General features: G+C 41.7%; 1 protein-coding gene and 2 long non-coding RNA genes across 4 annotated transcripts; 2 read left to right on the top strand and 1 right to left on the bottom strand.

Annotated features, from left to right (window-relative positions):
• Positions 1-37,017: 37,017 nt before the first annotated feature.
• On the bottom strand, positions 37,018-53,648 carry SIX3 (SIX homeobox 3). Of its 2 annotated transcripts, XM_054023142.1 has the most exons (3): positions 53,572-53,648; positions 41,285-41,950; positions 37,018-38,768 (listed from the first exon to the last, which is right to left on the bottom strand). In XM_054023142.1, exons 2-3 carry the CDS (start codon positions 41,854-41,856, stop codon positions 38,576-38,578), a joined length of 765 nt encoding a protein of 254 aa, XP_053879117.1. In that variant the 5' UTR covers positions 41,857-41,950; positions 53,572-53,648; the 3' UTR covers positions 37,018-38,575. The 2 variants fall into 2 exon arrangements, with proteins under 2 accessions (XP_053879117.1, XP_053879116.1); XM_054023141.1 differs by lacking the exon at positions 53,572-53,648 and having other exon boundaries at positions 41,285-42,308.
• LOC128834428 (uncharacterized) lies at positions 41,888-58,152 on the top strand. The gene is made up of 3 exons (XR_008444423.1): positions 41,888-41,960; positions 57,346-57,441; positions 57,680-58,152. It is a non-coding gene; the product is annotated as an uncharacterized LOC128834428 (long non-coding RNA).
• A 16,757-nt stretch (positions 58,153-74,909) lies between these two features.
• On the top strand, positions 74,910-85,713 carry LOC128834641 (uncharacterized). Its single transcript, XR_008444462.1, has 5 exons — positions 74,910-75,439; positions 76,332-76,448; positions 79,654-79,729; positions 82,867-82,958; positions 83,442-85,713. It is a non-coding gene; the product is annotated as an uncharacterized LOC128834641 (long non-coding RNA).
• The last annotated feature ends 58,466 nt before the right edge of the window (positions 85,714-144,179 follow it).

The following is a 144,179-nucleotide window of genomic DNA, read 5'->3' on the forward strand; positions in this document are numbered from 1 at the left end:
CTAGAAATGATATTGTTCTGTATGGTGTGTCTGTGCCAACTGTTATTTTGGGGGACCCTTCATACCTACTCCTGCCTTGGCCGAAAACCATCCCCCAACATCAATGATTCTAGAAAAAGGGAATTTGATTACAAGCTCAGTAGCTGCAAAATGATCATGGCATGAATTTTTGGTAGGCTGAAAGGTTCTTGGTGCTGCTTGCACACCAATCTGGGTGCCAATGTGGTAAACACTGTTTGTATAATCATCACCTGCTGCATACTCCAGAACGTTTGTGAGGGTAAAAGGGAGTGCTGACATCCCAAGTAGGCTCAGGATAAGTCTGGTTTGCAAACTCTGCACAAACAGCCAGATTTCATCTACACTGATCCTAGTTCCCAGCAGGCAAGGGAAATCAGGGATGTCATATGTGCATGCATCTTGGCACAGCAGCAGGGCAGAGGATGACATCTGCCTGTGCCAAGGGACATCTTCACATCCTGTACCGCTGCTAAAAATGCATGAGGGAGCATTGGTACATACTCCCTCCTCCCCCTTCCTCATCGCTCAATCCTCTCCACCTCCCTGTCTCCCCCACCACCTGGGCTCCCTCTGCTCCAGGACCGAGGCAGGAGCTGCAGCCTGACACCAGAGCCTACCTGCCCGCCCACGAAGTACAGGTAGGATGCAGGTAGGATGCAGCTGAGTAGGGGCTGGCGAGGGTTGATGACCTGGAGTACATCTGACTGGACACTGCCAGGTCCCTTTTTGACTGGACTTTCCAGTCGAAAACCGGACACCTGGCAACCCTGTGCTGAAGAGCCCACTCCTCCCATGCATTGAAGAATTCAAACTGCTCCTGGTTTCTCCTGTCCAGCCCTATGAGTAGCTGTTCCATGGTCCTTCTCTGTCTTTCTCTGCTGGCCCTGGGGTGCTGGTCCTGCCCTTCTGGGGGAATGGTTTCCTTCCCAGGAGCCAAAGGTCCTGCCAATTCACAGAGAAGGGTGGCATTATATATATTTTTTCCTTTGGAAGAAGCCAAGAAATCCCCCCATATAACATAACTTTACTGTAGAAGGCCACAATTTTGATACTTTTAGCATTCCAGAAATGCGACTGTTAGACTATCCTTTGTTCTCAGACAACTTTTGCAGCCCATGAGGAAGGAGCAGAGGATAGTAATGGTAAGAAAACTCTACTAAAAATTTTAAACGTTCATACTGTCTCATGGGGGTGAGGTGTGGGGGAGTTCCTTCCTGGGACTATGTTAGCAGTTTAAAACTTCTTTAAATGCTGGCCAACATTTGTAGAACATAGCAGTTTTCAAGGTACCAGAATGGAAAAGAAAAGTGGCTTTCCAATCTTATGGAGGAGATCCAGCAACCTATGCCAGAGAGATGCTAATGGTCACCCGTCTACATTTTGCTGAATGAAGGAGTTTGGTCAGCTATCAAGGTGGACCTAGTAGATTTGCACTGCCTTTGAACCTCAGGACCCAGCTGGAGTTTCTGCTACACCAGAAATTTCCTGAAGACTAACTAAGACTATATTCTTAGCTAGTACACAGCGTTTCCATGCAAAAGGAGATGTGAACCACAAATTCTACCCACCTCACCCCTTTGACATCACCAGAAAGTCCTACCCCTGAGCCTCCTAACAACAGTGAAATAGACAGGAAAGAAAGAGACACACTGCAACTTTATTTGGTTCTCTGATGTTTCAGATCATCACCATAAGCTCCACAGCTCTCCACTGCAAAGGGACACTGCACCGTGTTTATTCAACCACTAGTCCTGATCCTTCTCCTTGCCTTGTGCAACATGGCTCAGTGTGGGGAGAGACCAGATACCAGGGACAGGGATGGTAAAAATGTTGCAATCTTCCAAGGAAGAAAGGACTGCTGTGACTAACTTTTCCTCAGACAACTAAAGTGTTCCCTTTCCCTTCCCAATCCTAATTCCCCTCATCCTGCCCAAGTTCCACATGGCTCCCCACTGAAACTAGGGAATCTTGCAAGGGACAAAAGACAGCTATTGCTAACTTTAGACAACCAGTCAGAAGTTTCTATAACTGTCCCATCCCCAATCGGGACCTTTCCAACCTGCTCCCTCCTGACCCCTGGTCCATGTGGCTCCGGGACCATTGCTGCCCAGCTGCTGGCTGAAAAATGCATAGACACGGGGGCAGAATGATTTTTCCTTAATAATTTGTTTTTAAGAAATAGCTTTAACCAAATACATAATAGTGGTTAATGAGAAATGAATAAAATAATTGTTTTATAACTGTTTATTCCTTGGGGACCATTTTGGGGTAGAGTGGAGCTGGGGTTGGTTGGAGGTGGGGGAAATTGGAGGAGTTTGGTAAGCAATGGCAACATGTCATCCGGGGGGTTGCGGGGGGGGGGGGGGCGGAGTCAGTGCATAATACTTCAAATGCTCTTGATCTTAAAATCAGGAATTTAGCACCAGAGCAAGAGGGGATATTGGTGGGGAAAGTGAGGGTCCATTGTAACTTACCAGCCTTGTGTTCCGGTTCCTGCCACGACTCAGAGGCTTCCTCAACAGGTTCCTCAGGGTAGAGGTGCAAAATAACATGCTCCTCTGATCCTTCTGGGGGGTCCTCCATGGTCCCAGCTGCCTCCTCACCCTGGCTCTCATCAGCATCCCTTCAGACAATGAAGTTGGCAGGGTAGAGGAGGGGATTGTGAACCACTTGACAGCACTCAGTTAAGCTCCTCATAGAAGGGCATGTACAACAAGCCATCCTGGACTAACTGTTGGAGTCTTTAGCCTTCCTCTATAGGAGCCTCAAGTGCTTGATGCATTCCTGGCACTGGACTGGATTCCATTCAGTGCCCGCCTGGTCCAGCCTCCATGAAATTTCCTGGTACAGATAAATGTTCCTGCCACTTTGGGTGAAGTCCTGGAGGACAGTGTACTCCAACCACATACTGACCAGCACCTGGCTGTGGTTGGCAGGTAAAGCAGATGCTCTCAGCACCTGTTCTATTGCCATCTGTATTGATCTGCAAAGAGTTCAGCAGAAAGCTGTTCTGATGTGGTCGATGCAACATGCTACTACTGGTGAAAGAGGGGAGACAGCAACCTTTATAGATTAGGTAAAGGTCAGGAAGGAAAGGATTCAGTACATTGTGGGGACGGGGGTGGAGGAGTATTGAAACTCGAGCCATGCCCCTTACTCCCATTTACACTGCAAACTGACATGGATAAAGGGCCATGACACAGATGAGGCCTGTATCTATCCACACCCTCAGGGCATGCTACCTTGCTCAGCCTCGGACACATGCTTCTAGGGTTTAGGTGTTGACAATAGGGGGTTATGGCACAACCATGAGCATGGACATGTGGACAGTTCCTAGTCTAGATCAATGATTCTCAACCAGGGGTACATGTACCCCTGCAGGAACGCAGAGGACTTCCAGGGAGTACGTCAGCTCATCTAGATATTTGCCTAGTTTTACAACAGGCTTACATAAAAAGCACTAGTGAAGTCAGTACAAACTAGAATTTCATACAGACATTGCCTTGTTTATACTGCTCTATAAGCTATACACTGAAATGTAAGTACAATCTTTATATTCCAATTGATTTATTTTATAATGACATGGTAAAAATGAAAAAGTAAGCAATGTTTCTGTAATAGTGTTCTGTGACACTTCTGTATTTTTATGTCTGATTTTGTAAGCAAAATCAGTGAGGTGAAACTTGGGGATACGCAAGACAAATCAGACTCCTGAAAGGGGTGCAATAGGCTGGAAAGGTTAAGAGTCACTGCTCTCGATGTATCCATAGTCACTATATCCTCACTTCCCACAGATAGGTGGAAGTGTCTGGGAGAGGGTGGGTGGGTGGAGGGTTGACTATTCCCACGATGTGCCCAGGGCCTTAGCTATATTGGTGTATTGGGGAGCATACACTGCACCAGAGTTATATCTGTAATAGTGGGAAGACAGAGAGAGAGAGAGACTATGACTCCCAGGGTAACATTCTCCCTCCTGGACTGCTCCATGGGCCACATAGAGTGTTCTGCCACTTGCTTAGGTCTAGATTATAATATGATGGTCTAGCCCTCAGATAGGTGATGAGCAGCAGCGGAACATTTATAACTTCTATTTCAGTCACTGGAAGTTGCAGGTACCACCAGGATTTTACCCAAGTTGTACAGCAACACTTAGCATAGAGATACGCAGATCTTGAGAGATTCTGGTTTCGTTCTGTCATGTTACAGTTCAGTCTCCATGAATCTGCATGACTAGGGTGGAAATGGATGAGAACAGACTTGCTTGTGAGATTTCTGTCTCTTCAACTTCTGGGCTCCCAGAAATACCCTGAAAACATCCTTTTCTGTGAAATGTTGGCATTTCTGATTCTGCACCAGGGAGAAAGCAGAAGTGCAGAAATAGTTCTCTGAACATTGCAAAATCTCAGGGAAAAAATGTGAGCGTCGAACTCGGTTTTAAAGCTGGGCAACAGTTTGGGGGGCCAGGAGCTATTTAAATCAAACCAGTTTGCCCATCCTTTAACTATGTACAGCATTTCTGTTGCAAAGGAATTAGTAGGAATGAAAAATGGGGTTGAACTAACACTCCAGGTCCAAACAGCCCCACGTCTGGGTCTAGATCTGGATCTGAACTTGATGTCCTTGGCTTAGTCGTAGCAGTCATGCATACACATACTGATGACAACCTAAAGCTATTCTAAGTTGAGTTAGGGGCAATGGTCATAACCTGATGATATTGTGGAATCAATGGCAGTTCAGGGTGGGTGCGTAGCACATCTCAAATCAGGCCCTAAGTCAGCAGAAACAACAGAAACAATGACTTGCTATGGACTAGGTCATATACTTTCTAATAGGCGTTATCAGATGCAACCTCAAAAATGCAGATTTGTCACTGTTTTCCTGCTAACAGCATTTGGCTTTTGTCTTGGCTGTATTTCTCATTGCTGTAAGCTGTTCTGACAAATGAAAGTCATTCTGAAACTATGTGGCTTTGTAATTATTATCTTTGGTAAATGTTTTGAAAACCCAAGAGTTGCTGTTTACTCCCCTGTTAAGATGGAAATGCCTGCCAGAAGTTCAATTTAACTGTCAACACCTCCGTTCAAAAACTTAAATATTTTGGAGTCTGTCTTTATTGTTACATACATTTGCATGTTCTGTTTTCTGTAGGACAGACAATGGGCTGCTAATATGAATTTATTCCTGTTTAGTCATGTTCATGTATTTAATAGCTGATGTTGAGCTAGTTTTCATCCCACTGTGATATTATTCTTGTCAGACACAGCATTATTGAGTTCACCAGAGGGAGCCTGGTTAACTTTAAAATGTGACTTAAATATTGCTACTAACCTTTGAAATGTAAATTGGTAATATTTGGAAATATTGACAGATTAATGCTGAGTTAGGCCCCGATTCTGTCATTACATGAGTGCTTATATTTAAATATGTGAGTAGTTTCATTGAGTTCAGTGGGGACCTCTCATATGCCTGAGTTAAGCATGTGCATAAGCATGTCTAGGATCAGGGCATTGGAGTGGAAATTCCAGAGCTATACAGCACTCATACTTGTGTCATATGAGTTCATCATGATGTATTTTATGACACTAGATAGAACAACATATTCCTGCCCTGTGGAATTTGGCCTGATTACATTCTTCATGTGCTTTAACTTTCACTAGATATTCACTGTAATGTTCTTGGTTATATGGCTATGTTTTAGAGCCTTATTCTTTCGCAGCAATAAATCTGATTCAAAACTTACCATAAGAATCCTTCTGAGAAATACTGTTGTATTCTGCAGCATTTGCCCAGAACACTACAGTACAGCTGTTGCAAGATAGTGCTTTTTGGTCCATTGCAGTAAGATATTTATAGTACTTTTTCGCAAGGAAAAGTTTAGAATTGAATTACATGATATTCCTAGTAAATCTCTGTCACATCAGTAATTAGAAATAAAACCAGGGGAGATGTAGGGACTAGTTCCTATGCATTGTTGTATGTATTCTATAGGGAGAGGGCCAGATTTTATCAGGGACCAAAACACAATAGACTCCAGAGGACATATATCTGTGTTTTTACAGTGCCTAGCAGAAGGAGGTCCTGGTACATGACTGAGACTCCTAGCTACAATGATAATCATAATGATAGCGGTGTTTGTGTGTAGAATAATTGCTGGGGCATTTGCCTATAACGATGATGCCCATGCCCTAGGAATGTATGTCTTTCCTTCTAATATCCCACCACAGCTCCTCATGTGGAGGGCAGACAGAGTAGCCACCTCTCTATTATGATTTCTGGGGCCCAGAAGAGCGGTAGACAAGTTCAGTCCCATGATCTCACTGCTGTTTTTCTACTGTGCATCTCTACGCAGTGCTGGTCAGAATAAGACTCAGAGACCAAACTTTTCAAACCTGGGAGCCTAAAGTTAAGCACAATGGGCAACATTTTAAATATTGAATGCCTAATGTTAGGGGCCTAATTCCATATTTATGCATCTAAACAAATGGCCTGATTTTCGGAGTTGCTGAGTGCCCACACCTCCCATTGAATTCCATGGATTTCAATAGGGGATGCAGGCACTGAGCCCCTCTGAAAATCAGGTCACTTGTGTAAGTGCCTAAATACGGACATTGGGGCCTAACTTTAGGACTTCAAATCTGATGATTTTGGCTTCAGTCTTTTTAAGTTTTGTGTGAAAATTCAATTAAAACATCAACATTAATTTTTCAAAGATGCTTCTCTTGGTTATTTTTCAGGGTTCCACCCACAAATTCTCTAATAAAAGTCACACTGTAGAATTGTATGTGCCAATATAATCCCTGGAATGAGGGTATATTAATTAGGCCACCCATTTAACTGGTTACCACATAATCTGTAATGCTAAATCCCTTTACTTTTTCAAATCAAAATATTCTTGATGCGGAAATTTGGAAAGCTACTTTGACTTCTTTTAAGAAAAATGTAAAAAATTGAAAAATGGGAGGATGTGGTGGGGAGGGATAAAGACAACAGTGCATTCATGAAAGCTCGTTGTTACAGCATGGTGCCTGAGCACAAACTCTGTTTAACAAGGAAGGGAAATAATCTCTTATGTAGAACAGAGCACACTGAAGCATAAATAGGGCAGATTGCATGATCGTAAATGCAAGCAGCTGGTCAGAATAGTAAGAGCAGTTTCATAAACAAAGCATAGCTATATGGGGATAATAGACAAATTTAGTTGTAATATGTGTATAATATGCCAACGCAGGCTAAATGATAGGGTTTCCCTATTCACCATGGTGAAATTCATCCTAATGCTGAGAGCCCACACATGGTCCTACATACTATTGAAACCCATGGACCTAATCCTGGTCCCATTGAAACTGATGGGAATTTGCAATCATAATGCAATCTTTGTGCAGCCTCTCTGCCCAGGAGTGTATTTCCCCCTACATCCATGTTCATTCCATAATTAATAATGTCTTATTGCAGAATGGAAAAGGAAGGAAATAAGGAAAAAGACACTTATTTAAAAACCATTTATTTAGGTGCCTAAATATAGGGAAATGAAGTACACCTCTACCCCAATATAACACGACCCGATATAACACGAATTCGGATATAACGTGGTAAAGCGGCGCTCCCGGGGGGGCGGGGCTGCGCACTCTGGTGGATCAAAGCAAGTTCGATATAACGTGGTTTCACCTATAACGCGGTAAGATTTTTTGGCTCCTGAGGACAGCGTTATATCGGGGTAGAGGTGTACTTATTTAGGTGCCTAAATGTAGGTGCCTTAATATAGGGAAATATAGTAAATATTCACACAGTTCAGGTGCATAATAGGACTGATCTTCTGAACATGCACAGGGCTTGATTCATTAGCAATATATTGTGTCTGAGTTGACTTTTTCTCTGAAAGTTTTATAGGACAGTCAAGCAAAATGTCGTGCTGCTGATCTAAAGAGAATACAGCAATGTGTGGCCCTGCAGCAGCATGTAGGCTGAGGAAGTGAACTATATGCGTGTGTGCTGTGCCAAAATGTAATACAGATGTATCTGGGAAGCATCAAGGATCCAGGGATCAGAATATCGTTAGATTTGAAATGCCCAAGGGGGAGAGTATTGGAGGAAGCAGCAAAACAGGTTTTGACATTAAGAACACTGATTTGTGAAACGCTGTAAGGAATGTTGACTGGAATTTTGCAATGGATGGAAAATCAGCAGTAGATGAATAGGAAGTGGTTAGGAAATGGTTGGAGAGAGTACAGATAAAATTTTATTTTCATGGTGTCCAAATAAATAAAGTGGCAACTGAGGCCAGTGCAGCTGCATGGAGATATGAAAGGCAGTTTAAACCTACAAAAACAACAAGGAGTCTGGTGGCACCTTAAAGACTAACAGATTTATTTGGGCATAAGCTTTCGTGAGTAAAAACCTCACTTCTTCGGATGCATAGAGTGAAAGCTACAGATGCAGGCATTATATACTGACACATGGAGAGCAGGGAGTTACTTCACAAATGGAGAACCAGTGTTGACAGGGCCAATTCAATCAGAGTGGATGTAGTCCACTCCCAATAATAGATGAGGAGGTGTCAATTCCAGGAGAGGAAAAGCTGCTTCTGTAATGAGCCAGCCACTCCCAATCCCTATTCAAGCCCAGATTAATGGTGTTGAATTTGCAAATGAATTTTAGTTCTGCTGTTTCTCTTTGAAGTCTGTTTCTGAAGTTTTTTTGTTCAATGATAGTGACTTTTAAATCTGTAATAGAATGACCAGGGAGATTGAAGTGTTCACTTGCTGGCTTGTGTATGTTACCATTCCTGATGTCCGATTTGTGTCCATTTATTCTTTTGCGGAGGGACTGTCTGGTTTGGCCAATGTACATGGCAGAGGGGCATTGCTGGCACATGATGGCATATATGACATTAGTGGATGTGCAGGTGAATGAGCCCCTGATGGTGTGGCGGATGTGGTTGGTCCTCTGATGCTGTTGCCAGAGTAGATATGGGGACAGAGTAGGCAACGAGGTTTAACTAGTTTAAACCTAGTTTAAAAAACAGTATAAACTATACTGTAAGGAGAACCAAGCAAGAGGTTTCTGGTGATTAGAATAGCTGCCTGGGAATTAGGATCCCTGGGTTCTATTCCTGCCTCTACCACTGATTTACTATATAGCCTAGAGCAACTCACCTAGGGTCAAATGCTGCACAGCTCACCAGCATCACCCCCACTCACCATCCCACTAACACAAACACACACCTTCCTTCCAGTGGGCATTCAAGGCCTGAAATGTGGAGGAACCAGCAGACTTATGGTGCCAGAAATGTGAGCCAGCTTAAGAAAGGGCAGACCTCAGGGACTCTCCATTTCCTGCACTGTGTGCAGTCATGCTCCATGATGGTTTTCTCTTCAGGCCTGTAGAGGGGGACTTGGCTAGAGTAGAAGTTGTGACCAATAGCGAATCCATGAATTACATGGATCTACACATGAAAATCCCTGCATAGAGGGCACCCCAAAGCAGCAGCCACTACTTCAGACCATAGTCAGTAGTGCCTAGCGTAGTGCTACTGCACAGGTTTCCCACTCCATGCCACTGAGTGTGTATTGTATGTAAGAGAGGTGACTCCCTACATAGGTTCCCCATGCAAGGCCCAATGACTGAGGATTTTTGCAGAGGACTTAATAAACTCCACCAACACTTCCCACCAAATAACACATGGCTCCTGGTTCTAATCTAAAAAAATGACTCTGTAAAAATGAGTTTATTCAGCACCAATAGTGTCTCAGTGACTTCATATCAAATGTGCTTATCTCACAAGTTGAAAGACAGTCTTTCTAACTGCCAGCCCAGAAAACTCACCCTGGGAGCTGAGTGTCAAGCTGGATTCTTTCTTGCTTATGCATCATCACCTGTAATAATGAGTTTGCAGGCCACATTCTGGTCTTGGTTTCACCTGTGCAGACCACTTGTCTTCAGTGCCTGAAATGTTTTCTAGCTGTTCATGGTAGATAAATCCAAGGCAATTTGTTGCCTTTTTAACATAATATTGAGCTAGATCCCATACTGGCACTTCTATATTAAGGGCTTGACCCTGCCCCCATCATTACTCAAGCCTCCCACCAAACAATGGAAGTATTAGACATTAGAGGGGCTAACAGCAAATTCCATACACAACCATTTTCTGCTGGAAAATGCCATCTTCAAAAATATATTGTAGGAAATGCACATGTGCTCAAGGTAAACATCAATGGAGAGTGATCTGACTGAAAGTTGTGCATGTGTCTGTGTGTGTTCAGCCCTATACACCAGTTCCTCAACATATTCCTTTCTGGAATATACTGTTTCAGGAACATGTGTGAGCAGCACTATATAAGCACTTTATACTTGTGGACACACATCAGCCTCCTCACACGTGTAATCAGTAGGGCGCTGTTTGTTTATATATGATTTTTCATATTGTTCATCTACCTCTGAGACCCAAATGTAACGGAAAGCACATAGAGCCATCACAAATGTTAGTGACTGTTATTGGGGGGGGGAGGGGAAGGATCCATAAGACAATAAAAAGATTACACTCACCCAGACAAAGCATTTTCCTCTGTGACAGATACCACACTGATAATATTGTTAATCTCTTTAGAAAACCAAGCATCCTTAAATGTTAGTCAAAAATATACTTTCAAAATATTATTAATTTTAAACTTAATATTTAACCTTGTTAGAGCTTCCTTGATGCAAGACCACAACAGAATGGAAATTGCCTTACAAAATACTTTCCAAGGAGCTATCTTGCAGCTTAGGTGCAACATCACAGCTGAAAAGCCAGCTTGAGACATGCCTTTCAGTTTACTGAGAGGCATACCACACGCCACATATTGTTGCAACCATATCTGCAAAATGTTGTAGTACATATTGGTAAGGACATTATTGCTGGGGTACATTTAATTTGTGCTTACAACAATCACACAAAGGAGATGAAAAAATTGGAGCAAAGACTTCTTTTATAGATTTTACCAACTTATTTGTATATCTATGTAGAGAGCTCTAGATATATACAGTGTGATATTTTCAAAAGCAAAAGTCAACCAGACTTGTGCTCCTAAATCACTTATGTGCTTCGGAAAATCTCACCCACAGTGTGTATGTGTGTAGAATAGGTAGGTAGATAGATAGTATTTCCTGTGAGTATATATTGACTGAGTTATTTGTGACCTATAGTTTTAACCAAAGATTGTTTATTTCTCACACAATGCTAATCACTGTTATTATGCTGATCTTTTATGTCTAGTAAATAAATGGCTAGGAAGCACATGCTGACCTAGAAACCCTACTCAGATACATTGGGCCAAATCCTCCAAGACCTCCATGCAGAACTCCACCCAAATTGCTAGAGACCTCCACATGGTAATGTGTGTGTAACCTTTGTCCATCCACTTTATTTGTTTTACTTCTTTAAGTGGTACGATAAGAAGTACCTCACTGAAGTGTTGTGAGGCTTCACGTTTGTAAAATGCTTTGAGATGTCAGTGAAAGGCTCCATGTAAGTGCAAAATATTATTATTAACTCTCTGCTTCTCTTGCTTTGAAATAGCAATGGAGGATCCCTTTCTATGGCTCTCTCTGTCTCTGTTTCCTTTTGTCTCTCTCTAGGATATAGGTGCTGAAATGTCTGCTACCAGATTCATTATACTTACCTATATTGGCTCATCTACAGAACTTGTCACTCTCCATTTCTATACACTAAGTGGACTGACAGAGGAAACAGTGAGAAAATAGCTGCTGCACTTTGGGTGAGACTTTGTATGCTGGATAAAGAGACCAGAGTGATGTAAAGGGAATCTAAAAGCCCCAGATCTGGCCTGGGAAGATTTCCCTCATTGCTGGAACTGAGGCATGTAGCACTCTCCCCAGAATAGCATACCATCAAGAAGGCACAAAGATTCCTTATAAGCCACATAGGCCCTCCTGGGCTGTGAGTTCTATACTGCACCTGTAAAAGTTATTTTTAATTCAACATATCAAAGGATGACACCACCAGCTATAAACACCTGCCTGGGTTTGCACAATCTTCCCAGTGATAAACTGTTTATTGGACAGTACGCTGGGAGCAGCCCACTGCTTGAACACGATACAGCCAGATAACTAGAAGGATGTGCTCCTTAGGCAAAGCGCTGCAGGACATATCATTCTTCTTCTCTTCCTTACTTCCAAATTAAACTTAAAATAAAAGCAGGTGGGGCATCTCTCCTTTAATCTCTTCTCACATCACACATGCCAAGTTATATTCAAAACCTCAGGTTCCTAATGTTAAGCAACTAAGTCTAGAGGTGCTGGGAAGTGCAGGTGTCCTGCACCTCTGGAAATCAGGTCATTTTCACTGAGGTGTCTAAATACGGATTTTGGTGTCTAATGTTGTACACCCAAGTTTGGCTCTAAACTTCCTGGACCTCAGTTTCCACATCAGCACCATGGGGATAATGAGACTTACCTACCTCCTGGGTAGGACGGTGACAGTTAATTAGCTACTGTTTGTAATGAGGTATATACGGTGTGACGTTGTGCAGTCTATATGGTGTTATAAAAACTTGATAATAAGTCAATATAATGTAACTGAGCTGGTTTTAGAGAAAATACGGTAATAAGTGAATGTAAGTAACTGGGATATGCCTCATGCAAAAGGTCTCTTGTAAAGTATCATTACAAAGCTTATAATCTACTGAGTATGATCATCTGATTTGTATAAATGTACCACTCTTGTATCCAAAACTAGAAATATAAAATGTAACTCTGAGGGCCTATTGTAATTGTGTAAAGTGTGGACCATTAATGATGGTTTGGAATCTTGATGACTCCCATTGTCTGCAGATGGCTGTATTTACCTGTGAGTCTTCCTGTATATGTGTGTGCTGGCAAGTGAGTAATGAAGTCTTGCAGTGACATGTGATCATGTCACCTGAACTGGAATCCATCTTTAACCTGGTGCTTTTCCAGTGAGGTGGGGGTGGAAACCCAGAGAGACAAAGAGTTCCCGCCTTATGCAAAAGATATATAAAGGGGGGAAGAGAACAGAGAGGGAGAGAAGCCATCATGAAGAATCCCCTAGCTACCACCTGAGCTGCAACAAGAGCTGTACCAGGGGAAAGAATTGTGCCCAGGCCTGGAAGGTGTCCAGTCTGAGAAAAACTTACTGAAACATCTCTGAGGGTGAGATTATCTGTATTTAGTTTGATTAGGCATAGATCTGCGCATTTTATTTTATTTTGCTTGTGATTTACTTTGTTCTGTCTGTTACTACTTTGAACCACTTAAATCCTACTGTCTGTATTTAATAAAATCACTTTCTATTTAGTAATTCACTCAGAGTATGTATTAATACCTGGGGGAGCAAACAACTGTGCATATCTCTCTATCAGTGTTATAGAGGGCGAACAATTTATGAGTTTGCCCTGCATAAACTTTATGCAGGGTAAAACGGATTTATCTGGGTTTAGACCCCATTGGGAGTTGGGCATCTGAGTGCTAAAGACAAGCACGCTACTGCGAGCTGTTTTCAGGTAAACTTGCAGCTTTCGGACAGGAGATTCAGACCCTGGGTCTGTGTCTGGAGCCAGACGGGAGTGTCTGGCTCAGCAAGACAGGGTGCTGGAGTCCTGAGCTGGCAGGGAAAACAGAAGCAGGGGTAGTCTTTGCACATCGGGTGGCAGCTCCCAAGGGGGTTTCTGTGATCCAACCCGTCACAGTGGCGTAGTCGGCAGGATTGATCTGTGACGGGTTGGATCACAGAAACCCCCTTGGGAGCTGCCACCCGATGTGCAAAGACTACCCCTGCTTCTGTTTTCCCTGCCAGCTCAGGACTCCAGCACCCTGTCTTGCTGAGCCAGACACTCCCGTCTGGCTCCAGACACAGACCCAGGGTCTGAATCTCCTGTCCGAAAGCTGCAAGTTTACCTGAAAACAGCTCACAGTAGCGTGCTTGTCTTTAGCACTCAGATGCCCAACTCCCAATGGGGTCTAAACCCAGATAAATCCGTTTTACCCTGCATAAAGTTTATGCAGAGCAAACTCATAAATTGTTCGCCCTCTATAACACTGATAGAGAGATATGCACAGTTGTTTGCTCCCCCAGGTATTAATACATACTCTGAGTGAATTACTAAATAGAAAGTGATTTTATTAAATACAGACAGTAGGATTTAAGTGGTTCAAAGTAGTAACAGACAGAACAAAGTAAATCACAAGCAAAATAAAATAAAATGCGCAAATCTATGCCTAATCAAACTAAATACAGATAATCTCACCCTCAGAGATGTTTCAGTAAGTTTTTCTCAGACTGGACACCTTCCAGGCCTGGGCACAATTCTTTCCCCTGGTACAGCTCTTGTTGCAGCTCAGGTGGTAGCTAGGGGATTCTTCATGATGGCTTCTCTCCCTCTCTGTTCTCTTCCCCCCTTTATATATCTTTTGCATAAGGCGGGAACTCTTTGTCTCTCTGGGTTTCCACCCCCACCTCACTGGAAAAGCACCAGGTTAAAGATGGATTCCAGTTCAGGTGACATGATCACATGTCACTGCAAGACTTCATTACTCACTTGCCAGCACACACATATACAGGAAGACTCACAGGTAAATACAGCCATCTGCAGACAATGGGAGTCATCAAGATTCCAAACCATCATTAATGGTCCACACTTTACACAATTACAATAGGCCCTCAGAGTTACATTTTATATTTCTAGTTTTGGATACAAGAGTGGTACATTTATACAAATCAGATGATCATACTCAGTAGATTATAAGCTTTGTAATGATACTTTACAAGAGACCTTTTGCATGAGGCATATCCCAGTTACTTACATTCACTTATTACCGTATTTTCTCTAAAACCAGCTCAGTTACATTATATTGACTTATTATCAAGTTTTTATAACACCATATAGACTGCACAACGTCACATACGGTAAGTCTGAAAACTCACTCAAGTGCACTCAAGCCTCCAGTTTATTTGGACAAATTGTTTTTTGCCCAACTTTTTCTGAAAGCTGTCAGCTATGCACAGACTCCAGCACAAATGGCCAGTCTCCTGTTGCAGCTACACCATAACATTTTCTAAGGCAGACAGGACCATCGATCCCATCTGAAATCAAAATGTCAAAATATGGAAACGATATTAATGGAATTGAAATGACTCAGAACTGCTTTCTTAGATGAACAGCTGCCCAAGCCACGTGTTCCAGAGGATACTGGTTACCCATTCTGTATCGATCCAAAGGCACATCCTTCAGTCAATGTACAGTAATTGAACAGATGATGCATCCAAAATTCAGGGCTGAAAGAAAACATGTGAAGAGTAAAATCAATGCAACAGGACTCAGTGTACATACTGCTTTGAGTTTCTTAGCAGTAGGACACACGAAATGGTAAGAAAAATGTCATCACCTGAAATGTCAGTTTCATATCTTTAATATGCCTTTAGACAGCAAGGGGGAAGGAGAAAAAGCACCATGGCTGATTAATAGCAGCAGCAACAGCTGTAATGATGCTGACCCTGGCTAGATCTCTTGATATTGTTGCTTCTGCTGGTGATGACACCATGGCGACTTGCCTGTTGACTCAATAGATTTGTCTCTGTGGATATGTTTGGCTGTGCTAGTAGAACTGGAAAGTTGTTTCGTCCATCCCAAGTTGAAACTGTGCCTTTCTCTGAAACGTTAATGCAATGCCTTTATATAAGAAATGCACATGATTAACTTGAACATACATGTTAGCATTTACTACTGAAAGATAATAACACCTGACGTATCTGTATACCTTTCACAGCAGAATCTCGAAGTGCTTTCCAATTATTAATTAAATCCCACAACACCCCTGCTAGATAGACAGGCGGGTATTATTATACCCATTTTTATGATAGGTAAACTGGCAGAAAATGTAAGGCCAACATTTTCAAACCTGGGTGCCTATAATGTCTTGATGTTCAGAGTTGCTAAACACCCGCAGCTCCCATTGACTTCATAGGAGCAGGAATTGCTCAGGACCCCTGAAAACCAGACGACTTCTTTGGAAGTGCCTAGATATGGATTTAAAGCCCTAACTTAGGCACACCGATTTAAACATTTCGGCCTGAGTGACTTGCAGAAGCTTACAGAAAGAGGCAGGAACAGAAGCCTGATTGTCTGTGCCCTCAGCTTGTAGTTACTAGACTACGTGATCCGCGGGAAAAGAGAACTTGAAAAATGAAGACAATTTATCAATGTAGATTTCTGCCTCATTTGTACTTCCTCAGGCCTTACGTTTTCTTACATGCATACACAAAAAGTGAGTGGAGGATGGGGAGGGGGAGTGTTCCACTGATAGGAGTGTTCTGCATAGTAGTGCTAATCAAGCCTGTTTTTAAGGAAACTGTCGCCTTTGGGCTTCCAAGGACCACCAAGATGGAATGATGAAGTCTGTATGGGGGGGGGGGGGGAAGAGGATTTCAAGCTATTATGTATACATTTGTTTTGTGCATATTGGCCTATCTCCAAAGCAAAGTGTGTGGAAAATATATGACCATTATTGAACTCCTGCCTAAATCAAATTCACAGTGTGTTTGCTTGCCAAGCACATGCCCTAAATGAGGTCAGATACCATATGGTAGGTGGAAAACAGGTTGTACTTTTACTAACACCTTTACAGAAGCAGATAGACCTTGCCAAATTAAATGACACCCAATCATAAAAAACTCTGCAGGCTGCAGCCTGCTGCTCTGCTCCAGGACCCAAAGCCAATCCTGAGATGACTTCCCCAAGAGCCCAAAAGGCTTCAACGACACAAATGACTCAATTCACTGCACCCAACCAAGTTCCTGACCCAAAGCCCATTGAAGATAATGGAAGGTCTCCCGTTGACTTCGTTGGACATCAGATGGGGCCCAGAGTCAGTTCTTGCACAGACACTGGGTCACCATGCAGGGAAGGCAAATATTTGCCTTAGCTGATCAAGTTTCTCTTCTGCCAAGTGGACATTACCATCTGGAATTTCTATCATTTTGGACACCCCACTACCTATTTTTCCTCCCTGCCCACTAGCTCCTTAGAGGGACCATATTTGGTGCAGCCCCCCGCCATCGTCCACACTAATCATGGGAACTGAACATCCTGATCCCCTAGGCAATTTTACAAATCTCAGCCTTAGTTGCTTCCCATAGAAGATAGTCCCGCTCTATTGCAGGAAGATGTGCTAGCTAAGCCAGGAGAACCTTTCTAGCTCTCTCATCTGTGATGCTCAGAAATCTGAAAGCAAAATCACAAAGGGCAAACCAAGAGAATGCTGGCAGATGACGTAAAAGAGAAGAATAAATTACTTCTTTTCTATGATCCACCATGAGTATGAATGCAACTTTCTAATATTTGGGGATGGAAGGAAAATATGTAGTGCATCTAGATCTACTGATTTGTCAGCCTATGAAATACCCCATGCTCCAAAAATTGCAGCAACACTGTCTACGAAGGAAAGACTTGATTACTAAAAGCTAATGAATAAAGAAAAATATCCCTTCCATGCCCTCTCCCTGCCAAGATTCACCTGGCTTTTGGTCTCTAGGAGGTAGAGGGGACATTTTGGCTCATAAACACACAAAGAGAGGAGAGAATTAGGCAGCAGTTTGGGGACAGATTGTTCCCAGTTTTGTGCAGGTGTACAAGGGCTCAATGAGCCATGGTCCTGATCTCAGTCCTTGCACTCAAAGAGCACAAGAAATCAATGAGGCTAGTGGTGCTAGTCTCTCCAAAACAGGTGGAGAGGGGAAGTAAGAGGGGAAGGTTACTGTCCTTTCCTGCATCTGCACCCACCAGCTGAACTGGCCCTGTGGAGATTGCATCATCCTTCCAAGGGATTACTGCATTGCTCCCAGAGGCACTCTGCACACTAGAAACACAAGGCCTCCTGGAGCTCCTTCTGGGGCAGCATGACTCTGCACTGCAGGCTGTGCCTTAATGCCACAATTCAGCCCTTTGATTTTGAACCAATAGCCATATGCACACATAAGTGCAATAACTGCACATGCAAAATACACATGCAAATATAGGGTCCAGATTAAGGGCAGCTGAAATTTATTCCCAAAATGAATAGCACGCTAAGGATGTTTTCTGTTGATATACACCAAGTCAGGCTAAGATTTCTTTAATGCTGTGAACTTTAATTCTAAAAGGATATCTTTCGCTGGATACCATCAGAATTGATGGAAACAACTACAGAAAATACAGAGGAATCAGGTATCACTTGTAAGAGAGCAGCTAGGGATGCAGTATTCCATTACACAGGATGCATTTGTACCATTTTAGCTTGCACAGATGGAAATATAGTTCAATGTTTCAACATCATTTGACTTTCACATGTTAAAATATTGATAAGTGCTGCACAGGATAATGCCCCTATGGTTTGAAGTAGTAACTGGAGCATGATGTTTATTGAAGTGAGATACTGAAAAGCCTTTAACGAGCATTTAAAATTCTGGGAATAATTCTCAACACTAGCATAGCTTATTTCTTTATTTATCTTCACCTAATCCTTTTTCTATATTTCACAATTTGCGGGAGCATTAAAATGGAATTTATGCTGGTGATTAGCTCTAGATGTCTGTGATACAAGAGCACGATAGAGGAAGATAAATGTTTTTTCTTTGAGAACTAGAAATGCTGCAGTGATATGTGGAATAACAAAGTTCAATCGAAGGAAAGCAATGTTACATGAAATAGGCATAAATAGGCCGTATAGACTCTGTATTCTAAATATTTATAGGCCTTTTATGCTGAAACAAGAACATTTGGAAACTGGAAAACACTTGATCATCCAGATTGCTCAAAACCATCTGTTTTGCATGATGCCAAAACTCCAGTTTTAAATGCACAATATTCTGTATGATTCCTAAAATAAATTAGCCCAAACAGAAGGCAAAGAAGGCCAGAAACAGTGTAACTAATGTTAATGCCACTTTAATATATTTGAAAGCCTGGGGTGGGGTGTGGGGAAGGGAGTTCGGAATATTTTCTAAAAATGCATATTAGAGTGCTAAGATTGGCACTCACTCAGAATCCATCTATCCAGTTTGAAGCATTCAATTTAGGACAGATGTACTTTGGTCCCTTATGAAATTGTGGATTTATTTTCTGTTTCACTCTATATGCTCTTCCCAAGTGGTAGATGCTTTGAAAAATCAGGAGAAATGGGTAGTTTACCAGAAATTATGCAGGTGAACGGTTTGAATATATTAAAAATCTTCAGAAGACAACCCCATGGAGAGAAAGAAACATTTTCAGGAGTGTGGACATCTACATAATACATAGCCCTACAAGGGGTCTGCTGGCCTGGTTTTCACTTAGGTGATAGCCCCAGGGAGGTTGGTCCAATAAAAGATATTACCTCACCCACCTCGTCTTGCTAATATCCTGAGACCAACATGGCTACAGCAACCCTGCATAGAACACCAGGGAGACTCATTTTATCTACATCTTCTTTGGACTAGTCAGAGCTAGATTGTGCATCCCATTCCCCAGGTGGGGAACACTTAATCACATGAGTAGTCCCATTGACTTAAATGCTCACTATCATGAGTAAGGGCTGCACAACCTAACCTTCAGGGTGTGCTGCAAAGCTTTTGCCTTTTATGTGATTGCACAGTATTAAGATGCAGGTGACGTAATCCCCTTGTAAATTCTCATTACCCAGGGTTAACCTTCTTCCTTCTCTCCAGCCTCTCCCTACCCCACCACCACCACCACAGTAACAATAAATAAATAAACAACCAAAAGCTACTCAGTGAAAAATGATATTGATTAAACAGTGTTTCTGTTGGACTACAAGTGCCCTGAACTCAGATTCCAGCTCCCCTTCATTTCTGTATAGTATTTAAATAAATGTTTAAGTTCTCACATGCCTTGTTCTATGTCATAAACATCTGTGGTGCTCTATATATGATTTTGATACAGAAATCATAATAATAGGAGTGATCATTTTAGGTTGGGATTATTATTTTGCAGAGCTATCAGTTTCCTTATTCTGGTATCCACATCTCTTACATTGTGACCAGAGCTGGTCAAAAAAATTGTGATTTATTGATTTACTGATTTTGTCAAATTTTTGACAAAAAATTATTGAAAAGTTTTGTTTCAATAATGCTGAAGCACTTCATTTTGACTTTTCTTGTTTTGATTAATTAATATAATAGTACATAATATTTGAAATGGTAAAGCTGAGACCAAGCCCTTTGACTTTATGGAAATGAAGCATTTCAACAAGACTGTTTTGATATTTCTGAAATTATTTTTTTCAGAAATATCATTGGGTGGGAAATTTCAAAATTTCAACTTTTAGTTCCAGTTCAGGAGACAAAGACATTTTGAAATGTCAGAATTTCTCGCAAAACAAAATTCCAAGTTTTAACCAGCTCTAATTGTGATGAACCCTGGACGTTTTCTGACTGAAAGGCAGCACTTGTATGTTAGGACCAGAAGTACCATGAACCATCTTGAAAAAAAAGTGTATTACTATGAATTAATGCTGCAGCAAAATGCTCAAGCTCATGGTTATCTTTCACAGTATCACATGTTGAAACGCACCTCTGGGCCTTTCGGGATCCCATAGATCACCCTCATCCTTTTAACATCCTTGAGTTGTGGCCTCCCCTGTCTTAACACATCTTTAAAGAGAATTGGGAAAGGTGTACAGGAGAAAGAAAGGCAGGATAGGAGTCATCTGTACAATGTAGATTTTACTCACCTTTGTAAAGCATTTTGGAAATGCTAAGTATTACTATATCTATGTTCTATATCTCTCTATATATATTCTCTCAAGACATCATATATGATGCATGTATATACAGTGTATCTTTCATGTCACAAAATAATTTATACATATTGGCATAAATTTCAAAATAGCAGTTTTAAATGAGAGACAATAATATAAAACAATATCCCATGGAAAATGCTTCTGCTATAAATACAGCACATTAAAGAGAAAATATTTATAGAACAACAATTTATGCTGCTCTTATAAAAGAAATATGCCATCTCAGGTATTTTGGGGATGAGGTCCAGATAGATAAAGAGATATAGGGACAGGAAACATCTATAAATATTGACAAATCTGGGGTAGAAATTGGTATTGAACATTAGTAACATCTTTTTCTAGGGACCAGCTGGTCCAATACTTAGGATATTTTGTTGGTATCAGTGGGTATCAAAAGTATAATTATTTCAACATCTATCTATCCCTAGTTTGGCATCTTCTCATATTTAGGCCTCAATTCTTCAACAATTTATGTATGTGCTTAATTTTAAGCACTGTTAGTAGTCCAGTGAAGAAAATTGGACTATCTCCACTTCTTACAACTAAAGACGTAGTCTTTTCAGGATTGTGACCTTAATGTTTTATCAACATGATGACCAAAACCATCATATAACATGAGTACTTACTGGGAGGTCAGATACAGCAATCTATAAAACTGTTGGTTCTTACCAGTCTTAAACACTAGCCATTGTGTCAAAACAAAAATCTCCAGGGAACAAATGTAGACAGTAAACAAACTAAGATATGAATTTAAATATGAATCAAATATCCCAAATGTATCACAAATGTATGCTTGGTATAGGTTACTTAGGGCATGGACAGGACAGCAGCAGCACAGCACCTCAGGCTGAAACAGGCATTCACACTTCTATGGCCTGTGTTTAGTTCTATGGCTGGTGTTATACAGAAGGTCAGACTAGATGATCACAATGGTCCCTTCTGGCCTTGAATTCTATAAATAGATAATACTGAAGGCTTGAATCTCCGAGAATGTGTGTGTGTAAAAGTAACATAGCTCACTTGCTCCACACACAGACATTTCTAGTTACCTCTTTCACACTACAAGTGAGTACACAATAAACTCCCATATAATTAGCTACAGCATATCAAAATAGATCTGTTTATTGTGAAATATATTTTCTCGACATTTTGTCTATAGTAGAAAAAATATTTCATTCCATCTTGGAGTCTTTCTCTTTCAGAAGATTCTTTGAATCTCACTGTGAAAAATATCACTAAAAAAATATAAACTCTTGACAAATGAGAAGCAGAAGTTTTAAATTGAAATCTTGTCCATCAAAAAGAAACAACTCTTATATTAACTTTTTTGAGCCAGTAGCCTGGATGGAGAGAACAGTTATGAAGCAATAGTTATTGGTTAAGGCTGATAGGGACATTGTGCTTTATTTAAAAAGTAAATTGATGTTTCTTTTTTCGCATTTTCTGTTTGCAAGGGACGTTTTCTTCTACCCTATGGGGAAATGGAAAATGTTTCTTGAAAAAATAACTCAATATTATATGACCAGTAGATGGCAGCATAAACACACTGAAAATGTTTTATTGACCATCCATTTAGTCTGATAAATGGTCCAACTTTAAATAGGTTCAATATTTGTCTTTCATATTTGGAGAGTGAAAAGTATATGCGGCAATTAGAGGGTAATGCAATATTGCAGTGTAAACAAAAGAGTAAAATGACTGTGTAACCACCGAACAGTTCCACGTTTTAATTTGTTTGTCTGTCCAAACTTCTTTTGCAATTGCAAACTCACCTCTGAGGAACTTGAGCAGAGGGATGGAGCTTTGAATCCTTTGACTCCTAATGGATCATTTTTAATTTTCCCCGGTTTCCCTTTGATGTTTGGTTTTTTCACTGCTGCCTTCTATGGTAAATGGAGAAGAACGATTATTCCCCTTAGCCTCAAAACTCACCGCAATTCTGTAAAGAAACGAGCTGCATTTACCTGGTAATCAAACTTCTGCAATGTAAAAGATTCTGCCCGTTGTTATCTGGGCAACTGGAAGCCTGTGACGATTCAAAGTCATTAAAACAAGACACGCACACACTAGGATAGAAAAGTAAAAAAGAAGTTTGGATCTGGATTCAGTTGCAATGTGTTTCAATAATTAAGAACGTGAGATACAACAGTTACAGGAAACTGCCAAAAACATATTCACATTCTCAAAATCAGCGACTCAAGGGGACAGCTGGGTGTCTGTCTACTGGCAAATGTATTTACATAGAAATATTTTGCCAAGCCTGACTTGGATGAAAAGTTCCTGTGAAGTGACCTTTGCTTTCCTTTGTTTCGTGTCTCAGCACACATTCATGATAGATAGATAGATAGATAGATAGATAGATAGATAGATAGATAGATAGATAGATCACAGTCTAGCCAAAACCCAAACCGTCCCTGAATAAAACGGAGATGAATATGAAACGAGACATGAATGCAGGCACCGATTTCAGAACTGTGAAAATATGTCACCAGAGCATCGTTTTTGGTTCAGACTGATAATCGCTCCCTGCTCTCATTATAAGATCAGAAGGGCCATCTGTCCTCTCTGGATAATTTGGAGCTCAGATACAGTCAGCCCCCCTGTTAGAAAATGACCCCTCTAGCCTATGTAATAACAATCACTTCAAGTGCCGGGCTCCGAAGGCAGCCGGGGAGGAACAGATTGGCTCCAGATCAGTATTGATTATATGTTTTAAAACATCCAGATCAGCTTCACTTCTCAGGAGTTTTCTTTCCCCGTTCAAGACGTGATTCTAGCACATTACACAAGCCTAACGGAGGGGGGCGGGGGGGGCTTTCTTTTGCTGTGGGAGAAGTCAGCATCCTATGAACAATACAACCCGGGGAGCTGGTCCTAGGAAGGATCCATATTTGCCGCCAATGAGCCATTTTCCTCTGATACATGTTAATGTTCTAAGTGAGTGACTGATTGACTCGTGCACATCCGCAGCAGACAGGTGTAACAACGCAGTGCCTCTGGAACAGGTTCTGGAACTGCAGATAAAATTAAGAGTCTCCTCGACTGCAGTGACATAAGGACATAGAAGTCAGTAGCCGAGGGAAAGGCTGCATTTGCCAGAGGAGTGTCGGCTACATTTCTCCTCTAACTTTTCCCAGTGTCACAATTTCGTAGCTAGCCCCCCGTGGAGAAAAATCTCGGTTGTTTTATAGGCAGAAGCAGACTGACTGTGCCCTTGCAAAAAGGGGAAGAAGAAACAAATCCTTGTAGAACGAATTCAGAGGGGATGGTTCTAATGCAGATCCATCTGTCTTGTATTGCTAACAGGGAAACAATGCTTACAAATAGGACCAACAGTTTCAGGACTTTAGCTGGGGATGGGATGCTGAAAATTCACCCTATCCGTCTGCTACAGTGGGAGGAATACGATTTGACTCTTGCTTCTACAGAAACCGTGCGGTAGAGCTTTTTGGAAGGGGGTTTTATCATTCTGATGATAGCGGTTTCTCCTCGTTTGCGCGACAATGCGGTTTATAGTCACCGTAGAGTTAGGTGGCATTTGAAATACATTCTGTACCAGACAGGAATCCCCGTTTGTTAAGGCTAAGGGCTCGCCCACCAAAATGCCCCTGGCCCCGAAGATGCAATCAGCCTGTATCTGGATTGAATAGCGTTCCCCTGACCGCAAGGAATTCGCTGTCTGTCACTCTGCCTGAGCCCCAGAGAAGGCTCCAGTGGCACTCACAGATGCTGGGCACCGTCCCAGCCAGCTGCAAAACGAGCCCATTCATATTGCGGTACAAGAGATTAAACAAATTTCCAAACCCCTCTGACGCCTGCACTTACTCAAGATGAGCAACCTGCAAACAGCAAAACTACCCAAACCCCCACGGAACAGGTGATCTCGTTACACTTCTGTGTCCCCTTTCCCCAGCTAGTGACCCCGGGGGCTCAATAACCTCCAGGGCTGAAGTGTGGAAAACACTAGGGGATCTCGGTGGTTTAATTAGCAGGAATCCCAAACTGGGTCCGTTTTTATTTTGCCACTAATAAAACATCCCGCGTATACAAAAACAAACCAGCCAAAGTCTGGTCACTGAGCGAGGACTGTAGTTTGCACACATTAAGAACGGCTACTCTTTCGGATGACCACGATAATGTCGCGCTTGATACCAAACAGGTGTTTTTCTTCAGTAGCAAAATCATTTCAAGTGTCGTGTTAAAAAGCCAACAAAGCTATCTAATCTGATGCCTCTCTGTAATATCTCTTGATAGATAAATCCTGTATGTAATTCAAATCTTTCTATCTTGAGAGACAGAGAGATTGTGTGAGTGAAATATACATAAACTAAAATACACCCAAGACTAATATATGTACTACTATAATATCTATTTATCTATCTATCTATCTGGGGCTATAGCTAGCTAGCTAGGTATTTTGATATATATACATACATATCAAAATACCTAGATAGATAGATAGATCTAGCCCCCATTTTGAAATAGGTATATATATCTATTTTCATGGACATAATTTTCTCTGTATTTTCCTAGCTAGTGATCTATTTACGTGTGTGCGCGCGTGCCTGCCTGCAGACGAGTATATATGAATTAGTCGTACGTATGTATATATTTTTGCACTCACATAATCTCTCTGCGTCTATCTAGCTCGGAGGATTAGCGCTCTCTTTACCTATTGAGAGTCAGAAAGAGAGAGGAATTGTAAATCTATCTCCAGACAGACAGCTGATATGAATATGAAAACCTAGGTACCTATGTAAGGCAGCCAGTCAGCTGTACAGCTCTTCTTTATGGCTGTTTAGTCTCATCACCCCCAAAGTCTTTAGACAGTTTGCTCTGAGTGTCTCCATCAGGGTAAAAGCAGGAGATGACTGTGCCGCACACCCCTGCTTTTCACATTCGAAGTCTACACAGAATGACATATGTCACTGCCATTCCGGTACTTCGCTGGGAATTGGCAGCTTCCCCCACCCCGGCGCGCACACACCTTTTGTTCCAAGCAAAATAAACATTTCAGAGGAGCTAGTGAACAGTGTCATGTAAGGGGGAGCAGAAATGTGAGGCCAGCCCCCCGCCTTGCCCTGCACCTCTTCTGCCTGATAGGTGTCCCAGGGAGTGGATTAGCCCCTTCCTTTGCATCGGGTGTGAGGGGACCAGTGAGACAGAGAGGGGACCCTGGGTGCAGGCGGTAGAGAGGGAGTGGAGGTGACCCGGGGTGCAGAAAGTGAAGAATGTCTCCAGAGACGGAGAAGAGGGGAAGAGGCCCCAGAGCGCAGTGGAGTGAGGATGGAGCCCCAGGGCGCAGGGGAATTGTAGAAGGGCCCCAGGGCTCGGGAGAGTGGAGATGGGCCGCCGGGGTGCAGGGAAGTCGAGGAAGGGACAGAGGGAGGCCGAGAATGGGGGTGGGCTCTGGGGTGCAGGACAGTGCGACAGGGCCTAGGGGCGCGAGGAGGCTGTGGCGGGGTCCCAGGATTGAGGGAAGTCGGGGAGGGGGAGTGGGGAAGGCGGTCCATAGGGGCACAAGAGAAGTGGGGGGCCCAGACGTGAGCAAGGCGCAGAGAAGTGGGCAGAAGCTCTTGGGTGCGGGGAAGGGCGCCCGGCGGTGGAGAGGAGGCTCCAAGGGGCCGGACAGAAGAGGCAGGGCTCGGAGAGGAGGCGCTAGATGCAGACACCTGGGGCGGGGGTCCCCGAGTGCAGGGAGGACCTGGCTAGGCGCTGGGCTCCCAGTCCAAGCCCCCCTGCGCGCAGGGCGAAGGGGCCGAGGAGAAGGCCGCAGCGATGCTCTGCTGAGGTCCCTCTCTGGTTCACAAATGCCTGCAAAGGACCTTATTTTGTGACAGGAACTCTCCTGAGCGCAGACAATGGAGCGGGGTGTTTACTGAGCGAGGGGAAGACAATTAGCAATTCATTGGGAGAGATGTGTCACCCAAATGTCACAGGGAAGCTAACATGACATCTGTTTTAATGGCTCCTTGCTAATAAACTCCTCTCGAAGGGCGTCTTTGTAGGGACGTCAAAGATTATTTACAGAATGAGTCAATTTCTAAATGGTTTCCTGATCGCTGGGCTGAGTCGCTGTAGGTGGTGGCGAGGACCAGAGTGGATTTAGGGGGCCAAGTCTCCCTCCTCCCGGCGGGGGGGGGCGCTCGGGGGAGGGGGAGGAGACAGGAGGAGCCCTCATTGTGCAGAGCCACAGAGAGAGGGGGATTAGACCTGCTCGCCACAGATTTACAGAGCAATTCATCATCTCCGGGAGCAAGTAACCTTCTCGCTCAGCTCTCAAAATATTGACATGAACACGGAGCCAGGCAAACAAGGCAGCGCAGAACACAGGGGGCTTGGCTTCCTCATGCTCAGTCTCTCACCCTTCCCCCTCCCCCCCAGCCCCACATTAAAACCGTGAGTGGTACAGGATGGGAGTACCCATGTGCCCAGCTCCTAGTGGTGCTCGTTCCAGTGCCCTGGGGAAACCTGCTCTGGGCCCATAGGCCGAGCTCTCTGAGCTCCCGACTCCCTCTGTCCGCAACAATCCGATCATCCATGGGCCCCCAGCAGCCTTCTCATGCGGCTCCCCATTTGCTCTTTTGGAGGGAGTCTCCCTGGGGACTTTCTTACTTTCCCCCTGCTTTCTCTGCGCTCCTCCAGCAAACTCGGGGCTCACACCTCGCTCCTCTCTAACCCGCTCTGAAATGGTTGTGGGGAGCGGCCCAACTGCTCAAGTGGGTTTTCCAGGACCCTGCTGGAGCCCAGGATCACGCTCGCTAGTCCCTCGTTTTTGTCTGTTTGGATCCTGTTTGGCTCACTCCCACCCAGCTCCAATGTTCCCTTTTCATCTCTTCCCCTCTTCCTCTGCGTCACCGCTTAACCCCTCTACTCTGCTATGTTTGCCAACTGGCATCCGGTTCATTCTCCTGGGCACCTATCAGCTCCCTCCCCCCCACCCCAGTCCCTTCTTCTCCTTATTGGCAGGCACCATTTGGTGGAGCCCCTTTGGGGATTTTTATTTAACTCTTTAGCTCTGCCCCTTCTGCTCCTTTGGCAGCATCTAGTTCTGCTCAGCCCCTTCATCCCCCTCCTCCAGCAGCCCTCAGTCCCATGTCCTGCACTTCAAATACCTCCAATGACTATGCAGCTGGGGAAATTTCCCTTTTTTATTGGCTCACTGAGCCCACTACAGAGGGTCAGGACCTGCAGAGAAGAATTCCCCCCCCCCTCCCTTTTGAATCTAGGCCTTCACAATCTCAACACAAGCTTAATGGGGGACCCAAGCCGGGGACTGATTTTTTTAAGAGGGCTTAGATGGGCTTTTTCAACAGAGTACAAATCACTAGTAAACAGCTCCCTGTAGCTCCAGCGCTGACCTTCCAGATAAATTCCAACTAATATAATCATAGTCAATTTCTAAACACTCAGGGACACACAGGGGGGAAGGAAGTGGGGAACTCCATAAGTAAAGCAAACGGTGAAGACGTCGCTGGATTTTACATCTGTTTAAATACTAATTCCCGTTTTAAACCCTTGCCCAATTTTTTTTATAGCTAAGTGGAACAAAAAAGGGAGGCAGCATCCTCCAAGTGGGGTTAAAAGAAGTTCAAGAACTCTAAAAGATTTCTACGTCTGCATGAAATAAACGAGATTTGCTAAACTGTTTTATGACCAGGAAAGTCAGATCTAGGAACAAGAAGGGCAGATTGCAAAGCTGTAACCATCGCAGAGATGCCAGTGGGCCTATGAGAAAATGTTATTCCCATAATGGAACGATAAGATTTGGATAAACTACACAATTCCTTCTTGTGAGATGACTTGCTTTCCCTGTGAATTTAGTGGTTCAAGTCTCTGTCTGTGAAGGGAACATATAGGAAGAGTCTCTGGTTCATTGTCTATACTGTGTATAGAGTAAACACACATCTTTATGTTTTGTTGTTTCACTGGGGAATTTTGGGAGCCATAGTAGCAGACAAACACACGCTTTACCTAACGCCCAAGTGCTCACTGCACTACCAGGGAGTGCACTTTCCTTTCCTGCTCCTTCTCTTCACACTGCAAACAGGTTGGTAGCAAACGCAAACACACACTGGCAAGATGAAATTCCATGACGTTTAGAAGTAAAAAGGCCGCAGAACACCCACCAGATTTCCACCAAATGCCACATTCCGTGTTATTTAACAAGACATACTACAGTAAAACACATAAGTAGACAAACCGAGAGAATCCATTTGGAACAGTTAACACAGCCTGACTCGCTCACAAGCACACAGTAGGGGAAGACAATTTAATTTCACTCAAATCCATCAGGAGGATCTAACGTTCAGATGATTGCTTAGTTGGCATTAAGGGTTGCTTTAAAAAACAACAACCTTGAAGCCCCTGGTCATTGGTCTATATCTTCATACTTATTTGATTTTCCTACTCTGTAATGGATGGCTGGAAAATATCACTACACGTAGCTGGCGCTTGTCAATAAATACATAGTTTAAGCAGAATTGAAGCCTAAACTTCTTGAGAGGATAGGTGGACAGATGAATAGACCCAAACCTATAGTATTTACTCAAAGCAAGCTCCCATTGACTTTAATAGCGAGTTAAAACAAAACCATCTTCAGGGCTTCTTAATCTTTTTTATCGTATTATATCATCCCATGGTATAATTTATAGAGAGAATGAAAATAAGTTACATAAATGCAAGTAACCCCGGGTGTTTAATTCTTTCATGAACAACGAAAACATATGGTCTGAAAGTAACAGTACCATCATAACTTAAAGAGACAGTGGGAATGGAGGTTGGGAGGGGGGAGTTTGCAGGAAAATTCCCATTGTCCGTAAAAGTATGAATTCAGGGCCCCCCACTATATATATATATATATATATATATATATAACTTCGTTTCCCTTTGCAAAAGCTGTGTTCACTCTTCCCCAACATATTGTGTTAATCTGTGTGGCTGGTAATTCTGTTCCAGCCACTGTGGGAAGACAGGATGCGGGGCTAGATGGACCATTGGTCTGACCCAGTATGGCCATTCTTATGTTCTTATGCTCACGGCTACTGCATTTCAACATGAACGTTCAGGGTAAATGAGTGCCAACTGTGCATGTGCAAAATGACCCAGGAGACAAAAAGACAGCAAAGACAGGGTATGCTGCTAGAAGTTAGAGTACTGAAGTTGTAACTAACTCTACACTAAGTAACTCCTTAGTTCCCAAGCCAATGTGAAAAAGACAGACACTTCTATCTTGGTTCCTTGCTTAAAAGAGACTGCGTTACAGAAGGCTATATGCCTGTCCCTCTCCCACACACCCATCCCATTTTAAAGAAAAACTCAATTGTTAGGATCCACTTCCGTTGGCTTTAACTGAGCATAACAATTTCTCCAGGATGGCTTATGGAGCGCGCGAAACTAGTTCACAGAGTGGAAAATGAAATTGGTATTTTTCTGGAGCAAAACATTACCCCCTGAGCCTTTTTACCTTTTGGTGGGCAGGAAAATATAAATACATACAGTATGTCTAAAAATAATCTCTGAGCTGCTCTCCAGTCTTTAGCATATGCTGGTCACACTCCTTTGCTTTCTGTGTTTTTATATAGACGTACACTATTCAGGCTCGGCCTGCCTGATACACTTTGTAGCAGGGAAGCTAAGGAAGCTAACAGCCCTAACCTGAGAACAATGGTGTACTCTGCGGAACAACCACAAATTTTCCAGCTTCCTGTGAATGTGGACAGATATCACAGCACTGCTAGTGTAGGGCTGTAACAGGTCAAGAGCACAGTAGAAACAAAAAATCCCGTTCAGTATTTCATTTATTTCCACTTGTTAGGAATCTGGTAAACAAAATGCTTATGTTATCTAAATGCACAGATAAGGCGGGAATGGCTTTCTTTAATAGTATGATTGAAATGTGAGGGGTCTGATGTCTCCTCGTTAGTAATATTGGCTTTGCATGCAAAGCACAATCCCATCCCTCTAGACTGCTTAGCCAAAACAGAGCGTAAACTCTGTAATTAGTAACGTGTTCCATCATTAAAGAGCCCTGCTGAGAATTTCTATTTAATAATGGTCTTAAATTAGTTATGATGGTAAATACTCATCTGAAAATTCAACATCTAAAACCATCTACAATCTGGAAGTGCTCCAGTATTGCTGTAATCTCCTGTAACACAGAAATGACTATCACATGCAACCATCGCATTAGAAATTCTCTGTACTCTTTGGTCCACGAATATACAGTATGGATGTGTTAATTAGGTTAACTCATAAATTGTCTGCTTTACAAATATTTAGAACTAAACAATGAGGGGGGTTTAAATAGGACGCCAACAAGAGGCTGAGAAAACCTGCTAGTGAGATTTGATGCTTGCAACTGGAAAATCTTTTGTTTTCAGATAAGGTGGCACGACACGATCTTGAGGCCTAAGAGTTCATCAACACAATACAATTCCCCCCAACACACTACTCCAGCTATACCCACTGTACCTGTACCGGATAATAGGCAATGGAGATTTAACATCATAGCATCACGCTTGATTTTCATTTAAGAATTTTGTATTTATTTTTACCTTCTGAGTCGGAGAGATCTATTCCTAACGCAGTTTTTTTTTAAAAAGCCACACACACACACACACAATGCATTCCTTTTCTGTAACGTCCACAAACATTCAGCACGGCTTTGTTTAGCGAGACCTTTGAAGAAGACAATTATATTTAATAAGTAGTGAAACAAGACGCATGTGACAGATAGCTAAGGAAAAAAGATTTCTGTTTCCTCATGTGAAAGTTATTCCCTCCATCCCCTTAAAAAAGACCAAACCGAACAAAAATCTTTCAAGCCATTAGAAAACAATGTGGAATGAAAGTTTCAAAGATAAAACGTGATTCCAGGTATAAATAAATAATTCAGATATAGTTCATCCCCGTTGGGGATATAAACAAAAGTTATTTACAATAACAATAGAAAATCAGTAACTGAGATAGATGGGGGGTTAAGGAGAAGGGAAGAGGGGGACAGAATATTTCTGTATTTACCTAAACGTCTAAACGTTTATCCTCTCTTGCACTAACCTTTCATGTTTAATGAATGAATCTGCATTGCAGGTTTTTTTCCCCTCCCTGTGCCGGCTAGTTTTAAATCTGCAAGCATCACAAAGAGGCCGTGATCCCATCTGCCTATGATTCCAAATTAAAGTTCAAACGGACGGCTTACACACTGCTGATCCTGTATCATAGCCTCTCGCGACCCTTCAATTACTATTTAATAGAATTACAGTTTTAAATCCCAATAGTCTTAAAGAATGTTTTATCACAGACTGAAGAGAGAATATACAGGCACCTTCAATGTTATTGAACGATATTGCTGACCTATTTAGATATTAAAGGGAATGTTTAATGTTCTACAAGATATTACAAGAGCTACTTTAATCTTCAGATGAGAAAGAATATATACATGTATGTATGTGCGTGTGCATATATACACACATATATGTATTGTATATGCAAATACATTTACGTGTGTATACACACACACACACACACACGGAGAGGGAGGTCAGAAATCAATACATCTACTAAACTATTAAACTATTGTATTGTTGACAAATATTGCTAGATAGATTATTCCAGGAGGAAACCAAATTTTCGTCCAGTCCAGTCATTGAAAGATACACTTTAATGGTCCTTATTAAATGAATTTCTCATGATGTTTCTGTGCCGAGAAAAGGCAAATATTTGCAGTAGAGCTAAGCCTCCCTCTAGTAGCTATATTTGAAATTAAAGTCAATCGAAATCCGGCTGTGGATATTGTACATCTTGACTTCCAATGTACTTTCCTCCATTCTTCAGACCTGTTCAGCAAAGAACCTGCCATCCGGAGGGATGCTGCTGCCACTTCATCTCCATTACAGTAAAGCGATTCTAACCACACACTTCCAGATATTTACACCTAACCTTTACTTATTAATTACTCCTTTGCATTCTTCTTCTCCTGCACGTCCCTAGATGCCGGACTGCTTTGAAGCCTGCTGTCTCACAAACGTCTTAAAATAAAACTAAACGACACACACACACACACACACACACACACACACACACACACACACACAGCTTCAAAATCCACCTTAGCGTTATTTAATCACCAATATGAGCCATCGCCCTAGTTGTATGTCTTGCTACTACCTTTCCAGAATGTAATATTTATCCGTATCACTGGTAATATTCCCAATGTCTTTTTTCCACCACCTTCTTTCACCTCTCCCCACCCCACCCACCCCCATCTGTCCTGATTTTGCAACTGGGTATTTTGTTCATTGCTTTTACCATTTGCAAACTTCTTTCTAATTGGTCTTTCTATAGGGCTGGGGGACTGCAGCTTCCCACTCCAGGCCGCGTGTCCTTTTACAAACTGGACTCCGTGTCTGTGAGTGCGGGGGGAGGAGGGGTGCGCGCGCGCGCTCACAGAGGCAGTGTTTGTCCGTCCTTTCCCTGCACGCCGAATCCGGGCCAGTGCAATGTGGAGCTCAATAAGAAACTGCATGAATAAACACGAATAGAAAGTTGTGCTCAGCTAACCGGAGAAATCAGAGCAATACCAGGGCACCAACGTCCACAATTCCTTTCACTTTGGGCCGGGGCTATAACCTCATCTGGGTATGCTAAAGATTAAGGGCAACGGGCAAGCAGATTCAGCTTCTTCTAAAAGCCAGCTGTAACTGATCAGGGAGAGGGATCTATAGATTATCGAAAACCTATCGTAGCCGGGAAAGGACTACGGTCAACGATGGTGTCGCATGTACACAAAGGACACGAAACAACGTTACAGGCCCCGGGCAGACATTTAGGTAGCTAAAGCAGGGAGGGTTTCCAGGTAACTTTATTGGCTTTTCAGACAAAGACGCTGCAGACACACACACAGAGAGATTATGGGCGCACTCCGAGGAACTTGCACACTTTATTTCATAGTACTCTCGGAAAGGTGGAGCTCACCTCAAGTCGAGATCTCTATGTATGGACATAGAAGCACATAAATAACGCGTGGATGTGTCTGTCACAACATCTAAAAATTGTTGTCACAACTAAACTGTAACATTGTGTCTAATTTAATGCTTTTTTTAAAAAATCGTGCAATGCAAGACTGCCTGTGTGTGTATAATCTTTGCAAGCCGTGAGACAGAGGATTTCAATATATAAATCTATATTTACAAAACTCACTTTCCATTCCCTTTTTGACTCATCACAATAAGTTCTGGATAACAGGAGTTCCGCGTGTCTCTCCTATGGAAGAGCATATCCCCTGTGCCATAAATTTAAAGTTCCTATGAGGCACCGGTGGGCTCTGGATATGTGAGTTCTCTGCCATCTGTCTCCTATCCTATAGCTTTCGCTTAAATATAGATCAAATGCACTTCAGCTTCCGAGTAATTTCATCTTAATCAACAGTCAAGCTTGTCACGGATAATAAACTAATATTGGAGAGGGCTTGTCGATAATGATCGGCCAGAGGAAGTGAAGAGGTAAGACCCCCCACCCCCCAGTTTGGAGTTTCCGATAGGCCCTATCTTACCAGGGCAGATGGATTTAGTGGGTGAGAAGGCTTAAATGCAGATTTTCATAGATTTACACCTCAATCAACCATTCAGGTTTTTAATGCAAATCCTAAAGCAACATCGTTTATCTATTATGGGGGCCAGGTTTTAAACAGAGTATCATTAGCTGTAGCATTTTCAGATATAATACAAATAAACACAAATATATGGTTTTATGTGCGTGTACGTATGTATACGTTACATACTCTCTCTCTCTCTCTCTCTCTCTCTCACACACACACACACACACACTGCCTGAGAGAAATACAGGAGACAAATACTTTACAAATCTGTATATTTGGGCCTGCAGCCCCATTATGAAAACTAGCTGGGTTTCATGGACTCATTCCAAATTACCAAGCGCCACTGTTTCTTACATTAAAAGATGGACATTAACTTTCTGAAATTAAAAAATAAAACCAAAGGAAATAAATTTAAAATCACTCCCAGAAGTTTTAGGGAAGAAAGTTGATGATGTAGGGAAGAAAAGTTATAAAATGTTATGACTGTTTTATAAACGGCGGTGAAAATATTCCTATTTAAAAGAGTCTCTGGTGGTATCCCAGGAAAACAAATGACATAAAATATTGTTATTATGTTGAGCATGAAAATAAAGAATAAGACCTAGAGAAATTAGCCAAATTCGGGCATGATATTACTGTGAGTTGTTCTAAAATGATGAAGAAGAAACTTTCACATCTCTGAATCTTTCCAGGTATTTAATTCTGTTACAAATAGCAGAGGCATAATGAGGCTCATCAAAAAGAGAAATAGAAATATTGCACTTTTTAAAATTTATAAATAATGTCGATAGCTGCCCTGGCAATGATCTTGAGTAACTCCTAGATGCTGTGATTTTCTCTACAAGGGCCTTTGCTCCTTGCTAACACATATTGGGGTTGACGAAGAAAACAGTTATAAATAACTCAATTCAAACGCCAGCTGCCTGCGAAGATGCAGTTACTTTTGGAGTATGTTGCCCCATGTTAGTATTTTTCCTGCTCTTTGAATCTGCACGGGAAAGGACTAATAATATAATTTAATTTCCCCATGCGATATAATACGATTCTCTTTTTCACTTATCTTCAAGTCAACGCTAGTTTTGCATACGTCACGTTATTTAAAAAAATCCTTCTATGCTGCTAAATATGTAATTAATTTAGCAAAACTAATTTGCAGCATATTAGATTCAAGTTATTCGTCACGTTAACAGAACGCTGTTATTGTTTTGTGCATGCCTGAATATTAAATATGGTGTATCTATAAAATGATGCACATTTCAAATTATGTAAAATTCAAATGAACTTTTCATTTGAATAAAAACGGGAATGCACGTGTAAGTGTAAATGCTGAATCCATTTGAGAATTATTTTTATTATTTTTCCTTAGCAGGGGATTTCTCTCTCAGGGAGTTGGATAGAGAAAGGGTACAGATGGGATTTTAAATGCAGGTGAGCAAATTCACTGATTTCCACGATTAGGGGGCAATTCCTAAACGCGTCTAAATAGATTCTAGCCCACTTTACTCCGTGACGTGTATGATAACAAAGCAGCAAAATACAGGCGTTCTGATTGGAAGCCTTCCAGGTAACAAGGTACAGCTTAATGACGATGACCATAAACGATAAAGATAAACATTCTACAGACTCTTTTTCTCGCTTTCTCTCTCGGTAGCATTTCAAGTGATCACACAGGTCTATATCAGTTACTGTTTCTTAACTATTCCTTCATTTAAAGCTTTTGGGCAATCTTCCCTAAAAATATCGATGGTAATAAACATGTTCCCAACAACTGTTTGTGCTGAAAGGAAGCTGAGTAAATACACATAGGATTTTCTGAAGGATATAAAAGATCTATAAATATATTTGCATTTCAGCTTATTTTCAAAATAATCAATAATTTCCAAACTATAGGGCATGGGCTTTCCTTTCTCCCCGTAGAGGTTTCTTTTGGAAATGCCTATAGTTTTCCCTAAAATTTCAGGAGCTTCCCATTCAACTTGCCCGGACCTTCAAATAGAGGAAAAAATGCAGCCAAAACAAAGTCAAATCGGAAGTCAAAATTAGTTCTGAAATGGTCAAGAAATTCCAGGCACGTTTCTCACTAATCCTAATAAGTTTCAAAATTGTATTTTCAAGTAAAAACAAGTTTAGAATTCACCTCTTGTTAATTCACGGTTGAATAATCTGCCTGGGGCTAAGCAAAACTTTAATGCAAAAGGTGATGCTGGAATACTGTTAGTCATGCAAATAAAGGCTTCTTTCAGCACATTACAATATACTTAGGATTCAAGGGGAGGAGCTGAAACCTGATTAGGGAGAGTAGTTTATAGTTTTTGTTTTCATTTAAAGCTACAAACAAATACTAAAACATCTTAAATGGAGAAACCTGCTAATCCCAATAGATGGGCAAAGTGATCATTTAGGCTCAGAGTTTTTTTAAAAAATGAAAAAAATGTTTGAGCCAGTGGTGTGAAAGCAGGATTGAAAGGACATCACTGTGTCTTGGAAACACAGTCAGAGCAGTGGCTGTATCAACTCAAGGGGGCAAAGTTTGCCTATACAAAAGTGATGTTTTCTTTTCCGTCCCCTTTACAGACACTGTTCATTTCACTAAGGCAGACTTTTAATGCAAAGTTATTTTATATTATTTTTAAATTAATTTTAAATGTGCGACAAACACAGCACTTTACTTCAAAACACAGAGAAATTAAAACCAAAACCAACCAAACAAAAAAGCTAAACCCGCCTCGCTGCTATATACACACAAGTAAATTCCAGATTCCACTGGCGTGCATTGCTAACCAGCCTGAGCGCTTCAGTACATATAAACTTGAATAATTCATAGTGGCTCACCTAACCAAGCAAAGATTAAACAATTATTTCTCAGTTAGGGTGTGTGGGGTAATATCTAGATATAGATATATAATTTGCAATAGACAAAAACACCAACATCGCTGAATAGATAAGAAAATGGAATACTGTATTTGATTTAGAAAGTTTGTACATATAGATAAACACGCAGTTAAGGAAACAATAGTATAAGCGTCCTACGTGGAGTTTAAGAAGAGACCCCAAAGCTGCTATGAAATACTCAAAATAGCTTTTGCATAAGATAACTACAGTTGCACTCTAAGCTGTTTTCTATCGCTGAGGTCCCTTTTTAAAACCTAGCACGTCAGATCGTGACAGCTAAGTTTGTGCAAGGAACACCAAGTCAAGGAAAATAAAAAGGAGAGAGAGAAAGAGAGGTGGAGACAGAGAGAGAGAGAGCGAGAGAGAGGAAAGAAAGAAAGAAAAGAGCAAATATCATATACAGGCATTTCTACACATATATTACAAACTGGGAAAATGACCGCATCATTAAGATATACATAATTCATATAAAATTTTGAAATAAAAATAAAAATCTGTTACAGTCATAACTATTCTTTTTCCACATTTATAACCAGTACCCACACAGGCAGTGACAGAAGTGTAGAAAAAAAGGTGCTTACGAATAAAATGATTGTCTGCTGAACAAAAAAACAGAAGATTGCATCTTGGCTGGACCATCACTTGGACTTAAAAACAGAGAGAAAGAGAGAGGGGGAGGGAGGGAGAGAGAGAGAGAGAGAGAGAGAGAGAGAGAGAGAGAGAAAGAGAACCAACAAAAAGGCGATAAACATTTGTTATTTCCCTCTTCAAGGAGTTCCTTTTTATTTTTTTTATTTTTATTGTTTTTATACAAATTCGATCGGAGTTTTTGTTTTGTTTTTGTTTGTTTTTTGTTTTTGTTTCTTTACTATAGAGAATATTTTTCCCAGATACAAATTTAATCATCAGCATCATCATTATCATGCAAGTGGGTGAAATGCGTCCATGGAAAAGCGCAAAAGAGAAATCGTGCTTGTCCTAAAAAGAATGCAATTGTCACTTTTTTAATATAATTATTATTATTCCCCCCGCTGCAGCATCAGTATCAGTGACTGTCTGTTGAAGTTTTAGCTCCATCTCTTGGTGGCGGCGGTGGCTGTTGATGGTGGCGGTGGATTCTCTTTTTGTTTGTTTGTTTGTTTTCTATTGTTTACGTATTTGCTTTGCGTTTCTCTTGCTGAGTGTGTGTCTGTGTGTCCTGATTCTGGGGCCGTTGGTCTGTTTGGTCTGGGTCGGGGAGAGGGTGCTTGGCTGGTTGGTTTGGATTGTTTGCCGGTATCATACATCACATTCCGAGTCGCTGGAGGTTACCGAGAGGATGGAGGTCCCCGTCTCGGCTCTTTCTGTCAAACTGGAGACGCTGGTGGTAGGACTGGCCGCCGTGGACGGAGACTCGGCCGAGTTATGTGTAGGGCAGCCGGGCTCTGCCAGCGACCGCATGCCGCTCTGTCCTATCGCCTGGTGCTGGAGCCTGCATCGCATGGGGAGACAAAACAACGACACAGTCCTTCTGAGAGAGGAAGAGCGAGCCTCAGGCAGCAGCTCCCAGCTCCCCTCTTTCCCCAGCCCTTGCAAACACACCTCCACAAACAAACACTCACCACACAAACAGCCTCCCTCTGCAACTGGCTCCAGCCACATCCTCCTCTAGGGCTCAGAGCCCCACGCGCGATCACCTTCTCAGCTCAGCCTGCCTGGCTTTTTAATAGCGACCTGCAATCTATAGAGCGCTATCTGCCCGTGCACCGTGTACACACATCCATATGCATGCGTGTGTATACAGGCCATCAAGGTTCAATGAGTGAACCTCTCTCTCTCTCTCTCTCTCCGTCTTGTTTTGGTAAAGCTGTCGGCCGTGAACTGCATTGCCTCGGCTTCCTGTCACCGCAGCTGCAGACAGCCTCTTGCAAGTGTTTCAAAACAGATCGGAGAAAGCCCACTTCAGATATGATCGGGTGAAGCTCAGATATAAATAGACAGATCACAACTTTTAAAAAGCATGGTGGGGCGAACTCATTTATTGCGCCTGAGATTTTGTTTAAAATCTCTCTCTTTGTCGTCTCTCCCCCTCACCCCCCCCCCCCCACACTAGTCCATTTTTCCACCATAGACACCAGGGTATTGTGGGCCTAATCTAAACTAAGACAATATGTGTGCGTTTATCAAACGCACAGTGGCTATGGAAAGCTACAAAGAGTGTTCTGTAGTAGAGAAGAATAGCAGCTGAAACTGACCTATCTTGTCTGATAATATATATATTTCTATATAACATTTTTTAAAATATGTAAAGAAATACAGTGGTGCTCTGGAGAAGGGGTGGGGGAAACATCTCCCAAGTATTTAACGAAACATCTAGAATGCATTTTTTCTATCCCTCTAAAAGGGAGAACGTTTTAATTTAAAGTCTGATTCCGTTTTGAAAAACAGAAACTAAACAAAAGACTCCAAACTGCTGTCCCTCGCAATGTCAACACACGGGAAGACATTTGATTTTAAAGAGACAAAATAAATAAAACAAAATAAAAATCTTCAATTGCATCATCGTATTCTGAACATTCTCCTGCGCTTAGTTATTCGGTTCTAAATATAGAGAAAATTTAATTCAAGTATAAGGGAAAGAAGCTAAAAGTCCTGAACTGACCAGCCATTCACAACGCATAACAAACACTCCCAGTTGTTTATCAAAACGCACTCCTCAGTCAACTGATTCCCACCAGAGTATTTTTTTCATTTCAATGTCTGCAAATAGCAGAGAAATTTATATCGGTTTAAAATTTCCAGTCATTTTAAAATTGTTTAATTTTGGCGTGTTTGGTTATTTTCTCCCATTACAATTCCTGGTGTATTCTTTCTGCTGTCAACAGCGTTCAGTCAACAAAAGCATCCGTATGCAACTTCTGTTTATTTACTGTACTAAGCTGCTCTGCCTTCCATTTGATGGAAATCAAATAGTGAAGCAGTTGCAGTTTGTATTTTTTTCTGGACTCCGAATCACCAGTACCAACAGTACAATTAAAAGGAATTTGGGGGAGACAATATAAAAAAGAACAGCAAGTTCTATTTACACACTTCCAGCGATAATGAAACGTATTTTTTAAAAAATTAGTCTGTAAAGCTTGTTGAAAGGTCTATTTTAAATTTTAAAATAATGTATAAAAACTACGTTGAGACCAAACAGGAAATAGTTGAATTTTTAAGGTTTGCTTTCAGTGAACACTTTAAACACAAACACATACACAACACACACACTATATTATACGCACACAAATAGCTAATCATTCTGTGTACATCTATAAATATAAATGCGAAAGAAAATGCATTTCAGTGCCTCAGCGCTTTCCCCTATTTTTCCTTCTGAGGCAAATTAGTTTGTTTGTTTTTTATAATTAATAAGAACAATAGGAGAACAGCTGCTTTCTTTGCAGAAGCACACTTTGAATTATGATGTTTGTTTAAACTGTTTAGTGTGTGTGTGTGGGGGGGGGCAGATTCCACTAAAATGTGCCAACACGAGTGACATTTAAAAATAATACATCAAGCATAGTATTGTGTAGCTTTCCTTCACTTTTACCAATCCACAAGGAAAGGAGAGAACATTCACCGCACTTTGGGCAGGCCGTGTGTAAACCGACTAACGCACACACAGGTTTAGAAAGAAGGAAAGTCTTTTTTAAAAGAATAGACTCTTGGACACCCCCGGTATGCGTGTGTGTGTGCGAATAAACTTTGTTCTGGCAAGCAGCGAAGGCTTCCTGGTGCTGTGCTTCACAACAACTCCTTTGCCGGCTGCATCTTTGCAGCTGGAGCAAACAGATTGGTATGCAGGACTCGGCTTGGTTCTTTATTAATTATTATTAAATATAAACAAACAAACTCCCCCACCGCTGGGGCCCAAATAAAGAACTCCGAGAGCACTAACAGTCCTAGAAATCAGCCCAGCCCTGCCTCTCGCTCTCCTCCCAGGGTGGAGGTGCCGTGTGCACTGACCTGTTTTTAGCAGCGGCTGCTCTGTCTCTTTGCCTTCGGTTTTTGAACCAGTTGCCTACTTGCGTGGGGGTGAGGCCGGTGGCCTGCGCCAGTTCCCTTTTCTTGCTGGGGTTGGGGTAGGGGTCTTGCAGGTACCACTCCCTGAGGAGGCTGCGAGTCCTCTCCTTGAAGCAGTGCGTCTTCTGCTCTCCATCCCAGATGGTCCTGGGCAGCGGGAACTTCTTTCTCACCCTGTATTTATCAACCGGCCCTAGCGGGCGACCCCTCAGCTTCTCGGCCTCCTGGTAATGCGCTTCGAGCCACATGGCCTGCAACTTGCCATGGGACTCCTTGGTGAATTTGTGGTTCTCCAGGATGTGATAGAGGTCTCGGAAGTTGCCGGTGTGGAAGGCCACCACCGCCCGGGCTCTGAGGATTGACTCGTGCTTGTTGATGGCCTCGCATGCCCCTGGCGCCACGGGCAGCGACCAGAGGAACCTCCCCAGCCGCTCGATGTCTCCAGTCTCCTCCAGCGTCTCGCAGACACTGGCCACTTGTTCCGGGGAGAAGTTGAGTGTGGGCAGCTGAAACATTGACAACTCTTCTTGCGGTCCCCTGGAGCTGCCTCCTCCACCGCCGCCAGCACCGGGGCTGCAGCCCGTGCTGCTGCTGCTGCTGCTGCTGCTACTGGCGAGAAGTAAGGAGCGGTGATGCGGGTCGGTGGTGAAGTTTGGCAAGAAGAAATGGGTGGGATAAAGCTCTAAAGGGGACCTGAAAACCATGGGATGACCTGAGAGAGGGGGAAATAAATCAAGGAGAAAAGAAAGAAAGGCAGGCAGAAGGGAGAAAAGGACACACACACCCCGCACGCATCCACACACGCACACACACACACAGCCACATAGAGACACACAGCCACACACACACACGCACGCACGCACGCACACACACACACACACACACACCAACCTAGCACCGCCACCGAGTCAAGATTCAATGATTCAACAGCAATCGCCCTAATGACAACAGCCTCATAATATCTCCCCTAAATCCACAGTGAGTGCAGCATTGAAACATTTTGTTTCGCTTTTCTATTGGTCTTCTGAGTGTCGTTGTGGCGTTGCCATGGCACCCCCTGCCAATCACTGTCAGCCCTGCCAATCATTAGTGAGTACGTAAGAAAGGTTTTTACCACTTCGCGCAAATGCACGGGGGGAAGGGAAGCAGGGTGGTTAGTGGAAAAGGATTTTTTTTTTTTGTATCTTTTCAACTCTTAATCTCAGCACTTCCCCTTCTCTCCGTCTCTCCCCCTCCACACCCCTCCTAAATAAGGGATCAAATAATGCGAAAAGCAGTGTGCACATATTTGTTGAATGGGATGAGCAATTAGAGGGTGGAATATTATTGTGATCTTAACGAGCCTCGTTAAAGCTAAAGGAGATATGGGGGGAAAGTAAATGGGCCAGGCTGGGATACACGTTCGGATAAAGGGCTCCTAACTGAGACAATTTACACATGATTTGCACGTAGTTTCACTTCATTCTGCCTATCTGAACACTAATAGTGCCGAGGAAGAAAAGAAAGATGAGATCATTAGACCCATCCTCATGCCGGTGACCCTCCCAGAAGCAGCACACACAGTACGTTCTGGGTTTAGCTCTGGTTCCCTCAAGAATTTCTCCCCCGCCCTTCACTTTACAGGGTACCTGCTAAAATCCAAGTTTAACGGGACCTGCAGAGTCCCCTGCAGGGATGCAGCGCTGCCAGGAGCATCAGTGCTCTGAACGGGCCCTGTCTGCGGGTTTGAAGTTAGAGAAAAGCACTCCGAATAACTGGCATGTTAAACCCTCTTCTGCCTTTCTCTTTCAGCCAAATACCTCTCTTTTCCTTAGTTCCTTCTCTTCCTCTGCTTTTTTCTCCCTTTCCCTTTTTTCTTTTCCCTCTGTTTTTTCTTTCATTCCTTCTTTTCGCACATCCCTCTTTTTTATCCTCTCATTTTTCTTTCTTCTCAGCTAGCCACTCGCGTACGTGCCAACCACCGTTTTAACATATATTTCCTCCTTTACATACAATTTCTGCCCCAAACTTTGGGGAAAAGAAAGAAACCCATTTGACGATTAAATTAAAGGTGTTTTTTTTTTAAGTGTGGGCAAAGAAAGTATTCTTGCAGTTTTAACTCCATATTATTCCAACTGCTAGCTAGACTCCTGGATCTTGCTCCCATGCAACTATATTTATTATTAGGTATGTTGCTTTTAAGAAGATTTAATCAGCATCTTGAGCTGGTAACTCTTTTGTTTAGTTTCTGTAGCTATGGAAGTGTGATTTACAGAGATTTGTACGGGTCATGGACGTCTTTCCAGACTTACTGTGTATATTTAGACAGGACTTTGCTTGGTGTTAAAAAGTGTATATTTTGAATAGGTTCACACACAGTAGCAAACAATACCGACATTGTAAAGGCATGTACAACGAGTATTGAAACGCAGCATCCAGACTTCAACTAATCTGCCCTCAATAAAGCTGAAATAATTATCCTAAGCCGCCTTTCTAGAAGAAAAATCATTGAGGAATTCAAAACTTTTTTAAAGATCTTTTCTGCATTCCGATGCAGATCTAGGGGTGAGGAATGGAGCCCAAACTACTTTCAGACATCAATGGAGGGAAGAGAGGGGGAAGAGATATTACAATTAAAATGTGAAAACATAGCGTGACTTGGCCTATCCGAAGGATAATAATAATGCTGCTATGGGTGGTAGAAGTTCTTTAGCTGGACTCCGAACTGGTGGTGATCCCTTTCACAGCGCACTCCTCATGAAATAATTCCAAGTGGCAGATGAATAGGTCCAGTTGGAAGAGCTGCTGGACTGGAAGAACCTCGCTGTATTACACATTCATCACATTTTCACTAAACTGTCATCGGTGTGCTCTGTTATTCATCATGAAAATAATTCGCCCTCTTAATTTTTAGTGAGCTGCTTAAACACTTCTGTTAACATACTTGGGGGAAACTTTTTTCGTCTGTCCCCTCCCTTTCTGGCTCATATTTCCAGTTACACAGCTAAGGAAGCAAAGAGACGACTCAGCCCCTCCACCAATCTACTTGAAAGTATTAATTGTACAACAATATGTTTAGCCAAAGATTTTAATACAGAAAAAATCTTTTCTTTGTAATCCTTTCCTTTTATGTAAAGGATTATATTAAAAAGGGGGGGGCGATTCCTGCGAGGGGTTTCTTAATGTTTGATTCAATTTTATTAAAGCTGAAAATTAAACTACCCCCCAAATTCATTTCAAGGGTCATATCAAAAAGGCCCTTCTTGTTTTCTAGTCTTCCACACAATCATATTCTGTTCACATGCTTAGACGATGCTCCTGGTATTAGGATTCCGGGTGAACTTTGCAAAGCTACAAAAACTCACACCAGAATCTGCCTCAGCTTGTTTCAGGTATAATCCGAGACCAACAAACTGCTTTTCTACTGAGAATTCTGTCTGAAAAAGATGCGTTCTGGGCTGAATCTCAAACCATGATTAGATTAAAAAAAAACCTGATGTGCCTATTAGCTAATACGAAGGTCTTAACAGAGCTCTGCATGTCTTACAGCATAAGCGATATTTCAGCCCGTGAGCTATTGCACAGTTGGATGCAACATCCTAAAATGTTTGAGGATACTGAAGCAGCTCACTCACCAAAGCGAGTTACTATGGCACGATATACATTAGACAAATCTTGGGAACGGGACTCAGTGTTTTCCTAGCGTAGCCGGTGATTCAGTTCTCCCCTAAGCCTGTTAGGGACACATTCTCATGTCCTTAAATGTACAAGCAGATAATTGTTGGCGCTCTATCTTTGTGTGAGGAGGCCAGGGTGTAAATGGCTTTTAATGACTGCAGCTGCTGGCTGAAAACTGTCAATGGAATTGGCTAATTCAGAGCCCCCGAATCTTGCGAGCTCTCTGCATAGTGCCGCTGAATCCGGACGAGCTGAACTAGAGAGTTACTGTCGAGGGGAGAGATACCAAGCCATGATCGCCAGCAGCAGGGAAAGCAAACAAGAGGACTGGGAAAGCAAACCCCTCTCGACTCGGAAAATCCTTTCCGGATCCTGTAAGTTTCTTATTCACACACTCAAGACCCGCAGGGAAGACTCTTGGTTTTGTTCTGACCCCCCCAGCCCCAATTCCCTACTCACTTGGTGGCTTAGGCGTCCGAGGAAATGATAAGAGTTTTCTCCTTACTGATAGACATCTTTACAGCGCTGGGGGAATCTTGGTAGCTAAACTCCATTTAAACTTAATCTTATTTTATCCCACATGATTCATTGTTTTAACTCATATAATGACATGTGGCTTTGCAGGGAAGAGCTGGATAGAAATTTGCTTTCCTTTCTGCTGCGCCAAGAAATTCATGTCAAGTTATGTGTCTCTCTGTTCAGCGCGCTGATGTTTCCAGCCTGCCCTGTTTCGGGGGTACTTTTGTGAGAGAGAAAGGCGAGGTGGGCTCTTTATTTTACTGCTTGCTTTGATTTGTAGCTCCCACTAGGTTCTGGTTGTCTGCTGCCCAGTAAGTGCCCCCTAAGCCTGACTCGAGAATGACTAATTCGGCGCTGCGGAGTGTTTTGGTTCAAACAGGGGTTCGGTGCCATATCTCATGTGCCTGGTCACCTTCTAGGTAGAGGGAAAGCTCTAAAATACAGTACCACGGGTCCGAGGCGGGTGAAATTAAGAGGGGGAGAGAGAGAATCAGGCAGGTAAAGGAGAACTGATCACATCCATCTATTTTTTATTAGGATTTAATTGATTTTTTTGTCATTCGTAAGTGGCAAGTGACGACAATATTGTACAGCTGTTTTATTTGAAATTATCCTCCCTTTTTAAAGCCACGGTTTCCCAAGATAAATGACTGCGTATTTGATGTCTGTGTCAGAGCTGGCCCGTTCGGCTCCTGTAATTCAATCCTGTTGATGTAATGAGTGCAGTATATGCTGTGTAAAAATGTGGGCAAATCATTTTTAACGGTTTTGGTGGGTGTGAGAGGCAGGCCGGGTATTTTATTACTTGCCCCAAACAATACCAAAGCTACGAGATTAACCTCTCCCCTTCCTTTGGGTAAACACGTCCATTGGTGAAAAATATGAAATATTTAGTTGGGAAGGGAATTAAGGAATTAAATTTGTTGCAATTCCAAAGTCCAGAGTTCTTTAAGCAGCAAACTTTTTCGATTAGGCGTTTAGCTCAAAAGTGAACGTCAATGCAGTATGCTTCCTAACGATAAACCCACATTCCTAATTTTGAAAGTGTCTGTTTAGCAGCATAAGCATACATACATCATCTTGCTTCTGAATTAAATACAACTCTTAATGATGCAGCATTATCAACAAGGGACACTTGATTGATTGATCTAGGTATGATATATGTGCTGTACATCTAAATTAAATATTAAGTGAAATACTTAGCTCTAATTAGAAAATGTAACCTAGCAATGAAAAGTAGTAGAAATAAATTACAGAGGGAGAAAAAAGCCCTCCAGCCTATAAAATGTTACACTGATGAAAGTAGCATGTTTAACAGTCATGTGTACAGATGCTGACATATTAACAACAACCAGCAACACTGAAATGATTGACATGTCATTAAGCCATCACGCTGATTTTAATAATTCTGTCAAAACCAGAACATTTTAGTCAAGTTTTTTTTATTTCCTTTCTTTCTTATTTTTCAGTACACTAACCCCAAGAAAACATAAATAGGTGGGGGGTGGGAGGAGAAGGAGATAGGAAACTGTTAAGGATTTCCCAAATACAAACAAACAAACAAACAAACAAACAAACAAAAAACACCATGAAAACCCAATCCTCTCCGGGAGATAAGGTTTTCGAAGAGAGCTGGGTTTCTTCTTATGCGATTGTGCCTTCAAAAGGTAAACAACGACACAGTTGCCTCAACTTTCCCCTTTAATAAAAAGTTCCTGGTGTGACGGAAAATCTGAATATTTTATCAATCTCTTTTAGTGACCCTCATTAGGTGGGCATCCTGCAAAGGCCCTGGCGTTATAAGAAAGCTGCCCAATCAGAGCATTTGCACGCCTTGTTAGCGATGGTTAATGAAGCTTCCCCATACACTGAAAGAAAGGCCCCCTCAATGTAGATTTACCTTATGTCAACTCGTTACTTCTAATGAATCGCATCAAAATTCTTCTTTGAATGGGACTAAAGCACACAGAACCTGCAGCCCCCTGGATTCCGCCCCCCCTTCTCTTTCTTAAAGAAGAGTTTACACATGCCAGACAGCAGAGCATCTGAGATCTAGGTGACAACGTGCATTTATTGGAATGGAAAAATATATACTCGCCTATGTAATATCAGAGCAAAGTCCCCAGGGCACCATGGATGTGGTCCCTGTAAGCTAGTGCAATCAAACATTCCTTAAGAAAACATTTATTGAAATGATTCGGACACACTCTTCCTTTGACTTCTGAAGTGCACACACACTGCAGGGTGAGGTGTATCAAATTATGGACGCTTCGCTGCTGCCAGGTATACATTTGCTCTTTGCCTGTGATTTGTAGCCCTTGCGCCCTTCCTCCCTCTGGGCTAGCACTTTAAAATCAATTAGTATGTTCAATTCTTGAGGTAAATTATTCAAACAAATGTTTGGAAGACCCCAAGGGAGAATTTGGCCATAACAAAAGGTTTGATTAGCTTTATTTACCCCAAAAGCAACAAAGGCACAGGGCTGGGAGAACAATCCACTACATCAGTGCCTGGCCAATTAAATGAAAGTCATTAGCTTCTTCCTGAAAATCCTATCTTTAAAATAAAATGGGGGGGTGGGGGGAGAGAGAGAGAATCGGGTGTTTTGTGATATTTGTAGCACCAGGATTTTTTTAAACCCTTACCCACTAGAATTTTTGCTCGATCTAAACAATAGAAAACCCATAATACAGATTATAACATTCACTGATTCTAATCCATTATCTGCCCGCCACACTGTCTATTGATTCCCATATGCTTTCCATAGCTCTCAGTGACTGAGCAAAGCTACAACAGTGCAAGACACTGCTTGAACTATACCTAACAATTGCAAGACTGTGCCTGTTGTAAACATGAAGTGTTCCCAACTTTACCATTCAGCTGTGAACAAACAAAAAGTAAATAAATTGGGCTTTAATTGTAACTAAAAAACGAGCTTGCATTCTGCTAAAAAACACAGAGAGAGAGAGAGATTCCCGAGAAACAGATCTATTTGGAGCCTTTTCCCTTTTGTCCCCCTACTTATGTACTTCTAGCACATTTCAAGATCATCACGGAGCTCAGCATAGATCTACAAGGAAAGGTCCTTCTTCTCTCTTGCCTTAACTTTTACAACCTCTGCAAACTCTGGTGAGCAGAGCTAGCGAGCATTAGCTCACCAGTTTGTGGCCCTGTGCCAGGAAGAGCCTGCGGACCCAGGCTGTAGACGAAGGACGAGCTAAAAAAGTTGTTTCTTAACTCTGCACCCCAGAAGACAAGAGTTCGAACTTTTTCAAGAATACTCGGGAAGGTAAGGTAAGGTATATTTGGAACAAGATCACCCTCTGATGGTCTCATCCATAATATAATTTGCATGTGTGTGTGTCTGATATGACCTCAACTGAAAACGACTAAAGAGAGAGAAGAAATAGGGACATCAACTGCGTTAACCTGATTTTTTAAAAGAATGCAGTAGAAACAACGTGTCAGAAACCAGAAGACAGATAGGTCTGAGCCCCAAGAGAGCACGTTGGCTTGTCCCTTTCCTTTTTAACTTTTCTGTCCTGAACACTGCTCCACCTTGCCAGCCAATGGGTCATAGGCATCTACATGGTTAAATAAAATATTCTCCCCCTCCTCCCGCCCCCCCAAAAGGAGAGAAGCCGCAGGATATGCAGGAGATAAACCTAATTCCTTTTATATACAACCCGGAAATAATCCATTCCGAGTCTGGACTGGGTTGGTGAGGTCCAAATTATGGCTTAATTTTTTAGATTTCATTTGCTTTAATTAAGACTGCCTTTAAACGCGAAATAAATAAACGATCTATTGGCCTGGTAAGACCTTCTCAAGCTAATATGTGAAACTTTAAATAACAGCAGGTACAAATTTGCCCTACTTAAGGCTATAAATGATGCAGAAATTCAAGAGCCTAAGAAGTTGGCCTTTGTACAGTAACTCGAATAGGGAAATTGCACTATACATAACCAACTATTTATCTTTTTTACTGAAAGTGTCAAATTCTCCTTAATGATGGCATAGGTGAAGTTGTTTCAAACTGACCAAAATGGGCATTATTCTTTATCATGTAAATTATCGTTCACTTGACCCCAAGTTAGTGGAAATGCTTATACGTGGATCACACTGAAACTTTTTTAAACCACAGAACTAAACAAATATTTGACAAAATCCGAGGCGGCAAATTAAGATAAATAGAATTCTTCAATTAAAAAGTGGAAGGTTTTAGGAACGTTCACTAAAATCTTTGATCATTGTGACAAACTTTAAGAATCAGACATTTTTAAAAATATTAAATTTATGCTTTCTAGATGTCACAAGAAATCGGTGTATGTAATCTCCCAGCACAAGAGTAAAAGAACAGAAAACATATGAACCATAGGAGTGTTAGATACATAAAAGACCTCCAAGTAACAATTACTCTAATACATATTTTAAAATAGTAAAAGAAATGAAAAGATATGTAACATTCGTGTACAACAAAAATGAAGGTTTGATAAAGAAGATGCCGCTTGCAGTTGCTATTTGATTGGATAAATATACTTTTGGCATGGAGTGACATGATGTTATTTTGACACAAAATGATAGAGTTACTGGAGCTATAAAGACATAGATACAGATAAATACAGATATATACACTCATTTATAAATTAGTGGGTACATGTGGTATGAAATCAGAGAGTCAATGGCGTACAAAGTGATGCAGGAAAATACAGCATAGGTTCAACGCTGATCTGAGGTAAGTTTAATTTTTAACTCCTAGAGATTATTGGAAATCAAATAAAAATTCGACATGCATTGACCCATTAGAGGATTTAGCAGTGAGGAGCGAGAGATTTTCCAGGGCTTTTGTCACTAATTTTTCAATGCTCTGCACTAACTTTAAGAAAGTGTCAGTAGAATAACAAATTGAGGGCATGAAAGGCCATAGAGAGAAAGCAAGCAAGGATGCTCTTGACTTCTTAGCAGTTGCTTAGAAAGGAACTCGAGCTTAATATGAGGACTTAATCAGTGGATAGCACAAAGCTGGGAAAAGGGGAAGAAAAAAGTTGGACTCAGCACGTGCAGTTTGGTCAAGTCGCTTGATTAAGCAGTGAATAAAAAACTCCAAGGCTCAGAGCCTTTCAGTGCAAAATCACCTTCTGCCTTCAACTTTTCTAAACCGACATGAAGCCGCCACTGACAAAAACTATATTCAAGCAAGAAACCTGGGGACCTGGGAGTGGCAGGGTAAGTCTTTAAAAAGAAATATGTATTTCATCGAAGGAATAGATGTTCTAATATTACACACAAACACACACACACACACACACTATGTGTGTACAAGGATGGATGTACACGTGTGTGTGTCTATATGTGTGGTTTGTATGTATTATAATATAAATTATGCTATATGTATGTAGCTATATAGATATATTTGCGGGTATGTATAAAAATCTATATATCTGTGCATCTATATGTACACTTGTTATATACACACATACAGATCCATATATTATGTATATGATAGATAGATATAGTATAATTTAGCCATTTAATAGACCTAGAGAAGCAGATTTTCTCAGAAGATTCTGCTATCAGACTCACTACTTCCTTAAGAAACAGCTGATTTTAAAGCCAAGCTGTAAAGATTTTTAACAGCTTAGCGAATATCACAGATAAGAAATATCCGGAAGATGCTACTAGGACATCAGATTTTAATGGGCTTCTTCACTGGTGAAGGGAAACTTCATTCTGTTCCCTGTACGTATAATGATGTAGACAGACTTCGATATATACTCTATTTAATCGTTCTGTGTGACAGAGCTGTTTAAGTGTATACCATGCCTACATTCTTTGTATCAAGACCAAAAGGATGCATTGTTGAAAGAAAACTATTCAAAATCTTTCATCTGATAGAAACGATCCAGCAACTGTGAGGCAGCTACAGTACAATGGTTCTGTCTACATAATAGTATCTGATAAAAATACAGCGTGTCAGTGCAACAAAAAGTTAAAAGTCTTAAACGTTTCCATCTTATATATTGTATGTAGTCAATAATATGGCAACCCTGCCTGTCCCCCCACCATTATCTGGCACATGGCACTTTAAAATCGAGGACATTGTGTTTGAAATCCCGGGTTCTAGGCACAGAAAGAGGGGAGCAATAGCTTTCTTACCTGCTGCAAGGTAAGTTAAGCGAGGGCAATTAAAGGTGTAATGACCATAGGGTAAATATTCATTAGGAAGAGGAGATTCCTCTTCTAAGACCTTGTTTTTTTATTTGGAATCCATATCATATAGTCTAATCTATTACCAAGACCAAAGATTTAGAGGGAGATTATATCTACCTAATATTTTCTTTTTTTCCAGACACTTCCTTCAATGAGATAAAAAAAATTAATCATATGCACGTTATTCTCCTTTGCTGCAAGAGAAGAGTGCTAATTACCAAACCCCAAAATGTGAAGCAGAGAACATTTGACTAATGTAGTTAGCAACTCTGCCTTGGGTAGAAGCATTTAGCTAGCTAACTGGGAGGGTGTTTTGCTGCTCATTCAATCCAGTGAGATGGAGTTTTCCTCCTAAACTACTCTCCCCGAAGAGTAGTAGCTCTTTTCCCTAGTGCAGCCATGAGCAGCTGAGGATGGCGCTCATGTGTCTTAATAGGGTCACAAAGGAGGTTTTAGTCTTTTTAATTTCTAGCCACAAGAAGTAACGTATAATTCTTGGTTTATATCATATAAATAAATGAATGCAACAATTAAAAACAGTGGCACATCTGGCTTGTGAGATCTGCCCCAGTGTTTCTGTCCAGTTTATTTTTATCAATAGGATGGTTGCTTGGTTATGAAATTTCCTTTTGGGTTGGGTTACACCCTGACATCCCAGCGTGCGTAGGGCGCACCAAGCTACCTCCTAGCCCCCCTGACACGCAAATGCATAGCCCTGAAGATCTGAGGCAGGAAACGGACAAATTGCCTGATGTGACCTTCAGGGAGTACATTTCAACTGCTAAACATCAAGAAAGTGCTTCTCTCGTTTGCAGGCGCCATATTAATGCAGGGAGCTGCTGAGTTGGGGAGGGGCCAGTAAGCGGGGGGGGGGGGGGGAGGAGGGAAGGGAAGGCAGTTTCACAGTTGGACAGTTGATCTAGTTTTACACAGTTGTTAATTCAGACTGGACGAACTCTCGACGGCTGCACGGGAACAGCAGTGCTTTCTGAGTTCTCTCTCCCCCCGAGAGGATGGGCTTTATAATAGTCATCTCTGCCCTCGGACCCCACATTGCAAAACAGCCCTACCGCTCTTTTTTTTTTTAAATGCCTTAAAGCACACCCTGAAACTGGAAGCACAGAGATAGCATGTCCTCGTGTGAGACAATGTCTGACTCTGCGGGATTAGCTTCTCTCTTTTTTTTATTAATCACTTTTCAGAAATTCTAACCGGTCCTCAGGCAATAGTCCAAAGTCATTCATAAAACAACGATTGTGCTAAATAAACCGATCAAACTCCCCCTCCTCCCCCCCCCCCACACGCCCTACCCCGATTTTGCTAAAATCTTTGCCTTGTTGAGACAGACACGAAGAGGCTGGGTCCTTATTTTAAGGAAAAGGGAACTTTCCCCCCATGCTGATGAAGTTTCGAAAACGTGTACAATTATTTCCGAAATGTATGTGGAGTTGGTTTGTGCTTCATTCTTCACCCTCCTAGTTTTAAAACGACTATAGCATTCAACCTAATACTTAACCAAGAGTTTTTTTTTAAAATACGTTCTACTGATCTACGTTAGCTGGTAAATTATCATAACGTAGTGCAAATACCATTTAGAATCGACACACTCCATATCTGAAAACTGGATGCAATTCTAGGAATCAAAAATAATTCATAACAAAATACCCACGCTCATTTCTCTCTCTCTCTCTCTCATATACACACACTCATTGCATGCTGTCCCATATTTTTGTCCTTTCTCCAGACTGCAGTTACTGAAGGTCAGATGGAGAGGTCATGGCTCTGCATCCCCTATAAATAGATTTTGATATTTAGACAGCTATTGCTACTCAATATTAACTTACAGGATAATGGCGAGAGATACCGCATGCACTGAACCTGTTATTCACGAGTGAGCAGCATCTGTCGAATACAATTCTCGTCTTTTGCCCTGTTTGGACATAGCGCAATCAATAGGGAGAAGGAAGTCTTGAAGCTGTGCAGCAATAGAGCTGCAGGTACAATACTGAACTACACAGGGGCTTTAGCTTAGCCCAGTAGTCAGGTACAGGCCGGTGACACGTGGTTAAACAGGTGGGGGTAATTGAAAGTTTCCAGGCAGACTTGGAGTGGACTTTTAAAAGCGTAGGACAGTCTCGCTTGAAAAGATGACAAACTTGGTCTAATTTAATGTTAACCCACAGAGACACCCGGTCTCCCCTTATTACTTTAACATGCGTTGATTCAAAACATATAAAGAAGTAGAGATTCAGAATTCACCGTTAACCCATTTATTAGTTCAGACGATTCAAGGAAGGGGAAGGTCTTCAGCTGTAGGTAATATCTTGAGGATTAAAAACAGTTGGGATTGAGCATACTGTATTCCATTTTACCAAAATACCCCTTTACTTCTAAATGCCTGCAATCTTTCTTTTTCTTTCTTTCTTTCTTTCTTTCTTTCTTTCTTTCTTTCTTTCTTTCTTTCTTTCTTTCTTTCTTTCTTTTTCAGTATGGCCTCTATTTTCATTTGGTAATTAAAATGAGATGAACTCCTGTAACTTCCGTGGTGTGTAACAAAATCCAAAAACAAACACACAAACCAAGCTCAGGAACAACCTCTGGCTGCTGTTAGCGAAGGTGGTGCATTTTTACAAGGCTGTATTGTTATCATTTTTACTTATTCTATAAAGATGTCGACTACATTTCATTTGATAATAACCAGGATTTGAAGCTGTGAAGCAATATTTGTGTGTGGTTTGTTTATGCAGAGGTTTGTGGGGGCAAATGCGTGTCTGAATGTCACATTCGCAAAACCCGCTATGGAATGTGAATATGAGGTTTAGCACGAGAACAGCATTCTTCTTCTAATGTACAGTTTTGCTATTTAAAACATGATTTCTAAGCCTTTTACAAAGCAAATCCCTATTTTACTGGCAAGATTGCAGCTCTCAAGCTAGCTTTAATTAAGTTCTTTTGTGGGAGAAAAAATGCATGTCTTTCTATATTTACATCGTATTTATGTGGAAATGTTGTGATGCAGGTTCCAGTTTCTTTCTGTATGTGAACTTTATCAGATAAAAAGTATGGAGGGGAGTGAAGACTTTAATTGAATAAACAGTGTCTGAAAGAGAGTTGGGAAGTTTTTTTTTTATCCCTGCATTCGTTTGACTCAATCTTTAATAGGTACGAGCAACATCTGGTAGTTTAGGGAAAGTTCTTATTTGAAGAAAAGGGATTATTGCCAGGAAATAGGCACAAAAGAAGAAGTTTTAGTAAATTCAGACTCCATACAGCCGTTTTTTTCTGACATACTTTCCCAAAGAGTCTAGAGGACCAGATCACTTACCTTTCTGATCGGGGACTTGTGCATTTCGTTCCCAGAGTAAATTCAAGCCATATCAAACTACACGAATCCTCCTTATTAACTGTACTTGTATTCACTTCTGCCAGGCTGTTTTGCTAAGTGTGCTTGAATGGGTTCTATTTTGTTGGGGGGGGGCGGACTGGAAAGAGGGGGGAAACGCAGTATAATTATTGTAAAAATTAAAGTCGGTAAGTGTAATACTTCCAGGACAGTTATCCAAACACTTATATGGCGCATTGTTTGTTAGTGCGCACATAGTGTTATGATCTTCAGCTTTTTTAAGAGAAGAAAAGTAGAAGCAATTCTGTAAACAACTGGGAACATATTGACGACTGCAACTTTTTCAACCTTCCTCGCCAGACAGAAAAGGGGCATCAGCCTTCCCAACAGTTATACGTTATTTCATCTGCCAGCCACCCTTCCTCGGAAGCTTGACGCAAGGTCTGAAAGTGCCCCGTGCTAGGTGCAGAGCTATCTCTAAAAACATTGTCTTGGATTAAATGGCTCTGAGCATTCAGATCCCCAAGAGCAGTTTGGGATCAAGCAGCGCAATTTTGCCTAAAGGATGCAATGATGCAGTAATAACCCTCCCTCACCACTTCTCTATATACAGCAGAGTACCACAGCAGTGACACTCTGAAAATAGTTGCTTCGCTCAGTGTTGGTAACAATCGGGAGAAGCCCTTAAAACGAGTGCCAGGGCCACAATGAAAGAATTTCACCCTTTGAGGGGATTTTGTGGGGGCGAATATTATATATCTCGTGTTCGTAAATCAAAGAGGAGATTTTGCGAGGCGCAGTCCCATATACCTTTAACTACAGTGATTACTAAATTAATAGCAGGCACTAAGACAGATGTCAAAACGTCTTGAAAATGTTTATCTGTGAATAATTGAGAAGGTGGTAGGACGTATTATCTGATCGTATAATGAAATATGTATGAGGAACAGCTGTTCGCAATAGTCACCTCCCGTTGTTTCATTAGTTTAGAGTCCTCCTCATTTAAACAAGCGCTTTAATGAAGTTGGTCATTTACTTATGTCCACTTTTGTTCATCATCAGAGATTGATGATGTTCGTGGCCCCACGAAAATACACAGGAAGGAGAAAAATGCTTTCCACTGACTCATCTCTATCTTTCTTCTGCCTGGATAGGAGTTCTGGGGCATTTGACTCCTGCACTTCCCACTAGATTATTAGTTCCTGGAGACAGACACACATATTGGATTAGTGCGTGTGTGTATCTATATATTCGAATCCAATACGAATCCATATGGCTCCCCTATTTCTGCCTGGCAAGATTCAGCTGTCCAGGATTCCCTGAGAGGACGGATCTGAGATGCTCACCTAAGAACCACCAGCTAATAGTCATTTATTAAGATTTCAGGCTGAACAGCAGCGGACTCCTAAACTGCTTATTGTTGACACAAACTTCCAGACGTTAAGCGTATGCCTTTGCACATCATTGTTAATGTGTAGTACCAGATGTTGCTTTGCAACCTATTGTCTGGAGACACTGTTTAGTTCAGGTTAAAATATCTTTACTCAAACTGCTCAGTTGGCTATTGTGTGAGCATTAGTGAAGTGTCATGAAAAGGTAATGGGAAGTACTGGGAGGTTAGCTCTCTGAGTGTGTCCAGGAGGTCCTTGGTTCATGGTGGGGTTACAATGACTATTGACAGCTTTTGTTTTCTCTCTTCAGAGAACCCTTTTCCTTCCTCTAAAAGGATGTGCCCCGTTTTCTTTCCCTTAGTAGCTTTCTCCACCTATGTCATTAGACGGACCAATGTTTGTTTTTCTAGTTTCCCTAAATCGCCCCAAAGAGGAAAACAAATCGCTTTGTTGCGTCACCACCACCCGCAAGGCCCAGGGCTGGCTGGGGGGGTGGGGTGTGTGTGCTAATTTTGGTCAGGGATTGTTTGCCGAGGAAGGGGGGAAACTAGGCTCTCAAGTTCATCTCAAACTGGCTGAGCCCGATCTCCGGAGAGAAAATACACCCTGCCTCCAAAAGTTCACGGCCAAACCACCCCAGCCCTTGCCTCACCTCTCTGACCTCTTCAGCATCTTCTCTGTCTTTAGGCTTTTCCCGCCTGCTTAGCCGCCCTAATGGCAGACAGGGCAGATGGGAATGAGCGGAGTGGCACAGCTCCCCGGGACGAGCAGTAACAGTGAGCTCCAAACAGAAAGGCGAGATATTTGCTAACAAACTCCGATCGTGCTATTCTCCTGACCATAACCTGTTCGGTTTTGTTCCTTTCTTTGCTTGTACCCCCTAGCCTTGCCAGCTGCAGCCGCGGAGGTATGTGAAGACTTATGCTCCGGGGTGGGGGGAGCTATAGACATAAATCGGATTGTCCCCCCCAATACTTCTGGTACGTTGTTGTTCTACATCTATATGGAGATAATTATTTATACTCGAGAGCGTGCAATTAGTTACGAAGACTTTAATACTTCGGATTTGTTTCACTAAATTGAGGGCATAATACAGTGACTGAGACGCAGTCTGTCGGACTGGGATCTGGGTGTTGGTGGGGAAGGCTTGTCAATGACCTTTAGAATAGCCAAAGTTATCTAATATTTCGACTTCTCTTTTACACTCTTTCATTCCAGCTGGTGTTTCCTCCACTCTCACGCGAGACAAAATAAATCGGAGTCAGTTTCACGATCCCTGAGATTCTGAGTTCATTTACTCCAGATTTATACAGGTGTAGCCTTATTGACTTCAGTGATATCTCAGTATCACTGCGAGTAGACTCAGGCCAATAGCTCCGGGACTAGTTGCGCTGAACACTATAGAACGCTATTTTGTGCCACTGGAGCGCAACGCCACACCATCCGAGCATATTTCCTCATCAGCTAGATAATTCACCAGTAGTGGAGACTGTGAGAGCATCTTTCAGCGGTAGCAGATTTACACATCAAGAGAAACCATGTTTCCCCTTCCCGCTCTGAAGTTTGCAAAGCCACTACAGGATGCAGTTAACTATGCATCCCCGTAAATGCCCAAGTGATAAAAAAGCTACATTTTGTTTTTCAGCATTGAGAGTGCAGCTTTTGCAAACCAATGCACTATATAAAGTAGATGTATTTGTGTTATTACTCGCATTTTTTCCTTGCGCATAATCCCTTATGCCTTTTATTATAATCCTACACATTACAGTTAATCTGTAATGATACTGCTTCAGAGGGACCTGTTGCACACAGTGATGGTAATTTGTAACCTTGGTAACAGTTTTAAATAAAGATTATAACAATGATGTCAACTGTATTTATTCACCATACTGTAGGAGGGGTCTAAGGATTACTACTATCGAGGATGGAGTTTAAGAAGCAGTCGAGAGATTCTATGTTATTATAATTTGATGTATCACTTTTTAGTTTGTCTTGAGAAAACACAATCATTGTTCTAAATAGTGAAAAGATTTGCAAACTGCTGAGAACTCTGTAAACTTAAATTTTCTGAATGAGAGGTGTATTATTATGAATTAGGTTTATCAGGGGCCAAGTACCCTTAGGTAGAACATTTTACTCTACCAGAGAAATATCCCAGAATAAGTACTACTTAGAGACCCTGATGAATAAGGCTAGCACCGAATCTACCATTAGCTTTCTGCATGAGCTTTCTCCCCTATTAAAGCTAACAATAAATTGCACACTAGCTGAAAGCAAAATTAAATGTAATTGCTTTTATTTATCTATTGCTTTTATATCATTAAAATATTTTTAGTTACATTTTATAAAATAGCATCCACTTTGATTATTACCTGCCATATCTGTTGATCCACTTCGTGTACATGCAGTACCACAACATTAACAATTAAGAAAAAAGCATATTTTATATATTGTATCTGTCAAGATATATTACAATTCCCATTAACAAAAATACATTATTCTTGTTGAAGAAGCTATGAAGCATATCTTTCATGAGCACTTTATTAGTAATCATAGTTGTCAAAAATTAGATATGCACAGATTGCAGATGCAAAGGAAATATTAGATGCAAAATGAAATATACCATAGAATTGAGGCATAACTATTTTTCCTCTTTAAAATAAAAATTTTACAGAGTGAAAAACTGAGCTATTAAGCTTACTTAAAAGATGGCTTTGTTGGTTTAATTATACTGTAGTTATTTTATAAATATGTTTCAAAGGAAGCTTGCCATATTGAATGTCAATGAGGCCTTAAAGAAAAGACTTACAAAAGCTAATGCATACCAAATACCAAATTTTAGTCATTAGCATTCCTATTTATTACAAACTAAAGGAACCTATTAGCAGACAAGAATTTCTGTTTAGCTAGCATTACAATGTTTGGCCATTAAAATAAAAAAGGGCAAAGTATGATTTTTTCCATTTAGAACTATAAGTTCCTTTTTACCTAGAAGGACATATGTACCAAAAAAAAAAAAAAAAAAAAAAAAATCTTTAGAGTGGAAACTCTGATTCTTCATTATTGTGGGTCAATATGGAGCCAAATCCTGCAGTCCTTATCTAGGGAAAACTTCCATGTCTCAAAATGGAGATGATTTTGACTGAGTAATAACTGCAGATTTTTGGCCCATATGTTAACAGTGAAGTTTTAATGATCTTCACTTAAAATATAACATAGCTTTGTAAATCAAGTTTTGACTATGGAAGGCCTGCAAGATCAAGCCCTTGGGATTTAGGGCCTTAAAGTCAGTGGGAATCTTTCTGGTGACTTCAGTAGACATTGGATCAGGTCCATAATATGCATAGTGGCCTACCTGCTTAGGGTAGAAGAAATGGGAACTGGAACATGAATTAGCTGATGCAGGCTTCTAACCAGCATTTTCTTTTCTGTGCCTTTCACAAAATAAGCATATTTATTAGAAGTGTTTGTCTGTTCTGGGAACTGCTTCTATAAATTTTCAGTCTGGCAATTAATATTTCTTAAAACCTTTGAAGAATCTCTACTATTTCCTCTGTTGCTGAACATCCAAAAGATGAATGTGTATAATGTGCTGCTTCTTAAAAAAAGTTAGGTACGAAGAGAGAGACATTTTGTGCACAAAAGAGGTAAGTTTTATTGTGTTTTTACTGAACACATGCTTTTCATGTTGACCATTCCTGGAGATGCCTGATGATAAAGCAACACATTAATATCCACTTTTTTTCTTTGTTGCCATGTATATTTGCAATGTCCTTCTGTCTTATTATAATTGGTTAAGATTGTGGTATCTATTTTAATTTGATAGCGAAATTCTGAACAAAAGTAGAGAAGTTTCACAATTGCTACTGAATGACAACGTTATTGATGTTGTCTAATGTCTATTTTGTTTCAGAAACAACTTCTGTTCCCATAAGAAACTGTAAAAAAAAAAAAAAAAAAAAGGGTAGGGAGTCATAGCCCCCAATCCAGTAAAGTTCACAAAGTGATGCCTGAATTGCAAAATTTGCTTTTCTACTTTTCATTGGTCATTTATAAATCTAACTTTTAAAGTCAATTTAGTTTAAGACAAGGTTTAATTTGACTAATAAAGCTCACCCTTTATTTTGATTTTGCAAGAACAGGGTGAAGAAATTTGCAATAAGTCTTATTTTCCATGAAACAAAATCACTGTATAAGTACTGTAAATATACAACACAAAGAATGAAGGTTTCTGCCTCAATCCATCTGCAAGATCTGTTAAGTATAACCACTTTACTTTACACATATTTAACTCCTAAATTCTTATGATGTCATTATAAAATAGGTTATTTATACATTCACAAGAACATATGGAGAGAAGTTTAAATGAAGTATTTCCATTATCACCTTTGAGAGCCTCAGAATGTCTGAGATACATTCAACAAAGAAGGCCTTGTATGTCCCTATGCATGTATGCTATATGTCCCTGCATTTCACTGATGAAAACAGAATTCGCCTTAATTTCTGTGGGCAGGGATGTTTTGGGGCTGATCTCAAAATGATCTAGTCTGCTCATGACTGTGCTAAAATAACTTGAAACGAAGGAGAATTTTAGGAGGAAAACACTGTTGAAAAATTCATTATAAAAGCAATCAGACTTTTTGAAATTTTAAGAACTCATATTTCCATGGAGGTATTTTCTGAGTCAAAGATCTTCACTTCCATTTATTATAATGAAAGGTAGAGGTTCAAGAAGCTACAGACAATCCAAATTAATAATAAATCTGAAGGAATCTTGATGTCTTCTCTCAAGAATTGTAATTTTCACAATGAGCATTTTTCCAGGTCATCATGTCTGTAAAACAAATGGACCCAATACATTGATCTACAAATCAGATGCTCTTGGGAAGATGGGAGATATCTGGTAGGTCTTTCACTTATATTTGGATGATTTAGATAACTACCGTTAGAATATTTTCAACATAGGAGTCTTTTTTTGCAGTGATGTTACTATCAACTATCAACTAATTGTTGTAACTATAAATCTTTCTGTTAGAGTGGTAAAAGGGTCTATACTTAAAGGAGAAAAGACTAGTAATCTAATAGAATGAGTGTCAAAAGAAGTTCAGACAAAAATACCAGCCCTTATGGGGGGAAAATGTTGTGATGAAGCATTCTTTTGTTAAAACCATCCTATTAATACAATGTCAAATACAAGAGTTTGAACAAAAATGCTTAAATCACATCATTCTGAGCAATGATGTCTCCTTTTCACTCTAAACCATCCATAGTCTTTTATAGGAAGATACAGTACACAACAAGGTGTTTTGAAAAGCTTCATCTATCAAGTTTAACAACTTTCTGGTGTAACTTCTGAGAGTGCTTATTGCTTATTCATGTGGAAGTGAGTACGCCCAACTCGTTTTGCCTGGTTTTGCTACTCTTTGTTGGTTTGTGAAGCTGTTAGGGTAGCTGCAAATGGCTTCTCGAGTGACATTTGCTGACATTCAGCGAAGTATATTTATCAGCATTCTTCACCTCACCTCTATACATGTAAACCATTTTATTTTGTTCTTCATAGCAACCTCCTTTTCTCTATCCATGCTCTGAAAATCATAAATGGCAAGGTGGCATATTTCCCCAGCTGCACTAAAATGTCACTGTGAAAAATCTTTAATGGTCTAAGTGTAGCTTTTCAGGTTGTAACTTGTCAAGTAACTGAGAAATTCTAGAGTTTCTCTTTAATCCACAGTTCTTTGGAACCATATAACTCCAGGCAGAGACTAATTATAAGTTACACCAGTCAGAGCTGGACAAGCATAAACCAAGTAGAATACACTTGATAGAGGCTAATTTTACATCGGCATTCTCTCTTTATGCTTTGTTACTTCATTTTCTGTATTCTGAAATGTTAAATGTGCCTTACTGTATTCTCATTAATATGTATGTGTGTATTTATGTTTGTTTTAATTACTTTGCTCATAATTATCATTGAACACACTTCTCCAAATATAATTAATTATTATTTATATTATGGTAGCATCTAGGCACCGCAAAAGATATTGGGCCCATATTGTGCTAGGAACTGTACCAACACCTAATTAGAGCCCTGCAAATCCACAGATATCCACTTTATATCCACGGACCATGTTCGCAGATCACGGATCAGATGCGGATACAAATTTTGTATCCGCACAGGGCTTGATACATAATAAGAATTAGTCCATGAGGGGCTTACCATCTAAATAGAACAAGGGTAGGAGAAAGGAAGTATTATACCCATTTTACAGGTTTATAAATTCTTTAATCTCTGTAATAATCTGGGGATCCTTTTCCACCTAAATACTAAAGAGAGCAAAAGGAATAAAATACTAATGCTGACAATGAGAAATGTTTAGGAATAAGGGATGGATTTCCTGTCTGAGTCACCATTTTGTTGATGCTGTTAGAATGAAATATGTTTCCCCATGGACAAAAAGTGGCTAAAAGTCATTTTATTTGATTTCACCATTAACTGTGGATCCATCATGCTTCCTTTACCAATGAGAAAAAGACTTCATAAAGCGTAAACTGTTGTATTTATCCCTACCATACAATATTTATCCAACCTCTCATAAATGAACCAAGATAAAAATCAGGAAGGGTAAAATTCACCACTGCTCATGTAGAGGGCCAATACAAGACTTGTGCACCACTTATGCCCATAGAGAGTTTTGCCACTGACTTCAATGGGGCCAACATTTCATTCTTAGGAGTTAAGTGGTAGATAAGCTTTGTGCTGGTCCTCTGCATAGTGGTGAATTTAATCCATAATGTCTACAAAATATTTATTTTTAGGAAGAACACCTTTGCTAACATTCTTTAATGTCACTGTCAAGCTTAAGAAAAAATATATTATGCACTTGACACATTTTCCACTCAGTATTTTCAAGGTTTTTTTTTTTTTTTTTTTTTTAATCTTCTGGTATTTTGCATCAGAACATGGCATTTGTGTCATAGATTTCACTGTATTTTCTTTTCTGGGTGTCAAAAAGGTGCCTCCTTCATGCAGAGTATGTATTTGTTGAGGTAAAGCAAACCCACAGCTTTCGAGGTTTATTTCAGGCTGGGTTACAAGAACACTTGAGTTAACTAATACATTTCTAGACCTTGCACTGCTGTTTATCTGCATGTGAAACTCCCATTGAAGTCAATGAAAGCTGTGTGCATGGATGGAAGTCAATACATGACCTAAAGGCCAAATTCTACTCTCAGATCCACACTTCAGGTCTCAGAAGTTTACATTGAGTTAAGTATATATATTTGTTATCTATCGTGGTGAAAGCTAGATAAATAAATACAACTACTCCTTAAGTTGACTGTTTGAAGAGCTTAGAGCAGCCTTTGGGCCCCATTCTGCCTTCGAGTCACAGACAGAGCTCTCCCAAGATCAGTGTAAATTCTGCTGCTGATTGAGGTCAGTACATGGCCCTGAGTGCTTTGCTTTTGATGCTCTGGCATTATGCTACCCTTCAGAAAGTGCAGATCACTGTTTCTATGCCATATTTGTGATGACAGGATCCTCAAAGGAGGAGTGGTATTGCCAAAACTCAGGATTTTGAGCAAGATACTTAGGCAGAGACACACTTATGGGCAGTAGGTAGCTCTGTACTCTCTGTCATGTGCAGATCTCAATAGACAGAAGAACATATCTCATTCCAACTGAAGTTGCTAGTTACTTATACTCAAATGATATATGTTCCACCTATTTCAGAATATAGCATTAGAACAGCTAGCAAATCTAATCTGTTTTTTTTAAATCTGTCTATGGCATTTTGAATGCATCTGTCTTCTTGGTTTCCAGGTGCCAGTGTGGGAAGATTTGGCCTTGGTGAAGGCAGGGAACCAACAGAAGCAAGGCAGCCTCCTGAAAGGATGATTTGTAAGAAACTCAGCCAGTTGTGGGTTTCCCCCACAGTGGAGAACATGACACGGCCCATTCTTTGGCATGTATGCAGGTATGATCTTCTGCCCTTTGCCAGCATCTGAGGGTAAAATATATTCTTGGTCCTGCAACCCAAGTTGCATGCACAGCTCTCCCAAGTGTTTCAAACTAAGCACTTTTATCTTCAACCAGGCACAGCTGGGCCTTGTATTAACATCTGGTTTATCTAAGATTTGCATATAGTATAGAATCATAGATATGTTGGGCTGGAAAGAACCACGAGAAGTTAGCTGGTCCATCCCCCTGGGCTCAGGTGGGACCAAGTATGTCTAGACCATCCATGACAGGTGCTTGTCTGACCTGTTCTTAAAAACCTCCACAACCTCCCTTGGAAGCCTACTTCCATACTTAATTATTTTTATAGTTAGCAAGATTTTCCTACTATCTAACCTAAATCTCCCTTGCTGCTGATTAAGCCAATTACTTGTCCTACCCTCCGTGGACATGGAGAATAATCATCATCCTTTTAATAACAGCCTCTAACATAATTGAAGACGTATGAAGTACCCACTCAGTCTTCTTTTCTCAAAACTCAGCATGCCCAGTATTTTTAACCTTTCCCGTAGATCAGATATTCTACACCTGTTATCATTTTTGTTGCCCTCCTCTGGGCTCTCTCCAATTTGTTCACATTGTTCTTAAAGTGTGGCACCCACAACTGGACACAGTACTCCAGGGGAGGCCTCATCAGTGTGGGTAGTTGGCTTGCAAAAACAAAACAAAAAAACAAAAACAAAATTGCCAAACAGAAACAACATGCATTTTTTCTACATAAATTATGTATTTTTTGGAAAATGTTAACACTCTTTTTCTACTGGCATGGAAGAAAGGTTAAAAATTACAAAAGGGAGAGAAAAAGATACAGGTTGGGATTTTCAAGAGTATTCAGCATTGGCCTAACTTTGCTCCATTTATGTCAATGGTAAAACTCCCAATGGCTTCTGTAAGGATGTTTTCAGGACCATCAACCAGGGCCACAAGTTACTTTACAAACCTAGCAAAGCAGACAATTACTGCTTGCTGTAGCCATGACTAACTCAGGAGTTCAGAACCAAGGAGCACAGGTACAAAGTGTCACATCCCAGTGATCTGTATAAACTCAGCCAGTGATCACTACATAAAAGTAAAGACTTAAGTCTCTATACACTATTTTATACTCAAGATGACACCCTCATTTCTATCAAAACCCCTCGTCTCTGATTTGGTACATACTAACGAATGGCAATATCTATGACCAAATATAAGATTCTGCATTACATACTAGGTTATATAATGTGCTTATCTACTTATTAGCAATAATAACAAATCTGAATATTTAACAGGGACTTTAGGGACTTTCCTTGTTTATCTTGATTATATGTGGCTCAGTCATCATGACCTCTCACTGTAACTTCATCCTTGTCCTGTACCCAAATTCAAGGACATTTCAAGAGTTGAAAGGATATCTTACTTACGCAGATGGCTGTTTTGCATTCCGTCCCAAGAAGTTATGTGAAGCCCACCTTAAAAACTAGTCCACCCACTGTATTGTTACCTTGATTATGCACTTGCTTATATATTTTACTAATTAGTATGTGATGTATATGATGTATTAAATACATGATTAAATACACTTAGGCCCTTACCATTTGACATGAGGTAAGTTCACCTAATCACTGGCTTACCTCCTTACAACTTCAAAGAGAGCATACCGAGGCTAATGCTGTGTGCTTCTGAAAATCCCATCCATAACAGCCACCCTTAGGTCAAAGGCAACATAGCATCACTTATTAAGTAAAACTATGGCTTATAAGAAATTATCCACAGAAAAGGTACATAGGTTGCTGCTGCTCCAGGGCATCCTTAAGTCACACTTCAGCAAGTTATGAAGTTATCTTTGGCGAGAAATCACACCATGTTGTCAACCATATAGGAGTAGGTTTATGTGTCTGTGACGTGTCAGTTGTCTTCTTTGTCACTTCATTGCTGTTATGACATCTAAGTAAAAGGCAACCACTGCTATTTTAAACACTATGAATCCACAGAAATTTAACGTGTAAACATTTGTTCAGTGCTTACCTGCGTATTTCTCCACCACAATATTGGATTTCTGAAGGCTTTACTCTCACTCACAGGTCAGTACTTGTCCGTATGTCTCCAATTTTATTCTTCCTAACCTGACTTTACAAAGCAGAGGATTCATGGGAAAACCTTTGGCCCACTAAATGCTTAACACTTGCTTTGTTTTTATATTAACCACATTCTTGAAAAGAATAAAAGGATTTACTGTCTCAAAAAGTATCATTATGCAGTGGAAAGGATAATATCATCATAAAGAAGGGACCGGATATGGATGTTCAGTTGTTTAGTGATCTGTATTGTTCTCATTTTGGGTGTCTTCCACTGTTTTGCCTAATTTACTCATACCCTGGTATACTGATTTGCAGCTAACACCCATGATTTGTTACAGTAAAAATCCAAGTGAACAGTTACAAAAACTTAATTAACAATGTTAGCTGAATGGTAAGCTTTCAGAAAAAAGGCATCTCTTTTTTTAAATAGAAGAAGCTACTGAGATTTCTTAATTTTGCTACAACTTAAACCCATAGAACATGTATCAATGAGAGAGGCAGACAGTGGATCAGATCCTGATCTCAGTTACACCATTATAAATCCAGAGAAACCCCAGGGTTCACACTGATGTGCATGAGATCAGAATCTAGCAGAGAGAAAAAAGCATATACAGAGAATTGTGTGTTCTGGTATACATTCTTAGCATAAAATTAATGATATTGCTAGTATTATCACAATTCCTCTACAAAATATCTTTTTAGACAAATTAACAGAGATTTCATTTCACAAAATGAAACTGCATATTGAATATGTCACATAGGTAATATAATCATACTCTGTGGAAAGGTAACCATCTGCTCTGAATATGACCTGTCTGATCTCTGGGCTAGCGAAAAGGATGGTTGAAAGTGGCAATTAATAAGGTAGAAGAGCTGAGGAGAAGAGAGAACACCTCTCCTATTCATCAGATTTATTTGGTATAACTTTGCTGTTTCACTTCATTAGCTACTTACGCCTGCATAGAGTGACCAGACAGCAAGTATGAAAAATCTGGATGGGGGTGGGAGGTAATAGGCGCCTATATAACACTAAACCCCAAATATCGGGACATCTGGTCACCCTACGCCTGCATGTGGATGTTGGTAGTGGATAACTGCTTATTAATAGCACTCACACTTATTTCTATTACTACTCTCCAGCTTAAAAATGTTTAACTTAAAAACAACCTTTAGCTGCTGCTAACGCAATGTTTTGCTGCTACCACGCTAACCACATCACTCCTTTGCATCTCTCTTTTTATTATTTTCTGTCTGTTTCTGTACCTCATTTAAACTTCTCATCCTCCCCTCCTAGGCCCTACTGTCATCCTGCCACCTATGCATGGGATAGTTTCTTTCTGGGATATCATTTAGCTTCTGATGAAATATAATAATAATTATTATATATTATATTATTATATAATAATTAATGAAATAATATAAAGCAAAGATACTTAAATAAGGCTTTATATTAAATTGTCCAAACACACATTTAATTTCAATTCAGTGGATCATGTTTCATAGATTCATAGATTCATAGATTCTAGGACTGGAAGGGACCTCGAGAGGTCATCGAGTCCAGTCCCCTGCCTGCATGGCAGGACCAAATACTGTCTAGACCATCCCTGATAGACATTTATCTAACCTACTCTTAAATATCTCCAGAGATGGAGATTCCACAACCTCCCTAGGCAATTTATTCCAGTGTTTAACCACCCTGGCAGTTAGGAACTTTTTCCTAATGTCCAACCTAGGGGTTGCTAACAGGGAGTTTTGCAAGGGAGTTCTCCAGGTGAAGGAGGAGCAATACAGCAACCTTTTGGGGTACGTGACTGTCTGTAGTGTGTGTTTGTTTGTGTTTGAGGGTTACTTGCTGTGTGCTGAGCTTGTGTTTGTCAGTCTGTTTGTTTGTTTTGGTTGTTTGAAGGACCGTGTGCTGTGGCTGGCAGTTGGAAGCTGTGAGCTTCAAAGGAAGGTTTGAAAGCTAGAAGCCTCTGGTAAGTGGCTGAGCCTTAATCAGTGGGCGGGGCATTCATACAGGCCAGGGCTTTATAAAGCAGCGCACAAGCGACCAGGGGCTGCTAACAGGGAGTTTCGCAAGGGAGTTCTCCAGGTGAAGGAGGAGCAATACAGCAACCTTTTGGGTCTGTTTGTTTGTTTTGGTTGTTTGAAGGACCATGTGCTGTGGCTGGCAGTTGGAAGCTGTGAGCTTCAAAGGAAGGTTTGAAAGCTAGAAGCCTCTGGTAAGTGGCTGAGCCTTAATCAGTGGGCGGGGTATTCGTACAGGCCAGGGCTTTATAAAGCAGCGCACAAGCGACCAGGGAGCGTTGCGACCAGGGGCTGCTAACAGGGAGTTTCGCAAGGGAGTTCTCCAGGTGAAGGAGGAGCAATACAGCAACCTTTTGGGTCTGTTTGTTTGTTTTGGTTGTTTGAAGGACCGTGTGCTGTGGCTGGCAGTTGGAAGCTGTGAGCTTCAAAGGAAGGTTTGAAAGCTAGAAGCCTCTGGTAAGTGGCTGAGCCTTAATCAGTGGGCGGGGCATTCGTACAGGCCAGGGCTTTATAAAGCAGCGCACAAGCGACCAGGGAGCTTTGCGACCAGGGGCTGCTAACAGGGAGTTTCGCAAGGGAGTTTGGAAGGGGGCGAGGGTCCCTTGCCAGTTCCATCTGTTTTCTCTTGATTCCCCTTAATACCTATAAAGCAACTACATTCTAACTGTTTGCTTAAACAACCCTTTCAGCTGACAGGGGGCTGCAGACGGGAGTTTGACAGAGGGAGGCTTACGATGGTTAGGAAGACCCGCAACACCTGTGCCAGCACTGCTACTGTCTCCTCCACCTGTGCCTGTAGCCAGACAGAGTGCCTAAGCATGGATGCCTCTACCCAGATCCTGGTGTGGTTTTGCAAAGACTGTAACTTGCAATTTCCACTTACTGATATCCAGGCTGGGGGGACCATCCAATGTGAAAGGTGCCTGCTGGTGGAATCTCTCAGGCAGCAGGTGGGAGAGCTACAGGAGGAGGTGGCTAGGTTGAGGAGCATCCGTATCCACGAGCAATTCCTCGACAGTGTCCATGTGGAGACAGCTGAGGTAGCTGTCCCAGTACACAGGACTGCTGATACACCACTGGTGGAGGAGGAGATGGCTCAGGGTGGACGCTGGCAGCTGGTTACTTCTGGCAGCAGGCAGTGCTCCACCCTTGCTCCGAACCCTCCTGCCGTGGTTATAGGTAACCGTTATGCTCTTCTTGATACAGGAAAGAAGGAATCACTCCCTACAGTAAAGGAGGAGAAGCCTCGTACCCCTAAGGCTGGAGAGTCTGCTGCCACCACTGCAAATAGGAAACGTAGGGTAGTGGTGGTCGGAGACTCTCTGCTGAGGGGGACGGAGGCGCCCATCTGTCGCCCTGACATTTCATCTCGGGAGGTATGCTGCCTGCCGGGGGCCCGTATCCGAGACGTTACGGAGGCATTGTCGAGGATTATCCGGCCCTCTGACTACTACCCCATGCTACTCATCCATGTGGGCACAAATGATACTGCGCGGTGTGACACTGAGCGGATCAAGAGTGACTCTGGGAGCACGGGTGAAGGAGTTTGGAGCGCAGGTGGTATTCTCTTCAATTCTTCCTGTCAAAGGTAGGGGCCCGGGCAGAGACAGATGCATCATGGAGGTGAATGCCTGGCTGCGAAGATGGTGTCGCCAGGAGGGCTTTGGCTTCCTAGACCACGGGATGCTATTCGAGGAAGGACTGCTAGGCAGAGATGGCGTTCACCTTTCGAGGAGAGGGAAGACCCTATTCGGACACAGACTGGCTAACCTAGTGAGGAGGGCTTTAAACTAGGTTCGACGGGGACAGGTGAGCAAAGCCCACAGGTAAGTGGGGAACATGGAGACCGGGGAAATGAGTCGGAAACAAGAGGGAGTGTGGGCTATATTGGCAGAGAGAAAGGAGAGTCAGGAAAAAACTGTGAGGAAAGATCAAACCAGTATCTTAGATGCCTATATACAAATGCGAGAAGTATGGGGAATAAGCAGGAAGAACTGGAAGTGCTAATAAATAAATACAACTATGACATTGTTGGCATCACTGAAACTTGGTGGGATAATACACATGATTGGAATGTTGGTGTGGATGGGTACAGCTTGCTCAGGAAGGATAGACAGGGGAAAAAGGGAGGAGGTGTTGCCTTATATATTAAAAATGTACACACTTGGACTGAGGTAGAGATGGACATAGGAGACGGAAGTGTTGAGAGTCTCTGGGTTAGGCTTAAAGGGGCAAAAAACAAGGGAGATGTCATGCTAGGCGTCTACTACAGGCCACCTAACCAGGTGGAAGAGGTGGATGAGGCTTTTTTCAAGCAACTAACAAAATCATCCAAAGCCCAAGATTTGGTGGTGATGGGGGACTTCAACTATCCGGATATATGTTGGGAAAATAACACAGCGGGGAACAGACTATCCAACAAATTCTTGGACTGCATTGGAGACAACTTTTTATGTCAGAAGGTTGAAAAAGCTACTAGGGGGGAAGCTGTTCTAGACTTGATTTTAACAAATAGGGAGGAACTCGTTGAGAATGTGAAAGTAGAAGGCAGCCTGGGTGAAAGTGATCATGAAATCATAGACTTTGCAATTCTAAGGAAGGGTAGAAGGGAGAACAGCAAAATAGAGACAATGGATTTCAGGAAGGCAGATTTTGGGAAGCTCAGAGAGCTGATAGGTAAGGTCCCATGGGAATCAAGACTGAGGGGAAAAACAACTGAGGAGAGTTGGCAGTTTTTCAAAGGGACACTATTAAGGGCCCAAAAGCAAGCTATTCCGCTGGTTAGGAAAGATAGAAAATGTGGCAAAAGACCACCTTGGCTTAACCACGAGATCTTGCACGATCTAAAAAATAAAAAGGAGTCATATAAAAAATGGAAACTAGGACAGATTACAAAGGATGAATATAGGCAAACAACACAGGAATGCAGGGGCAAGATTAGAAAGGCAAAGGCACAAAATGAGCTCAAACTAGCTACGGGAATAAAAGGAAACAAGAAGACTTTTTATCAATACATTAGAAGCAAGAGGAAGACCAAAGACAGGGTAGGCCCACTGCTTAGTGAAGAGGGAGAAACAGTAACAGGAAACTTGGAAATGGCAGAGATGCTTAATGACTTCTTTGTTTCGGTCTTCACCGAGAAGTCTGAAGGAATGCCTAACATAGTGAATGCTAATGGGAAGGGGGTAGGTTTAGCGGATAAAATAAAAAAAGAACAAGTTAAACATCACTTAGAAAAGTTAGATGCCTGCAAGTCACCCGGGCCTGATGAAATGCATCCTAGAATACTCAAGGAGCTAATAGAGGAGGTATCTGAGCCTCTAGCTATTATCTTTGGAAAGTCATGGGAGACGGGAGAGATTCCAGAAGACTGGAAAAGGGCAAATATAGTGCCCATCTATAAAAAGGGAAATAAAAACAACCCAGGTAACTACAGACCAGTTAGTTTAACTTCTGTGCCAGGGAAGATAATAGAGCAAGTAATTAAGGAAATCATCTGCCAACACTTGGAAGGTGGTAAGGTGATAGGGAATAGCCAGCATGGATTTGTGAAGAACAAATCATGTCAAACCAATCTGATAGCTTTCTTTGATAGGATAACGAGCCTTGTGGATAAGGGTGAAGTGGTGGATGTGGTATACCTAGACTTTAGTAACGCATTTGATACGGTCTCGCATGATATTCTTATCGATAAACTAGGCAAATACAAATTAGATGGGGCTACTATAAGGTGGGTGCATAACTGGCTGGATAATCGTACTCAGAGAGTTGTTATTAATGGTTCCCAATCCTGCTGGAAAGGCGTAACGAGTGGGGTACCGCAGGGGTCTGTTTTGGGACCGGCTCTGTTCAATATCTTCATCAACGACTTAGATATTGGCATAGAAAGTACGCTTATTAAGTTTGCGGATGATACCAAACTGGGAGGGATTGCAACTTCTTTGGAGGACAGGGTCATAATTCAAAATGATCTGGACAAATTGGAGAAATGGTCTGAGTTAAACAGGATGAAGTTTAACAAAGACAAATGCAAAGTGCTCCACTTAGGAAGGAAAAATCAATTTCACACATACAGAATGGGAAGCGACTGTCTAGGAAGGAGTACGGCAGAAAGGGATCTAGGGGTTATAGTGGACCACAAGCTAAATATGAGTCAACAGTGTGATGCTGTTGCAAAAAAAGCAAACATGATTCTGGGATGCATTAACAGGTGTGTTGTGAGCAAGACACGAGAAGTCATTCTTCCACTCTACTCTGCTCTGGTTAGGCCTCAGCTGGAGTATTGTGTCCAGTTCTGGGCGCCGCATTTTAAAAAAGATGTGGAGAAACTGGAAAGGGTCCAAAGAAGAGCAACAAGAATGATTAAAGGTCTTGAGAACATGACCTATGAAGGAAGGCTGAAAGAATTGGGTTTGTTTAGTTTGGAAAAGAGAAGACTGAGAGGGGACATGATAGCAGTTTTCAGGTATATAAAAGGGTGTCATAAGGAGGAGGGAGAGAACTTGTTCACCTTAGCCTCTAAGGATAGAACCAGAAACAATGGGTTTAAACTGCAGCAAGGGAGGTCTAGATTGGACATTAGGAAAAAGTTCCTAACTGTCAGGGTGGTTAAACACTGGAACAAATTGCCTAGGGAGGTTGTGGAATCTCCGTCTCTGGAGATATTTAAGAGTAGGTTAGATAAATGTCTATTAGGGATGGTCTAGGCAGTATTTGGTCCTGCCATGCGGGCAGGGGACTGGACTCGATGACCTCTCGAGGTCCCTTCCAGTCCTATAATCTATGAATCTATGAATCTATGAATCTAGACCTCCCTTGCTGCAGTTTAAACCCATTGCTTCTGGTTCTATCCTTAGAGGCTAAGGTGAACAAGTTTTCTCCCTCCTCCTTATGACACCCTTTTAGATACCTGAAAACTGCTATCATGTCCCCTCTCAGTCTTCTCTTTTCCAAACTAAACAAACCCAATTCTTTCAGCCTTCCTTCATAGGTCATGTTCTCTAGACCTTTAATCATTCTTGTTGCTCTTCTCTGGACCCTTTCCAATTTCTCCACATCTTTTTTAAAATGCGGCGCCCAGAACTGGACACAATACTCCAGCTGAGGCCTAACCAGAGCAGAGTAGAGCAGAAGAATGACTTCTCGTGTCTTGCTCACCACACACCTGTTAATACATCCCAGGATCATGTTTGCTTTTTTTGCAACAGCATCACACTGTTGACTCATATTTAGCTTGTGGTCCACTATAACCCCTAGATCCCTTTCTGCCGTACTCCTTCCTAGACAGTCGCTTCCCATTCTGTATGTGTGAAACTGATTTTTCCTTCCTAAGTGGAGCACTTTGCATTTGTCTTTGTTAAACTTCATCCTGTTTAACTCAGACCATTTCTCCAATTTGTCCAGATCATTTTGAATTATGACCCTGTCCTCCAAAGCAGTTGCAATCCATCCCAGTTTGGTATCATCCGCAAACTTAATAAGCGTACTTTCTATGCCAATATCTAAGTCATTGATGAAGATATTGAACAGAGCCAGTCCCAAAACAGACCCCTGCGGTACCCCACTCGTTACGCCTTTCCAGCAGGATTGGGAACCATTAATAACAACTCTCTGAGTACGGTTATCCAGCCAGTTATGCACCCACCTTATAGTAGCCCCATCTAAATTGTATTTGCCTAGTTTATCGATAAGAATATCATGCGAGACCATATCAAATGCCTTACTAAAGTCTAGGTATACCACATCCACAGCTTCTCCCTTATCCACAAGACTCGTTATCTTATCGAAGAAAGCTATCAGATTGGTTTGACATGATTTGTTCTTCACAAATCCATGCTGGCTGTTCCCTATCACCTTACCACCTTCCAAGTGTTTGTAGATGATTTCCTTAATTACTTGCTCCATTATCTTCCCTGGCACAGAAGTTAAACTAACTGGTCTGTAGTTTCCTGGGTTGTTTTTATTTCCCTTTTTATAGATGGGCACTGTATTTGCCCTTTTCCAGTCTTCTGGAATCTCTCCCGTCTCCCATGATTTTCCAAAGATAATAGCTAGAGGCTCAGATACCTCCTCTATTAGCTCCTTGAGTATTCTAGGATGCATTTCATCAGCCCCGGGTGACTTGCAGGCATCTAACTTTTCTAAGTGATTTTTAACTTGTTCTTTTTTTATTTTATCCGCTAAACCTACCCCCTTCCCATTAGCATTCACTATGTTAGGCATTCCTTCAGACTTCTCGGTGAAGACCGAAACAAAGAAGTCATTAAGCATCTCTGCCATTTCCAAGTTTCCTGTTACTGTTTCTCCCTCTTCACTAAGCAGTGGGCCTACCCTGTCTTTGGTCTTCCTCTTGCTTCTAATGTTGGTATGTTAGCAAAATAACAATTATTACAAATATGTTATGTGAAGTTGAATAGTGATGAGATGTATACATACATCGCATCTCTTCAAAACTGCTGGGAGAATAGGACCAAAAAACCTCCTATTAATATTTGCTTGAATTTCAGAACAAATACACATTGTCCATGCTATCATCTTTTCTGTGAGGAATATCTATGAATATCCAGGTACCCCTAAACCTCCAACTGCCAGGAGCAGGGACTGGATGACAGAGGATGATCACTCAAAATTGCCCTGTTCTGTCCATTCCCTCTGAAGCATCTGGCACTGGCCACTGTCAGAAGACAGGATACTTGGCTAGATGGGCCATTGGTCTGACCCAGTCTGGCCGTTTTTATGTTCCTATCTAAGCAACTGAGTTTTTTTGCACAAATGTTTGCAGAACAGAATTTGAAAGTCACGTGTATATTTTCATGCTGGAAGTGCCTGCACCCTGATTCATTAAAGGGGGAAAATACCAGACTCAAGCACTGTTAGGTGAGTTTTGGGGGATTTTTTATAGGGGGTCATGACTTCTAGATCTATAAGCCTTCTCATGAATTGTTGGCCTTATCAAAATGGCCACCATCTCCTATTATTTTCAATAAGACTAAGCGACTATAAGACAAGGCTGCCCTACTTAAAACTGTTTCTAATTCTGTACAGTGTTTGCATTTGTATCTATTACAGATGTCCTCTTTCCTTTCAGTGGGACAGAATCCTGGCTTGCCTCACTGAAGTTTGTTTTCCTTTGTGCTATATGGTTTGGAAATGGAACTGAGAACTGTGAAGTGAAAATAGATGATGGGATGGAAGAGGGACAATGATGGTGATATGGGAACTCAGAGATGAATACTGAGAGCAGATGGGAATATGGGAAGCAGTATGAAGACTGAGGGGGCAGGCAAAGAAGCGGCACAGAGGGAGAATGTGAGATGTAAGAGAATGAGGGGGAAAGATGAGAAAATATGGGGTGAGGGCAGGTGTGGAACAGGAGATTGTGGGGGAGCATGGAGGGACAATGTGAGTGAGGAAGGAGACTGTGGAGGATAATTGTGGAAGTGGGTAGAGCTAAATGAACCCAAAAGTGATCTCCCTGCTGGGAACACAGACAGAGATCTAGAACATTCTCAGAGAAGAAGCTGTTAGCCGGCTTTCTCAGGGGGCTGCTTGTATTCCTTCAATACCTTCTTTAATAAAATCTGCTTGCTGTTTCTTTTAGTGCCTTTCTCTTTTGGTTATTGTTCATGGGGCAGGTCCAGCCAGAATATAACAATCACTAATAGCATTTTGATGGGTAACTAGCCTTTACAAAAGGAGACGAGGGAGCCAGCATGCCAAAATTCAGGTAGGTTTTGGATAAGCATCTGAGGTCTAGGATTTGTTTCAGAACTAACCTTGAGCTCCTGCATCTCTGGGAAGTTTTTCCAGCTTTGGAGAAGATGAACAAGAGTGGAATCCAGGAAGGGGGCTTGGCAGATCCCTCTGGGAAGGAACATATGCAAATGTGAGAGTCCTCATTTATAGTCTGACTTTTTTTTAATCAAGCTTTTGCTAAATAATGTAGGTTTGCTAAAGAAAATACAAAGACTCCCAAAGTCAGAGCTTTTTTATATATTTGCCCAAATTATCTTAGCTGGAAATCTCATTTGAGATAAGACATTCTCCTTTTCATTGGTGTGGGTCCTGATATGTAATTATAGAAATAGGAATATGATGATTACACTCTTAACAAACATGCATTGTAAAATATAATCCAGCAGCTTCACTGTATTTAAAAATGCTGCAGAATTGCTGTTGGAAGAATGATATTTCTACTATGACATAATAAGCACCAAATAAGCTTATTTAATACAGAAATTTACCATTCCCAATATGTTTATTTGCAACCTCTACATTCTATTTAATATGTTTTATGTTTCTTGCATGCTCAGAACATTCCACGCCCTGTTACATTTATTCTTTCAGAAAAGAGTAGGAACTGAACAAATACCATCCTCCCCTCAACCAATCAGTGAAGCAATAAACTTAGGGCCAAATATGGCAGTCCTAAGGCATTTTACACTGGTGTAAATATCGACCAACTGACGCCGGTGGAGTTACTCTACATTTACACATTTGCAGCTGAAACCAGAAGTGGGACTTCACTTTTGAAGTCACTGGAAGTTTTGTCTGGACTGAGAAAGGAGAGCAGAACTAGGCCTGTAGACTTCCCACTAACCTATAAATAGCATTTTGCATTACATTTGACCTAGCTAAATTGATGTCATTTGCAAACATAACTGGCATTCAGATTTTTTTAAAATTAATAGATTACATAATATTATAAAACTGGCTACTACACCTCTACCCCGATATAATGCGACCGATATAACATGAATTCGGATATAACACGGTAAAGCAGTGCTCCAGCGGGGGAGGGGACTGCGCACTCCGGCAGATCAAAGCAAGTTCGATATAACGCGGTTTCACCTATAACGCAGTAAGATTTTTTGGCTCCCGAGACAGCGTTATATCGGGGTAGAGGTGTACTTTAAAGTACGGCTATGATTAACCATGTCATTATCTCCTGCTCTACTTGGCATGACAGGTATCCACTGTGGAAAATAAATTCTTTACATTTTAGCTGCCACACAACATGTGCAGGGCTTTGTGCCAGAGTGCATCAGTTACATCATTTCAAGATACTGACCTAAACCAAAGCTTTGGATCTAAACTCTGAGAGTCTTTGAAATCTGAACTCAGATTTGGATCCAGACACACATTTTGCAAATGTTCTTCATCTTTATATTGAGCCACGCCAAAGGCCCAGATGTAAAACACAGTAGTCTTTGGGATTTTTCAAATCTAGATCCAGTGAATGGAAGTGGGTAATAATAGCCCATGAAGAGTAGATGTTTCACTACTACCTTTTGGCAGAAGTGAGTAATGAATGTTCCACGGAAAGCATCAGACAAGTTGGAATATTATTTTCCCCTTCAATTTTTATTTTATTCACGCCATGCATGTTCTTATGTTGTGTGCAATTTCTCTAACGTATTCCCTCACTGCATGTCTCCCCCCGGGTCTATTCATTCTAAAACATAGGTGCAGATGGCACAAAATGAAGCTACAAGCTCTTCTGTGTTAACATTTCAAAGCCCAAACTGCTCAGGCAGGTCAGAGAACTTCATTAACACTACAAACATCTACAGCTCAGTACAAATGAAATGGTATAAAATTGACAATATTCATTTTCCTGCTAGTTCACACAATGACTGCAAAGTGCCTTACCATTCACATGTAGATATGCCTCATAAGTGTCTCTATCCTTAATGGAAAAAATGGTATGGGCAGAGCACAAATCTAAGAGAGGATGGCTATTTTTTAAAGAACTATTATATCACATCGCAAAGCACTGTATATGTTCATTCTGCACAATCATTTTCCTGTTGGTATGTTCTGACAATACAAAACATGTTAAAATCCAGGCTGATTCTTCTTTCACAGAAGCACTGTGACTGGAAATGCTCCAAAGCTTCTGAAATTTGATTTTTCATTGAAATTTCAAATTTTGACACCTCGCCTGAAAAGAGAGCATTTAAATGACATTTTCTTTTCATTTTGTGACCAGTTCCAGTTGCCCTCAGTCATCCCTCAATGCTGGAAATGCACTGATCAGGCAGGGACCCCCAAATCCTTCAACGTCAGGCTCATCCATAAAATCACCTTCCCAACCCTTCCTATTAGCTGCAAGTGACCCATCACCTCTGCTCTGCCAAAAGAAGCAGCAGCATATTTCCCCAGGCCAGTTCTCTGCAGTGACTGTCCCTCCTTCATCTCTACTACTGGCAGCACTCATGGTGGGGCTGCTTAGCCCAACTGCTCTGCTTGATCTCTTCCCACTTGGCCCCAGTCACAAATAGGTCCTCATGTGGATTGCTTTGTGGTTAAAGCACTTGAGCAGAAGTCATGAGACCTGGGTTCCAGTCCCCATTCCATATGTGACCTTCTCTGTGACCTTAGAAAAGTTGCCTATGTTTTCTCTGTGCCTCAGTTCCTTATCTGTAAAATGGGGATAATGAATAATGGTATTTACCTACCTTACAGGAGTACTGTGAGGGTAAATTCATTAACATTTGTGAGGCGCTCAGATATTACAGCAACAGGTGCCATGCAAGGACATAAACAGAGAGCCTGCAACTTACACTGAAGTCAATGGACCAACGTACTCAGATTCACTTACTCCCTACTTAGGCAATCTCTCTCAGGGTTGGTCCACACTAACCCCCCAGTTCGAACTAAGATATGCAACTTCAGCTACGTGAATAACGTAGCTGAAGTCGAAGTACCTTAGTTCGAACTTAAAGGTACTTACCAAAGGTCCACACGTGGCAGGCAGGCTCCCCCGTCGACTCTGCGTACTCCTCTCGCGGAGCAGGAGTACCGGCGTCGACGGTGAGCACTTCCGGGATCGATCCGGGATCGATTTATCGTGTCTAGACAAGACGCGATAAATCGATCCCAGAAGATCGATTGCTTACCGCCGTACCCTTAGGTTCAGAAGAAGTTTGCCTGAAGAAAAATTAAATAAAGACCTCCAAGTGTGGCCAGTTGAGGAATTGCAGCACTGCCCAAGAGTCTTTAAGAAACTGTGAAAATACAAAAGAACAATTGGGGGATCCTAGGGTTCATTCATGTCAAAGCATCTCACTATTACTCCTCCTTTTCAGATAACAATTGGAACAAGAAGTCAAGCTGTGTAACATGCAAATGTTGCGTCATCCGGGTTCTTGGCAGACCACTCAGGTATGCTGTGTCATATAATGCCAATGAATTGGATGAGGTTATCCAAATGGCTTTACTCTTTTGAAAGATCATTCCAACTGTGTGGACCTGATTCTGACCTTATTTACACCAGTGTAAATCTGGAGTAACTCCACTGAAGTCAATACCATTACACTAGGGTAAAATCAATGTAAGTGAGAGGAGAATCAGACCCTGCATTTCTATCAGTTCATCTTTGATTGTGTCTAATATAATAAACATTTTTATGCCTCCAGAACAAAGACACCCTGCCTCCTGGAGCTCCTGCCTCACAGGCATGTGCCCACCCTGGATGTAACAGAACTACTATGAACATAAAACTGATTTAGTCTATGAAGAATTTGCAAGATAATTCAGATTATGATTCAGTGCCTACAATCCGGGCCTATTCAGATTCGTAATATAAGCTATGTGGGGTCACACTGTGCAGATCGAGAGCTAGGATAGAAAAGCATTTCTCTAAAGCTCTAATGCAGGTTAAATCCCATCAGACCCAATCCTGAAAAAGCAAACAAAGCCCAAATAAAAAGGCTGCGTTTGTGTGAAATGCTGAGTGGCTGCAGTAGGGCTCACAGCTCCTTGGCTGCTTCAGACACCAGAATGGGGAAAAAACATCCTTTTTCTGAGGCTTTTGGCCCTAACACAACCATGTCGGCAGGCTCAGGACTGGGCCGTATATTCACAGAATGGACGAAAGAAAGCCACAAGTGAAAAACAAAATGAATTAATTCAGATATTGGAAAAAGAACATCTGCAGGCTAACATGATGGGCCCTATCCTGGTCCCACTGAAGACTGTCATTGACTTCGTTAGGAGCAGGCTCTCTCTTGACACTTCACTATTGTTGGACTATAATGTACAGAGGATAGCAAGCAAATATATCGCATTTGCTTCGTTATGCATAATTTCAGATGTTTTCATAGGCTAATGTGGTTTGGTACCCAGTTACTTGGAGGATGACCTCTCCCAGTGCCATACTGCCACACCTGACATCAGTAGAAGCACTCGAGCTAGAACTTCCCTCAGTGTAAACGAGAGGGAGCTGTTGTTGGGCACTTTATATGGGGGGTCCAAGGCTTTGGAGTTTGTTTCCCTCATTATTCCGCTAGAGCTGTATCATCAAAGACCATCTTTTTCTTCAGACACATTTAGGATGGTTAGGGGTTTATGAGCAGGCAGCTGGAGACTGAAGCATGGTTTAGGTGAGATATTTTGATATAGATGGTTAGAAAGTATAATTTTTCCTCAGAGAGTCTATTAAATTAGAAAAAAAATAGAAACTTGATGAACCAAAGTACTATATTAAAAACTTTGAGACTTGCTACTTGAGTACTTTACATTTTGGGAGGTGCCTAAACCTCTGGATAGGTGCTAGAATTTTTTTAAACATTAAAATAATGGGGAACTAGGTGTTCAATGAAGAGTTAAATACGTGTGATATTGTAATGAAGTGTATCGTTAATTATTGTATATCTTTGTAGTGCACCTTGAGTTAGGTGTAGGACATAGACATTTAAGAACAGAAGCTTGAGTGCAGTAGTTACTCTGGATTTACAATACCATAAAATATGTCCCTTTGACTACGTTGCCTTTTTGTTTACATTTTAAATAACACATTTATGAAATACTTTGCATGTTAATTCAAATGGATTTCAACTAATTGTGACCTAAAACACTTTTGATTAGAGTCAGTCCAGTTCACAATGGATGTGTCCATCTCATAGTGAGTACTAATCGACTGACACGTTCATAAGGATCTGCATGGTGGTCAAGCACCCAAAGCTAAAGTGCAATTTCAGTATTCATGTGAGTAGGCCTGTTAATAGCAATGGAGCATAGATAGGGGTAAGGAAATCGCAGTTTGGCCAGTATATAATCTGAAGCTACCTCTCATTCCTAGAGATGGTCTCTGCAGATACTTCAGAAGGAATTTTTCTGAGGTAGTATCAATTTTTTTTTTTTTATAAGTAAGAGGCTTCCATCTCCAGGCTGTCCATACATCACCTTACATTAGCAGTACATTTACACAAATGCCAAATAAACAGAGAAAAATTAAAACGGCATAAGATTTTAAAATGGTCATTTCAGAGCTCTAATAATGCACCTGCAAAATGTGAACGAGCATCCTGCCCCTGCATAAGCAAATAGACACCAATATGAGAAAACATGCTTTTGTGTACAAAATGGTTTTATGTGGTCAAACCATATTGGGTGCATTTTTTAAATTCAGTTTGAAAATTTGCCCTTATAATATCTTAAATGCTGGTGACAAAATAACAACTAGACTGTATAGAACTAATGGAAGCAGCCAATCTCAACATCTGGGAGCTATGGCCACGTCTTCTAAAAACTGGATATTCAGCCACTACTTATTCCCAAAGAGTGCCTGTGACCATAATGGAAAATGCATGTCAAAGATTTAACGTATGACTTGTGGATAAACAGCTGAATGCTAATGGCCAGAGCCTATCACTGATCCACATTCAGAACTGCTATTGACCTCACAGGGAGTTTCACACATGGATGGATGGCAGGGTTTGGGTTACTAGCAAAATATCACCAGGCAAAAAACACAGGGATTGATTCTGCAGCCCCCCCAAGCAGGCAAAACTTTTACTGAAGTCAGTAGAAGTTCTGCTTGCTTAGAGACTGCCAGGTTAACCCCATTGTGAAGTTTGCTCATCCATCCATCCAGATGAAGCAAGTGCCAGAAACAAAAGGACTATCACATCCATAACCCATCACCAGTTCCTAATAAACAGATGGGAGGATTGTGAGGTACCCATAAATAGGATGTTGTTTCATGTTCCTGGACAAATTTGATACAGTCATAGTGCTGGGATTGATAGGAGAAATTTGGTTGTGGTGGTTATGGTTGGAGGCTGACATGTAGGGGCCTGACAATATATCCTGATGATAACACAGACCACTATTGTCACTTCACAGTGATTATGTAGTCATCCTATTTATTAATAATGATGTGTGAGTTAATGTCATCTGCAGTCTTACCCTATCTGAAGAGGAAATGAGTACTGACATGTCATGGACTCAACTGAAAGGTGTTGATGATTTAGCTCATCTTAGTGCTGAGTCTGACTGTTGATATTTTATTATTTCAGCTTCACCGGATAAAACTGTGAGGTGGCCAGAGAGAGTCTTCTTTGCAAGGCAGTGTGGCACTGATATCACATACAAGGATGATGTTTGAGAGGTAAGGAAGCTTAGAAAAGCACAGGTAGCCACAGAGCTCCCTAATGACTAACGCACAAACAGATCCTAAAGAGCATAACTAATCCCACATAGGGACCCTGGATTGTGAGACACATTTTTGTACATACCCATCCGTTTTGGATGGTGTGGGTCAGTGTGAATATTTTTATTTGCCACTTTTTGACAGACCATATCCCCATTTTCGGGATCTCAGAAGAAAAACACGGGCAAAATTAAGAATAGGAGATTTGCCATTTTTTGATGGGAGATGCTATTAAACTAGTGAGGATGAAAATTAGGAAAGCACTTTCCACTCTGCCAATCTAATGCAAATTAAACATATAAATATCTCCAAATTTTAGACCTCCACAAGGGATGGTCCATTAATAAAAACAACAAGCTTGATTGCTAGTGATAGCTAATGGAAAATGAGTAGATGACCCTTACTTAAATTTTGCTGACTTATCTTTATGTTTACCAACAGGAGCAACGAAAAAGATTCGGTAGTTCTATTTGCAAAATCTCTAGAGTGATTTGATGTGTGAAAAGCCTTGAACTGATTTTTAAAAGCAATTTTTGTTTGATCTGAAGATTTTGCAGCCATATCCTGCCCTAGCCAACATAGCTATGGAGAGAAGCAATACAAGCTGGTGTGTCCTGCCACAACAATCTAACTAGTCAGAACAGGATTTCAAAGGATGCAGTAGGGCACTGCAGTGCAGGGAACATTTTGCTGCTATTCCTAGTGAATGAAATTCACACCCTTTGCTGAGGGCCAGCAGAGTGCCCATGCATCAGGTAAATCCTGTTTTGAAGTCCAAATCCTCAGCTGGTATAAATTGGCATAGCTCCATTGACTGCAATGTGGTGCACAGATGTTACGGTAGCTTTGTGCAAATAAGTGAATTTCATCCATCATGGGCAAACTGATCGACAACCTGTTGTCAGCTTGCACTGTCTACTGCTTGGAAACTACACACATTTCTCTTAGCAGAGAAGAGGCTCTTTACACCGTCTTACTGTCCTTATACACTAGCACCAGGGCAGAACTTAGTTACTATATAGCTGAAGAAACAGTACTTTTTTTTACAATTATACACCTCTACCCCGATATAACGCGACCCGATATAACATGAATTCGGATATAACACGGTAAAGCAGTGCTCCGGGGGGGCGGGGTTGTGCACTCCGGTGGATCAAAGCAAGTTTGATATAACACGGTTTCACCTATAACGCAGTAAGATTTTTTGGCTCCTGAGAACAGCGTTATATTGGGGTAGAGGGTGTATTTAGAAATTTCCCTGAACCACCCTGGAAAGCAACAGCTTCTATGGATAAACAGCTCATATCTTAGTAGATTCCCTCCTGACAGTTGGACAATACTGAGAATTTTATGCAAGTCTGTTGAGAAGATTCCACATAAAAAAAGGATCCCATGGACTGCAGTAGTAGCTGGGACCCCTTCTCTTCCCTTAAGTGCTAAGAGAGATTAGGCTGGAGGATAATGCACTGGCTGTTCCCCTACACACTTCAAGACTTTCTCTCTTCATACTACCCTTAGAATATAACTCTATGGTATATGTGGTATAGAGAGTCCCCCTTGCATGGTCTCTCTGCAGCTCACTCTCTACTGCTCTTTGGGCATTGCACAACCACAGCAGCATCTGGTTTAAATCCTCTTTCGTTGTATGTCTGTACAGTGCCTAGCACAAGGGGAGGGGTCTGATCCTGATTTGGGACTTCTAGGCACTACCATCATACAAATAAATAATAATAATGACGTGGCTCTGTAACAAAACAAAAACAAAAAGAAAAAAACACCTTCTACATCCTCACCACCACCAAACTGACTTGACTATAAGGGGATTCAACGGTAAACAGTTAGAAATATAAAAAAACAAGTCCATACCAGGGGAACAGTTCCAGGAAACAGCAGCCAGTATACAAAAAGTTGCATGTGTCAACTTTACATGTGGAATTAAAAGATCTTAAAGCAACTTCGAATTCAAAACTGCAAATTGTACAGAAAAAAAAACCCTTGTGGAGTCACTAAAATGTCTAATTCATTATTATTTTAAAAAAAGATTAAAAAATAATTTTTAACATTAAAGTGCAACCAAGCACTGAAGAATTTATGTAAGCTTTCCATAGGGGGAAAAAAACCCTAAAATGCTGCAAGGGTATTGATGTCTATTAAATATTTACTTTTCTCTCTAGCTCACACTAGAAAGAGTAATTTGTACTTGGCAGAAACTGGCTGCAATTACATTAGTCAATCCAAAAGCCCAACTTGCTCATACAAAATGCAAACAAATTAGTTAAAATGGTCTAATTAGCAGACTGTAAAAATGCAAAGCAAGTCTGGCATAAAAATGTGTGCAATACAAGTATACTTTTACAAAATAAACAGAAAGACAGTTATGGAATAGCCTAATAAATCCTATACTATCAAAGAAACCTTATGAAAAATGGCATATTTATTGATGTTATATTTTAGAAAAAAGTTTGTGTGATTCTAATTAAATATTGTCCTCCATGCAGCACTAGGACATGAAAACTGATTGTTACTGTAACTAAAGCTGCAATGTGATTTAAATTCAGTGTTGCATAGCTATCTGGGTCCTGGTTCTATATTCTCGACACACACAGACAGAGAAGTCAATTGAAGTTCAAAAAAGTTTTGGGAGTGATGCAAGGAATGCACACTTCTGTTTACACATAACATTTTCAATGCACTTTCTTAAAATGCTTTATGATTTCCCCCCTATAATAAAGGTAGATAATTTACTCTTATTTTTATGACTATAAATGTGTGCAGATTGTTGTTTACAATGTGCCCAATTCACTATATAAATAGAGAATCTACGATAACTATTATTTTATATTAGACCACACAGGCTCTTTTGGAACCTTTATAGTTTGTTACTTCACAGCACAGCTGAGGACTGTTTAATTTGTGGGTTTTTAACTCCGTAACACATAGACTATTCACACAGTAGACCATTGTGATTTATAGTCTGCCATATGAAAGACGCTATTGTGAAGGCAGAGCTTGATTCTGTCTTCATATGCATCCTACCTCATATAGCCTACCGTCCTCCAGAAAGCGTAGCTGTCATTTCTGTAGGTATGATGGCAGATCTCAAATAAGGATGGGAAGTAGGTGGATTTAGCATAATGCTTTAGGGTTGTGGACAAATAACAACAATGACTATGCAGAGGATTAGTATCATGGTATTTGGAATGCTGAACCTTTATGTGAAATATACTAATTACCTTGGGAAGGGTGGATGAGGATGACTTTGCAACAAAGTCATCTGTTCTACCCAATAGGGGAGAGAGCTGATATGGGGTGATCATGTTCAAAGGAGAAGGGCAGGACCCAGTGGTTATCACTTTTGATATACTGTATTAAAGTGCATGTGGGAGACATTAACTGGGAGTGACGGGAGGGCTCTCTACAACAGTTACAACTGACTCATCCAGTTAGTTGCACTAAAATATCCATGGGCCTGATTCCACCACCTTTACTCACTCGAGTAGTACCCTACAGTGCAAGTGGCCTCACTGCAGTTAATATGCTCAGTTTCTGCCATCTTACTCATGGTGAGTAGTATCTTACTGTGCAAAAAATGTGTGTTTCAATGGCACTAGTCAAGGTGCAAAGTACTCCTCAGTGTAAACAAGGGTGGCAGAATAAAGCCCAGAGGGGCTACCTGAGAAGTAAGGGATTCTTCACTCTAAAGGTGTCAGAACTAGGCCCTGTGTTATCTGGTATTTGAAGACTTAGGCCCAATGCATTAGACTGAGAGCTGGGAAAGGTGAAAATAAGACAGTATCATAGGAATGAGAGAAATTGAAAACACCTATAAGGTCATGTAGTCCATCTCCTCTCACACAACCAAAACCCCTCATATCCCCTCCTCACAAAACGTTTCAGATACTGGGAACCCAATAACCTTGAACCCATAGACCTCACTAGGGCTGGGTAAACCCAGGATGTTCTAACCATGAGGGAGGAAAGGAACTCCTGACAGCAGACTACAGTCTTTACAGAAAGCTTGTATAAGAAGATTAAGATCTGGGGCGTGGGAAAAGAGGAGCTCCAAAGTAGTGCAGTGTGCTCCTCCGGCAGTACCAGTGGTCAGAGCAGGCTGGAGTGCAAGGGAGGAGCACTGCTCCAAATCTGTTAAAAAATCAGCTAAAATATTCTGGTTGCTCTCCCTCCCTCAAGCCTCAGGCTGTGCACGTCTGTGTTTTGCCTTCACTGCCTCTGTAGACAATTGCAGCTAGACCAGGCCAGGTAAGCAAGCATTTGCCTGTCGGGGTGATCTGTTAATTCTTTTCTATATGTGCTGACAGTGCCTTTCTCCCTCTCCCCACCAGTCACTACACATTAGGTAAGGTTTACACAGCTCAAGCTTCAGAAACAATGGAACAGCTAATTCCATTGGCTGCTATTCCCCACTGCCCTGTGGTTCACTAAGGTGGGAGATCAGCTGATAAGAGACAGCTTCAGCCCCTGCTACATTCTGGGCCATCTGGTCAAACCAGGCCCACAGTATCCTGATTTGTCACCAACATGCACTATTCACAATTTTCCTTCATAACAACATGCACCTGATCATCCATTCAAATTAAGCAGGCCAACAGCAGGTTTTGCAGTAAACCCTAACACACACATTTGCTACCATCTGAAGAAGAGTGACCACCTTCTGTCCACCACTAAGACCAGCCCTTCAATCTAGGCCATTTTCATAGAGAGCTTGACTCAAGTTCCATTGAAGTCAGTAGAGAGACTCCCACTGACTTAAACAGGCTTGGGATCACACCTAGAATGTCTGCAGATGGGATCCATCCTAAAGAAAGAGAGCTTGGATAAGGCAAGGAGAGAAGAGACACGCACGTGCGGTCACTGAGTAGATTTGGGTGAAGAGATGTGCAGAGAGTGAGGAATGAGAAATGAGAGAAAAGGAAGACAAAACTGAGGAGAAGCTTGAAAGAGAAAATGAAGGAGTGAGTGAGAGTGAAACAGGAAAAGACAAATGGAGGGAGAATGGAGAAAAAAGAGACAGGATGATGAAAGAAGAGATATATCAAGATGCAACATAATGAAAGAAAAAGTGAAGAAAAGATAAATAGCAAGTGAGACCCCGAACAATACATATTTTATTATTTAAAACAATGTTTTTAGCCATAATGTTACAATACTAAGGATGCTTGATTTTTATAGACAAACTGGGTATGCTCATCTTCAGGGGTGACCTGGCTGAAATACTACCTGAGAGATTAAAGTAGCACAACGTTTTCAGCTTGTCAGGGAAAGTTGTGGCTTGAAGGGGTCCTATTAGGTAGAGTACACTGAAGAAGAGCTTAAGTCAGTTTTATTCCTAAGAGGGAAGTAGCAGCACTAGCCCTCCGCTTTGATGTAGCCTCTGGAAACTGATGTTTTAGGACAGTCTGACATCAATTAAAGCCCCACTCTGCACAAATTAAAACCTGCTTTTCTTCACTAATTTCATTGGCTTATACTATTTTTAAAATCATGCAGTTCAAATACACACAACAGCCAAATAAGACTGTCATCCCCAACTGTCTTAAATACAACAGTTTTTCCTATGCTACTGTCTGAAATAAACAGATCTAGAGCTTGTTTACTGAGCATAATTTATTCCAGACCCATGCTGGAATAATAATGTTCTTGAGTCTTTGCAGATGTGTAGTCACTAGAGAGCTGCCTGCCTACATGAGTTTTTACACATATTTCAGCTAAATCAATGCTCTAAATGCAACATTGAACACTCAGGGATGTTGTGTGGATTTGTAGCACTCCCTGGAGGACTCTGTGTCTATAAACCAATAAACAGTTCACACTTCTCAATATATGTCGTTTTTGTCATTTTTGACACATACCGTATCGATCATATTCCTCGTTTTAATTCAATATTCTTCACTGAGAATAACTGGTTACAAATTAATGAAGGAAGTGAAAACTATTCTTCATATACTTAGTTCTCGTAGAATATCAGCTATAAAAGAATACAGCAAAATAGAAATTTCTCATATAAACAGGATGGAATTCATATTGATCAGGTAAATACTGAGTTGTATGTATTTTATGATCAAAACAAATAAATAGGACATGAAGAAATGGGGAGAAATAGTTTATATTTTATGTCCTTCATATATACATGTTTGCAAACATGTTTGGACACTGCAATTTCAGAAAAAAAATTATTTTCTTATATAAGGGTAATGCTGCAACCTGCATGCTCTTCTATGGATGAAATCTTGGGGGCATTACACTGAAGTCCATAGGTGTTTGCCAGAGAAAGGATTGAGTAAAAATGGAGTAAAGACCTTGGGATTTAGTCCTTAACCATAGAGCTATTTTAATTTCATGAATTAAGAGATTCTGAGAACTTTTCTGGATTGGCCAGTCAGAATCAGACAGACTGCAGACCTAAAAATACTTAAGTACACACACACTCACTGGTTTTATAGATGGTAGGTGTTTGCACAGGTCAGGAGATAAATAATCTCAATAAACAGCTACACCAAGGTATATGTAGGCTTGGAAGGATTAGACTTTTATCTGTAAATACTGGTAAACGTCAATTTAACCATGTACATGTAAATTGATGAAAAATATTTCCATTTATAATAATCTAAATTTATAGATAGAAAAAGTAAGAAAAATGCTGCTTGAGAGCTTAGTAGAGTTTGATTTAAGCATATTTACTTTGTAATTTTTGACATGTGATGTTGATAATTTGGATTTTAATAATCATAAAGCTTTAACTTTTGAATCTCACCATCTACTGTCATTGAATAATTATTGTTTGAACCCCTCTATTGTCTGACCCACCCCATAATTTCCTGCAAATGTTAAAATTTAAAGAGGTAAAACAAAAAAAAATGCTTAAAACCAATAATGTGTAACTATGAAAATGTAATAAATAAAAATAGGAAAAAATGCTTAAAAATGAACATCAATGTTATCTGTTGAAATTATAAAAAATAAAAATAGAATTCTGCCTAGTCTAGATATATACAAACAAAAGAGTCAAGTAATTCCATTGTCATGATCACACAGAGAAATTACTTCCTTTTGCACTTTTTTCTTCAAAATGGGATAACGGGGCACAAATTCAGTCAACTAACATTTTTTAATTTAAGCAAGTGTTCTGGAGAAAGGTTACTAAATGGATCACGTACTCTGCCTGAGATCTGGAGTTCATAGTCTTCAGGGCCAAAAAGGTCACATCAGCATAGTTCATCACCACTTCGGAGTACATCGGCTTACTTCTGCAGCTGGCAAAAGTGCAATATCAGAGTCCCGGGAGAAGTTTTCAGCTTCTCAGCATAAGGTTAGTGTTTAAATATGGCTGTGAAGGTAGAGTATAGGAATGAGATGCCAAAGCAGAATGAAAGAGACTATGATAATATAAGTTCCTGATTTAGGTAGTTTGGGTCCTTGTTCTAATTCTAGCTAAACATGTTAATAAAATCGATTTTTTTAAAATTGGCATTGTCACACTGTTGACTTTAGAAAAAAAGAATGACATATTGTGTGCCTATGTGCGAATGTCTCTGTGTGTAGAATTTCACGTGAAAACATAGTTTAAAAAAAAAGAAAATTTGTGGGGGGGGGTGAGAAAGAGAGTTGGAGTCTGGGCAGGTAACATTTCTTCTGAAAAGAGATAGTACAAGAGTTTACATGCCAAGTATGTGGCTCCTGGTGTTACGCAACACACCAATAATACTGGGTCTATGCCTTCAGTGTGATGTAACTTTGTGAAAAATGTTCTGGAATGAAGATATTTCTGTGTCTTCAGTGGATGACTAAAATATGCCTTCTTTCTTTATAATTCTAGATACCATTTCCAGGAGTTTTTTTTGTTAGGAAAACTTAGTAGTATAAACCATTTAGATGGAGTAAATGAGATCTCTCTGGATTCACACTAGTATACGTGAGATCAGAATCTGGCCCGTTAACTTCAATGGGACTATTTGCAGAGCAAAGGTTGCAGGATTAGACCCTGTATATTTGTAACAAAAAGTACTGGTGTAGTAAATTGCACACTGAAATGATTCTCAATAAGCTGTCATATAAATGAAGGAAAGAGGGGCATTCATTTCCGTTTAGCTTATATATCCAGCCAATATTTACATGTGATATTAAACTTTTGCTTTATCAGAAACCCTATAATCATGCAAATTGTTGATAAATGTGATGTGCAGTTTAGCCTACGGACAGCGTAAGCGTGACAATTAAGGGCTCAATCACCTTCCACCCCATGATCTGCCTGCAGAGAACACCTTCCACATGTTGATTTCTCCCTTTGTGCAGAGAGGGCTCTGGGGTACCATTTGCGGGGACTGAGCAGGAGTGTGATGGCTGTAGCAAGGCGAATGTACATGATCCATCCCCTAAAGGATGCACAGGGAGGTTAATGCAGTCTGAGACTGCAAACTTTTCCATATATGCCCCTCTATGCCATTGAATCTTTAATGGAGTTTCCAGAGGCAGCAATGAATAAATGAAGAAAGCTAAGGAACCGTAATGAGGAGAGAGGGTGTCACCTTTTGCAGGTTACGTGGAGTGACCATCCGTGATTGTCTCATGGGGTTTGGGAAAATGTCCCCACCCTACTCCACTCCATAACAGACTGGAAAATCTTTCAAAGAGAGGCGTCAATATTTTCCAAAAAAATTAATTAGATTACTTTGGAATGGTTACACTGATGTCACTGCAGTAAGTTCCTGGGCCATTAGCTTCAGTGCTAAACCAAATGAGCAAGGCCTAGGTTCATGAGTAAGAGCTGCAGGCTCAGGTCCATATGTTTGGCTTCTAGTCCATTTTTTTCTTTAATAAAAAAAAGTTAGTGTCCAGTTCAAAGCCACCTGCTCACTGTAACATACAATGTGAACTTGTTTAAAAAATGGCAGTTACATGTGAAAGTTAACACGAATTTCAAACATTCTATTATTAATTTGACCTGCCTATTATATCTTTCAGTTACCTATTTTTAAAATTATATTGTATTAATTTAAAAATAAGGAGAATGAGAAGAAGGGATAGACAGACAGACAGACAGACACACACACACATAGACACACTATAAAATATATGCAAAAAGAAGAACAGGGGTACTTGTGGCACCTTAAAGTCTCTAAGGTGCCACAAGTACTCCTGTTCTTCTTTTTGCGGATACAGACTAACACGGCTGCTACTCTGAAACCTATAAAATATATGCAATCTAAAATAAATGGAACAGTTACCCTATGACTAAGTATTGAATGTATTACATTTATTACTAGCTGAAAGCCTCTATTGTCACTCAGGTGCAGTTTGTAAAGTCATGTGTGTAAAAAGGCCAAACATGACAGAGAACTAAAAACTGAACCGTAACAGACTGTGAATCCCACTGGTGGCTGAACCTTGTGATAGTCTAAACAAAAAGAGCTTTTAGCCATGATTGTAGCTGTTTCCATTGCTTCACACTGACCCAATAGCCATTCTAGGCTTCAGATTAATGCTTAGGGTTACTGTGTATGCTGGTTGTATTGCTGTGTGGGTCGTTGCTTTGATTTGTGTGTAGGCGAGTTGCACTGGAAGATGTGTGTGGATTTGTTTAAGGTGGCAAATGAGGGGTGTATGCTGTCATGGGGGGCTATGTGTGTTTGGGATTATTGAATATGCTGGTTGTGTTATTGTGTTATTGTGTGGGTGGTTGAGTTGACTTGTGTGGGTGGCAACTGGGTGCACAGGTGTGGCTATTGGGCCAAGTAATCCACCCTCTCTGCAGTCTCCCTCATACAACAAATGAAACTATTGCATACAAATTTGCTGTAGAATAGGGGTAGTGATTGGTTGAGTTACCTCTGATGTGTCAAAGTTCTAGGACTCTTGGCATACCATAGTTACATGCCTGACAGTAGCTGTATACTGTATAGGTGTAATTCCTCATGTCAAAATGGCTGAGAATTTAAAAATTGGACAATAAGAGCAATAAAAAAGTAATATATAGCCAATGGAAGAAAGGGGAAGCTGATAATAAAGAATCTAAATCAGAAGTTCAGAATTGTAAGAAATTGACAAGGGACACAAGGAGAAATCTATGGCCATAAGAGTTAAGGATGATCAGGAAGAGTTTTAAAAATATATTTGGAATAAAAAGAATCCTGAGAATGGTACTGGTCCATTACTAGATGAAAATGGTAGAATTATGAATAATAATGCAGAAAAGGAGGAAGTGTTCGATAAATTTTGTTCTGTATCTGGGGGAAAACAGATGATATAGTCTCGTCACATGGTGATGATAACTTTCTTTCCATTCTACTAGTATCTCTGAAGGATGTTAAACAGAAGCTACTAAAGTCATACTTGTTAAAATCAGCAGGTCCAAATAACTTGCATCTAAGAGTTTTAAAAGAGATGGCCAAGGAGCTTGCTGTACTGTTAATGCTGATTTTCAATAAATCTTGGAGCCCTGGGAAAGATCCAGAAGACTGGAAGAAAACGAATGTTGTGCCAATTTTTTAAAAGAGTAAACAGGATGACCCAGGTAATTATAGGCCTGTCAGCCTGACATTGATCCTTGGCAAGAAAATGGAGTGGCTGATACGGGACTCAATTCAGAAACAATTAAGGGACAGCAATGTAATTAACGCAAATCACATGGATTTGGGGAAAATAGATCCTGTCAAACTAACTTGATATCTTTTTTCAATGAGATTACAAGTTTAAGGTAAAAGTGTTGACATAGTATACTTAGACTTCTCTAAGGCATAACAAACTAGAATGATAGAAAATTAACACGGCACATATTAAATGAATTTAAAAATGGCTAATTGATAAGTCTCAAAATGTAATTGTAAATGGGGAATTATCATCAAGCAGGTGTGTTTCCAGTGGGGTCCCCCAGGTATCGGTTGTTAGCTCGACGCAATTTAACATTTTTATTAATGATCTGGAAAAAAATATAAAATCATCACTGATAAAGTTTACGGATGACACAAAAATTGGAGGAATGGTAAATAATGAAGAAGACAGGTCACTGACACAGCGTGATCTGGATCACTTGGAAAACTGGGCACAAGCACACAATATGCACTTTAATATGTCTAAATGTAAATGTATACATCTGGGAACAAAGAAGGTAGGCCATACTTACAGGATGGGGAACTCTATCCCAGGAAGCAGTGACTTCGAAAAAAATGTGAGCGTTGTGGTGGATAAGCAGTTGAACATGAGTTTCCCAGTGTAATGCTGTGGCCAAAAAAGTCCTGGGATGTATAAAATCAGACCCAGTAATACTAGAAATGTATCTAATCTCTCATTGAAAAGGAAGTCTTCCAAATTCCAATTGGAAAAATCTTTAAATGAATACTGTACCATATGAGTCATGCATTCCATTGTTGCATCACATCTTTAGCCATTAGACTATCTCCTATTACATATTGTGTGCAACTTATCTGCATTCACTAGCAAATTTAGCTCTCCAAAAATAAATGTTTGAGTGTTCCTAGGTATGTTTATGACTATGTGTAGAGTGAGATTATGCAACCATGCAAATGGTCACAAAGTGATCCTACTCCCCAAGATGACACACAAAATGCATGAAAATCCACAAAACTGGCTGTTTTACTGCCATCGTTATCATGTCCAGTTCCAGAAAATCAAGGCTGACTTAGGTACCACAGACTCAGTCACCAACTTTACTACTGCAGAATGAAGCTCCAGTGCATGTCAGTTCCTTCTCTGATCAATGTCAATGTCTTTCAAATGACAGCCCGATGGCAGGCAGAATTCTACAATGCAAACAAACAACACTGTGAGTTATAATCTCACTTTGTGATGCATTTTTTAGATTTCAATAAAACTGATAGATATTGAATGATTTCCCAGTCCATTAAGGCGGCTGATAATTTCCAGTTTGCCACAAAATTCAGTTCATTTCTGCTGAATATAGTGAGGGGAGGGTTCTGCCACAGACTTCAGGTCCTACGGGCCCAAAATTGGCCATAAACACATTAATACTAATAAATATGGCTGTCAAGCAATAAAAAAAATGTACCGCGATTAATCGCGCTGTTAAACAATAATAGAATACCATTTATTTAAATATTTTTGAACATTTTCTATATTTTCAAATATATTGATTTCAATTACAACACAATACAAAATGTATAGTGCTCACTTTATTTTTGATTTCAAATATTTGCACTGTAAAAAACAAAAGAAATAATATTTTTCAATTCACTTAATAACAAGTACTGTAGTGCAATCTCTTTATCATGAAAGTTGAACTTACAAATGTAGAATTATGTACAAAAAAAACCCCTGCAGTCAAAAATAAAACAATTTAAAACTTTAGAGCCCACGAGTCCAATCAGTCCTACTTCTTGTTCAGCCAATCACTCAGAGAAACAAGTTTGTTTACATTTGTAGAAGATAATGCTGCCTGCTTCCATAGGCGCTGACTGCATGGGTGTTCCGGGGCTGGAGCACCAACGGGGAAAAATTAGTGGGTGCTCTGCACCCACCGGCAGCCAAGCTCCCCTCACCCCCCATCCCACATCTTCCTCCTCCCCTGAGCTCACCGTGTCCCCACTCTTCTGCCTACCTCCCAGCGCTTCCCGGCCGCCACCAAACAGCTGTTTGGCAGTGCTTAGCACACTCCAGGGCGGGGGGAGGTGCGGGAACACCTCAGGGGAGGAGGGGGGAAGAGGCGGGGTTGGGGTGGGAATTTTGGGAAGGAGTTGGAATAGGGGCAGGGAGGGGGCAGAGTTGGGGCAGGGACTTTGGGGAAGGGGTTGGAATGGGGGTGGGGAAGGGGTGGGAAGAAGCAGGGAAGGGGTGGAGTGGGGACCGGGCAGATGGGGGGGTCAAGCACCCACGTGAAAGCAGGGAAGTCAGTGCCTATGCCTGCTTCCTGTTTACAATGTCACCTGAAAGTGAGAACAGGCATTTGCATGGCACTGTTGTAGCTAGGGTCGCAAGATATTTACATGCCAGATGCACTAAAGATTCATATGTCCCTTCATGCTTCAACCACCACCATTCCAGGGGACATGCGTCCATGCTGATGACAGGTTCTGCTTGATAACCATCCGAAGCAGTGTAGACCGATGGTTGTTTATTTTCATCATCATGAGTCAGATGCCACCAGCAGAAGGTTGATTTTCTTTTTTGGTGATTTGGGTTCTGTGATTTCCGTATCAGAGTGTTGCTCTTTTAAGACTTCTGAAAGCATGCTCCACGCCTCGTCCCTCTCAGATTTTGGAAGGCACTTCAGATTCTTAAATCTTGGGTCGAGTGCTGTAGCTATCTTTAGAAATCTCACATTGGTATCTTCTTTGCGTTTTATGAAATCTGCAGTGAAAGTGTTCTTAAAATGAACAACACATGCTGAGACTGCTGTAACATGAAATATATGGCAGAATGCAGGTAAAACAGAGCAAGAGACATACAATTCTCCCCCAAGGAGTTCAGTCACAAATTTAATTAACGTATTATTTTTTTAACAACATCATCAGCATGGAAGCATATCCTCTGGAATGGTGGCCGAAGCATGAAGAGGCATATGAATCTTTAGTGCATCTGGCACATAAATATTTTGCGATGCCAGCTACAACAGTACCATGCGAATGCTTGTTCTCACTTTCAGGTGACACTGTAATTAAGAAGTGGGCAGCATTATCGCCCATAAATGTAAACAAACTTATTCCTGTTAGCGATTGGCTGAACAAGAAGTAGGACTGAGTGGACTTGTAGGCTCTAAAGTTTTACATTGTTCTGTTTTTGAGTGCAATTATGTAACAAAAAACCCTACATTTGTAAGTTGCACTTTCATGATAAAGAGACTGCACTACAGTATTTGTATGAGGTGAATTGAAAAATACTATTTCTTTTGTTTATCATTTTTACAATGCAAATATTTGTAATAAAAAAATAATATAAAATGAGCACTGTACACTTTGTATTCTGTGTTGTAATTGAAATAGATATATTTAAAAATGTAGAAAAACATCCAAAATATTTATTAAATTTCAGTTGGTATTTTATTGTTTAACAGAGTGATTAATTGCAATTAATTTTTTAAATTGCAATTATTTTTTGTGAGTTAATTGCGTAAGTTAACTGCGATTAATTGACAGCCCTACTAATAAGAGCATCAGACTTGATTTTGTACCACTGAAGTTAATGGGAGTTTTGTCAGTAAATGCTAGCAAAATGGAATCTATAGTTAGCCTTTTGAGCACATCTTCAAAATAGTAAGAAACTCATTCATATGCCCATGTATTATTTATAGGTTTTAAAATGTACAGCTGCTATTCTATTTGTTTAAATTATAGCCCCAGGTTTTAATTATGGGATGGCCTTTGGCACTAATGCACTACTCGGGATATTTTAAAAATATTTGAAAATAAATTCTGAAGTTTTGTTTTCAGCCCCCACCTTTCCTTGTTTAATGCAGGGTTGTGGAATGCTGCTCTAAAGCTGTGGATGTAAGGAGGAGAAAAACAGAAGCTCTTAGAGAGCTAACAGTCATTGTTCAGACTGTGACACTGCACAAGGTAACAGACGTTGGGACAAATCCAGTCCCCTCTGAAGTCAATGGGAATTTTGCCATGGGAGCTTGATTGAGTCCCTCTTCCAACTCTATTTCACCTCTTCTACAGGGAAAGAGTGTTCAGGGAAGTTGGGGTCAGGGTACAGTGTATTACAGATTAATTAATTGTAATTAGTATAGATAAAAATATACTTATTCTAGGCTATAACACCCTGATAGCTATTTAAGAGGCAGTCAAGTGACTAATTCACCGGCTTTTCGGTGCTTGGGATGCAAACTGGAGTGTGTAATAAAGGAGTGCCACACAGGAGTAAAAGACTGGTCTTCATCACCTTCCCTAGTCACCTGACAGAGGTGAGGGTTATAGAAAGTTAATACTCATCACATGGATTTTTTTGCATACTATTTCCTGTATTTATTGCAAATTTCACACTTGGCTACCTTATCTTCATTGGCAGCACTTATGCCTGGCGACAACAGGACATCTCAGGCATGTCAGCTATAAGAAGCTCCTTCCTGGGCCTGTATTTAACATTTAATGAGTATTTTGGCAATTTCATTATCATTTTCTGAAGTCTAGGTTGTGCTTTGCAGATTGGTTTCTGTAATACAGCTTCCAACAGGTTTCCACCCTTTGACATTTTACAGGAGCCACTTGCAACCAAAAGCAATTGCCAGCATTTCTTTTGCCATCTAAACATAGTTCTGTTGTGTTTCAAACAGTGTTTTGGAAGCATACGCCATGGGGTGATCATCTCACAGAAAGACAGGCCACAACACATGGAAGCTTGAATCAACCAAGATCTTATGGCCTTTATTCATCTCCAAAATTTTTCAGGACTAGTATTTCTGTAACAATAGTTTTTAAGCTCTTCTGTTGCTAATCATCCCAGTGTCTGTTCTCAAGATGATCAAATTAGGCAATCTGTGTCTTGAGGCACCACCTCACATGGGACTCCCTGGTTTCACGTGCCTGTCATAGCCCCATGTTCACAGTATGGCTCCACCTTCATCCACCTTGTTGTGGCCCTGTCTGTGTTTTGGTCATTCAAACACTGTCAGGGCCACAGTAGCGATTAAGCCATGGGACAGAGGTAAAATCATGGGGGGGGGTGTCCCCCAACAGCTGCCTACTAGATTGGTAGGGAGCCTTCAATTGATCCTGTTTAGTACTCTGCCCCTCTATTCTTTTCTATGTGAAAGTTTAGAGCACAAGAAAGGAACCAGAACTGGGGGACCTAGGCATCAGTCTTTTGTACCTAATGTTTGATTTGGCCCTGTCCTCAAGTAGAGCTCTGAGTGGAGCACTTCATAGTGGCAAATTAGGGATTCATTTGCTGAGGTGTTCACATGCCTGGGAATCTCCCTAAAGCCTCCTTGTTTTGTGGTCTTTCAATTTGTACAATTGCCGTCACTCTTCTAGGGTCTGGTTGAACTCTAGTCCCTGTGTATGTATTTTATATAACTAATCTAATTCATCCCAATCTGGCATTTGTTCCTGTTCAGCTGAAGGTCTCTTCCCCTTTAGTCATGCTACAGAACCTTGTGGAATCTCTCCGTGTGGCATTGATCATTTTCACCCCAAATCAGCAGATCACAACAGTTAGTTCTACTCCATTCAGATCTTCAAAGATCTGGGATATGCTGCTTCAGCTGATCTCAGTCATGAGCTAAGGCAATGCCAAAGGAAAGGCCCTTAAAGATATAGGCTCAGATCCTCAAAAATATTTACACACCTAACTCCCATTTATTTCATTGATATTTAGTTGCCTAAATATCTTTGAGGAGCTGGGCCCTGCCTACCAAGAGGGAATTGAAGGCATGGAGTCAGGGCCGACGACAGGGTGGGGGAAGCCGGTACAAATTACCGGGGCCTGGCGGTCTGGAAGAGGGCCCAGGGCCTGGCTTCTCCCCCCCCCCCCCATCACCCCTGTTTAGCCAGTCTGCCCTTGGTGAGGGGCCCGAAAAAAAATTTTCACTGGGGCCCAAACCCGCTCTCGGCGGCCCTGCATGGAGTTTGGCACAAAACCCTTGGCTTACAGTTTTTAAAACGTATCAAATCATTTCAGAGAAGAGATCATTCTTATTTGGTCCTCTTGTGCCCCGGGGTATCTGAGGTATATAATGAAATCTTCTTCAGAATCTAAAACATAATGCTGGGACTGATTTTTCAGTGCATTACGTTAGTTTTACATGATTGTAAATTGATTAAAAGAACAGGAGTACTTGTGGCACCTTAGAGACTAACAAATTTATTAGAGCATAAGCTTTCGTGGGCTACAGCCCCCTTCTTCGGATGCATATAGAGTGGAATAAATATTGCACTCTATATGCATCCGAAGAAGTGGGCTATAGTCCATGAAAGCTTATGCTCTAATAAATTTGTTAGTCTCTAAGGTGCCACAAGTACTCCTGTTCTTTTTGCGGATACAGACTAACACGGCTGCTACTCTGAAACCTGTAAATTGATTGAAATCAATGGAGCTACAATGAGTAAAAACTGGAAAAATGCAAGGGTGAAATCAGGCCCACTAAATTCATGAGAGTTGACTCTAACAGCCATGTATTACCTCTTTTTACACTCAGAAACCTAAGATATAAGTTGTCTGTTACAGCTGTCCCTCTGCTGCATTCCTTTTCCCCCTCTCCTTTCTGTTTGTCCTTTGTGGCCACCCCTCCCGGCCATTGTGCTAACTGAAGTCACAGCCCTATTCCTAGGAATGGCTTGTACAGACTAACTGGAGCCATTGCTCTGCCTAGGGAGGGGGTTTCTTGCTTCTTTGTTTGGTTCCTTTGTTCAGACCCGGGCTCGGTGTGGGGGGCACTGCCCAGAAATGCAAGACCTGAAGTGGCCAACTAATTAAGCATATGAGTCATACCTGTGGCTCAGAACATGCCCAGGTATGCCTATGCTTACCTGCAGCCTTTCCCTGCCTTCTCTCCTCCCCTGTATCAAGAGGAGCCAGTCAAAAGTACTGGTGGGAAACTGCCTGAGTTTGCCTTTAAAGCCGGACATTTTCTGATCAGACGTCGGAGAAGGTCCTTGCTTTGCCACCTGGTCTGATCAGCTAGGGGTCTTTGGGGGGCCCTCTCCCCACTCTCGTTTGTTTTTGAGCGTACCCCTCTTTTTAAACTCCCCTCCCACAAACAACAAATTTGTGCCTGGAGATCTCCTGATTATTGTAAGCGAATCAAGTCCTCTCTCCATCCTCCGATGCTACTGCCGTTCCTGTCTCTGTGCTTGCTGCTGTCCTGGGGATTGATAAGAACTCCCTCTTGCAAACTCCCCCTGTCCTAGCTGCTGGCCTTGTTTTCCCAGCAGACAGACCCAAGCTAACTCCTTGGTCTGTATCTGTAATCTGTTTCTTGCTCTGCAGCGCCTTTGCTGCTGGAAATAAGCCTGTGCCGCTGCTAGGCTGTGCCTTCCTGGACTGTATCCTGGGCTGCCGGCTTGCAGCCATCCCACTGCTGCAGCCACCACTAGTTAATTCCCCGCCCCCCCCGGGGCTGTACCCTGGGCACACACCACTCTGCCCTCCGGAACTGCTCCCCCTCCCGATCAAAGAAGCGGCATAGTGTAAGGTGCACCTATTAGAATCAGGTTCTTAGTCTAGATAAGTTGTAATTTCATTTTGCATAGCTGTGGTTAAGTTAGCTTTAAAGAATTGTTTGTATTGTGCTCTGTAAGTTAGGTTTAAAAAAATTGTTGCATTGTGTTCTGTTACTTGCTAATTTGTGTAGTCTTGGTTAAGTTAGATCATAGATAAGATTTTACTGTTTTCTGTATAATTGTGGTTAAGTCTGTCTTCCCGCTGCCCTAACGCCCCCCCGAGCTTGCCCGTGTCTCCCCCTGAGCTCCCCAGTCACTCGTTGCAGTCTCTCTGCTGTTTAAACTTGCAGCCTGTCTGCTCTCTGTGTCTCCCTAAGTTTAAATCTCCCTCCGCAGCACCTCTGCCTTTGGTCTCTGCTCCACCACGTGCTCCTCTTCCCCCATCCCCCAACCTCACTCCTCTACCACTGTCTTTCTCTCTCTCTCTCTCTTTTAATTCCTTCCCCCATGTGCTCACCCCGCTCCTGCTGCTGCCAAACCTCAATTGTATTACTGAAGTCTAGCATAAAACCCCATTGGTTACCCTTTTTCTCTCTAACACACCTCACATTTTACATTTACACCACTGTGACATATTTTTACCTAGAGTTGTTGGTTATTTAACACATTTTACGCATAACTGTTAGTTGGTTATATGCTGCTGTGACACACCCTTTACATAGGAACTGTTAGCTACCTGTTACATTTATACTTCAGTGTTAATCGGTTACCAACTGCATTGGACCCTACTGTATTGTACCCCTCTATTGAAACCCCCAATCCTATTTACTAAAAGAAACCCCTCCCCAATTGTCTACCTTAACAAACCCCGTACTCCTCACTATTGAATTTTCCCTGTTTTTGCATTTTCTTAATAAAGTTTATTTTGCACCCCACCAGTGCAGTAGTTGTCCCCCAAGATCCCCTACCTGCTGGCAGGGTCATAAGTCTCCATAGCTGAGGGCAGAATGGAGCTCTTCATTTACAAATTATTTAATGCAAGTTTAGTGTTAGGAAAAATAGAGCCTTCTTTGGACAAATCTAGTTGCTAGTATTATGTTAGGTCTGTAGAACACCCTACCTGAAAACATTCATGCCAACTCTTGCTGAATGATCATAAGTTTAAAAGTCCTTAATTTGGATTATGTGTACTAACTGCCACAGCCCAGTTTAAATGGAATGAAAATGTTTATTACAGTTTGTTTCAATGCATGCTACAAGCAAGTTGCGTGCACTGCAGCGGTCAAATAAAAAAATTCCAATATCTCAGTGAGTGATTGATATAATTAAATTTCAAATAAAGGCTTGTTTTATCACCTCAGTTAGCTTGTTGACATATAATAGGCACTGTTGAGTAGTACATCTAGTTAATTATTTTCTTTTACATATTGATATTAGTACCTGAAGTGGGAACATCTCATTTCCTGAATATGATTACCATTTTGAAATCTTATGCACAGGGGAAAAAAACCAATTCTATAAATTAAACAAGAAGTTCTGAGAACTTATATCCCCCAGTTCACATCCAGATACTAATGCATCTCATTTACTTTGTTGCTATTCCCTTGAGTTATCTGTGTCATGCAGACCAGTCTTGCATGTCATGTTAACTATCTCCTGAAAAAAGCTAGAAGAGTACTTGTAACAGTGCCCTAAGCTAGCATACAAGGTAGGTAGACGAACATAAAAAATTCATCACTGTTACATTTCAAGTTGCTGGGATACTTTAATTCCAACAGGAAAGAACCCATGTCAGCTAAAGATGGAGCTATAATTAAACTGATATGGCATTCACGATTGCCTCAAAACCCACTGTAGTTGTCATATGTTTCTTTCCCCCATCTTTAAACTATATGGAAATCAATTATCTCAACAAACCAGATGTAAGGACTGTATGCCAAACACTTACTCCTGAAGTGAATAAATTATTTGAAATTCATTATTGATGTGAACAACTCTCCAAGATTTAAAGCACCAGTCCATTTTCTGTGCTGAGATTCACATGGAATTTTAACAAGTTCAGCACTATCCTCTGTCATAAATTCATATGGCAAACTGTTATGCAAATAGCTAGAATTCTGGGATAGGTGAGTAAAGCACAGAAAATTATGCTTCAGCTGACAAAGTGCCCATGAGTTAATGGTTCTGTACATTTAGTGACAAATTTGTTCCTGATTTACCCCAGAGTGACAGACACAGGGTAAAAGGGGGACATCTGAGACTGAAAATACCATTTGTGTGTCAAGGATGTTAGCAACCTGGAGTGGTGATAGGCACTGGTGTCTACAGGATATGAAATTGAGTTGATGTGATGTCATTTTGGCTCTACTGTAACCTGGTTATCTCTTGCCAAGACTTCATGTATGATTAGTCAGCTTGGAGAGGACAGCAAGTCTTATCAGGCACACTTCCTGACATTTCTGTCAACTTAAGAAATGTGGCTATGGAATTTAAGATGAGGTGTCACATCTTCATATCAAATCCCATTGAGTCACCACCTACAAGTTTGAAGACTCCTTCTAAAAACATTAATGAAAAGGAAAAATGAAGTTTAGACTGAATTTGACCTTGTGATGCATTTTGCATGTAGCACCTCCTTAAGTTAGTGTCTTTATTTTACATACATTTTCCCTATGCACAGAAAAAATTGTTATGCAGGTTGTGTAAAAATAATTAATACTAATGTGCAGGAGGTATGTTCCAAATTATTTGGCTTCTAGTCTGTAGAATAAGCCAATCTTGTCTGTGCCTCAGCAATTTTAAAAGAAATTCCTTGTGTATAAATCACGTATATTTAACAAGTACTGTATTTGGAATAGTTAATAGCCAAATGAAAATACTAAGCATAACAATATTTTTTCACTTCTTCAAAGTAAAAGTTAGTATAATGTAATATTCAGATAATACACAGATTCTTTCACGTTTCTTTTCAAAAGCAAGTTAGCGGCATGCTAGTTTTATGCTATTAAGTATGTCCAACAACACGAGTCATATAAATAAAAGAAGTTGCATTGGAGAGCGCGCCCCCTGGTTGCTATGCAGCTCCAAGTTAAAACTGATTGTTAAGCTAAAAAAAAAATATATGCTGTAGATCAGATCATTACATAAACAAGGTATGTCTATAGACTACCATCTGGAAGACTAATATGAAGTAGTTTATGGAATACCCAAGGATAAACTACTGTCCTCTGACATTTTGCTGAACAGACACTTTGATGAAGACTTTTAGATCAGGACCTCTGGTTTAGACTGATCACTAGTTTCTCTTAAGAAATGTTAGAATCGAAATGATGTTTTTAAATGCTTTCATTAAAAACCCTTTGATGGAACAAAGGAAATAGATGGGCATTCAGAATTTTCCCCAGTAACATGCAGTCTCTGGCATGCCATTTGGCTATGCAGGACACAACATTAGTAGCTTTATATAGACCCCAGTCTTGCTCCTATTGAAGTCAATGGAAGTTTACTACTGTTGACAATTAAAGTAGACTCAGACTCAAATAGGGCAGCCTTTGAACACTACCATTATTTTTCAGAAGAAAGAACCACATTGCATTACAGCATCTCCTGATAGCCAATCCACCATTAACCATTCTCGGTTATTGTAAAACTAATTCATGTTAAGAATCAAACTCTTCATTCACATCTTGTTTCCTCATAACATTATTCTGAAATTGCCCCCTCTTCTATCATTAGGTACATTGTTTTCTTCTTAAATCATTCATCTTATGCTCTTTGTGGTATCTTTTAACAGAACTTTTGGTCATACCTAACAAAGCAATAAGTAAGACATACCTGGCCAGATCTTTAGTTGGTGTAAATCACCAGAGGTTAACTGGAGTCAATGGAGTGATGCTGATTTACACTAGCTAAGGTTCTGGCCCACCACTAAGGCTAAAAATCTAGAAGGAGAAAGAGGCACTGTTCCATCTGCTCTTTGGCTGATGACTAGAGATAGGCAAGCTTATTTTGCCTAAGTTCAAATCCACTCTTCACAAGTGTGACTCAAACTTGATTGCATTTTATTTAGGTGAGCCTGGAAAAAGGTGGAGGGAAAAGGAAACTTCAAGGTGAACCCAAAGTGAAAAATGAAACATTCTAATAATCATCTAATCTAATCTATATCTATATCTATCTATCTATAATTAGAATTTTTTTCCCTTGTGGGATTGGGGGAGGGCTAATATTATTCTAGAGTGCATTAACAGGTGTGTTGTATGTAAAACAGGAGGTAACTGTCCCACTCTACCCGGCACAGGTTAGGCCTCAATTGGAGATGAAAACCTAGGAATTCAATGTAAAGTTAATGTGACAAACAAATGATTGAATGTGAGGATATTCATTCATACATTTCCACAAAGATCCTGAGCCTCCCGTGTCTCCTTGCCCACTGTCCATCTACAAGATCTTATTATGCAAGCTCTGAATCCTCTTTAAACATGACCAAGATGTGGGTTATTCTAATCAGTATTTGTTTTGGAGGGTGGATAAAGCAGGTAGGTGAACTAGTTTAGATAGAAATGGCAACTGGCGTATACCTTTATCTTTTTTAACAGCTATCTGTCTGACCCTTTTTTTGATGTTTGAAAATGTTTGGCAAAAATTCACATGCTTCTGCATTTCCTGTTTTTGCCAATACAGGAAATGGAAATACTGAAATACTACAAGAAGTTATTTTTATAATATTTCTATCCAGCCCAAACCAGGAAGTACTGGCAATCTTGCAAGAAGTCTATTCTTGTAAGATTGCTCACTTAAAAATCATTGCATCACTTTGGCTATGCTTATCTGTAGAGATGCATAGCTCCCGAATCGCCAGTCCACAGGCGCGGCAAACTGTTCCCATGGCTACGAGGCAGGAGTGACCTTCAATCCAGCGTTTGTGTTTGGGAAACTTATTTGGCTGATTTGATTGTACCCTCGCAGCTGGTGTTCACGCGCTCAAGAGATGGGTTCGTTATCTTATGTGCATGTATACTGCCTGGCTCTTCTATGCGCAAGAATGTAACCACTAAGAAGAGTTGTAAACAAAGTAAGGAGAGAAATAAAAACCCCAGGAAAAGTTTTCCTGAGAGGCTTTTTGCAAGAGAGGCTTTTTGCAAGAGGCTTGTAAAGCTCTCTAGCTACCACAGACCTGGCGTTCTGTTTCCTTTCCTGCGTCGTCACCACAGCTGGTGACCCCGACGTGATACCCCTCTACTCACCGGCTGGATACGCCGAGCGCGCCCGCGGCTGTTTGCCGCCCCTTATTCGTGAGTATGGGGGGGAAACTTTCCAGTGCCCAGAAGGAGCACGCAAGAGAGTTACAAGAGATTATACGACAGCGATCATGTGTCGCTGTCCCGGTCGCTCATATTGAGGACCTCCTAAGGGAAATAGATCGCCAGTGCCCCTGGTATCCAGACTGCGGGTCATTGCAGCTTTTTGATTGGATACAGATTGGGATCACCTTGTATAGTAAACCCCGTGCCCCAGTTCAGTGCCTGCTGCTCTGGCAGCGTTGTAAGGAGGCACTGGAGGGGATCGGCCCCAACAGCCCCAAGCCGGTCCCCCTTTTGCCCCCAGGTGATGGGCCACCCCCCTCCTGCCCACAGCTGACCCTCCCTGCGCCGCCGCCCGTGGCAGCGCCCCCCTGCCTACCGGTCGGGCAGGGGGGCGCTGTCGCCGCGGCGGTGCGGCAAGCGCGTGAGGCCGGTCTCTTGACCGATGAGGAATCCAAGTGTGGGTTCGAGGCGTTTCCCGTCTCTTGGCGGGATAATGGAAATGGGGGGCAGATAGTGGACTGGGAGGCTCTCCCCTACTCAGTTCTGCGCGAGCTCCGCAAGGCAGTTCGTGAGACCGGGGTGCGGTCCACTTTCACCCTGGGGATCTTGGAAGGTGTGTCAAACGGTTACTTCTTGCTCCCCCAAGATTGGAAAGACATGTGTCGCATGGTGCTGTCTCCCGCGCAATACGTTGTGTGGGATAGCGAGTACCAGCGAGAGGCGCTTGCAGCAGCAGCGCAAGGTGGGGGGGCTTATCTTGCTGAGCAGTTATATGGCACAGGGCAGTTTTCGAGCATCCCCGAGCAGGCGGCGGGCACGCCCCGGGTAGCTTTTCCCATCATTGGCCAGTGTGTCCGTCGCGCGTTCCGCAGGGTCCCCGCTGCAGGCGAGTCCTCTAAGTCCTTTGCGGTTACTCGGCAGGGTGCCACCGAACCATTCCACCAGTTTATTGACCGCCTCCAAGAGGCAGTCCAGAGGCAGATTGATAACCCGCAAGCCCAGACTGAACTAATGATAAAATTGGCTTACGAAAATGCCAATGCAGACTGCCGCCGTGCCATGCAGGCAGTGGTCGGGCGCCCCGGGTATACCCTGGCAGAATTGCTGCAGGGTGTGCTGACGTAGGCACTCAGACCCATCAGATGGCCCTGCTGGCAGCTGCCCTGCACAAGGGGCAGAAGCCTCAGGGGAACTGCTTTAACTGCCAGAAGCCCGGACATTTTTGGCGGGAGTGTCGGGCCCCTGCGGGGGGCATGTGTAAAAACAAACCCAAGCCCCGGACAGACCAGAGGCCCCGCACGCTGTGTCCGAAATGCAAAAAGGGCTACCATTGGGCTGCGCAGTGTCGCTTGGCCGGGGGTGACAGCCGGGTCTTGGCTGCTAACCGAGACAACCCCCCGGGAAACTAGTAGGCGGGCCTGCGACCAGCCCGAGACCCAAGGCCGCGCCCCTCTCCGTGCACGAAGCCCCCGCCGCCACAAGGGGCAGTGCGGGGATTGACCTTGTTAATCAGGAAAATATGGATATTACTCTCCCCGGGGAGGTCCTCCTCATGCCGTCCCAGATTCAGGGCCCGCTGCCGGAGGGCATGGTGGGCCTTGTCCTACCCCGCTCGTCCGCCAGCAAGCAGGGCCTGTTTGTGGTGCCTGGGGTGGTGGATTCGGACTATGGTGGAATTATCCATGTTCAACTGTGGAGTCATCTCCCGAAACGGCTGTTTCAGGGAGATGCCTGGGCGCAACTCATACTTGTGCCCTACTCCCTTCCGGCAGGGGGAAGAAACGTTCCCCGAACCGGAGGCTTCGGGTCCACCGACCAGCGCACTATTCACCCACAAGTGGCAGCAGTTGTTAAAGACATTGGAGCACCCCAACCCAAACGCATTTACTGCCTCAACGATCAGCCGTTCGAGGGTGTTATCGACTCTGGGGCAGACATTACCGTCATTGCCGCTGCGCAGTGGCCCGCCCATTGGCCCACAGAGCAGGCTCCGGCAGTTTGGGGTGTGGGCGGGGCACAGGACTCACAACGAAGTGCCCGATGGTTGGAGGTTAGGGCGCCCCAAGGCATCCGCCGCGCCCGTATCCGGCCTATCATTCTCCCCGTCCACCTCAACCTGTGGGGCCGTGATTTATTGACACAGTTCACTGCCACCATCCATATCAATGATTAGGCATACGGCCCTCCCCCTCCGTTGGCTCACTGACGAACCCGTATGGGTTGCGCAGTGGCCGCTTCCTTTAGAAAAGCTGGAGGCCCTCCAGCACTTGGTTAATGACCAGCTGAAGGCAGGACGTTTGGAGGAGTCCACTAGCCCCTTTAATACCCCCGTGTTTGTGATTAAAAAGAAATCTGGCAAGTGGCGCCTCCTGCAGGACCTTTGCGCCATTAACAAAATTATACAGCCTATGGGTCCCCTGCAGTGTGGTACCCCTAATCCCAACCTTATTCCCTGTGATTACCGGTTATTTGTAATAGATTTAAAGGATTGTTTTTTTACCATCCCCTTGCACCCTGAGGACCGGGTGCACTTTGCCTTCACTGTTCCGGTTTTGAATCACTCCCAGCCCACTCCACGCTATCAGTGGAATGTGCTCCCTCAAGGCATGTTGAATAGCCCCACCTTGTGTCAGCATTTTGTTGCGCAGGCCCTACGGCCCTTCCGCGCAGCACACCCAGATGCCTTAATTTACCACTACATGGATGACATCCTGGTGGCTCACCCCGTCCTCCCTGATGACTGGCTGGACGAACTGCGCCACCAGCTTGCGGCGTGTGGCCTGGTTGTGGCACCGGACAAGATCCAGCGTCAGCCACCCTTTTTGTATCTTGGTCACCGCATGCTCCAGTCATATGCCCGTCCAGTTTGTCCCGAGTTGGTATTGCCCAACCCTCTTACGTTTGTACAGCTTCAACAGTTATTGGGGTCCCTTAATTGGATTCGTCCTTTTTGCCCTCTGACTACCTCCATGCTGTCCCCTCTTTTTTCTGGCCTTCGGCAGGGCCGTCTCCCCGGAGATATCATTCCCGTTTCCCAGGAACAGCGCCAAGCGGTCACCCTCATTAACCAGACCCTGGCCCAGGTGTGGGTCGACCGCCGAGAAAGGGAACAGCCCCTTTTTGCCATTTTGCTTCCCACACTCTCACAACCGACAGCTGTCCTCGCCCAGGAGGGGGCGGCAGCGCGTCTTCGTTTAATTGAATGGATTTATTTGACCCACTCCCCTCCGCATACTATTCAGACACTCCCTCAACAGGCCGCAGAGCTGATTTTTAAAGTGCGAGAACGGTCCCGTACCCTCTTGGGTTGGGACCCCGTTGCCATTATTGTCCCCATCCCGGCTAAAGACTGGGAACGCACTGTCTCTTGCAGTGCCACCCTCCAATTGTCTCTTGCTGACTATGTTGGGGAAGTTAAATATCACATTCCCCCTGACCCCCGTCTTTCATTCCTACAACAACGTTGCCTTCACCTCCGGCCGTCCTTGTCAACCGTCCCCATTAAGGATGCACTTACCCTTTTTACGGACGGCGGCCCAACACGAGGTGCGGTCAGCTGGCAGGTGCAAGGCACTTGGCAAGTCCGCTTTACCCTGCCTCAGCGCTCCCCACAGCGCGCAGAGTTGGCTGCTGTCATCCTGGCCTGCCGATGCTTCCAGGATGACCCTTTTAATTTGATTACTGACAGTCTTTATGTTACTAATGTTCTTAAGTCTCTTCCAGGTTCCTATGTGTCGCCCTCCTGTGATGACAATTTGTTGGCCCTTTTTCTTACCCTGCAACAGCTCCTTTCCTCCCGCTCTAGCCCACTGTTTGTGGCACACATTCGCAGTCACACCACACTACCGGGCCTATTAACAGAAGGCAACACGGTGGCCGACCAGGCGGTCAAATCGGTGGCCTCAATTTTTTCCTCCCCAATCGAAAGCCACGCCTTTTTTCATCAATCCGCCAAGGCCCTTGCCAAGCAGTTCACTCTCCCATTGTATCAGGCGCAGGCCATTGTTCGCCAGTGTGACCTTTGCGCTTCTCTCTCCAATAGCCCGGAGGTAGGGGTTAACCCTCGTGGAACCTCGGCCAACCAGCTCTGGCAAATGGATGTTACACATTTCCCTCCCTTTGCCCCCTGGCAGTATCTTCACGTGTGTGTAGATACCTTTTCCCATTATGTGTGGGTCACCCCCCAGAAGGGTGAGGCCTCTCGTCATGTTATTAATCACATGATTCGCGCTATGGCAATCATGGGTCACCCATCCCATCTTAAGACTGACAACGGCCCCGCCTACTGTAGCTCAGCCTTTGCCTCCTTCTGTACCACGTGGGACATTGTCCACACGTTTGGTATCCCGTATAACCCCACAGGCCAGGCCATTGTGGAACGAGCCAATCGTGCGCTCAAACAAGCCCTGGTCCGCCAAAAACAGAAAGGGGGGATTCCCGTAGGCCTTCCTCCCCGCCAGGAATGGCTGGCTGCAGTGCTTTTTACCCTGAATCATTTGAATTTGACTGACAACTACTCTGCAGCAGAATGTCATTTTCGCAGCTACCAGGCCTTGCCCCGCCCCTTTGTTAAATATCGCAAGGCCCCAGACCCTCAGTGGCATGGCCCAGTGCCCCTTATAACGTGGGGACGAGGGCATGCTGCCGTTTCTCTTCCTACAGGTCCGTTGTGGGTCCCGGCGCGTAACGTCCGCCCGTGGCACGGCGATGGCCTGGCACCAGGGACTATCGAACCCCATTCCACAGTTCAACCTACATCTGCAGGATCCCGAGCGTCCTCGCCAGCGCCCCCCGCGGGGGCCCCCGCAGCGCATAACCTGGGGACAGGTTAAAGCCCTTTCATTGCAGGCCGAGCAGCTGCGAGTGCAGCAGCAGCTAGAACCTACCGCAGAAAATTACCTTGTGATATTGTTAGCTTGCCTTAATGCTAATTCACTCCTTATTTTGTGTGTATTGGGGAGTTTCCTGTTGGCCCCTAGCTGCCAAGGCGAACCCCAGATGGAGCAGCGGCTGCAGTTTAACACCTGGGTCCACCTGGCAGAAGTATTAAATCAATCTGATTTCTGCCTGGCCGTTGCCCCGGAAATGCAAGGTCTGTTAAGTACCTGCCTTGTTCCTGTCTGTAAACCACCCAGCAACATCTGGGGTGTGAGACAGTGAAAGGAATGTGCTGTTTTAAGCTTGCTGATAATAGTTTTGTATGCAATAGCAAATTGATATGCTGAAATGCTATGCTTAAGTCATCCGCCAAGACGTTTTTCTTCCTTGGTAGGATTATATTTAGTTATAGCCACCCTTAGAGTGGATGAAGACCCTTTTATAGTATGGGGTCCTAGTTTTGATGTTTGACGTTTTACTTTGCTGCTTTGTTTAATGTATACCCAATCTAGTGGCATTGTGTATGCTACCCTGCGAGAGTGTTTTGTTTAAACACCGCATTTATAAAATAAAACAGGGGGAGATGTAGAGATGCATAGCTCCCGAATCGCCAGTCCACAGGCGCGGCAAACTGCTCCCATGGCTACGAGGCAGGAGTGACCTTCAATCCAGCGTTTGTGTTTGGGAAACTTATTTGGCTGATTTGATTGTACCCTCGCAGCTGGTGTTCACGCGCTCAAGAGATGGGTTCGTTATCTTATGTGCATGTATACTGCCTGGCTCTTCTATGCGCAAGAATGTAACCACTAAGAAGAGTTGTAAACAAAGTAAGGAGAGAAATAAAAACCCCAGGAAAAGTTTTCCTGAGAGGCTTTTTGCAAGAGAGGCTTTTTGCAAGAGGCTTGTAAAGCTCTCTAGCTACCACAGACCTGGCGTTCTGTTTCCTTTCCTGCGTCGTCACCACACTTATCTGAGTAGAGCTGAACAATGGAAGTTTTGAATTTGACCCCAACAGGGCCTATTAATATGAAAAATGTTGTGCTAGTTCTATTGTGTTTACTCCCGCAGACCTTAAATAACTGATAAAAATGGAATGTTTCCTGATATTCCAGTTGGATGTCAAATGAGGCAGCATAGGGAGGGTGGAGCTAGGGAGCAGGATGTCAGAGCAGGAACAGGTAAGGAGAAAGTCAAAACAGCAGGAAGGAGGCCAGCAGAGATTAGAGGAGCATTGGGGCTGGTCTACATGACAAAGTTAGGTCTGCTTAACTACATTGCTCACACCCGGTGAAATGTAGTTAAGCCAACCTAAGCCCCAGTGAGATACTGCTACATCAGTGGAAGAATTCTTCCATCAGCCTAGCTACCACCTCTGGATGAGGTGGACTTACTGAAACAATGGAAGAACCCATTCCATTGCTGTAGAAAGTGTCTATACTACAGTGCCGCTTTGCTGCAGCTGCAGTGCTGTAGCAATTCTAGTGTTGACATAGTTTTTTGTGAAGTGGCAGGGAGAGATAGCCATGGACAGATGGAGTGGTGGCATGGAGGCTAGTAGGTGGAGCCTCCATGGGGAAGTTGACAAGAGGTCAGTTAGAGCAGAAAGTATGGAGGGATGGGGGAAAGCAACATGGAAATTGGACATGGGGTGGTGAGTGCCGTGGCCCTGGAGCATAGTGGGACTGCAGAGAAGGAACGGAAAGCTCAATGGACTAAGAAAGCTGGAAGGCAGGGCCAGGGAGAAGAACTGGAGGTTGCTTCAGCCGAAGGAAGATCAAGAGACTCAATTAGGAAGAGAAGCTGGTTAGACCAAAGGTTTGTAATGCTAATGGTAATGTTGCAAGTCTCAATCATTTATAAAAAGGTGTGCTTGGGTGAGAGAAAGTCAGTGACTGAGTCTAAAATGAATCATTAACCAAAGGTAAATGAAACTTATATTGAAGTGTAACCGAATGAATGATTCTGATTGATGGGTTTGTAGAAAGAAACAAATGGACAAAAGCAAGACACAAACTGAGTTACAGTGAAGATGTAGCATGACTTTTTTATTTTCATTCCTCATTCTTCCTCTTTCTCTATTAGAAATGGATGTTGTACTTATAAAAGGAGAGACAAAAAGCTAATGGGAGAGTTTCCCCTGACAGAATTGCTGGTACACCATGAACAAAAGGGGGTGTTTGTTCTCCTTTTAAATAGCTGGTGTATGAAGGCCACTGTTAATTCACGGTTGAGCAGATAACTACATGGGCATTCTGTGAAGCATGACGCCAAAAGCAGAGGTTTTCCAGCCCATAAGCTTTAAATCTTAACTCTGCATTTCCTGACTATTGAGTGCATTAATACTAGAGTGGGCTGGAAAACAGCTAAGCAATTTTGCACAAATGTTTGAAATTTCAAAGTTGTTTCTGTTTCTCAGAGCTTGAAATTGACCCATTTTTGATTTGTGTGAAGTTTTGTATGATACTTTTTACCAAAATTACCAAAATAATTTTTGAAAATTGTTCCTTTTTGCCAAAACAACTGTTTTTAGTAATGAAAAATGTCTATGGTGATATTGGTAACACTGGTTAAAAACATCACTGAAAATACCACAAAAGGCAGAAGATTTCTATAATAGTGACAATTTTTCATGAGAAGTTTCATTTTTTGAAAAAAAGGCCATTTTTGGATGTAAAGTTTATTAGTACAATGATTTTTAGCCAGCTCTAATTAATATTAGTTTTGGCAAGAACTATATTTTGAGATTAATGCACTTATTCCAGACTACCCTGTTAGCAATCAGACACAAAAGGAAATAGAGGAAAATGAGCTATAACAAGGAAGGACAAAGAATGAAGGGGGAAAAGGGAGGAATATAATTGTAATTCATTTTATTTAGATTTAAATAATAAAAATTGCCTATGCAAGTATCTAGGCACCCTAATACATAATTAGTAATACAACTAATCCCTAGCAGCAATAAAATAATCAGGAACTCAGCCAGCCAGCCACCTATTAAAACTCCTTTCCACCCTTCATTGTTCTGGGAAGCATGCCTCAGCCTTCTCCAAAACTCCTATCAAACAGGTTCATAGAATGTGTGAGATCTGCTCTCTTAAGAATCACTGACTTAATTTTTTTGCTGCATCTGAACAGCTTTTCCTTTCCAGGAAGTTTTCAGTGATATCTTGAGACTTTGTCAGATTATCATAAAGCTCATAATTATTAGCTCCTCATCAGATAGTATCTTCCCCTATACATAGATATCAATCCTTAATCATGTGTGAGAGTGTATTTTGCCATCAGCACAGCAATACTCTCTTCATGAACAGCATTGTTAAAACAAGCCATTTCTTAGTTGGGTGTGACAGATTGTTTAAATCCTGAAAATCATGTAGCAGTATTAAGCTGTCAGGTCTAGGTATTGTTCTTCCCACTACCCTGTCCATTACTTATAGCACCTGCTTTCATACTATTTGAATAGATGGGATTCAACCACATAATATGCCCAGTGTCATAACTGCATACTTAAAGCATCCAACCACAGTTGCCTTCAAAAAAGCCCTTGTTAAACAATATGTCTGTAATTGATGGAGAACTTCAAATTTAATTAAATATTGGTTGGGGTCTCTGGCTGAGCAATAAAGTGATTTAGGATTTTATTCCACTGTTTGTTAAATTTGATCTTAAAATGCTTCCCATATGGATTTTAAATTAGCAGTGTCCACTGCAAAAGCGATGTTCTAAATTATCTGTATTTATATAATATAATATAATATAATATAATATAATAGTAATGGTAATTAGTATTAATATGATAGACCATTTGGTACTGATTGAATAGTAAAACTATTTTTTTGTTATATTCCTAATAACTATAATAACATATTTTAAAACATTCTTATTCCTTGTTTTGAAAGTATATTTTAATTAGGAAATCGTCTTTATTTTCCTCTTAAGCTACTATTATTTAAGATCTTTAAGAACAGATAAGTAATGTGGGATTATGCTGAGGAATGACTAATTATGACTCAAATATTATTGCTATTATTACAAATTAATAATATTTGTATTTATTTTTATTCCAAAAGTTCCCACAATGTGCTAGGTGCTGTACAAACACAAAGGCATGGTACCCTGCCCTGAAGAATGTATACTGTAAATAAACAAAATGGACAGAGTGATGGAGGGAGGGGAAAAGAGGTACAACATACAAGTAATGTGAGGTGGAAGCAACTAGCCATGTCCTGTTAATACATCAATATGTAAAGTGAAATAGCCTATTCCCAAGTATCATACAACATTGCCATAATTGGGCTAACCATTTTCTTTTATGTTTCATGTTAGAAGTGGGTCTTAAATGAAGACAGGATAGCAGTTTGTGGACCAGGCTCAAGAAGAGCTTCCATGAGTGGAAGCATTGAAACAGGGCAGTAAATAGCTTGGTAGAACAGGGGGGATTCAACATGAACAGATTAGGGCAGATAAATATGAAGGGTCAGGACTTCAAAAGCAAGGACAGGAAAGTTTTGAATTTGATGCAGAGGTGGAAGAATAGACAGTGGAGAGATTACAGGGGTTTGTGATAAGTTCAGATTGATGGAGGAGACAGAATATTTTGGCAATAGTATTTGTATGGTCTGGAGAGGATGAAGTGAATGTCAAGGAGGCCACAGAGGAGGAGGAGGTCACAGTAATTAAGAAAGGAGATGATGGATAAGAATTTTAGGCGAAGAGTTGGATAGAAATAGGCAGACCTTGACAATGTTTTGGAGGCAGAAGCAACACAATTAAGATACAGTTTGGATGTTTGGGGTCAAGGGAAGAGTCAGAGTCAGAGATGATCCCCAAGTTACAGGCCAGAATGACAAGGGAGGATAGTGGTTTTGTCCTTGGTGTCAGAGAATAGGGGTGAAGAGGAGAAGGCTTGGGAGGGAAGATCAGCAGTTCAATTTTCTAGAGAGGCAGGCTGAGATACAGGATTGGATGGATGGAGACAAGATAGGACCACTCCTGACAGAGGTAGATTTGTGACTAGCTATCAGCATAGAGATGGTAGTCGAAGGTGAAGGAAGAAAATCATGGCGGATCTTGTCAATCCGAGTTGACAACATATTGCATAGAGAAGGAAGAGGGTGTCAGAATGCGGGGGGGGGGGACGACTTAAAGAGAGAACAATATTTGGGAGTAAATATGAGATCATCCTTGATTTGTTAATTTCTTCAAGCACTGAAAGTGATTGGCTCAGTTAAATTGTTTAATGTTTTCCTGTTCAATAACATTTTAGATACTGACTTTAAAAATTCAAAAAACGTTATTCTCTCTCTTTCTCTGACACACAGCTAGCTTATTCTTCTCCACAATACAGTCCATTTTAAACAGACATTATCCCTTAGTTTGACAATATTCCTTTATTACTCATATGATATTCTTTTGCAACCCACTAATAATAATTGATCCCACACTTCATCTCCACTTCACGAGCACTGGTCAACCCGTGTGGAAGGATGTAAGGAGAGGTCTAGAGATACTTGAAATAAATGGTTGGTACATACAAGATATCACAGATGGGCTAGCTACAGCAAAACTTGCCTGCATTGCCTTGGATAAATAGATAAAGTTACCTCAGAATCTGCAATACTAGCTAAATGTGTCTTAATGAGTCCCAAAGGGAATATACAGAATACTGCAACTACTGCTGGAAAGTTAATTAGTTATCTAAGACAACTGGCAAGTTTTAAAGGTGTCCTCTGCCTCTATTTTTATTGACTTAAGTATTCAGGACAAGAATGAGTGTGGTTGAGCTGGTAGGCAGCTGCTTACTAGTGCATACAGAAATATTCATATGCTACGTATGATATACAATATAATAGACTTCAATGTGCAGGAGCTAGAGGATAACGAGAAGCCCATAGCTTAATTTAAAGATGGGCAAACCTCAAAAGGTTTGAAGTCTGGGTTTGGTTTGCATAAGCATCCAGCAGAGACGATCTCATTCTGTATATGAATGAAGAGAAAGGACCATTTTGCTGGCCCATTAAGTGCTGCTATCTCTAGAATGGAGCACTATTGCTTTATGGCACAAAACAATGCCATACAGCAGCCTTAAAATAGAATACGGAGAATTATAACATGGCCAGTTGAAATTATAGGGAGAATTTAGGAAGAATGTAAAATTAGAACCTTAGTTCTATGATTCCTCCCACTTGAAAGATGATAGAACAACCCTCATTGAACAGCATGAAAAACATACATATTAAACCATCAGATAAGAGCATGTAGTTAACTTTAGAAGTGAAATTACTTAAATACCTACACTAGTATTTAGAAACTTTAATGATTAGACATGGAGATCTTTATACTTTTAAGGCAAAAAGTGAAGATAATGAGATAAAAATAAGAATGACAATCCAGGGAAATTTGCATTTTTGAATTTCCAAGGCATCTAAAACAATGTTACTGATATCTGAAAATGCAGCACTTACACATGGGAAACCTCCCATTAACTTCAGAGAAAGCTACATAAAGAATAAAGACTCAGGACATAGTCAGGTATTAATAAGGCTTGCAATTTCCTAGTTAGGAATTAATTTCAGGATCACTTGCTTATATATGATGTTTTATTTCATATCTTAAGCATAGCTATTTGCATTACTGATTACTGATACATTCCCATTTTATCATTCATTACTGATATACATTATTAAGCTGTCCTTGACTCTGAGCTGCAATGTCTCAACATGACATATATTCTAGGAGTGGATGGCATTCAACAGAATAACTTCATCACACAATGATATGCTTGAGCTTTGACAGAAAAAGGGCCCAGTGTCACTCTGTCCTTGCCAATCAAATGCACATCTTTTCTGAGGTGGCTTCAATCCACACTGGCACACCAAATATAATGAAAGGTTAAGGCAATAACACTTCAAAGATTACACATTGTCAAGGACCAAACAAAAATAGCAGAATATACATGGGACAGTCTCGCTTTGTGATAGAACATACAGGACACACACATGATGACGACATTCCCACAGGGGATGAGTTTCATACAAGGACCCTTGAAAGACCTTGCTCAAGAAAATCAGGTGTCAAAGGAATGAGCAACAGCATAACAAGATCTGGCCACAACCCTGGGGATGTTTCTTGTCCAATTTTAAAAAATATTAAATATTAAATATTTCTGACCTTTGTCATGGGAAGGGGCAATAGTGAGAGATGGGCAAAAGCACTGACAGTTTGTGAAACTTTCCAATTACTTGTATGTGTTTGCAGGACAGTATACAACTACTTCAAGGATAACAATTTTATTTCCTAGTTTTTTTTAAAGATATGAAGTAGGTTCAGGCTCTTTGTGGAAATTTATGAAAGAATATCCTGACATTCAATCATTTGTTTTTCACACTGATTGATGTTGAATTCCTAGGTTTTCACCTATTTTTTTTCCTTTTACGACCATAATGTTCTGATATTATTGTTTTAATTTATTTTCATGTAGAACCTTTCCTATTGAAGTTTTTTGTTTGAGAACAGCAGCAACTGTCCAAGGCTGGCTTTTCTTTGCCAATTTTCATTAATAATTTGCTACTTTCACAAGGTTTAAAGAAGGGACAATCTTAGGCTTTACATCAACATTTATACTCTTGTAAATGTATTCTAGCTTTCATTAGTGACCCACACGTTCTCTCTTCAATTGCCGCCACTTTACCTTGAAATCATCACTTATAATGAGGAAAGAGAGCTAATAACTGATGGGATCAAGAAGGCCTTTAATGCCTATTTTGCATATCTTCACTAAAAAGGTTAATGGTGATCAGATTACCAGCACAATTTATATTAACAACAAGGGGGAAGGAAAGCAAGCCAAAATAGGGAAAGAACAGGTTAAAGAATATTTAGATAAATTGGATGTATTCAAGTTGGCAGGACCTGATGAAATTCATCCTAAGATACTTAAGACACTAGCTGAAGCAATTTCGGAACCAATAGCAATTATCTTTGAGAACTCATGGTAGATGGGTAAAGTCCCACAGGACTGGAGAAAGGTGAACATAATACCTGTCTTTAAAAAGGGGATCCCAGGGAATTATAGACCAGTCAGCCTAACTTTGATACCTGAAAAGATACTGGAACAAATTATTAAACTATCAGTTTGTAAGCACCAAGAGGATAATAGGGTTATAAGAAATGGTCAGCATGGATTTGTCCAGAATTAATCATGCCAAACCAATCTAATTTCCTTCTTTGACAGGGTTACCAGCCTAGCGAATGAGAGGAAGCAGTAGACGTGATATATCTTGATTTTGGAACAGTCCCACATGACATTCTCAGAAGCAAACTAGGGAAATAGGGTCTAGATGAAATTACTATGAGGTGGGTGCACAACTGATTGAAAGACCATACTCAAACAGTAGTTATCAATGATCAAACTGGGAGGACATATCTAGTGCGATCCCATGAGATCAGTCCTGGGTCTGGTACTATTCACTATTTTCAGTAATGACTTAGATAATAGAGTGGAGATTTTGCTTATAAAATCTGCTGATGACACCAAACTGGGAGGAGTTGCAAGCACTTTGGAGGACAGGATTAGAAATCAAAAGGACCTTGACAAATTGGAGAATTGGTCAGAATTCAGCAAAATGATATTCAATAAAGATAAGTGTGAAGTACATTGTTTAGGAAGGAAAAATCAAATGTGCAACTACAAAATGGGGAATACCTGATTAAGTGACAGTACTGCTGAAAAGGATCTGGAGATTATAGTGAGCACAAATTGCATGAGAGTCCACAATGTGATGCAGTTGCAAAAAGGGCAAATATCATTCCAGGCTACATTAACCAGTGTTGTATGTGAGACACAGGAGGTAACTGTCCCATACTACCCAGCGCTGGTGACGCCTCAACCGGAGTACTTTGTCCAATTCTGGGCACCACACTCTAAAAAAGATGTGGACAAATTGGAGAGCATCCAGAGGAAAGCAACAAAAATTATAAAAGGTTTAGAAAACCTGACCTATGAGGAAAAGTTAAAATAACTGAGCATGTTTAGTCTTGAGGGAAAAAAAGACTGAGGGGAGACCTGATAACAGTTTTCAAAAGGGTTGTTATTAAAGAGAACTGTGATCAGTTGTTCTACATGTTCACTGAAGGTAGGAAAAGAAGTAATGGGCTTAATCTGCCGCAAGGGAGATTTAGGTTAGATATTAGGGGAAAAATTCTAATTATAAACATATTTAACCTCCAAGGGAGGTTGTGGAATCCCCATCATTGGAGGTTTCTAAGAATAGGTTGGACAAACACCTGTCAGGGAAAGTAATCTGGTTGTAACATTTAATTCTACTTGCCTATTAGTCAACTAATCGTCTCTAAAGCTTTAGAATTAGTCAATCTCCTCCCACCCACACCCCATTCAAAATTATTTTTTTCACCAGAATGGCTATTTATGCCCCAAAGAACTTGGTCTGCTGTGTGTCCAACAGTTTTCTCCTGTAAAAGGCATTGACATATACCATGGCCTCAATACCTTGCAAACTAGTGCAGAGGGAATAGCAGACACAATGAAGTTGTTCTGGTCTCGCTTACTGATGTTGGGGTAGATTTCTCCTTCTCAGCCCAAGGCTTGCTCAAGGCTGGCATTTCTGTGCTATTCTCCCTAAAACTGAAAGGGAAATGGCCTATGCTTTCCCTTCCGCCAGTGGAGACTGGATAGTAAGTGGAGAATCTATCTTTTCAGAGGGTCCAGTGCGGGTTGGGGGTTGATCTGGTCCAGGTTCCCCTGACATTCTGAGTCAGCAAGAATGCCTCCCAACTGGGGCAGTGCATAGCTGTTCCTTGTACAACAGATGTGTCCCTGAAGAACCACAGCATAACTGCTCATATTGCATTAATGTAGGGTTTTGCATTGTGTTGAATGATCACATGTACAAATAACATCATGTTTATTAAATATGATCACACACCCAAACAAATGTACTACAGGCCCCATTTGCACTCAGTTACATGGGTGCAACTCAGTCAGAGTTACACTTCTGTAACTGAGGGCAGAATTGGACCCTATATTGAAACTGTAAGGGGTACACAGAAATCGATATAGCACAGAAAAAAATGTGTGTTGATGTAAACATATGCTAGCAGCTATGTAGCATTGCCGGTTGGTGGGCTGTTAAAAATTAATAGAAAATAGTGTTCTGTACATAGTGTGATACACAGTGTTTAAACTGTTATACTTTACTTATTTATATAGCACATTTTTCCAATCATGTCAGAGCACTTGTCCTCCATCAAGGGACAATTCCATGCAAAGAATAATGGATAGATCCTCCACTGGTGAAAGTCAAAGTAACTTCATGGCAATGAGTGGAGTTACATTAATTGACACCAGCTAAAGATGTGGCCCAAAGTTTTTAAAAGAACAGTTTTTGAATGATCTAAGTGCAAAGGAAGCAGTGTAAATGTTTAACTAGTTTAAAAAAAAACCCTCAAGAAGGACCTTACTAAATTTTGTCAGCCTTTCACATACAAAAATTCACTTCTGGGCATGGGATACGTATATGAAATATCAATCCGGAGGTTAACGTTTTTGGAAAGGTAAAATACCAGAGAGGTTTTAAATGAGTGCCTTCTCAACCATAACTAAAGAAAGACTTGTGTAACAATATCATAAATATTCCATCCTAAATAGTTAACAGCAATGATGCAGCATCTAATATTGGTCTCATTATTATTGTCATTTAATTATAGTGTAATTATCTTTAATATTTTAGAGTGTAATTTAACATTTTCTGTGTCATATGATAGTAATACAAAATATGCCATTACACCAGCATTTGACAGCCAAACTGTTTTAAAAAACATTGGCAGTTTAACAGCATAATTTATACAGGTGCATAACAAGACCCTAATGTAAAATACATTGGTATTAAAACCATCACAAAATTAGGCGGTGGGGAAAGAGTTCTTCTGCCATGGTCATATTTGACTTCAATAGTTCAATTGCTCAAGGATCCTCAAAGGGAGATCATCTAGTCTGAATGATAGATGAATAGATTTTAAGGCCAGAACTAACCATTAGGATCATCTAGTCTGACCACTTGCATAACACAGGTCATAGAATTTCACCCAATGTCACTCAAGTATTAGAATGCTAGAGAAAGGATTAGATTCTGCTCTGACATTCCAGAGTGCAATCTAGACCAGTGAGGAGCTGTATCACTACTTTTCCTGCAATCTGGGGTCCCTCACAATGCTTTGCTGTTGTTGCACCCATCCTGAACTCCTCACAAATAGTATGCAGGTCAAACCCTGAGTATAGCCACAGCCCTGGTCCAGAAGCTCTGACCCCAGTAGCATGTCAGCAGACATCAGCAACCCACTGGCTTCCAGCAGCCGTGGTTACTACTTTGCAGGGTGACCCCACCACACTCCCAGTCCCTGATTTCCCCCAGAAATCATGTGTTCTGCACCATCCAGCCCTTGCCTGGACAGTCCAGATATATTAGCTATGTTGCCCCTACAACAGTCTGATTCCTTAAATGGAGTTACTCAAACAATTCCCAAAACTGGATTAGTTTCCATTAAAGACTAAAACAAGTTTATTTGTTTATTTGTTTATTTATTTTTATTTACAAAGAGAGAAATTTTAAGTGAGTACAAGTAATGAGGCATTAATGTCAGAAATGGTTACAAGAGAAATAAAGATAAAATGTTTTTTAAACTTAACAAACTAGACTTGGTTCAAGATGATGTCCCTTACCACATGTTTCCAGTAACACTGCTGACCAAACTCCCCAGCCAGGCTCTACTCCCAAAGTTTATTTTGTCTTCTTAGGTGACAAGAGAGATAGGGAGAGATAACTTGGGGTGTTTTTGCCCCTCGGTTTTATAGTCCAGTCTCCCTTTGAGATGTATGTTCCAGAAGGCTACCCCACAAAGCAAAGTTTCTTCAAACAGTAAAGAAGACGACATGGTGCCTGGTAATGAAAGAGGTTGCAGGCTGTTTCTTCTCACCTCTGTTTGTTGAAATGCAGATCTTCCTTGTCTCCCCTCTTCCCTCTTGCTGTCTGAGGACCATGTTGACAGCTTATATGTAAATTAAGGCAAACACACACTCCTTTGTTTAAAGCCTGCTTGAACCACCTCTGTTTAAGACCTGCCACCATCATCATTCGGGGGAAATTCATAACTTTATATGTAATGTTGCTACATACATTCTACCATGATATTATTGACCAGCAAGTAGTTAGTTTTCAAATGATACCTTACAAAGCACATTTTGTACAAAGATTATTACAATTGTGTGTAGGGTATGAATATCGGGGTGCATTCTATCACACCAGGGCACAACATTTCCATTAAAGTGAATGGAAGTTCAACACCTGCAAACTAATCCAAAGTTTGCTGAACTCATTGGAAAGACTCCCATTGGCTTCAATGAGCTCTGGGTTGAGTCCTTATAGGGTATGTCTACATTGCAATGAAAAGCCCATGGCTGGCCCATGGCAGCTGACTGTTTAACTGCGGTGTAGACTTCCAGGTTTAGGCTGGAGCCTGGGCTCTAGGATTCTGCAATGTGGGAGGGTCCCAGAGCTCAGGCTCCAGCCCAAGCCCAGAAGTCTACACAGAAAATGAAACCGTTCCACAACTCGAGCCCTGCGAGACTAAGTTGGCTGGCACAGGCCACCCACAGATGTCTAGTTGCAGTATAGACATACCCATAGGGCCCAAAGGATTGGGCCAAAATATGTACTTGGGGCTGAATCTATTCACCAGAGCCCAGCCCAAGTAGCTGTGCTAGGAACTGGAAAGAGGTGATGGGCGAATGGACCTGCACTTCCGAGATGTACCTGTGGGCCTGCTTTGTGGCCATTGCAGTAGCTACTGTAACACTAATGCACCACTTCCCAGAGATACAGGTCTTACTCTGCCCATCACCCCATCTAACCCCCTGCACGTTGGGGGACAGGGAGCCATCCCCAGAGCTGAGAGTTACACTCTGATGCACCCCAGAACAGTCATCCCAAAACACAATGAAAATGTAAGCAAAACATGCAGATAATAACCATGAAGCAGTTAAGTCAGCAATAGTCTGAACAAAACATAAAAACAGGGTCCAAATAGCAGGTATGTAGCAGCAGGCCCTGAGTAACTGCACACACCTAATGCTATGTACTCTCACATACAAATAGGAATAGGAACTCCGAGTTCAAGGGGCAGGAACCAGGAAATAAACAGGAAGCACAAAGGCAAAATACACAGACACAGACACACACATGCACACACGTTATCAAGCTGAGCTCTATGCGTCCTACATAACACCTCCAAATCCTCTACCCCAAATGTGCAGTTTCAATACTGTGTCCAAAGAGGTGGGGGCAGAATTTGCCCCTGGATAGTTCCCATGTGTGTTCTTAAGCCTCTCTCCTACCCCTGAGATTAGAAAAGAGCCCTGCATACCTCACCTATGCATTTTCAAAACTCGGGCAAAACAAATGAAAAATGTGATTTTAATCCCCAGAAGAAGAGTATTTATTTATCATCAAAGTGGCTGGGAATTGTAGGGCAGTAATTGCAGCAGCTATTCTGTTATACCAGAATTACCACTAAAAAAAAAACCACAGACAAATTTAAAAGTAAATAAAAGGTCAATTTAACTGTTATCTGCTAATAATGAGATGAATACTTGTGCAGTTGGTGGTTAGCAGAAATTCAGAACATTTGATATAAGAACACTTAACTTCCTGGGGACTTAGACAATAGCGCAGTACAATCAGGTTTCTAGGATCTAATTAAAGGGTAAGATATATATACCAACTTTATGTCTCACTTGAACATACTGTGTTCAATGTGCAGGCAACAGAAACTTCAAAGACCACATAGCATCTACAGAAGCCATCTGAACACATGCAAGCCCTATCTGCTTTATTTGACATGTGGCAAGGTCAATGTAAAGATGGCCAGAATAATTGAGGGCAGAAATGGGTCCTTCAATATCACTTAAGAAGGGAAGTTTTTGACACCCATATTTCTGTCAATATTGAAAATCCATATTCCTTTTTAATTAAGCAAGAAATTTAAAATGTTAAAAACACTCCATAAATCAAATCACAGGTTGTTTTAGCCAAAGAGGGAGGGCATTTGCAAAGCACATCACTGGTACACTAACATATTGAGTGAGGAACACTCAGACTGGTCTTTACCGAAAAATAAAGAATATTATTATTAAAGAATAAAGTGAAAAATACAGTGCTTTGCAGCAGTTTGTTTTTGCAAGACACATGAAGAAGACTAACAAGATGTCAATAAATTCAGGATTATGTGTTGTGAGAAGTGAAATTCATTCCTTCTTCAAGAAACACTTTTTGATTAACCCATGGGGGAGATGAAACACATCAGTAGAACTACTGCAGTAGACAATTCAATAGGGCACCTCTGCATCTCAATGCAAGATTCAAGCACCTGGCATCAGGACGTCATGTGACAATGGTAAAGAATCAAAGAATGAGTACCTTTTTAATGCTGAACAAGGAACTTCATTGGACTAAGGAATTCAGCATTAACCCCAAGTAGGGTTGCCAGGTGTCCGGTTTTTGATCGGAATCCCCGCGCGAAAAGGGACCCTGGTGGCTCCGGTCAGCACCACCAAACGGGCTGTTCAAAGTTTGGTCGGTGGTGTTGCAGGTCTAAGGCAGGCTAGCCCCTACCTGTCCTAGCACGGTGCTGTGCCCCGGAAGCGGCCAGCAGGTCCGGCTCCTAGGTGGGTGGAGTCCACGGGGGTCCACACACTGCTCCCGCCCCGAGCACGGGCTCCGCATTCCCATTGGCTGGGAACTGTGGCCAATGGGAGCTGTGGGGCAGTACCTGTGGGTGAGAGCAGCGCACAGAGCCTCCTGCCCCCCACCCCACCCACCTAGGAGACAGACCTGCTGGCCACTTCTGGGGTGCAGCACGGAGCCAGGACAGGCAGGGAGCCTGCCTTAGCCCTGCTGTGCTACTGACCGGGAACCGCCTGTGGTAAGCCCACACCCCAACCCCGAGTCCCTGCCCCAGCCACCCCCAAACCTGGGAGCTCCCTCCTGCACCTCAAACCCCTCATCCCCGTCCCCACCCCAGTGCCTGCACCCCCAGCCAGAGCCCTCACCCTCCCACACATCCCAACCTCCCTGCCCCAGTCCAGAGCCCCCTCCCACACCCTGAACCCCTTATACTTGGCCCGACTCCAAAGCCTGCATCCCCAGCCCAGAGCCCCTACCTCCTCCCACACCTCAATGGCCTGCCTCAACCCGCAGCCCCCTCCCACATTCTAAATCCCTCAGCCTCCCACCCCCCAGTCTGGAACCCCCTCCTGCACCCCAAATCCCTCCATCCCCAACCCCACCGCAGAGCCTGAACCCCCCAGCCAGAACCCTCACCCACTCCCATACCTCAACTCCCTGCCTCAGCCCGGCACCCCCTCCCACACCCTGAACCCCACATTTCTGGTCCCCACCCCAGAGCCTGCAACCCCTTTTAGAGCCCTCACCCGCTCCCACACCCCAACTCCCTTCCCCAGCCCAGTGAAAGCGAGTGAGAGTGGGGGAGAGCGAGCCACCAAGGGAGTGGGAATGTAGTGAGCAGGGGGCGGGGCCTCAGGAAAGGGGTTGGGCAGGGGCAGGGACTCGGGGAAGGGGTGGGGCTGGGGTGTTTGGTTTTGTGTGATTAGAAAGTTGGCAACCCTAGCCCCAAGGCTCCCTCTGCTTTACTGTAGCATATATGCCTTTAAGATTCCCTCATCCTTCCTCACGGGCTTCATGCTACACAGGGCCGGCTCCAGGGTTTTTGCCGCCCCAAGCGGCGCAAAAAAACCCCAAAAAACCAAAGCCGCGATCGTGATCTGCGGCGGCAACTCAGCAGGAGGTCCTTCGCTCCGAGCGGGAGTGAGGGACAGTCCGCCAAATTGCCGCTGAATAGCTGGACGTGCCGCCCCTCTCCGGAGTGGCCACCCCAAACACCTGCTTGGCAAGCTAGTGCCTGGAGCCGGCCCTGATGCTACAGGACAGTACAAATATCCTTACAGAGATAAATCAATAGGAGAGTCTTGTATCCCCATGAAGGATCCTAGATCCTACCACCTTGTTACATGGTTCTACTTGCAGCTTTTAAGATTCACTTTTTAAACAAATAACTTTAGCCATTGGGACTGCCATGTTTGTTCAGATACTAAATTCTAGGGGAAATTAAGATTTTACAGATTTTACAGACAAGGGAATGATTTGTGTGCGGAAATGTTGGTATATTGAGCCAAAAAAGAATATAGGGTTCGTTTTGAGCAAGTGCAGTGTAGTCCCTCAGCATCATTACTAAAGACACATTTAATATAAAGTATGGCCAAGAGTAGTGGGTGTGGTTAGATGTTTGGCTGCGTGTGTTCTCTCTGTGTGCTGTCCCAGCTCTGTGCAGACAGTTGGCACAGCAGACCTCAAGCGAACTGCCCAATGACCACAAGAGCGGTTAAGGTACAAAGGCACCAGGCCAGGTTTATTTTTGATGAAGCACGGTAATAGCACCTGGCAGACTCTACGAGGATACTAAGACATGTATGCCCGTGACAATGAACGCAGCTCAATCAGTGGCGGGACTTTACACTGCCCCTTAGGCTGGTCAAAGATACTTCCTCCGAGATACATTTTTATACCCTAATATAAACAAGTTATGTACTGTCATCCTGACCTTATCTTTTAGGAGCAGTCATTGTGTTCCTGTTATTCTTGGGGAATGTTTTGTACCATTCTTGATATCAGGACGTTCTGGTACCACTTGATATCGGGATGTGTTTGTGTGAGTGCTCTGTATTTAGCGCTTCTTAGAAATGTGTATTTTTGCAATATCAGCCCTGTTCTTGCCAGATCCTGTGAGCAGGTCCTGCCTCATACCAGGCCTCTGATACAAGGGCTTATGTTTCAGGCTTTCTTCCTACTACAGTTGGTGTATCCAATGGATCATCTTGAGGACTCAGGGGAAGTAGAATGCCCCTAACAGTTTTATGACAGCTGAATGTGACCAGGCTCTGTGGTTGCTCAGCTAGAAAGCCATGTTGGGTCTTGGTGGCTCAGTGTCCATTCCACTGATTATTTGCTAAATTGAGCTCTTGGGTCTGAGTCCTGCAAGCTGCTGAGTACCTACTGCTAGGTGCTCTAGGTCCTCAATTGCCTCTGAAGGCAGAAGGTGCTGAGGGTGGTAAGGAACAATAGAGTAGATAAGCAAATAATTTCTCATGCAATGATACTCACATGTGCATAAATCAAAAGCTCAGCCTACAGGTGAGTGCAATGAGCTCTATCAGCAAGTTCTCAGGGCTCGGTGCTCCATTCCCTGCATTATTTTGTCTGAAAATATGAAGTCAGGATAAGGTGGTGTAACTTACATGACAAGGGAGTCGAAAAGAAGGATTGTAGCAGGAAAAATAATCAGAGGGAGGTTATGACTAAAGGTAAGATGAAGTATCTTTTTGTTTGCTTTTCTTGTTACTTCCTACCTCTTGGGCCTCCTTGGTCTATACGTTATAACAGTTGGTTTACACACACACACACACACACACACACACACACACACACCAAAGTGTAACTTACCTCACTATTTGCATCACCTCCAATTCTGGCCACTTGCAATTTATAGTCACACAGAGATTGTGTCCATTTTGCATAGGGAAATGCAACAATTTTTAACAACTGTTCGTAGCAGTTTCAGTGTTCTAAATGTGTGTGTATTTGCATAGGCTAATCCACATGTACAGCATATTAAGTCTTGTAGCTAAGGCTCAAGACTAGGAAGGAGGAGTTGTTCTGGGTTTTATTTCCAACACTGCTACAGACTTCCTGTGTGAACTTGGACAAGTCATTTAACCTCTCCGGATCTAAGTTTCAAAATCTGTAAAAATGAGGGTAATAATATTTACCTGTGGTATCTCATGGAATATGGCAAGGTTAAATTAATATCAGTAAGATATCTGAGATCTCCAGATACTTGGTGCTTGTAATGGTGTGGTCACATGCCTCTCACAAGCACCTCCTGCTGGCTGGGTGCATGCCTGCATTCTCTGCTTTTGTGGGGCTTTCTGCCAGCAGCTTCACTTTTCAGATGGGTTTTCAGTGACTCAGCTGCATCACCCCCAGTCTGAATGTGAAACAAATGGAAAACAAACCCCTTCCAGGATAACACAGTCCAACGAACAGTTGGCCCTCCCCGAGGTCCTGAGTCCTGTCTCTGGGCCTGCTTAAGCACTTGCACCCTTCCTGGGCTCCAAACAAAACTTGTAGCCTCCTCGGCTACTCTGCCTGTAGCCAGTGAGGGGACCTGGGCCCGCCCACTACTCCAGGTCCCGACCCAGGGGCCCTATGACTAGCAGTCACCTGCTGCTTCCTTTACTAATGCCTATTGGTGCCTTCCCTGGGCTGTTTCCCATTCTGTCACATCAGCTTCTTGGGTCCTCAGCCCTGTTCCCTGTTTAAGCAGGGTCTCTCCCAGGCCCCCTTGTCTAGAAAGTCTGTAATAGACTCTGCCCTATTCTCTCAGGGTTCTTTCTCACAGGCTACTATATAGTTTATATAATTATCTGTTTTTAATATTTAGTGTGATAAGAGTTTTTATAATGTAAATAGGTTAGCACTGTACATAATTAGTACATATTAGCTGCCTGCTGTTCGAAAGGATTTCAAAAAGCCCTGTAATAAAAGCAAGATGATCTTTTGATGTAAAATTATGCATTGTCAGTGGAATATTCTGAATATTTATGCATTTTCCATTCAGCATCAGGAAAAAGAAGATATTCTGGCTATGTATTTTTAGCTGATCCAACATATTTCATAAATTAAAACAAGGCAAATTAGAAAAAATAAGTTAGTTCAACCACATGATTTAATATTAAGAAGAGTATCCATGTTAGAAATGTGTTAGTATTTTGAACAACTCAAAAATCCCACTTAGATCTGACTTTTTAAAATCTCATATAGTTACAAGTAACATTTAAGATTACTATAACCAAAAGAGATTGATAAGGGGAAAAAATCTGGTTTTTCAGTTTGTTTACTTTATGCTTTTGACAGCATTCTGCCTACAGTCAGTGTCACTGTTTTCTTTGCATAGTCTAGTTAGTTGATCACTTTCTCCTGCTCATGGGCTCTTCCACATGGCAACCCAGGAAAGAAAATCATTTTTAAAACAGGAAAATGTGATTGTAAAGCAAAAATCAAAACAGGAGCTTAGTGGTAGCTACAGTACAAGAAGCAACATTTAACTTATTTTGGGGAACTTGGCTGATTTCCAGATGATATCACTTGAAACAAAGTTAACCAAAACACAATAGAGCTGTCTTGGCTCCTCCTCTGAATCAACATCTGGCAGGTCGGAATTTGGAAAGGAAACTATTTGGCTCAAACTGTATCTTGTTTCATCTGGCCATTTTAGCCACTAATTCCTCAATCAGACCTGCACAGAAACATGGATCTGCCTGAAGTATCAGCAACTTAATGGCTAAAAACTTTCCTGTACAGTTGTTTCGTTTTCAGAAACATTGGGTCATTGAAATCAGCAGAGTTATGCCTGGGATGGATTTGACCTGTGAATTTTAATTTCAAGAAAATTCTTCTCAATAAGCAGTCTTTTCTTGGAATTTTGATACAGGATGCATTCAAAGAGAATTTGTGATCATGTTCAAGATTTTAGCAATGCAACTGCCTTTTAAATGTGTACTGTATTTTTTGGTGACACTGTATTTATTATAATTCCACGTACTATTCTTCTGTGCGCTATGTATTTTTGTTATAAATGTGTTAATTCTTCCAATGTTTCTTCTTGTGTTTGCTCCTTGGTAGCTGTACCACTTTCCATGCACAAGAAAAGCGATGGGGTTGTGCAATGTATTTACCAGTGTGTGTTACACTCTGTAAATGGAGAGTTTAAAAAAAAATCTGCAAAAAGGTTTCTTTTCCCCTTGCTTCTTTTGTGTTTTCCATGTAGAGGGAATTAAGTGCCCTGGAAGTCCATAGAGCACTCTCTAACACAACCCATGCTCTGTAATTTGTGAATATTTATTTATTTTTGTATCCATCTCTCTTGCATGGTATTTAATATATTTTTGCAAATTCTCAACATGTTCATTCATTGTAGATATTCTCACTTTTCTAGCATGTTTCTGAAGATGTTTTGTGGTTTCATTTAGCTTTTCTTTGACAATATACACATTATCCACATGATGGGTGTGGATTAAGTACTCTTGATTTATCATTCTGTTTCAAGGATGAATGTTATTGGACAATTACCTTTCTTTCCATGGGAAAACATAAACTAGACAGACAAGCAGGAAGTATTATATCGTGTACACAAATAAACACAGAAGAAAAAACCACAGCAAGATGTCACATGGAGCATCATTAAACATGCATTAAACTGCTAGTCTTATCCTCAGAAGGATTATAGAAAAACCAAAACCAAGAGTTCTATTCTCCCAGGGATACAGGGGTTGCCATTAGAAAGGGTGTATTTGCCAAAACACACGCTTAGAACATCTATTTGCTTCTCTAAGCCTACAGGAAAATTGTGGTATCTCATTTACCCCATGTGGTAAATGTTAGCAAATGGTAACTTTGATGGCAACCACTGTAGCTCAGGTTAAAGGTAATGGGGGTAATGTATATGCATAAAAGGAAGAACAGGCCTCCAATGGTGTATTTAGTATTTTACTTAGATTGTAAGCTGCTTGGAGTAGGGCCTGTCTTTTTGTTCTGTGTTTGTACAGCGCTGAGCACAGTGGGCTCCTGGGCCATGACTGGGGCTCTTAGGCACCACTACAATCGAAAATAAATAAATAAATAAATAACACTAAAGGTAATCTTCTGTCTTTGATGTATTTTGTGTAAAACTCCCATTGACTTCTAAGGGGGTTCTGTGATCAGAACATTGGCAACGTATAGCCCCAAGAAAAGAAGGGAAAGATAAAAGAATCCTTAAGTAGCTTGAACATACTCAGCTCTGTGAAGCTCAGTGAAACTCACTGTAAGTGAATCTGTCATCAAGCGAAGACCTGTTGGAACTATTAGTAATTCCTTTTGAGAACTCACAGAAGTCAAGTGAGAACTCAGAGGAATGGGTAAACATACTATCTAGTTTTAAATGGAGGCAAAAGGGAGAGATCATGGAATTACAGACCAGTAAATTTAATTTTAATACCTGTTAAATTGCTAGAACAATAATATAAATCACTGTGCTACCATCTTATTTTCCTGTCGGTGCTTAATGTTAGACAACAAGGATTTCCACTATGCTGGGGTTAAGGAAATTCCATTGAAGTCGCCTGGGATATTTTAGGAACACTAGAGACCTTAAAATAAGGGATGCAGGATTTCCTTTATGTTGCCCCAAGTATGTTAGGGTAATAAACAGTAGGTAAGAACATACATGTCTAAAGTTGGAGTAAACCTGTTTGTGCCAAGTAAACAGATTGAGTCTGTATTGTGTACTTATCTGCCCTGGCCCTCAGCTATGCCCAGTACTCACTGGGCACAGCAGAAGAGGGGCACAGACGGCACTTCCTAATTGTGGGGCCAATTCTATACCAGCTCTGGAATAGCGTAGAGCAGTCTTGGGGCTGTCGCACATTATACCAGATTGCTATAGCCTCAAAGGGGCAATCCACCAGCTGAAAATAATGGACCACAGTAGCACTCTGCCCACATCCTCCTACCCATGCCAGGGCTGCAAGAGAGGGGTGATGTAGGAGATGGTTATGCCAGGTTAATGCCCGCTGGTGAGACTAGACTGCTTTCTGGGACCTTGGCACTGCCAGAGTGGTGCAAAGGGGCCAGTTTACAGAAGACAATATGGCTCATCACCTTTTGTACTCCTCCCATGGACAGCATCACTATGAGCCATTTGCTACCGATATGACAGCATATTTAATGAGTGTACACAAAATTCAGATATGATCTTATTATTTTTAAATGAATGTATGTAACTTCCCTTCTAGAAAAATTCCTATAGAATTTAATAGGGAAGAAACCAACAGAGTGCTCTCGAAATTTCTCTAAAAACCTACACAACAGTTAATAGAGAACGATATTTTTTCTGTAAAAACAACGAAGAGTCCTTGTGGCCCCTTAGAAACTAGCAAATTTATTTGGGCATAAGCTTTCATGGGCTATATCCCACTTCATCAGAAAGCTTATGCCCAAAGAAATGTGTTAGTCTCTAAGGGGCCACAAGGACTCCTCGTTGTTTTTACTGATAGGGCCAACGAAAGGAGGGGGAAGCCGGTACAAATTACTGGGGCCCGGCGGCAGGGCCGGCTTTAGGAAGTGCGGGGCCCAATTCGAACAGTTTCAACGGGGCCCCGGTAGGGATGGCTAAAAAAAAATACGTTAAAAAAAAAAAAAAAAAACACACACACACGAGGCTTGTACTCACCGGGCCGCGCTCCTAGTCTTTGGCAGCGGGTCCTTCACTCGCTCCTGGTCTTTGGCGGCACTGAAGGACTCGCCGCCAAAGTGCCGCCAAAGACCCAGAATGAGTGAAGGACCCGCCGCCAAAGACCTGGAGCGCCGCCGGGTGAGTAAAAATTAAAAAGGCGCCTCTAGCCAGGGAAGGGATTCTCTACTACTTGTCCCCCACTCTGGGTGGCCCTGCCACTGGGCGTGGGGCCCTCTTAGGCGCGGGGCCCGATTTGGGGGAATTGGTGGAATTGGCCTAAAGCCGACCCTGCCCGGCGGTCTGGAAGGGGGCCCAGAGCCTGTCTTCCCCAGCTTCCCTCACCCTCTTGTCGACCCTGTTTAGCTGGTCCACCCTTGCTGGGGGGCCCGAAAATTTTTTTTACTGGGGCCCGAACCTGCTCTCGGCGGCCCAGCTGATAGACTAACATGGCTACCACTCAGAAACCTGTCATCTTTTCTGTCGTTTTTTAAAAAATCATCTTATGGTAGGGATAGATTTCTCTATTCAATTCCATAGGTCACTTCCATAAGAGCTCCTTATCCCTGGAGAACCCTCCTACTTACATCCTCATTGTCCACCCCATTTTGAAGGACACCCACTTTCCGCAGCTATAACAGCCCCTACACATGGGCTATGTTGTGCTATTAGTTTTTAGGCCGTTTTCCTTGGCCCAGGAGTTCTTCTTAAAAAACAATGATGTGAAATATCCCTCTGTTTGTTGTATGGCAGCTCACACAAGCTGAGCAAAGCAGGTTTGGTAAAAATTACTTAGCATAAAGTTCACTTACATGGGCTGTACACCGTTTCATGACAGCTGCCCCAAATGTCTGTGTCACATTCAGGGAAGGCTACAGCTGAAATAAACTATACCCACTGCACGGTTTTGTTTTCATTCAGTCACCTTGCTATCTATCTTTTTTTCTGCCATTCTCATGACAGTATTTTCTTGCAATTTAAGAAATCATACAGAGATAATTAATAGGCTGTAAAAACCCAAGGACTTGGGTTCTGGAATCCCTTTTTGTTTTACAGATAAGCATTTGCTAGGGAAAGGATGAGCGTGCAAAGACAGCATCCTCAAGAGTACTGAACTAAGATGCCATCCCATGGAAAAAAAAAAAAAAAAGATGCCTTTTGGGCACCCTGTCAATTAAACAGTCATTTTAAGGCACTTTTGTTAGAACACCAATTTAACAGCAAAATTCAATGGCATAACAATAATTTCTCATCAGCTGAGGAAACAGGCCAGGAAAGCGAGGGGTTCCAATATCTATTCAACGAGACAGCTGTAGTCAACGGGATTTATTTATAATAATATTATTTGGTATCAAGGAACTTACCATGGCTGAATGTAAAAAAGTATTTTTTGATGAGTTAAAGAGATTAAGAAAAATCAGGCAGATTTTGACAGAGAATGGTGTGTAAATGAGAGGTGTTATCACTCTGAATCTGGCAGCTCCATTTTTGTTATGGTGAAAAATATCAGTATTATTTACTAAGAAGATTAGGGCTGAATTGGAAGAGAGGCTGGTTGTTGTGTGGAGATTGAGATAAGATAAAGGATTTTACCTTCTATGTGCAAGCCAAATGCAATACACACAGGACTGTTATCTCCAGCTCAGGCCTAGCAGAGGTATATTAAGATGTACATTGTAATTACCAGTGGCAGGAGTAGATTTCATAAAGACTATTTTAAACACTAATAAAATGCTGGCCTTTAATTATATGGCTTTGAAATATTTTTCTTAGTTAATTGCAAAAGAAAAAAGAATCAACCTAATATTTGAAACTGATTCTTGCAGAGAAAGCTCAAGCGTTTCAGGCATTCTTTTTCTGATCTATACTTGTTTTGCTTCATTTTGTGAGCTGAATCACATAGACAACTGAGGCTGCTAAACACCTTCCTCATTTTCTCCCTGCTATCCAGAAAGCAAGATTAGCAAGGATTGGGGAAAGGGGGGGGCGAGTAAATCTCCTTTCCATGACACAATTAATTAGTTCCAAAAGTGAACTGCACACTCGTGAATCACTCATGGACAGTGGTAACAGTGCCTGCTCCCCTATGTACTATGGTGGAGGGGAGGGATTGTTCTTGAATACTAAGAAGTATGTAGTGGAGAAGAAATTTGGATGTTTATCGAAAGTTATCATGACCTATTTGATCTGGAACTGGGATTGGAAACTGTGTAAGGTCAGGCTTGAAACCAACATTCCCCTTCTCCTGCATCATCTTTTGTTTCCATACCATTGTTATATCCCATTGCAGTTATAAGTCCCATAATATTACTATATTCCAATGCCAGTCCTTTTCAGGAAGAAGGATGGTATTATCATTAAGAAGCAAAACTGGGAGGTCTCAGGTTTATTCCCAGGCCTGCCACAAACTTTCTGTGAGACTGTGGGCACATCACTTAACCATTCCAGGCCTCAGTTTCCTCACCTGTAAAATGGGGATACCATTGCCCTGCTTCACATACTATGATGATCAGAACCTTCAATCTGCTTGCTTTTGCATCTATTAAATTAAAATGAAAATTCATAAAATAAAAAAATATTGGTATGATCAAATGCATTTTTAAAAGTTATTTTGTAAAGATTCCATTTTCACAAATAGTAACAACAGTCAAGATATCTCTTTTTGTTTTATTAGTTAAACAAAATAAATTCCCCATCACCACAAACACACCTCTCTTGTGGCCTACCATTTGTGCAGTTTACTATTTGTGTTACTGGAGCTAAATAAGGGCCCTCAGACTTGGACTTCCTCAGTCAATTTGTTCGGTGTCTGTTCTGACGCTGATCTTGTGCTGTGGATGATAGAAATTTCAGAGTAGCAGGCACACATCTGATATTACATGCAACATCTGCCTGTGAAGCAGCTAATTCAATTCCTACTGACCTTACTCAACTTGAGTAGAACAATTACATTTATGGTCATTCCACACTATGCTACCTTCTGTCATGCTATGTAATACAAGGCTACTTGTGGGAAATGATGTAAAAATGCAACGCAGCATTAATTAATGTTTGTATAGCAAAACCAAGTATGAAATACTGTATAAATAATAAGCATTATTATTAGGGCAGAAATGTGATATAGTGCATTCACAGCTGACACTTCTGGGAAATACACCTGATCTTGCTCTACACACAACCCTCCTATTGAAGCCAAGAGAAGATCAGCACAAGAAGGGCTTGTGGGATATAGTCGCTTTATCTTCGAAATGTGGGTGTTTCCAATAACGCATGCAAGGAAGATGTCTGAAAATAGGTGGCTAGTAGCACTGGGGAGGATTCACCAATTTAAGTTCACAGGGGATTTTGGAAAGCACTTCAGCTTCTTTGCTTTAATCTATGTGTATTTATGAGTCAACAGTGTGATGCTGTTGCAAAAAAAGCAAACATGATTCTGGGATGTATTAAAAGGTGTGTTGTGAGCAAGACATGAGAAGTCATTCTTCCGCTCTACTCTGCGCTGGTTAGCCCTCAGCTGGAGTATTGTGTCCAGTTCTGGGCACCGCATTTCAAGAAAGATGTGGAGAAATTGGAGAGGGTCCAGAGAAGAGCAACAAGAATGATTAAAGGTCTTGAGAACATGACCTTGAAGGAAGGCTGAAAGAATTGGGTTTGTTTAGTTTGGAAAAGAGAAGACTGAGAGGGGACATGATAGCAGTTTTCAGGTATCTAAAAGGGTGTCATAAGGAGGTGGGAGAAAACTTGTTCACCTTAGCCTCTACGGATAGAACAAGAAGCAATGGGCTTAAACTGCAGCAAGGGAGGTTTAGGTTGGACATTAGGAAAAAGTTCCTAACTGTCAGGGTGGTTAAACACTGGAATAAACTGCCTAGGGAGGTTGAGGAATTTCCATTTCTGGAGATATTTAAGGGTTGGTTAGATAAATGTCTATCAGGGATGGTCTAGACAGTATTTGGTCCTGCCATGAGGGCATGGGACTGGACTCGATGACCTCTCGAGGTCCCTTCCAGTCCTAGAGTCTATGAATCTATGAATCTATGTGAATCTATATGGTTTCACACCCTCTGAATTTTGCTTGAAGAAATTGTAAAAGTGACTGTGAAAATCAGCCCAAACTACTGAGTTTTTCCTACTTTTTTGTCAACAATCTGTGAAGCCACTAAGGCCCTGTCTACACTAGGAAAATGATCCATTATTGGCAACAGGTGGATACACAGGACACACACCACCGGGAGATGAAAATAATTGGGCCAAATGTGTAAATAGAGTAAAATGCTTTTTGTAAAGCCATTACACAAAGTATGCTAGATTCTGGAGTTTTAGCCGCACTAGTAACATAAGGAGCCATAATTCTCCACTGGTGTGGCTCTGCTGATCATAGCAACAGTGGGAGTGCTAGTTTGTAGATAAGGGACAAATGTTTTAACACTCTGAAGTGTAGCCCTGCTAAGAACTGCACCACTTGTGAATTCCAGTCTGAATTCTGCTAATGTAGACACACCAATGGAGAATTAAGAGTCTAGCAAATTTCTTTTTATGAGTGTTAAACTCCATTTGATTCTGTCTAGACTATTGACCAAATCATTCTCGACACTGGTCCTAGAGAGAAGGACCATTGTAGATAACTCTTGTCAACAATGGGTAATTTTCCTGTATTTCACGTGACTCGGAGACACAATCTGGTTCCTGGGACAGTGGAGCTACATGCTGCCCCTTCCTAGGGATTGATAGTAGTGTTACCATTCATTTTATGTGAGACTCTGAACCAGTTTAGCTGGAATCGTGTTTAAATTGAGTTTGTAAATAGTTCATTTAACTTCACAAAATTCAACAGAGTAGATAAGGCCTGTGTTCTAGGCAGGAAGGGGTCACTCAAGAGCAACAAGATGATCATCTCTCCCTGCACTCCTGGCCAGTGCATCTTGAAATGAAGCTACAGCATACTAATAGATTAAGATCCATTGGAATTGCTCAGAGTTCATCTTAATTTTTAGTTCTGGCAGTCAGGCTGTGGAAAAAAGCAATTGCCTGTACGGTAAACACTATATTCTGCTGTAGACAAGTCATCATTCATGAACATGATGCTATGCACAAAAATGATACTTTTTTGAAAAACAGTGTAAATCACATATTAGTGTGCATTCAGGAAAATGACCATAAAAATGAATTTACTGGGTTGTTCTTTGGTCAGGAATAGGTATTGAGGGTATAAGTACAGCTTTGGTTGTGGGATGATTGGTTGAGCTTACCTTGAAAATATGAAAAACTAAGTCATGCAAGTATCAGAGGGGTAGCCGTGTTAGTCTGTAAAAAGCAACAGAGGGTCCTGTGGCACCTTTAGGACTAACAGAAGTATTGGGAGCATAAGCTTTCGTGGGTAAGAACCTCACTTCTTCAGATGCATCTGAAGAAGTGAGGTTCTTACCCACGAAAGCTTATGCTCCCAATACTTCTGTTAGTCCTAAAGGTGCCACAGGACCCTCTGTTGCTTAAGTCATGCAAGTTTTATTTGACAATAGACCTGCAGATTAGCAAATACAGTCAAAATTGTGGCATCTCTATGGTTCAACATTCAACTCAGTTTTTTTGTACTGACTGAAAGTTTGTTGATGGAAGCATAAATAAATGAATTTTCTTTGGACAGAATGTTCTGTCATCTAAATGCCATATCATTTCTTTACACAGCTTTCTATTATTAATGTTAACATCCTGTATGCAAACAAATAAGCTGCCAGGATTTCAAGCCCATGATACCAACCCTTCCCAAGGCAGCAATGAAAAGAATCCATTTGAATTTTGGTATTGAACTTTGGAAAATGAACACTATAAACAGCATTTACTGGGGGAAATATGTTTCCTACTGTGACTCTGGTTTACAGGGCAACACAGTTCAGAGGTCAACGTAGGCTGTCTTTGGGCAGTGCAGATGTTAAGGCCATACCTGTACAGCAGAGAACTTAAACATGTGTTTAACTTTAGGCATTATAAGTTGAGGACGATTAATACCTGGTATGATGTTCTCATTGCCTCAAAGGATTAGGCCCTATAAACCTGGATCTGACCCAAAGCCCACTGAAATCAGAGGAAAGACTCCCATTGACTTTAGTGGGCTTTGGATCAAGTATCCTGTGAGCAACAGAGAGCCTTCTGTGAGGTGTTGAACATCCTTAACTTCCTGTGGATGTTTATGAGTGTTGAGGGACCTTGCAGGATCAGGCCCTTACAGAAGAACAAGAAAACGCTTTGCATTCATGGAAGCAGGGGCCTAACATTAGAAACACATGGTACACCTCTACCCCGATATAACGCTGTCCTCGGGAGCCAAAAAATCTTACCACGTTATAGGTGAAACCGCATTATATTGAACTTGCTTTGATCCGCTGGAGTGCGCAGCCCCGCCCCCCCGGAGCAGTGCTTTACCACGTTATATCCGAATTCGTGTTATATCGGGTCGCGTTATATCGGGGTAGAGGTGTATGTTTTTGTTAGCTCCATGTGGGAGTAATACAGTGGATTATGGATAAAATATATATAGCCAGATAACCATGTTTGAAGCAATCAAATCTTTGCATTCATGGAAGCAGGGGCCTAACATTAAAAACACATGGTATATTATTGTTAGCTCCATATGGGGGTAACGCAGTAGATTATGGATAAAATATATATAGCCAGATAACCACGTTTGAAGCAATCAAATCTTTTCAAGTATGATAATTTAAATCTTGAATCCTCCGGATAGTAGGTTGTTTGAAACAGCCAAGATTTAAAAAACCATATGGTGCAGAGTTGTGTAAACTTGGACACACCTAAACCAAATTTAGATCACTTTGTTTTTGTTTTGTATTTTTAGAAGCTCTAGTGGCTTTCAAAGCTTGCAGTTTAATTCTCAGCTACCCAAGTTATTTAGTACGCTGGGGTCACATCAAAAGTTTCCTGCCTGCACATTTAAAAATATGCTATATCTCAAAGGCCATAAGGCAGAAATCTTGTTTCTAACTTTGGTTACAGCTGGCATTGTTGGCCATGTCTTTGTGGGCTCTATGTGCTATTTGGTTGTTGAGGAAAAGAGGATTCCTTACTGTTCCAGCTATGATTACATATCCAGATACTATCTTGATGGCTTTAGGAGACATCCATGTGTGCAGTGGGGTGCAACTGGTTGACACAAAATAATATTTTTTTTCAATTTATTCCATGGTGACAGTAATTCAGACAAGAAGATGGCTTTGAGTTCTACTGTAACCTTCTGCCTGTTCAATAATTCCAAGATAATATAGTGGACATCTACCAGAGATTTTTCTTTTAATACATTAGTGTCTCAAAGCTCTGGAAATGAGCTACTATAATCTCCAGCATTATCATAGATTCTGTTATACGTACAATTGTATTATTTTACTCTACAAAAATTGTAAAGATTGACTGTTTTACGTGTTGTTTTTGTTTATTTACATGTAGATACATTACATTTAAATGAAGCAAATCCTGTTATATTTTGTTTAAATTCATAGCGCTTTTCATGTATGATCTTTTTTTCCAGATACATGGCTTGATTCTGCCAGGTGCTAAGTACCTTGCACACCCCAGCAGAGACAATGGTAACTGAGGGTGCTCAAGTGGTGCTGGAACCATTTTTGTCGTGGGGTGCTGATGACAGAAACCATGTATTGGGTTGTTATTACTACTTCAGGCCAAGGGCTGTGGTAGCACCCACAGTTCCAACACCTGACGTGCTCAGAAGCACCTTGAAGATTAGACCATTTACCCAGACATAAAGTACCTGTTTGTCATGCTCCTTAAACTGATATTTTTCTGCGCATGATTTGTAAAGGTCTTGAAAGGACAGAGACTGGCTCAAGTAATTCTTAATTTAGGACAATCTTTGTATTACTTTCTTTTCAATTTTCTGTACTATTAAAATAAAATCTTTGGGGAGGAACAATGTCCCCTAGATACTGCAACACAAAACAGCATTCATCTTTTCCTGCTCTGATTCAGAAAACTGCTGGAAGGTGCTGAGTGCTTTCAGTTGCAATTTAGGTCCTAAAACAGTATCCTAAATATTCAATCCACTTGTGGATTACTGGCTGTTACTAGTGGCATGAACACCTATTATTAAAAGATAATCACTAGAGATAGACCTGAACAAAAATTCACCTCTGAACACTCTTGAACTTAAGGATCTGGATCCAAATTTATGGATGAGGCTTCTTGGTGCTCAAATACCGTTGAAATGTAGCCTTAAAAAGGTCTACCTTACTGGTGAGAAGTATTTTTGGGTTTTTTTTTGACAAGGGATGAATAAAAGATAGCTAGGTCTTCATTAGCATCAAGATTTTATGTCTGGTCTGACAAATGTTTGTGATAATTTTGCATTTTTCAACCAGTTTTTCTCTTTGAAGAGGTAGTACTTAATGATTCAACGTAAACTTTGCTAGCAAATGAACAAGTACCCTAAAAAGGGGGGATGATATAAGCTCATTCAGATCCTCCATGTGCTTCCCCAAACCCACTGTCACCACCTCAGTCTTAGCCAGAAGGAGTCATTCATGTCCCAAAACTTACTAGGCTAGTAAAAACTTTTAACCACATTATCTGGACTAAATGAGATAGAAACATCTGAATGTGTTCACGCCTGCAACTGCGATCCTCCCATGACTGCTACTCTTCACCGTGTTGCTGTCTTACTCCTACCACTCCTCACCTTGTTCCTGTCTTGCTCCTGCCCTGCTCCTAGTCCTGTTCCTACCCTGTTCCCCCACTTTGCTCCTGCTCAGTCCCTGCTAATTCACTTTGCTCCTGGTTCTGGCTTCCTCACCTGATCCTGGTTTTTGATCCTCTCACTGACCCTTGGCTTAGCTATTAGTTCCTGACTCTCGCTCTGACTCCCGGCATGGCTACCGCTACAGCCCTGACTTTTGGTTTGCATCTGCATCCTGGCTCCTGCTCCACCCACTAGGCCTGACTCTTGCTCCACCCATTCGGCATGACCACTCACAGCCTCGTCTCTAACAGTTTGAGTAGCCCACCAGAACAGTAAGGTTGAGGGTCCAGCTCTACAGCATGGAACCCACCCAGGCCAATCTCTCTCTGACAGAGTTGGTAAGGGCCATACAGAACTTGCACATGTAGGTGTCTGCCCTGCACGTGCAGGTGGTGTTGCCAACTGCCATGGCTCCAGTCCTCCTGGAACTGAAGATCCTGCTGCCAGAAAAATTTGATGGTGATCTTGACCAGTTCCAAGGATTCCTGAACCAATTCTGGCTCCTGTTTTGTTACGTTCCCACTTGTACATTGGTTGGGGAAGCCTTGGCTTTGGCATCTCCCTTCTTGGAACAGTCCAGCTCTTCCTAGGCCAGTCAGAGAAGTTTATTTGAGCAATGTCTGAGGTCTTTGATGACCCTCATTGCTCCCAAAGCACCGAGGCCACACTTAAGTGCTATGTTTAAGGGCATGGATCTGTAGTCAAATGCATGGCCAAATTCTGCTGTCTGTCCGCATACACTGGATAGAACAAGGCAGCCCAGAATCACCATTTCTGACTAGAATTGAATGAAGACATTAAAGATGAGCTGGGGTGGGTCAAACTTCTGTCCAGTCTGGATCAACTAATTGATTTATGCGTTGAAATTGACAACCACCTGACTGAGCAGCACCATGAACATGGCTCAGCTCCCCCAAAACCTGCCAACACCCCAGTCTGCGACTCGTCAACTGTGCAGTTTGCTCTAGGACATGGAACCCAGGCAACTTGACCAGGTCCATTCACATCTACTTGATGCAGAGAAGCATAGAGGCCGAGCATCTGGGCTGTGCTTATATTTTGAGGAACCCAGACTCTTTGGAGCATTATGTCTGACAAAGATTGTGCTGGCCTTTGGGTCAGGAAGAGGCTAGGCCCCAACCCCAATCAAGGAATCTGTGCTGGACTGGTCGCCTGCCTCTTTTTGAAATTCTCGGCATCAACTGTGATCCAGCGTCCGTTGCCCCATCAGCTGCCCCTTCAGATCCAGTTTTCTATGAGCTCTGAGTTGACTTGGGGGCCTTGGACAATTTTATGGACTAGGATTTTGCTAAGGCCTCAGGAATTTCTATCCTGTCCAAGAACTCTCTGCATCTAATGGATACCATCGATACTTTGCTCCTGTCCTCAGGTCCGGTAGCCAACCTGACCATTCCTAAGAAGTCATTTCTCTCTAAAGACATCAGTAAACCCTCCAGGCCAAGTTAATTAGGGCCCTGCACTCTGTGGTCATCCTTGGCATGCCATGGTTCACTGCGCATGACTCCTGTATCACTGGCAGAAGGGAATTATACATTTTTGCTCCCCATACTGTCAGCAATTCTGTCTTCCAGAAGCCAGTAAGAAAAGTGTTACCCTCTGCAGCTCATTCCATGACCCAGGGAATCCCTACACTAAGGAGCCCAGAGCAGTTTCCCATCTGACATTGTCAAGATACTGCTCAAATACCATGACCTCAGCAATATATTCAACA

The sequence above is a fragment of the Malaclemys terrapin genome, chromosome 3 (assembly GCF_027887155.1).
Source record: "Malaclemys terrapin pileata isolate rMalTer1 chromosome 3, rMalTer1.hap1, whole genome shotgun sequence".
NCBI classification, from domain to species: Eukaryota; Metazoa; Chordata; order Testudines; family Emydidae; genus Malaclemys; species Malaclemys terrapin.

Excerpts from the sequence above, each read along its gene's own strand:
- SIX3 (XM_054023141.1), bottom strand. The coding sequence starts at position 42,045 with ATGGTTTTCAGGTCCCCTTTAGAGCTTTATCCCACCCATTTCTTCTTG. Across the intron at positions 38,769-41,284 it reads GCAGCCGCTGCTAAAAACAG|GCTCCAGCACCAGGCGATAG; the intron begins GTCAGTGCACAC and ends CATGCGATGCAG.